This window comes from Pezoporus occidentalis, unplaced genomic scaffold, assembly GCF_034315485.1.
Source record: "Pezoporus occidentalis ecotype Australia unplaced genomic scaffold, CSIRO_AGI_Poc_V1 ctg25, whole genome shotgun sequence".
NCBI classification, from domain to species: domain Eukaryota; kingdom Metazoa; phylum Chordata; class Aves; order Psittaciformes; family Psittacidae; genus Pezoporus; species Pezoporus occidentalis.
Genome location: NW_026914394.1, coordinates 3,880,100 through 4,004,885, shown reverse-complemented (window position 1 = coordinate 4,004,885; position 124,786 = coordinate 3,880,100). Strand labels below are relative to the sequence as shown.

At 41.9% G+C, this 124,786-nt stretch overlaps 3 protein-coding genes and 3 long non-coding RNA genes across 8 annotated transcripts in view; 3 read left to right on the top strand and 3 right to left on the bottom strand.

Annotated features, from left to right (window-relative positions):
• Positions 1-6,632: 6,632 nt before the first annotated feature.
• Positions 6,633-40,443, bottom strand: RNF11 (ring finger protein 11). 2 transcript variants are annotated; one of them, XM_062623247.1, is made up of 3 exons: positions 39,823-40,443; positions 9,226-9,395; positions 6,633-8,641 (listed from the first exon to the last, which is right to left on the bottom strand). In XM_062623247.1, the coding sequence occupies exons 1-3, from the start codon at positions 39,943-39,945 to the stop codon at positions 8,470-8,472; spliced, it is 465 nt and encodes a 154-aa protein (XP_062479231.1). In that variant the 5' UTR covers positions 39,946-40,443; the 3' UTR covers positions 6,633-8,469. The 2 variants fall into 2 exon arrangements, with proteins under 2 accessions (XP_062479231.1, XP_062479230.1); XM_062623246.1 differs by lacking the exon at positions 39,823-40,443 and adding an exon at positions 39,272-39,487.
• A 4,684-nt stretch (positions 40,444-45,127) lies between these two features.
• LOC134165874 (uncharacterized) lies at positions 45,128-59,761 on the bottom strand. 2 transcript variants are annotated; one of them, XR_009965673.1, is made up of 4 exons: positions 59,541-59,761; positions 53,963-54,079; positions 50,770-50,965; positions 45,128-45,418 (listed from the first exon to the last, which is right to left on the bottom strand). It is a non-coding gene; the product is annotated as an uncharacterized LOC134165874 (long non-coding RNA). The 2 variants fall into 2 exon arrangements; XR_009965672.1 differs by lacking the exon at positions 45,128-45,418 and having other exon boundaries at positions 50,613-50,965.
• LOC134165875 (uncharacterized) lies at positions 47,783-56,571 on the top strand. Its single transcript, XR_009965674.1, has 2 exons — positions 47,783-48,764; positions 49,971-56,571. It is a non-coding gene; the product is annotated as an uncharacterized LOC134165875 (long non-coding RNA).
• Positions 59,762-73,036: 13,275 nt separating the features above from the next.
• LOC134165974 (uncharacterized) lies at positions 73,037-78,621 on the top strand. The gene is made up of 2 exons (XR_009965712.1): positions 73,037-76,029; positions 77,743-78,621. It is a non-coding gene; the product is annotated as an uncharacterized LOC134165974 (long non-coding RNA).
• Positions 78,622-79,190: 569 nt separating this feature from the next.
• CDKN2C (cyclin dependent kinase inhibitor 2C) lies at positions 79,191-86,922 on the bottom strand. The gene is made up of 3 exons (XM_062623249.1): positions 85,341-86,922; positions 84,773-84,913; positions 79,191-81,114 (listed from the first exon to the last, which is right to left on the bottom strand). Exons 2-3 carry the CDS (start codon positions 84,899-84,901, stop codon positions 80,740-80,742), a joined length of 504 nt encoding a protein of 167 aa, XP_062479233.1. The 5' UTR covers positions 84,902-84,913; positions 85,341-86,922; the 3' UTR covers positions 79,191-80,739.
• Positions 86,923-89,872: 2,950 nt separating this feature from the next.
• Positions 89,873-124,786, top strand: part of FAF1 (Fas associated factor 1) — a 170,758-nt gene continuing 135,844 nt past the window's right edge. Inside the window, exons 1-2 of the mRNA XM_062623203.1 lie at positions 89,873-90,340; positions 107,300-107,368. Coding sequence (XP_062479187.1) covers positions 90,296-90,340; positions 107,300-107,368 — 114 coding nt within the window. The 5' untranslated portion in view covers positions 89,873-90,295. The remainder of the gene's footprint in view (positions 90,341-107,299; positions 107,369-124,786) is intronic.

The window sequence follows — 124,786 nt, the reverse complement described above, 5'->3', positions numbered from 1 at the left end:
GACTTCCCTGGTGCTTTGCAGCAATGAAAATACTAAGGCTTTCATGGTCATCTTTGGTCAAGCACAAACATCAGTCGTATCATGGACCTGATCTCCAGCTCCAGCTGAGGATTTTGTAATCAGCCATGATCAAGTAGTCGTGCTTTTGCTCTTTTGAGTTCCCAAGCAATAGGAAGTAGTCACCTTCCTCATGTAACAACAAGGATTTATGGACTGTACTGTTCTGAAGTCATGAACGGAAAATGCTAAAGGATGAATGGAAGGTCTGGTACGTTGTTGCTGCATCTGTTTTTCTATGTTACATTTTGAATTGCCCACCATTACTCTCTGTTCATCAGCATACTTCTTCATATTGATGCTCTTCCGTGGCAGGGATCAGAACCTCAGTGGTGTCAGTCTGGGCTTGTTTTTCCATTCTGGGCTTGCTTTTCCATAGCTTCTCCTGAAGCTTCCGCACTCTGCCTGAAGCAGCTCTCCAGAATGGGAAATTGCTTCATCGGTCTGAGTCCCAACAGAGTCAATTAGGGGAAGCCCTATTGGTGTATGTTCTCAAACAGCTTCAGCATTTCAGTATATTCACCTACCCAGAAGATAGCGGATACTCCGATGGAATCACAAGTCAAGGACTTTCAGCATGGCCTAAGATTCAGGAAGTGTAAATACTGCTTCAGATGGGTATAGTCAACACCTCATTCGCAAAAGGAGCACTTCCTTCTGCTTTCAAACACTGAATTGTCTGATTAATGCTAGAGAAACCCACTGTGTGTATGAAGCATTGGCCAGTGACTGCTGGTATCAACTCTTCTCAGTCCTCAGCAAAGCCAGAGAAGTGAACCAAAGGCAAACTACTAACTCATACAGCAGCAAATAGGTGTCTGCACTTGGTAGGACCTTTACTGTAAAACTTATAAACTGTACTTCTTTTATCCCTGTTTCCTGTATGTCTGCAGCAATCGCCATCGTGCCCCATGTGATATCACATCATCTGGAAGTGGTAATGGCCAGGAAGGGAAAAGCGCTAAAATGAGCATCGCTTTTATCATCAGATCTGATACATGGAATCCATGTATGTATGGTGTCTCATTAAACTGGAGGGAGGAGATGAGTTGGAAAGCCAGTGGCTTATGCTTGAGGTCTAACAAGGTGTAATTACATCAACACCTAGCTCCTGTAAGTAACACTGGGTGAAGAACAGTGGGCTGAAGCTGAACCTGGTCACAGGTCTTGATGATTAGAAGAGATTTTAATGAAGTCACAAATATAATGGGAACAAGTAAGTGGGAAACACCCACTTCTGATTGCTCAACTAAACCAACATCATAGGAGCATGCTTTGATTTGTTACTGATAGGCAGCTCTGTTGCGATCTGCAGTTAATGCATTGTCATGGATGGTTAGTCTAAAGGCTGTCCCGTTCTGACGGTGCCTCAGGTTGTTTACACTGCAGTGAGACAGCATGCAAAACTTGGCTTAGGAAGCTTTGCCTTTTATAAAATACAGTAGCACTGAACAGGAACAGGATCATATCAATCATTTCCTCCCATTTCACACTGGTTTTGGCATTAAATTCTGTATCGAGTGCCTCAGTATTTCCAGTTGATCTGTGGCCTGCGTCCAAGACTACTGGGGTGACAGCTTTGACAGCTTGCATGCCTGCAGCCCAGCAGAAGCATCAAGTCATGCTCCCCTGTGTGAAACAAGGCTTTCCTAGAGGTCAGCCCCAGAATGCAAAAACACTCCCAGGAGTTCAAACACAACACCCTCAGCCTTCAGTCCCACCTGCGAGATGCGTTTCTTCATCTTCTCAAGCACAAGAACACAGCAGCAAAGCCAGCGTATATGAAATGACCAAAACAACGCGTTCCACGTGGTTCCTCCTTTGGGAGGAAGACGAGAAGATAAAGAGGTGAGTCATGTTGTTTACTGCTGTGCAGGAAGATGGTTAATGGTTGGAAACGTCCCTGACGAAGGAGCTTTGAAAACCTGAACAGCCTGGAACCGAACTTGCTGCTTTTCTCATTATGTTCTGCAAATACCTTTTTGTGATGGATCCTATGCAAAGCGTGTATTGGCAAGTATTTTAATGGAATGATTTATCATCAGAGAGTATTTTTTGCAGATGCTATCTAGGCTTGCTTTGGGTGTCTGGAAAATGAGTACAAATGCTTCATTTCAAAAACATGCCCAGTCAATGCCTGTCTCCAGGATTTATGAACAGCAAGGGAGCTAATAAATACCTGCATTGCACTGTGGTAAAACTCTGCACGGTGTTTGCTCCAAATTCAGCAACGTTTTTGTAGGACTGGGCTGTGTTCCATTATTTTGGGGTGTTTTTTTAATCTCTGGACCTACTTTTATTGCTGGCTAAACATAGGTAAAATGTTGATTTGGAATCGTGCGTTGCCTTGAATTCTGCTTGCTTTTTTACCTCTTCTTTGTTTTACAGAAAGAATACAAAACAGCAGTAACACGCACCCCATGGGCTGTTTTACATCATAAAATTAAGCAAGGTTTCTCTCATGTTAGTCAGGTGCAGGTCTGGCTGAAAAGCAATGTGGTGAGATCAGTAGAAGCCGTGCTGCCCTGGGCAGTTTTCATCTCTCACTATTGCTTTCACCCTGCAGCACACAGGGCATGGAGGTAAGGAACAGCTTCCTCGGCACTGGAGCTGTGTTGGATGCTTGCAAAGCTGGAGCCACGGGGGCCGTGCTTGCTGTTGGTAGTGTCACAGATGCAGTTCCAGGATGAGCTGGTGGTGGTTGTGACTGCAGTGCTTTTCTGGGTGTTCTGGAAAAGGTGGTGGTGTGAGATGGCTGAAGACTGGCTCTGCTATCCATAGGTGCGGACAGGAACTTCATCTCCAGCGGCTGGCAGACTTCAGTACATCATCCTAGGGAGGTGGAGCAACGTTAACTCTAGAAGCCATGGGTCACGTTCAAGGTCATCTTCACTTGGGTGCAGTACCCAGTGCTGCTGTCATCACTATCAAGGTCACACAGCCTCTCTGGTGGGCAGCTGCAAGGTGGTTTTAGAAGCAGGCAGCAGGGCCAGTTAGTTTTGATGTGTGCTAGCACCACGGAATTCCAGGTTGGATGGAGCCCTTGAGGACCAGCGGGTCCAACCCCTCTTGGCAAAAGCACAGTCTAGACAAGACAGTCCAGCCCCCTCTCCAGCTGAGTCTTTAACATGTCCAACGTTGGGGAATCCACCACGTCCCTGGGGAGATTACTCCAATGGCTGATTGTTGGCACTGTGAGAAACCTGTTTTGGCTTTCATTCCTGCGGCTGTGGAGTCTGGGCTCCGGGTCAGGTTTCCCAGGTTCTGTGATGCTGGGCTCATCACTGATGCAAGTAATTCTTTGTATTATGAAGGAACAGTAGGAGTCTTACACATACATGTCTACTGACAGCAAGTGATCTGTCACACACACACGTATAGAAGTACATACACACAGAAAGCCTATGTATGTCTACTCACCCGCACCAATAACAGCCTCCGTAGCCAAAGCTTTTTGTCAAGTTCCCAGACCTGTTTGAACCATTCAGTTCAGCACTTTAAAGAAAAAAGGTGAGATGTGTTTCTTAAAATAACCCAAAGCTTTGACACCTTTTCAGCTGCTGGCTGAGGGAACTGCAGGGAGCTGGAGGGCCTTCACGGCTGGTTTGCTGTGGGATCCTAAAGGAAACTGCGCAGGGCATAGCCTTCTGCAAGGTGAAATCCCAAAACAGGCAATGTAGCAGAGCTCACCGAAAAGCAGTCTGAGGCTGGAGAACTCGGGGAGCATTGGGCAGCTTTTACTCTGGAGTAGCCAGGCTGTGTCTGAGGCTCGGTGTCTGGGATGGCTCCATCCTGCTAGGGGAGCACAGGTTTGGACTGATTCATTTTTCCCCCTTTAGTTTTTGCCTTGTCTGTCTGCCTCAGTGTGAATTCCTGATTAGACAGGCAGCTGCCACTGATGTGCCAGAAGGGCAGGGAAAAGAAGCTAAAAAGGTGGAAGTCTGGCTGTCCTTCAGCAGTGAGAACCATGGCAGAAGTGCCGCTAAGGAGCAAAAGCAGGGTCTCTGCTTCCAGGAAGGATTCATCCAGGGTGTGTGTAATATTGCAGTGAGCTGGACATTTACTGTCGCGTGCAGAGTTGTGGAAATGCCTTATTTGAAACAAAGACAAGTGTTTTCTAGGGGTCTGGTGCTGCAAAGAACAAGTTCATTGAAGTTCCTGCTGCTCGTGGTGCTTGTAGCAGGGCTGGATGCCTCTTGCTGAGTAAGGGCTGTGCTGTTAGAAACATGGGCAGGCATTTTCACACAGCCTTTTTTCATTCTGGATTCCCCTCTGCACCTTTTGCTTAGCAAGAGCGTCAATGCAGAGTGGACGTTGTAATAAATCGGTTGCATGCAAGTGAAGTTATTTCTTCTGCTTGAATCAAAAAGCTCCTTCTGCACAGTATGCTTAGACCTTTCTTTTTATCAAAAGGCATTAACTTTGCATTTCATACCAGGAATCCTAAAGCCCCTAACTCTTATCCAGAACAGGTTTAAGCGCAAGATAATCTGCAAAGGGTAGTTAGCATAAATTACAATCTTCAACGTTAAATGCTATATAAAAGTTAATCCTTGAAGCTAATTTTTCTTCCGGGCATGAAGGCAAGAAGGGTTCTTCTGAACAGATCTGAACTCATGTTTTCTATAGGTTTACCAACTAGTATGTCTGTTTTTAGTGAAAACACGGTGTCTGTAATAAACCGCATCTGTAATCAGCTAGCATCCCCTTCGTTTCTAAATCCGTTTTAATCCAGGATTTAACTGAGGAGAGGCCGTGCATGTTTGCTTTCAGCCATCTCGTTATTGATTTAACTGGCAGTCTGACTCAGAAGAACGTTCATCTTTACCACGGTTGCACAAGGACAGGAAATGTCAAAGTCTTGAAGCTGTGGCAACTTCAGTTCAGGTATTTCATCATCCCTCAGCCTAGAAACAATTTGCTTCTACCACTGCAATGCCGAGCCTGTCAGCCTTCCAAACGCAGCATTGCTTTCAGCCCCGGGAAGCTGCACAACAGTAGGGACTTTGAAAACCTGCAGTGGTTCAAGCGCTTCCACACCACAGCACCGCACAAAGAGATTCTCTGGGCTTTTCTTCTTGTTTACATACAGATTTGATGCTTCCCCCCCCCCCAGATTTACATAATGAACTGGCAACAAGCAATCAGGATTATCAGCCTTAGATGTAGAATGACTGAAGTGGTAATTCCAGGAGCCTGCGAGAATTTCTAAGCATAAAGGTCCTTATAAAACTGCGTATTCATTACTTCCCATTGCACCTCTCCTGCCTGAGACTGTGGGAATTCTGTTTCCCTCTGTTGTATGAGTCAAAACCCGTTTCCTACCCTAACCTGCAATTGTAACCTAACAGTTTCTCTGCTGTGCAAGCACCTCAGGTGTTGGCGATGCCCTCGGTCCCTACCTGCTCTGGTTTTGTGGCAGCTTTTTGCCTTTAAATGGCAGAGCAGGTTGCTGTGAGAAGCTGCAGTATCTGGCAATGACTAGGGAGGGGTGCGTGGACTCTCACACTCCATCTCTCCTGCGTCCTTGCCTGAAGTTGCAGAGGACTGACCCTATTGCTGGGTCTGGGCCAGGGTTGTTTTGCCAGTTAGAGGTCTAAAGCACAAACAGCGTTGTTGTTGCACTGTTTTCATCACCCTGCACAGCCCTTATGAAATACTTTAAAGCAACTTCTTTTGATGACTCCCGATGCACCTACAACCTTGGTTACTTGCAGTAGCTGTAAGGGGGTTTTTGCTTCTTTCATATAAATTGCTGTGCAAATCCCTTTACTGTGGCACACACGGCCCTGACTTAAGAAGGGCTATGGCTGAACAGGCCCAGATGAGTCAGAGCCAGCTCCTTCCACTGCCTGAGCTGCAGGAGGCTCTGGTTCAGAGACAGCTGTGCTGTAAATGGACTGTCTGATGTGGCTGAAGTGTAAGTAATTTATTAGACACCTCTGAGACTAGAGGCAAGTATTATCTTCATCTTACAGATGGTGGAGTTAGTTAATACACAAGATCTGGTTTCACCACTGGACCTAAAATTCAGGTTACACATTATTTTTGCATTAAATTCAGATCAATTGCACCTTTTTTTGTATTAGAAACCATCCAGAGAAGAGCATTCACCTAAAAACTTGAAAAAAAATCAGTTTGATTTATTTGTTATATTTACACATCTGCTTTAAGCTCAAATTTGAACCTTTTGGAATGTTTTTGTGTAATCACCTCGAGTTTTGGCCCTTCACCCCTTTCTGCTATTTAACAAGTATCTTAATAGAAGTAAGTTTTCCCTTAGCCCAGTGAGCAAATCGGTGTTGAAAGTCCAACTTTACAAAGTGCCTAGGAAAGCATTCAGCTCAGTAACGGGTCACTTCGTATTCCTTCCCAATCTTTCTTAACCAAGTCTTGTAATAAATAAAGACTAATATCAACAACATGCCAAGGCTGTTTTTTCAAGTTCTTCATTTGCCAGTTTTGACAAGAGAAAGAAAAGAATACTTTATGTGGACATTATTTTACCAAAAAAAAAAAGAAACCAAACCCCAAAAAACAGACAAAAAGGAGGACACAAAGGAACACACATGGAATGATGAAAAGGAACAATGATATTGCACAACTTCAGGTCTCTCTTCCCAGATTTTGATCCATGTAATTAGGTACGTATAGATCCAGCAAAAAAACTTGTGTCCAGATGCATGTGTAGCAATGTGAGTAATCTAGACCTGTAGACTGCTTTCAGTTCCTTCTGACTGCTACTTGGAGTTCTTCTCTAAGAGCAGGTTGCTGCAGGAGTAATAAATAAACCAACAATGTTGACTCTGCATGGTGCTGACCAACCCTTCAAAAGTCATCCACAATGCTCACAATTCTTCTATGTTGAAAATGCACTAAGTCTTCAAAGGATCTGAGCCTTTAAACACAACTTGGTTGTCATCTATAGCTTGAGTATTTGATTTGTTGTGGTTAACTTGAGATTGCATTTCATTTTGCAAGACCAGGACTTCTCAATGCATCAGCATTGTGGTGAATGTGTAAGAGTCACAGTAAAGTACGTTAAGGGGGGAAATAAAAGCAAAAACCCAAACCATGCTAAGTGTAGAGAAAAGCTCTTCACAGCTACAATCTTTGCTAGACCATCTCTTAGCAAGCACATACTGTTTGCTATAGAAATTTGCTAATGGTGTTGTCGTGGCCATAGCAGCACTGGCTTCCCCCTCAACTGCTTATAGACAGTCTGTGTTTATAGAAACTGTGCACTTACATGCAGAACAAACTGTATTTTTCTCATATCTGATTTCATACCTGTTTGGTGGATTGATGTGTCAGCCAGCAGGGCTCAACAGATACATTTAATACAGGAGACCGAGATACAGTATGTTTATTCTTAACTTCTGATAACCTAAGAACTACAAGAACGAGAGATGCAGTATCCATTTGCTGTAATCCAAGACAACCATTTTTAGGAAGAAAAGAAGTAGAGTAACTGATCACTGCTAACACTACATTACTTCCAATTTCATTTCTCTTTTTCTCTCAGTCACGGTAACTATTTATTGCCCTCCTGGCCCACTTTTAATCTGAGCAAGTTAAAGGTGACATTAGACTTTAACACCTGTTGTTTCATCAGAACCAAAGCAAGTGATAAAACCTATGAAACCATAATTTCACTGTAGGACTTGTTTCATATCTTCACATTCCACCTCACGTGTAGGAAAGGGATAATGCATCTCGGTTTGCTTACAAGCTAGGAGATCACTTTGAAGTCTGCATATTCCTAACTGCAAACAAAATATAACACTTTTAACAGGTTATAAATAAACTGGTTTTCAAGCATAGAGCCAGCCCAACAATAACAATACACTATTAAAAAGACCTAAGGCAATGAATTCCATCTCCAATGGAGTCAAAAAGGGGGGGGGGGGGGAGAGAGAGAAAAACAACTGTGCAAACAAGCTTAAACCTATTTCTTTGTGCCAGTGTTATAAAATGTAGATTTCAATAAAGCCTTGACCCAAATGCCAGGACTTGTGAAAAGAATCAGAACAAAACTGGTTACTTTATTTAGGAAAAAAATACTCTTATCTCGCTGCTAATAAAATTGGATACACAGAGTTTAAACATTTACAGTTGCTGTAACACTTTACACAATTCCTATATATGGGTGTAAGAACAAACATTAAAAGACAATGGTGGGTCAAGGCTTTACATTAAAAATAACGACCTACTTCTCTATAGTCTCTAAAATACTATGTTTTTTTCCAATATTTGCAGCCATTCAGGAATATTTTTTATTTCTTTATTAGGAAATGTATACTTTGTGCATGACCTTAATTCCTAATTCCTGGCTCTTTGGGCTGAATGACAAAAGGATCAAACTCCTTAAAGTGGATGGTCTCCTTGAAGGTTCAGTGGAGAAACCCTGGCTCAGTTAGTCTCGTATGATGAAAGCAGTGCTGCATCCACTGGCTCCATGCAGGATGGACAGGTAAAGGATCTCATCAACCAGTCATCTATACAGTCCAGGTGGTAAATGTGCATGCACGGCAGAAATCGGATAGGGTCCCCATAAACAAAGTCCATCATACAAATGACACACCTGGGGGGAAAGAAAGATCATAACAATATTTAAACTGCTGTTACCACACTGGAAATGAAGAGTAATGTGATATTTACTCCTAGGTATGTTTGAGTCAAACAGACCTTTAGTACTTGTAGTTACTGGGAGGAGTTTTTAGCTCTTGTCAGTGCTGGCCCCACCAAGCACTAGAGGGTTTTTTGGCATTCATTTGAGTATACGTGCTCCTGGTTACAGCGTTAGTGAGGGCAAGAAGCCTTCTATAGGCATGGGGAGGGGGCAGCTCAGAAGAGTGCATAAGATTAGAAATGGTAAAAGGGAGCCACAGAGGTGAGGGAGTAACATAAAATTATTAATTTCGTGAAGAGAGGATAAAGAGGGAAAAAACCCTATAGGGGCATGAATTACATTTGGGAAAGTTTCACCTGTAACAGGAAAACAAGGGTGGATAAAGGAAGGAACTGTCTACATGGTCATTTTTTTTCCCCAGGAGGCTACATTAAACTGCAGTCTCTTAAGGCAAACCAGGAGGACAAGATCAGGTTCCGCAGGGCAGTATCATCGCCCAGTGCAACAGGCACATGGGCTCAGTTTCTGTAACTTACTCTCTGATCTTCTTCTCGGAGCCGTCTCTTCCAGGATCATAGACTCCTTTAGGTAGATGCTGAATAAGGCCTATCCTCTGCGCTATTCTGATTTGTTCCTCTTCTGTCAGCTGTGTTGCTAGCCGAGTCTGGCTGGGAGTTGGGTGATAAACAGGAACGGGGACCTGCTCCTAAAAGTAAAAGATTTCCATTAAACAAACCACAGAGGCTTTTCTAGCAGTTCATAGCACAGCACAGGCAACATATTGAACTCTTCCACTTAGTCCTACAAACATCTGTAGGATCTCCCACTCCAACTGGGCAGTTTTGGGGGCTGTAATTACATTGAGAATGGGGTAAAAAACTTGAGGCCAGTGTGTTGAGCAAGGAGCTGTTTGGGGTTGTTCTCTGCAAAAGCTCTATTATCTCCAGGAATTAAAACCAATGTACAACAAACTCCACATGGCAGAGGGCACATAAACCTTCCAAGCACCTGGTGAACTACACAGATACTGATTGAGCAACATCATGGCTGAGGAAGAGCCACCAGTGTTTGCAACAAAAAGCAGACTTTCCATTGTGGAACAGTGACTTGCAAAGAGGAGGATAGGGCCTATTCTTAAGAGTCTTGGAGAGAAAGGTTTCATTGGTTCTGTAACAATTGCAGTTTATGTGACCTGTTTGGGGCCACACAAGCTCCAAACCAGAACCACAGGTTTAATTCTTTTGTGTCTGTGTCACCTGGACAATAAAAAGAAGAGCTTAAGGACTCCAAGTTTTACATTTGTTCTCAATACATTAATACAAGCCTACAAGTCCTCCCAAGCTGAACTTCAACCGCTGTTAGGTTTCAAGTCCGTTCTTCCCAAACTAAAAATAGGCAACATGTAAGTATTATGCAGTCCTTCCTCTGCCGTGTTCTCAGAAGCTTCTTTTGCTATTAACAAGCTTTAGATTAGACACTTTCACCAACAGTTACATTAACATGGTATTTATTTTACTTGCTTTTAAAGCAAACTTTTTTGGACATAAACACCAGTTTTGAACAGGAGGCACTGTTAGGACAGTGCTGGCCAGTAGCCATACATCTCTTTTTATAGGGACACAATTTCTTGCAATAGGTCTATTTTAACCATACTTCTTAAACAGCAGAAAAAATTCAACTTATTGCTGCATTCTGAGAATAACCCTGGTGCACTGGAGACACAACGGCATCGATTCCACCATCTGAAAAACGCAGAAGTAGGTGTTTCAGAGGACACTGCTGCAAAACAAGAGTGCAGGGGTGCGTGCAGCTGCGCTGCAAGAATCGCCGATGCAGCACACATCACCTCCAACAAAGTTCCCTTTGCCACACTCCTGCTTGCTCATCACAGATGTGGGGAAGACACAGGCCTTTGCTGTCTGGGGCAGAGCAACCACCTTTGTGCATGTCCTTCCAGAGAGCATGGGCCGCTGTTGGCATCGCCAGGTATTTCTAGCAGCAGGAACCACAGCTCTGTTCCCCTCTCCTGTTCCCTTTTTGCCTTTTCGCCTCCTCTGGCAACGGTCTAGTGCAGCGTTCAGTGTTCAACTGACACCAGCACCTGGCAAAGCCCAGATACGGGGCTTAACACATGCAAACTGTGCTTGTAAAACCTGATAAAGCCATTCCCTTTTCCACGTGCCATGCTGCTTAGCAGCAAGTGACAGACTGCCCCTGGAAGGCCAAGAGAAAGCAGCCTCTCACCAGCCAGCGCCAGCAGCAAAAGGCCTTGCTTATGAGAAATGCCAGTCAAAACCACCAGCCTGCCTGGCAGCTCTTTTCACATACTGCCCACCGCTTGCTGTCGGGTAAAATTCAGTCTTCTCTTAATTTAGCTACACCAGGATTTCCCCCTCTGATTTCCTAGCAGAACTCTGAGGAATTATGAGGTTCAAAAGACAAAACGCCAGCGGTGCTGTAAATTTGATTAATTTCCTGACTATGCCAAACTTTATCTCACAGAATCGCAATTTCTTCCAGATCAGCCACATTTTAATGGCTTAAATTACCTAAAGTATCCTCTAATCTGCGTTTGGATAGGGAAAAACACCAGCTGAAGCTAGAGATGACCTGTCAGGTATAACCAGCTATTCTTAAGTGGCTCTGCAACCTTTGGTGCCAGTGAAATAAACACTTTTGCCCCTGCCAAATGCTGCAGAACCTCTGCACTGAACGTGTCAGCTCAAGGCAGAGCCTGGTCTTGGTTTTATGTTTCAAGAACTTAACACTATGAACTGTCGGTAACTTTTAACTCCAAGGCTTTGCTATACTACTTTGAACAGATTATTAAATCAATAGTAAAGACATTACTGCTAACTCCTTACAGAGATGTAAAGAACACTTTGGATCTGGAGAGAGATGCACCCTCCTTCCAGTCTTAGGAAATACAAGAGGAGTAGCAGAACTGTATGTGCACGGCCCAGGTTGATGCTAGTACGGGCAGATGAAGGGGAGTCTCCTGTACTTAATACAGATCCCCTTGGCAAATCCATGACTGCAAGTGATAATGCAGAAATACAAAGAAAGGGGAAAACAGAAGGAGAAAAAAAAGACCCAAGAAACTCTCAAAATGTCTGAAAGTAGAAGAGACAGCTGTCAGTGAATGCAACAGCAGTGATCATCTCGGCAGAAATCATACAGGGGAAGAAGACTACGGTTAAGTAGGAACCTGTTGCGAGTTAAACCCATCGCTGTTGGACAACTGTGAAACAAGAAATCACTCGTGCTCTCCATCCAATGACTGCTTCAGTTATGTTTTGGACAGTGAATTATCACAACTTGCTAGCTTGTAATAGGCCAAACCAAAATGAACCCTTGTTCTAGTCTTTCCCGGGTGCTTGCCGCAAGCAACCACTGAGGGACAATGTACTTGGGGAACCCATTTCTGCATTACTGCAGTGCCCCTCTCCTGAGGTCTCACATTCCCCCTGCCGAAGAGGAGCAGGATGGACCCCCCCCCAGGCCAAACACACAAATGCTTTCCCGACCACCAGCACTGTATGGAAACATTCCTCCTTTTGGCGTCCCATCTCAGGTTCCCTCCCCGCAGAGCCACCCACCCGCGCTGCATGTCCAACATAACCAATTACAGCGGGAATTTATAGTTGCCAGCTGTGGGCTTCTAGGATTTCACAGCGTGGACAAGAATCTCTTGTCGGATGAGTAACACCGGGTGAAAAATGGTGCTTTCACCACGACATCCTCATGGTTGTGAATATAAAATACTGGGGGTGGTGTGGCTGCCAAGCTGCTGTGGAAAATGCGTAAGTTGTACTACTGCAAGTGAAGAGGAGTGACCGCTCACTACGGGTGATCGGGTGCGCTCCTTCAGCACGCTGTCTGGTGGCACTTCCACTCTCACCTCCCAATTGCTATTAAAAGCCTGCCTAGACTGAGCCAGCAGTCCCCTGGATCCAAACACACCAGTAAAACTGGAGAACACAGTGTGCGTGTTGCAGAGACTCAAGTTATAGGGCACCCACTCAATAACCTTTTCAAACCAGTCCCTTCCCCTTCAAAAAGGTGTGTTTATACCTGTATGATTCTAAACATATTTTAAACTATTTATTCATGAGAATATGAGAGACCAGATTTCTCCAAGTCTGACGAGCTGACTTTCATTACCCCAGAGGGGTCAAAGTAAGAGATGGAGCAGAAAGTGTTCAAGGCCAGGTTGGACAGGGCTTGGAGCAACCTGCTTTAGTGGAAGGTGTCCCTGTTTGTGGCAGGGGGCTGGAACTGGATGAGCTTTAAGGTTTCTTCAACCCAAAACATTCTGTGATTCCCTCACCTGCACCCCACTCACCAGCCATCAGCCACGCTGGGCACCCCCAGCATGCACCCAGGCTGCCTGCTCACAGCCACCACCGCATCAGCACCCCGGCAGCTGCATCCTCTGGTGTCTCCACCACCAAATCTCTGGACCATTTTTGGAAGTCAAGCTCATGGGACAGTAATTTCAAGCCTCCTGCAGGGACAGAGTGCAGCCCTGCCTACGCGGGTTTATCACCCCTCTGCTAATCTGTCACAGTTTATAATGGCTGCTGTTATCAACCCACGTTAAGGCAAGGTCCTGCTCACTCCAGCATAGATATTCAAGGGTAACAACATGAGGATGTGAGACTTCAGCAAACTTACATTTGTAGTTAAGAGGCCCCTGACATGTGTGTGTGTATATATATATATATATATATATATATATATATATACACACATACACACACACACACACACATATACATACACACAAGATTGTATTACCCAAGTAATTATTACCTTACTCCAAAGACAAGCATGAATTTATTGCTCTCACTTCTCCCTTATCTCCCTTGGAAAATGTTTTTGCAGACCAAATTAGGAAATACTGAACTCCCAGCCAAAGTCCATGTTATCATTTGATAAAGATGTCAGGCATTTCAAACCCAGATGAAATTTCATGTTAACTCTATTCCTCGATGCAAAAAGGCCAAAACACAGAATCAAAACCACATTATCAGTGTCAGGCAGTGAAATAAAAATCACTTTCTGGCACTTAATTTGCTTTAATCAATTATTTTTTTACCCCCATGTGAATTTGGTAATGATGAAACATCTGGAGATACACATTTTTCTTGTTCACAAAGTAGGTGGTGTCAGCACAAGATTCCTTGGCTTTCTGTGCACAGAAATCATTGGTCCCTCGTGTTTATTCAGCCCTTAAATAACAGCATTAATTTAAACTCAAGGACTAGGGCAGGGTTTGTGTCTCCACCTCACCCTGGCCTCTCATCCTCTGGGGGGGAAACAAGAGGGGGAAAAAATCATAGAGGGCATCTGGAGGTTGCATTTTTCACTTGCAATGAAAATAAACATTTTCACACAGGCTTAAAAGGCCCAGACACTGTTTCTGCATGCAGATTCCCAAGCACGCTTTGGGTTCTCACCCAGGAAAAGGAGGTTTCATCAAGCACGATTTTTAGTTTGAAGTTTTCTCCTCAATGCAACTTACAGCAGCGTAAGTAACCAAGGTAAACCTGCCTTTCTCTTGTTCTACAGCATTTTCATGCTGGTTTTGCAAGCGCAATGAATGTCCAATGCTCTGAAAACAGGTCAGTGGTAGATCAGAAACTCCTAATCTCTGGATAAAGATTATTTTAAGATCCCTCTACACCACATATGAGCAGTAGGTTATCAGGGCTTTTGTTTGTTTGTTGTTGTGAATAACTGCACCAACACGCACAAATTATCCTTTCAGGAAGGCCAAAGGTGAGATGAATAATTCATAACATCTAATGGTTGCAGAGGTTAAAGCTTCACTGCTGTCCCAGAGATCCTGCCTACAGCCACCTGCTTGCCGCTGCCAACTGCTCTGCTCGGTTTCCATCTCCGAATTTTCCTCCCCATCTAATCCAACGCTCCCCGTGTCTCTCACCCTGGGATATTTAGTTGCGTTTTAACACCGGATCAACAGCATCGCTGTGGAATTCACTCTGACAAAGGAGACAAACGTCTCCCTAGCTGTGTTTATCCCAAGTCTCTTTTACATAGTTTAGATACCAGTACCAAGTGCTTACGCTCCTTGCGGCTGCTGCCTAATTAGTTAATGCAAATGGAACAGTTCCATCTGAATTGCCCCAGCCATTCCCACAGCTCTTTCTCTGAGATCCCTTCACTATGCAAATGTCTTTCTTGCAAGTGCTGTCTGAAAGCAGCTGCGCTGGTTCACATACAGCTGCATCAGGGCCACAGAGCTTACTGCTCACCAGCCCTCAAACATGCAGCTGAAGAGTGGCCTGGCCTTTCCATTAATTACCCTGACAGCCATGCAACGTCCTGCCTATTACAGTGCTTATCCTCACTATACACACCTTCCTGCCTTGCTGCTTCTCAGTTTTCTCACCTCTGGGGTGAGATGCTAGCAGGAAGCCGAAATAACTAATCTAGGCGCAAACAACTTCAGTTTATAGACGTAAAGTCAGGAGGTGAGAAAAAGATTGTGCTTTTGGGGGCTTTTTTTTTGCCAAACCCCTGCTGAATTTCAAGAGATTTTCTCTTTAGCTCTTTATTACTCATAAGGAACTCGCTGGGATGTCGGTCCAGGGGCCTTTTCTGTGAATGCCAACCTGATCTCAGTAAAAAGACTCAAACTCCATCTGTATGTGAATACACATTCTGAAATAATATCCTCCCCCAAGACATATTAATGTAAAACCACTCACCATTGTAACGTGCATTATATGGCAACTACAGCTTACTTTAATAACTTGTAGACTATTACAAGCAGCCTGCCAACTATAAAAACCTTTTTCTGCCATACAGAACAGTTCACTTATAAAGCTGAATAGCAGTTGCTATAAAACATCATGTAATGAAATTGTTACCCAGCCTTTTATATTCCTGCTTCCAGGTAGCCAGTCAGTGTAAATAACTGCAACAGCTGAACACTGCAGCTGGTAAGATAACCTTTTCTCACCTCTTCCATTTGGAGGGGACACCTGGGACAGAACCAGTCCAGACACACACACACACACGTGCACAAGAGGAGCCATTCTGGCACAGGCTGGAGCCTCAAGCGTGGGCTTTTCTAGCAGACCCCATTCACTGAACAGCAATATAGTCAGAAAAGAGATTAAACATTAATACTGCATTAAGCAAAATTATAACTGATCCTTTATCAAATTTCCAAGCATGCTGAAGACAGATTCCCTTTGTTTGTGTAAGAAGTGTGAAGATCCAAGCAGTTCTCTCCCAAAAAAATAACACATTCCAAGAGGGATTCACTGCACAGCTGTACTAAATACATGCTCACCTTTAAGATACAGTTCAAGTCCCTGCATTTCCCAGGAGTGCCACATTCCTCCCTAAGGAGACTAATCACACAGTTTAAATGCTGAATGTATATTTGATTCAGCCAGAACTTTAAAGCCAATAAATTTATATTTCATTTTTAAGGTTTATGAAGGGATTGCTCTGCAGGTACTGCTTGCCACAGACAGCTTGCTTTAACTGTCTGTGACCATATTAAGTAAAATCGCTTTATTTTTACTTCCCTTTGTTTGATGTATTCCTTGATACGTTTCACAGCACAGAAGGACCAAAAAAAACCAAATCCACAACATCCAAAATCACAATTATCATTTAAATATTAAACAGAGAACTTTCATGCAGAAATAAACCTGTGCTTTAGCATCTTCCTGGTCCGTAGCCAGCAGGACAGCAACACTTCAAACCCTAGCAAGGGCCCCCTGCACCTCGGACGGAGTCACATTCCTACCATACATACATGAACACATTGTAGATATGGTCAGTAATTAAAATGAGACTAAGGAAACAGTCTGCAAAGGAGCAGAGGAACCTTCAGGATCTGCAGGGCACTTCTCCAGCAGCAGCACCTGGTCTGAGTCACGTATCAGATGGGTTTGGTGAAAGCCACAGTGGTTCTGCAGTGCATAGCCTCTTTTAAGCTCTTGCTAAAACGGTAAAATTGCCCTTTGCACTTCCCACAGTTATTGAAGTTACTGAGAAATAAACATATCTGGAGATGGAAAAGACAAGGAACCATGAAAGAGAGTGAGTCCTGGCGGCTGCCTCTTAAAATGTCACCCATCCCCTGAGTTTAGCTTTGCAACCCAAACTAGGGCTGGGACAGAGAGAGAAGTACACAGTAGATGCATTCTGTCTGCTGCTCTCCTAGCCAGCAGCAAGGGTTATTAGAGAAAGGGACTCTGTTTTCAAGCTTCTTACCCATGCTGTCACAACAAACCAAAAAGGCTACCAGCACAAATAGGTGACAGTGCCCTTTGCAGCTTGGCCAGTGCAAACCCAGCCTTACCTGGGAGATGGAAATCACCTCACCTGCTCTGCAACTCGATTAACCATCAATGCAAACCTAAACAGAAAAGATTAGCAAGAAGGAGTTGTAGGGGAAAAGCAGTAATTAAGAAGCAGTAATTAATCCCTGGAAGCACAATCTCTCCTGACACAACCAGACAGATTTTACATTTCCAGGCTGCACAGCTGGTTTCTCTGACTCCAGGGCCATATCCTTGGGTACGGTTCCACCAACTGAATTCTTATACACAAGCTTTGTGTCAGTTTTAGCTGCCCTTGTTCCTTTCTCCAGTGATCCCATCAAATACCAGGATGTGAATTCCTTCAGGAGAGTGGATAACAGACACCAACACATCCCTGACATCAAACTGCTCACCAGAGAGCTGACTCCATCCCTCCAGACAGCTCCACTTACAGCATCAGGCCACAACTCCTGAGAGATAACGAAGTCCTCTTATTACAGCTCCTAGCATGTTTATTTTAATAGTTTGGGGGGAGGGGTGTTGTTCAGGGAGGGAAAAGATCCAGTAACCATCTACAAAACCTCATGCTTTTCAAGTTGCTGCAGTGAGCAAAGCCAGGGAAGAACACTTGCACCTGTACATTAAATTAAGGGCACTCAGGCACAAAACACGGCCTCCTGAGACGTGCACACCCCAGGGACTACAAAGCAAAGCAGCTGGGTAAGGAAAACATCTAGCAGAAGGGCCAGCAGTTTTTACTGCAGCTGGTGGCAGAAGGAGAGCACGTGTATGTGGATCATCCCACCCCATTAGCAAACCACAATGTCTACATTATTTGTGCATGTTCTCTCCTACTTACACCAAGTGATTATCTTTGCAGAAACCCCTTCTTATGCCTGGCAAGCCCAGGCAGTCATTACAGTGCTATGGCTATGTTAAACACAGCACTTACGGTTCAAGCAAGGCAGCTGCTGGAGAATAAGGGGCAGATTTAACAACAAATAAAAAACTGAAGTTTTGAGAAGAAAATGGTCCTGTAGCAGAAGAGGCTCAAACAGATCTCTCAGACAGTCTCTGCTGAAAGGTGTAGAGTGAACCTGTACTGTGTCCCATTCACGTACTGCTGTGGAGCTCCTGGCTAGCAGGAAGTAAAAAAGAACACCTCAGACAAACCAACCAGTTAAGTTTTTCACTCAAGCTCAAGAGAGGGGGAAGCACTCTGGAGCTACCACAAAGAAGGTGACAGAACACAAACAGCCAACACAGAAAGAAGGGAATCGTTCACACTCCCTTCAGACACATATTTACTTTCTGGAAAGAGTAAACATCAATCAGTGCAGCTGGTTTATAGGGTAAACCAAAGGGAAAGAAGCTAAAAATGCTAGTATTGATCATCCTGGGTAACACATGAAGCCTGCATGCAGCCCGGTCCCATACCCAGCTCAGCAAACAGGGATGCTCACAGCCTGCCCCACTCCTCCCTGTGAGCTTTGTCCCAGACACTGTCCCCCATCCACAGCCACCCAAACCACTCAATCAGAGGCTCTGACTCACCTCAGGGTACAGCAGACAAAAAAGAACCTTAAGCTCACACATGCTTCTGCCTCCTGAGACATGAGCCTGGCCCAAGTCTACCATCCTATAGCACTCAAAACACTGCATCACTCAGACAAGTCCATGCAAATCCCTTACATGAAGGGCTTGACACTGGTTACTGAATGGGTGGGCACCCAACCAAGAGTACAGGCACAGAGGTGACTTCAGGTGGGTGATGTAACACCCTAACAGCACACATTATGCCCTGAATTGCTTACTGAGCCCACAGACTCAACACAGCCAAGCTTAGTGCACACACAGCCCCTGATCACCTCTTGGTGCCCCTGCAGGGAATTTGGGGATTAGGGTGCAGCTGACTCCACTGCTGTACACTACTGGTGTAAAGCAGCACTGCCTCTGGACCATAGGTCCTGCTGCCACTTCCCTTCCACTGGGACCAAGGACATTGCTCCAACTGACTCTTCACCTCATGAAAAGCAATAGGCCATTACCATCAACTCTGTGATTGCTACAGCTACTGAGTAAGTTAGGAACAGGCAGCCAAGAGGAAAACGGGAGGAATGCCCTTGTCAGGACTTTAGCCAGTTGACTCCAAACACTTAAAACAGCAGAAGCGCTAAAATGTATCTTTTGGCAAAAAATAGGTCAGCTTGACTGCAATTCTAAGAACAAAACAGCCCCTTCCAAGTACTTCAGGAACAAGGTAGCAAAAATACAGGAATTGGCCCGAATTAGCTAGAACAGGCTGGGCACAAAGGGCCAAAGCAGGGAGTAAACGTGGAAATGCACCTAAGCCAAAGATAGGAGCAACCCATCAGGGAAGGACTCATGAAGTATAAATACAGGCTGTACCTCCATATGGAAATAGAAGATGTGTACATGTATATTTAAACGTGCTAGTTTGAGCTAATAAGAACAACAACACAGTAACATACAGTAGGTCCAGAGGAGGGCCACAAAAATGACCACAGGGATGGAGCATGTCTCCTATGAGGGAAGGCTGAGAGAGCTGGCATTGTTCAGCAATGAGAAGAGAAGGCTCAGGGGACAACTTATTGCAGCCTTTCAGTACTTAAAACGGGCTTGAAAGAAAGATGGGGAGAGACTTTTTAGCAGGGCAAGTGGTGACGGTTTTAAACTATAAGAGGGGATATTCAGGCTGAATGCGAGGAAGAAAATCCTGGCACAGGCTGCCCAGAGAGCTGGTGGATGCACCATCCCTGGAGACATTTAAGGCCAGGCTGGATGTAGTCCTGGGCAACCTGATCTAGTTGAACATGTCCCTGATTGCTGCAGAGGTGTTGGATTAGATGAGCTTTGTAGGTCCCTTCCAACACAAACTGTTCTATGATTATGTTCTATGATTATCAGGGGGTTGGAACTAAATGATCTTAGGGTCCTTTTCAACCCTAACTATGCTATGGTTCTATTCTATGTAGAACTAGGAATGTATAAGTACAGTGTGAGTAGGCTATCAGAGGATCAGTGAAATTGAGTGAGAAATTATCTCATCTCGAGGCTCACTGTATGGTGCTGCCTCAACCTGATTGTGCAACGATATGGCAGGCATCCTCCTTGGGCAAAGAAAGCTATGCAGAGCACCATTTAACAGCCTTGCCTAAAGCAAGTTTCACTACACATCCGAACCCATCATACCAAATGCAAGTCCTCATATATCAATTTCCTAAAACAAGACTTACATAGACACAACAACCGCAGTTGGAAGGAGAACATCACCCATGGACAGTCATCCAGGAGGTGTCAATTTAGCTTCAGACAAGAGGCAACACATAATGAAAACAAACAGGCAGATCAACAGCAGCTATCTCAGATCTTCTACCCCTCATGTACCACCCTATGCGACAACAGAAAATACTTGCCTGTAGCCATCCAGTTGTAAGCAAGGACCAAAAAAAGAAGTTTAAAAGAGGACACAGTAGTTCTTTTTATAGAGATACAGTCTGCTACTCAACCAAAACACACAGAAGAGGCAACGTAAGAGAGGGCTTCTCCAGACCTTGACAGGGGCCTCCCCAGTGAGGAGGGAGCAGGTAAAGAATAGCTGATGATTCAAAGCAGCACAGCCAAGGTGGGCTAGCAAGAGGCTCCCCCCAGCAAGGTAAGCCAAGCACAAACCTAATGAGGAATTTTCCACCAGGCGTTGCAGCAAACAGGGACTCAGCAGAGCGGGGCTCACGCAGTGCGAACCATAGAGAAAGCAGAGGAAACAGACTGCTCTACTGAGGATAAATGACTTGGAGGAGAAAAGTGGTAACAGTCCATGTCCTGCTGCAGAAAGGCTTCAGAAGTAGGCAGGGCTGGTGATGAGCAAGGAACCCTGAAGCAGAGAGACTGCTGGTGTGAGACACCTGTTTTGAGACCATGTTAGCAGGGTTTGTTTCAAATCTCAGGAATCTGTGCTATACTTCACTTGATCATTACTTTGTACTCCATTTGGAAGATTTTAATTGTCTTTTTAATGAAGCCCTGCTCAATTACACGCGCTTGCTCAAGCAGGAAGCTGCCACACCTTGGCAGTTTGATGGTACACTCAGATAGATACACAGCTCTTTTTATTTTCCTAGCAGTGAATTTCTAACACAGAGTGGATGCCCCCAAGACCCAGGTATGTGACTGACACCTCAGCCCTGGCAGTGCAGCAGGGGACTGGGCTGCTCCTCAGTGGCAGCCAGGAGGCTTCCTGAGGCCAGTTAAAGGATATAATCAATGTTGCATTGTGCAACAGTACAGCCACAGCTTTTTTAAGCATGTTATATGAGGGTGGAGAGGCACTGGAACAGATTGCCCAAGAAGTGGTAAATGCTCTGTCCCTGGCAGTGTTCAAGGCCAGGCTGGACAGAGCCTTGGGCAACACGGTCTAGTGTGAAGCATCCCTGTCCACGATGGGCGAGTTGGAACTGGATGATCTTAAGGTCCTTTCCAACCCAAACTATTCTATGATTCTGCATTAGCCGTCCAGAAAGCCATAGACAGATGAAGCCTCCCATATACTAGGGCACATTAAATGCAGTATGACTCCCTCTGTGCAGCTTTCCTGGGTGTCACCAGCAGTGGAATGCCAGCTTGGCCAGGACATCCCAACCATGCACCCAGCCAATGGCTCCTCCCTTACACCAGCTCCTGGACAATGGGTGGAGGGATTTCAGCTAATTTTTTCCACCTCTTGAAGCTGGATATGGGGTTTGAATCAACACCCTGAACTGCTGGGCTGCACACAAGGGGCTTCAGGACAGCCCAGGGTGCTGCATCATGGAGACACAGTCACCTCTCCCAGGAACATACTTGCTGCTATCTCCTCCTTTGGTGCAATGAATGCACACCAAAAAATGTAATCTGGCCATTTGTTTAGCATCACTTGATAATAACATTCATTATTTCAACTCTGAGCTAATGAGCAGCAGATGTAAACAGCCAGAGGCTCCGATTCAGGCTGTTGGCTCATCTCAGCCTGTCATTTATTAATCTTTGAGGAATGTCTCGGGCCTTAAACAATTATTACTAAATCTGTTGGTTTGGGTTTTCTTGGTTTTTTTAAAGCAGTGCTCTAGCTAAAAAGGAACAACTGCATGAACATTAAGGCACAGTAAAACTTGACGAAGCTCCCCTTTTCGATGCAGTATTAGCAGTGAACACAAGGGCAACGTTTCTATTTTTTCCAGCAAAGTCTTGTCCTCACAAGCAGTGACTCTGCGTTTTTAGCTCGCAGGGCACAAATCCAAGTGTGATCTCATGCAACTGTCAAACCTCTTCTAACAGAAAAAAAAACTTGTGCCAAGAACAGGTAGAAAAAATCCTAAATAGCTCTCTCAGGAGCTGGTTATACCAGCAGAATACTTCCAGAATGTGTTTTCCCCCACCTATTTTAAAGTTTCCAATAAACAGAGACAGTTCAATGAGCATCTGGCTCTTTCTTTAATCTGCCACCAGAAAACACATGCTCATTTTACTGCTGTGTTTGAAACACACAGCCAGTTGCCGGTGCAACCAAGACGAGCAACAAACGTTCAGCTCCCACAGATGAATAAAGTACCACATCCATCACTAAATATAAGCAACCACCTGTCTGAACACCATTTCAGTCTTTTGTTGGGTTTTTTTTTAAACACATCTTTGGATCTTGCCTGGGCTGGTTTTACACCAAAAATACTCATGTTCTGTTCAGCACAGGTGCTTTCAGAGTAGGTGGTTTGAAGGGGGGAATGAAGAAGATCCAGGGCTCTGCAAAGTCAAGGAGGGCGAAGAGGAGCACAGAGCCTAGCCCTTCCTCCGCAGCCACTGCATCTCCCATCTCACCTTGTTCAGACCTGATGGGATGAAGAAAAACCTCTACTTCATCATGCCATCCCCCTGATTATATCTACTCTAATGGAAAGTGGCAAGAGCTTTGCACTGAAACTGGCTTTCTGAAGGAAAACTTGAGGTCTCCACAATGGGTCCATCCTGCTGACTGCAAACATCATATAGTAAGATCTACAAATATCCCCACTACTAATCCCAGTAACACAGTAAGGATTCCAAACGCTACCAGGGCTGCAGCACTTGAGCACCAATTAAGTACTTGCCTGAATTAAGGCTCAGGCTGCTACAAAACCTCAGAAGAACAGAAAACTGTTTGAGAGCAGGGACATGAAAACAGAGAGGTCATTTTTCTGAATATGGACTGACCGGTTGGAAAACAAAGCCCCATTTCTCCCCAACACACTTGTAGGAGAGCAGCTGCGAAGCCCAGAGGTCTCCAGCTTTAGCTCATCCATACACAACAACACATCTTTCATGTTGTGTTAAGTACCCCAGAAACCCTCAACACCTAACACAGTGACAGACAGGATGCAGTTTTAGGGCTGGGGTTGAGAAGATCACACGAAAATACAAAGGTTATCAGCACAAATTTAGAAGTGCCAACTTCCCAAAAGCATTACCTGCGACTTTCAAATACTCTGATTTAGACACACGGGTACAAGGCAACAGCTCAGACACTGCACCGACACATAAGGGTACCATAGGTGAAGTGTGTGCTACTTTTGATACCCCTCAGAGTCAGAGCTGAAAGACTGATGTCATTAATATTATTCTATTGATCCTCCTTATGAGGACATAAAGACCATACTTCTACTTCCTGCATTCTCCTGCGTTAATGTTTAGCATGGAATAACCATATCTTGCTACAACCCACACTATTGCTAAAATAAGTTTTGCCAGTTTATACATACACACACAAACTACAGTCACAGTAAACCACCATAATAGAGTAACACTGAGCTTTGAGGCAGCAGATCTGGAGGTATTCAGTGTGTCATCGTGTCCAAAAATAAATAACAGTACACACAGCCACAAGTAAATTAAACCTAAGAAACTCCCAGCTGTTTATGACATTTAGTCTAGAACACACCTTCGGAGTCATTAGGGTGTAACTACAGAGGTAACTGCAATAACTAGATAGGCTCAAAGAGAAGAGAAGCAGCAGCTTCTTGCTTGCACCTCAACCCCCACTTAGAAATATCATCATGCAATTACTACAGAAGTATTTTAGTTATCCTAGACTTTTCACCTCACTGTACAGTCCCCAAAAGGACACCTCTCAAATGCATTTCTGAGAGGTTCGGGTGCAGCAGAGTAGCCTGGGAAGTAGATGGCATTTAGTGACACTCCTCCAAGTCCAAGGACCTGTAGAACTAAAACTCACTTTGTCTCCTTACAGACTGCTGGAGTTAAGTGAAGCCGGGGAAGGTGCTTCCCTGGGGACACTAAAAGATTTCCTGAGTAATCTGAATCAAACAGCCATGGTAACAAGACGAGTCTGAATTCCTGTCTTTATTTGGGATACCTCCTTTCCTACAGAGGGATTTCCACTGCAGTAAAGACACAAACAAGAATTACTGCAAACATTTCTTCTGTTCTTTAATTTGTTGGTTTGAATCAGACAATACAAGCAGAAATAAACCATTTTCTGAGATGGGCAGTTCTAGATGTGTCCTTGGGGGCAGAAAAGGGCTGGGCATACCCTTCTCCATGAACTTCGATAAAAATGAGTCCCATGTTCATCAAATGAAATCTGCTGAAAGCCCTACAGCAAGTACCCTATGGAGCAATTTCAGACTGGCAAGTCAGGTTAAAGCAGCTCTGTACAGAAATTAGCCTTGAAATAACTTACAGGCCTGATCCTGATTTTTTTTTTTTATCACTTCACGAAATGCTCCATTCCTGGTAAGGTCTTCATCATGTTATGGAATGCTTCACCCCAATGAGAGAAGGTAATGGCTAGCAGAGCATGAAAAGGTACTTGCCCCTTGGACTTCTGAGCTGCATGTTCTGCAGATTTAAAGTATTGCCTTTGACTCCCATCATCAGTCACCACAACAAAATTCACTGCAAGATATTCAACAAACAGTCAGTGATCCCTCAATCACGTAAAATATGCCCTACTTTAATATTCTTTCCATTTTTTGTTGTTTCATTTTAGTTGCACTGACTACAGGCGAGACAGATTCTGTTTTTCAGGAAAACCAAGTTGTCTGAATATCACATCCACTAACAAACAAAATAAAAATAGAAGCATTAGCCTAGAAAAGAAAACAAAGGCTGAAAGGGATACAGGACTGATGTCTAAATAAATCAGGGAAGTAAACATCAGAGAAACAACTAAAGATCTGGTTGGTACAAGAATAACAGGGCCAAGTTTGCCATAGATATCTAGAACTGTGAAATAGCTTCTTGAGCCTTAGTTCTCAGTTCAACAAAAGAGGCTCCCTGGAGGAGTTGTAAGGGAAAAACTTGACCAGCGCTTTGCTAAATCATACATTCTATGCAGGAAATAACTTCACTGAGCACACATGTAGCTATCCATACATCTCTCTGTTCACAGACACCAGGAAACAGTCCAATTCACACGCTTGTTAATATGCAATTTCCAACACTGTGCTGAACAGGGCTGTTATCCAAATTAATGATTCTGTGATTCTAATATAATCTATGAGGCAGCGTAACAACTAGCAATAATGCTTGTCATATTTAACTCAAAGCTAATTCAAATATGGACGACAACACCCATTAAATCTGAGCCTCGTTTTGTTGATGCCATTATAAACGTCTGCAGACACTGTCACATCCACATTTAGAATTTAAAACACTAATATAAAATTGAAAGCACTAACATAAGGAAACTTTAAAAGCAAAAGAACTTCTTTTTGGATAAAATCATTCTTTCTGGATAAAATGATCTTCCATTAGCAATTCTGGTTTGATCTCTGCTGAGTTTTCAGTAGCGCACTGGGGGAAGAAACCTGTGGCAGAAGCACAAAGGTTCTTGGCCAAACTGTGTTTCCTGCAGCACAAGCTACAGGTATAAGCAGCAGTGAAGGCAGAGATGAAAATAAAGGACCTTTAAAAGGCTTATCCTGATGACAGTATGCTAGCTGGAGGTTCTGGCACGTTCTGAAGTCTCCAGCTTTATAAACCCATTTGTGTTGCTTGAGTAGCACCAGGCAGCTGCACCACTGGTGAGGATTTGGCCTGTGGCAAGCAAAATATGCAAGGTCATCAGTGAGCAAGTATATGTGGGATTACTGCACTCCATGTTGATATACAGGCACTTTATTGCTGGAACACAGTAACCATTCTGCATCGAGGCCTTAAAAATGTGTCTTACTTCAGTTGGACGTGTTACTTGCGTCTTTTTAAAGGAGGAAGGGCAATAGCTATTGGTCTAATTTAAATAGCTATGTTCTGTCCAGCTGAAGCGCATTACTGTATTCAAACTGAAACCCAGCCAGCGTATCTTGTGAAATAAACCAAGGAAACATTAGCAACAGCAAGCAAGCTCATTCAGAAAACAGCTTTGCAGTGCCACACAGCCCCGATAACGTGCTGGGCCACCTGCTCACCCATCGGTGACTGACAAGGAAGGGTGTTGCTCCCCACCCCAGCAGCCCCACCTCCTGTGGCTTTTGGGGCTTTTTTGTAGGTCTCCAAGCCAAAAATTAAGCCTGGCACAACTTGGTTTATGAGATGCAAAAAAAGCTGTAAAGATTGTTTTTATTACTGCTTGTGTTCACCATTACTACTTCTGAATCCAGAAAACTAAACAGAAAGGTACTGAGCAAGAGGGTTCGAGTTATGTAAATGCATGGCATTACCACAGAAATTACAGGTTCTGCTAATGCTGCATAAGCAGGCACATGAAGAAGCGGTAGCTTCCCAAATTCATTTCTTGAAACAGGATTTTGCCCCTCTATTTGCTTTAAATACGACTGGCTTCAATAGGAAACTAATGGCCTCTCCTGAGGGACGCCACATTAGAATAAGGAGTCACAACGTATAAAACAGGACAGTCAAATTGAGGCGTCCAGCTTAATGTCTGCTCTTGCATTTGCATACTTGTATAATTTCTTAATTCTAGACATTACAGACAACGGAGAAGTTGTTTTATTAAAAGCCACATATACTGTCAGTCCTCACATACATATGCACAAAGGTAATCAAACTCCTAACAGCAGTGACAAAGCTTGCCAAGTTATGTTCAGACTTTGGAAACTATCCATAGAGTCATAACTGGAAGGCCTGTGTGAGGAAAGAGGCAGAGCAGCACCCCACAATGCAGATGAATGACATTACTGTAGTTAGTTGTGTCCCAAGAGATGCCACAGTCTGCTGTGCAACATGAACAGGCTGTGAAAGTCTTCATCCTGTCCTGTACTTAACCAAATATACTCATGAACTGTTAGATAACACTAATGAAGCTTCTTTAAAAAAGAAGAAAATAGAGAGGAAAAGCATCCAAGCATCTTTAAAGGTGGTTGTGGCAGACAGATTTACATTCTTTTATTCTGTTTTGTTGGGGGTTTGGTTTTTTTTAAAAAAAAAACCACATTAAACATAATTAAGGCTTTGTCTACATCACAGATTTGCTCTGAAGCAACAGAATCCCTCCAACTGAAATCACCATCCCACCAAAGTTCAAAATAGCACTTTTACACTGCATCTCATTACAGACCATTCCCAATGCATTCACTACCCAAACCAATATCAGATATTCAACTGCAAACCAGAGCATGCATGGACTAAGACCAAGGAGATCCTCAACTGCAATAGGGAGAAGTCAAAAATCCTTTAGTATTTGGTGGTGATAGCATACATCTTATACCTGACACTTCTAGACCTTCCCTGAGATGTCACAAAATAAGACATAATAGACAGATGGCAGAGTGCAGATAAGTTTTTCACCACCAGGAAGTCATTTTGGTTCACTAATCTAACAGGAGGAAAATAAGAGCACGAGCACCCATTTCAGACACTTGAAGAGTATAAGCTGACTCACTGAGGGATGAGATAAGCATCAAAGCCACCAAGTCACAACTGCAGAGCACACGGCTGCAAGTGGAAAGCAGGAGGGAAAAGCAAAGCAATCCTTTTTGGCAGCAGCAGATGGTTAGATCAGACCTCCTTGAGCCAGAAACATGGAAACACACACCGCTGATCACAAGGCACGCCACATTTTCGCCTGGTTTCAGCTTGTGGTCTGCTGCAGAGATAGCCCCAGAGCCTCTCCTTTGGCCTTGGCTGCATTCACTCTCGAGCAGTGCCTGTCAAAGCCATTATTTTTAAGTGCTGGAGCAGAATCCTGCCTCAAATCAAGTTAAGCAAACACAGATGATAGTTTTGCCATGTGCCAGAGATGTGCACACCCCAACACAGGACCACCGGTGGGTTCCACTGGTACCCATCCCCGGTATGGTAAAGGCCCCAGGAGTGGAATCACTCCTGCGCAGCAGCACCTTCTTTAGGAACACAGAAAGCATTCTCCTCTCCCCAGAAAGGCTGCAGAAACCCAAACAGCTTAAGTTGCCGATGCACTGACTCAGATAAACTCCCCTGTATTTATAAAAAATGCCTTACACTAACAAAGGGACAGACAAATTTCCCTCAACCTACAGTACTCTTCACCATTTGACTTGTTACCCTGAGATGGAAACACTTCTCTGATCCCTCAACACCACCAGCCTGTCTGGTAGCATCTTCTACATAGCTGTTACTACCATTTTCCCAGTTTTTGCTTTCCAATAAAAATACCACTGTGCCAGCAGCACTGCTTGGAGGAATCTCCATCTGCGCGATCCAACCAGAGCAAAGAACACACTGACCCCAGGATATCACGTTCAGAGTCCACTGCAGAAACTCCTGCCAGCACAAAGGCATGATCCAATTCACACGTTAACCAAGAAGTAATTGGTCATTACTCAGCCACAGCACATCCAGGAGACGCAGAGACATGAAGTTCTGCATGTTGCAGCCGGGAGCTTGGAAGTGTGGCCTGCACCATGCTGGAATCCAGCTGGTGGCATACCTGCAAGATGGATTTAATAGATCAAAAAAAAAAAAAGACAAAGGATTAACACGCCCTCCTTTCCTACTTCAGCCTAAAACTATAGTTCTTTTCTCCTCAGTTTATCGGCTGAGAGTAGGTGGCAGCTACATAAAGACACTTCAGGAGAAGCTATATATAGGGGGAAGTGAACTTCTCTCCAGGAAGCTCTAGATCTAGGTCATCTTGCTTCTTCTGGGAAGTATGAAAAAACAGGTTACTCACTGAACAAGAATACGGTTTGCAGAGGAAAACAAAGATTACTTGAAGCATGACATTTTGTGTGAATAGTATGTTTAAAAATAAAACTAGTTAGTCATTAAACACTATCTCTAAACGCCTTGACTCCATCTATTGTAAACCAAGAAACCCACTGTATTTACAAAAAGAATGAGCACTCTTCGGTAAACTTACTCTTGGTAGTTTAGCCACACAGTAAAACAAGTAAAACTGCAATTCTTTGAAATTCCAGAGAGCTTGTCTAAATTCAGACATCAAGTAAAATCCCTCCTTCCACCTCATTTTTGGCTCTTACAGATGACCGGCTGGAAGGATTATATACAACCCAGCAGAGTTCCAGGCGAGTCATCATAAGACTCCACTCTGATGGATTAACTACCACATTACCACTTTCAGTTGAGGGTGGATTGGGAGAGCAACCGAGCATATCACTCAGGTTTGGGTCAAAGGCCGCTATCTAACTCAACCCAGGGTACCTGGCCATCATAACCACTGCAGCATCACGTGGATGCCATTAGCTAAAAAGGCGTGCTTCTATCAGGGCAGGCAGAGGACTACCCTTAGGCAGGGACAGACCTTAGAGTAATACTACCTATGCAGCACTTCTTACTAGTTTCTGATTTGCAGATCCCCCAAAATTACCAAGTAGAGGTGTGAACCTGTGTTGTCAGTTCAGTGACTACAGGGATTTTATCAGCTCTCGTGAGCATTGCAAAAATAGCCCATAGAGCACCAGAGACTCAGGAACTAAGAGGTGAAAAAAGCACTAACCTAGAAAACAATTGACAGCTAATTTAAATTGAGTATTTTTGCCTGAATTTTAAAAGTGATACTGTTTCCTTCCAAGAAGGGCAATATACTTTCAAGTATGACACTCTCTATTAGACAATTCACAACTGCCCTAAGGTCTCCAAGTATATAGATTCAATATTACAGAACTCTGCGACACTACAGCAATGACTTGGTCATATTTCATAAGCTAAACTGAAGATAAATACATGCAACTGCAATACAAATCATAATACCTAAACACAAAACAAAGGGAAATCCCCAAACATCAGAAACTGGCAACAGTAATTAAGCAAGTACTATTACAGAGCATAAAGTCTTCTGGTGTTAAAATATTAATTTCAGTGTCTTAACTAAACCTGAATTTAGAGCATTAGTTTGCTGATCTGAGACTTTTATATAGTTTCCACTGAATACAGTAGGTAACTGCTTTCTGTTAAGCAACAGTACAGACCAAACCAGTTTCGCAGTTTGGTACTTCTGCATTAAAGCAATGCTTTCACCTGTGCTCAAAACCTGAAAGCAATTAACTTCTCTTTCTGCATTCTAAATACTATTACTTTATTCAGGCAAAATAAATACTGGTCTCAATCTACACTGCAAAATTATGCTACGTTTGAACCACAGATTTCGACAACCATATTAATAAAATGCTGTGATAAACGTTCAGTGCACAGAACAAAGTCTGTATCTGAGTTTAATTACAGTGATGAATGAAAGTCAGACACCGGCACCATCCCAGAGTAGTCATGCATTATACTGTCCCATAGATACTGAAATAATAGAATCTGATGTACTCTGATCTCTTAGATAAGTCTCCCACAGCTCTGAAACAGAAAGGGCAAGAGCACCCAGCCTCATCCAATTCTGCAACGTTTGCACACTGACTCATGAGAGATTTGTATCCCCCACTACCAAGATGCACCTTAGGGGAATAAATCAAGTCAGACAAATATTGCTCCATTTCCTTCTGGCTAGAGCTTGTATACAAATCATCGGGAGAGCCATGCAGAGTGTTACTGGTGAGGACTACAGGGAAACCTTACAGTCTCTACAGAACTACTGTCCAAGTATATACAGCTATATTACAGATATATTTCTGGGTTATAGTCTAGTCTGTCTTTTTTAATCAGTTTTGCCCAGACAAAGATTAGAAACTGGCAGTATCTAGTAAATTTGATGGTTTTAATCATGGCTGCAGGATAGCAGATTCCTTGCTTTTGTCCAAACCAGCACTGACTGAATGATTTTTGCTTACCACTGGATATTCACACAGCTTCATTAAATTTTATTAGTCATAAACCAGGCGTTTCCTTGATGCTTCTGGGACCTTTCTCAGCAGTCCAAACTCTAATGGCACATGGACTAGCTATAATCCCAAGCACTGGAAAACTCAGCATCGTCAGCCAGCTGAGATTTGTCTTTGATTGAGAATGAGGCTGTGCCTTACTCATCTTCAAAGGCATTTTGGCCTTGGAGTTCAGTGAACTACAAAGAAGAACTGCTTCTGAGCAATGCCTCTAGAAATGCTCTGAGTGGGGAAAAAGCAGATGAGAGGACACAGAGGACTCTCCAGTGTCCAAAAAAACATGATCAAGGGAAACAGGTTCAGTATTGCAGGGATAATAGTCTGCACATTCATCACTGCATGCTGGGGCTAAGGGAAGAACTGAATTTCCTGAGTCACAGTTTCTTTTATTCTTCCAACAATTTCAGTCCTCCCCGGGGCACCTCAGGTCTACATCATCCCTAAACTTAAACCAGTGGCTAAAAACAGAGGCAGGATGAGAACGCACAAAAACCAGCCCAGCCTTTGATACAATGCTATGCGTGCACACACGTGTGTGAGGCGTTCTGGTGGATCAGCAGAAATGCCCGATGCAATAAACCAGCTGGTTGTGATTTGGCTGACGCAACTGCGGTTGGAAGGACGGTTCTTTTATCTCCTCCTCCAGTTGCTGCCCGCATCTGCTGTTTGTCCGTGTCACTGCGCGTGGATCGTGGCCCAGCAGCTTTTATGCCACCGGCATTCTGACTTTCTTCTTGACTGATGAGAAACAGAGCGGCTGGCGGATTCCTACAGAGGACTGGTAAATAAAACAACCGCTCTCTAGAACCGTTTGGCCTCTTGGAAATTGTTTCATTAGTTCATAGGAAAGTCATGGTTGATTTGCTTTAGTCCATTCCACAGATCATTATCTCTTCAAAACATAAAACTACTTTGTTCTCCATGGTTCAGAAACTGAAGTCCAGATGTATGGCCAGCAACAGCTGCACATCCCAGAAATGAGCCAGTGGTACGTACGGGAAGTACAAGAGCTTCCTAAACACATGGTGGTCCTAGATTTTTGGGGAGGGAGGTACTGCTTGTTTGGGTTGGCTTGCCTGAAAGAACACACAATCTCCCAGCATAATGAGGATTCATCATCCTGATTAAGCAAGATTTCTTATTACCATCTCCATGGCCTCTTCATTCCTACTAATTGAGCATCTGGAACATGGGCTGCCAAATAAGTGCTGAACTATCAGATTCCAAAACAGATTTTAGGAGACTTATCTGCTGCCTTAAACAGATCTCCCGATAAAGCTCCCTCTTTACATCAGCAGGTTTGTTGCAAACTCCTGCAGAAGTTCATTTTGTAATGGAGGAATATTATTTTATCACAATCAAATTACCGTGGAACACTTTACAAACATGAATTAAATTACCAAGCATGCCTGCACTAAAGATAAAGTTTATTACTCTTTGACTCCTTATATTACCGTAAGGAAACTGAAGCACAGACCAGTGATCTGCGAAAAGCTGCAAACTGAACTATGACTGACAATAGCTTAAGCTAGGGCTGCTAGAGTGATTTTTTGGTGGATTTTGTTTAATTTCGTTTTGGGAGTGGGAGGTTTTTTTGGTTGAAGTCCACAGCGCAGTTTTACCCAGCAAGAAGCTACACATGACTCTAGCTCTGCTGGGAAAGGTCACTGCTGCAGCTGCCCCCTCAAGAGGCTGGCAGGACAACAAGATAGCATCTTCTACAAAAGTGTACCCTACCTTCAGGAAGGACACATCTTCACTTCTGAAACCTTTACAATGTCAGGGAAAATATCTCTCATAGACTAAATCAGGACTGAAGCTTGCTTTGCCTTTTGAAGTCAGAGAACGGTGACTCTTCAGCTTTTTCCCCTGAAGAGGTTTTATTCTAACTCAGCCATGACATCCCTAAAAACCTGCTCATTTTGTAATTCTTTGGTCTCTTAGGAACTGTTTCATTAGCTCATAGAAGTGTCACGGCTGATTTGCTTTAGTCTATTCCACAGACCATTACCTCTTCAAAATATAAATACGTTTCTCTCTGTGTGCCCACAGGGAGGCAATAACAAGGACATGTACAAAGACTGGAAGACAAGTCTGTCACTTGCAAGTGGTGTTATTTTTAGTTTCTTGACCTTACATTCGGCAACCAGTTTGACTAAAACCATTACCAGAGTCCACAGAAGTGCTCATTAAACCAAGCTTCTTTTCTTTGCTGATGTGATGAACAGGGACACAGGAAAACAGGGATGGGCCTTGAGTAGCATCTTGATCCAACTGACAACATTTCTTGCCGAAATCCATGTAGAACAGCAAGCAGTACCAAAGCACAAATGTGATTATAAACATTCTCTTCTTTATTCCTCTTGGAATAAAAGTCTCCTGGCCAGAACGGTTAGGAACAGAGCTTTAACAACTGCCGACTCAACAACAGACAGTCTAGAAACTGTTCTAATTTTCATAATAGAAAGATGATAACACAGATCTCAAACATCAGCATACACTTCCCGTTTCCCACTTTGACCAACTGCAGTCAAAAATCTATTTTAAGCAGGCAAAGAATTACAGTAGTCGTTAAAAACTGTTTATGAATGGGTATTTTCAAGACTGAAGTTATCTAACTCTGATACCTTTTATCTTCAGGTTTGCCTTCCTTCCTCTCTTCTCCCCTTGCCCTCCCCAGGCACCAATCAGCCAGCCTGGCAGGTTTTGCTGAAACCAGCATGCATTAAGACAGGAAATACAGGTGCACAGTTTTCTCTAACTGTTATCAAGAAAGGAAGTCAGACTTAGCACCCTCAGGAAGTTTTCCACATAGCACTGACTACCAGAAATACAATTCTCCAGACTACTTGCAAAGTTCTTCAGACATGGAAGGAGTAAGAAGTGTCATGGAATATTGTTTACTAGCCAAATAATCTTGAATGCTATCACAATGAAGTTCATTGTATTATGTATATTTCATTACTGTCTGAATAAAAGAACTGTATATCCCTATATAGACATTAATAAATTATTGATTTGCATATACAAGTAATTTATCAGAACTGCACCATAAGACATGGGGGACTTACAGACTTTTTGAATGCAGTCGTCTAAATTGTATCATACCTGTTTATCAGGAATTACTTTATCATTTAGTGCTTTATCCTTCCTCAGTGAGAGATATTATTCCAGAATTCCACTCAAGCACTTGTTCATTTCTGAGAATGAGTTATATAAGTTAGCTTAAGCAATCTTATTCTTGAAAATACGTAAACAAAAAAAGGTCACTGTCTCACTCTACCATTCCTTATCCACGCAGAAAACTCAAAATCAGCTCCTCCATCACTCTCTCTTCTCACTGAAGCTGATCTCCACCTAGGGCACTGCTGCCAGAAGGCACCAGCCAGCAACACACCAACAAAGGCACACACTTTTCTGAAGCCCTTTGAAGTTTCCACCAGACTGATGAATTGTGGACTGGAGCAGTGCTTCAGTTCACATCCACAAACGTAACTGTAATTTATGCACGTCATCACTGAGATGTGGAGAACAAGCAGAGAAAAGAGCAAGAGCTGCCTAGGCAATTTTTAAATAGACTCATTTCTCTTAAATGAAAGTAAACTTACTCATTGGTTTGCTTTTGTTCATGGATAGCTGTCTTTATATAATGTTTTCCCACTGCAGCTTTCCTCCTCTTATGCTGTTCCAATATACAGCAGTTCTGGTTCCAGCTTTGCACAACCACTCAACGTTAAATTATAACATGTTATACTACTGTAGTCTTCCTTCTTGTACAATACATGCAATAACAGATCATAAATCATTTCATTTGTGGCACAAGAGAATTTTGTATGGATGTTTCTATAAATGAGTGCAACTCCTATATCAGAATTAATTTGGTTTGCAATTTATAATGATACTAATTACCATGCCTTTGAAAAGACAGCATCAGAACATTGATGTAATAGATTATTTGATTCATGATGAGCATAATAAAAGGGTTTTTTCCTCTGTTGAGCAAAATATATCCAACACATGCATCCCCAGGGGCACACTGCACACAGAAACTCAGCAGACTATTTCAAGAACATTTTCTGACTGTTCAAAATGGGGATTTCTTCAGTGTCTTGGATAAGCTCACGATTGTGCTCAGGCTGAGAGGATCCCAGAGTGTGACTAAGTAGGGACCCAGTGCACCATCATCACAGGCTGCTGTGCCACCTCCCTGAACTGGGGTTGGCTGGAACAAAGTACAACATGACAAACAGATGGGGATGAGGATACAGTGCTTATAAGGTTAACTGAGGTTACATTCAGTTAACAGAGGAAGCCCAAGGAGGCTATTACAGTAGCCTCAGTTTAGGAGAGGCCTTGAGACATCCTAAATCGCACTTTCAAAAACTGCGGTCCCCAACAGCTTCTGGAATGTTATGGGAGCACAACACTGGGTTAAGCTCGTGTCTGTGACATCTCTTCTTATTTTGTGCCTACAGCCTCATCAAAGGAATATCCAGATCAAAAGGTTTTAAATTAATCTCCCCACAAAAAAAAAATCCATTAGATCCACGGAAACATTTTATCTGCATGTGTAAGACAACACAGGGTGGTACTGAGCACTGGAGCACACTTTGGATCTCTTCAGGTAAAGTATTTTCTTAGCCTATCTGCACATCAACGTATCAAGCATGCTTTTATGAGTTCAGTATCAATACCAAGAACATGCACTTACGTCTCACACTTTTAGCTTATTAATTTAGCAAGTGGTATACATCTTTTTCAGAAGACTGCAGTATACTTTGTTCACAGTAGTACCTTGTAGAAACTTAGGGTGAAAAGATGTAAAATGTTCTGTGCTTAACTGAAATTCCAAAGTCTGATAAACTGGCAAACTATTTCCTGCAACTATTACAGAACTATTTAAGAACAGAAATAGGAAACAAGGACTAAGAAAAGGGGCACATCTGTTCTGCAAAATAAAGTCTAAGAACTACTAGAAGTAAGATAAACTAGAAAAAAACAGTGAACTTTTATGGAAAACCAGCAGAAGGCATATAGCCAACAGATGGCAAAGAAGTTGTACACAGAAAAAGAAAACAAACTTGAAAGCAAACTCAATTCTGAGGGCTTGAGGAAAAACAAAACCAAGGCTAACTCTTTCTTCATCACAGATTCACTGGTTAAAAATGGAGTTGCATGTGCTTAGCACTTAAAAAAAAAAAAAACAGTTGTAATTTCTGTGTTCTAAAATGGAGGCATCCAAAATTAGCATCTGCCTATGAAAATGTTGGTCTACTTTTGAAATCAATTCCTTTCTCCCCACCACATAAATACACTTTTTTTTTTTTCCCTTTGGTGTGTTTTAATTATTTCCCATGTTAGCCATTAAGCTCCATGCACTAGAAAATGTCTGCTGCTTTAATGGACCACTTTCTCATTAACTCAGATACCTGTTTAAAAAGATGCTTCCTCTGAAGCCTTTCTGCTGTAGCTTGCAACATGTACTGCCACAGAAACTGAGAGCAGAGACAGGTATATGCACAGCCCCTGAAGGGAAATTATATTCCCTGCTGCTCCATGTGCCCACATTGCCAATCCAATTTTCAATCTCCCTTTTGGAAGCAGGAATTTCACACACGCAATTCAATAGCACTCACTGATAAAAGAGATTTGACATGCAATACTGAAATGATTATTGGGGGCGCATTTTGCGGTTAGAAATCAATAGCTAAATAAAAATTACATCTTAATAAAATTCCCATATGGATACCCATGGTACAACCCTGTCACAGAAGATGAACAAGCGTTTTAAATGTCAAAATAATACAGATTTTCTACAACTGTGTATCTTCACCCAACAAGCTTTCTTCTCCTAGTTCTCATACCTTGCAAGATCTACCCAGGAAGTTGACACATCACTGCTGCAAACCTGAGCAAAGGAAACATACCAGATTTTATTCTCTTCTAAAATACATCCACTTTACAGCTGAAATTTCAGTAGTTCAGTTTCAAATTGTTCAGCTCCCAGTTTCCCCACATACACTGCTAAATGCCACAAATTTTCAAATGCATTTTATCCTTTTCTTTCTTTCCTAATGTCTACATAACCACTTTAGTTCTGGTCAAGACACTGTAAAAGAAGAAATTATCGCAAACGAGGACAAAACTCCTAAATTCCCTTTCGTAACACTGAATCCAAGCTGCCACTTGAAAGTTGAAACAAGAGAGTGACCTGTTGCTAGCACAACAGCAATAATAGAACGCAAGTAATTGTTTGATGTTTGGCTTGTGCACCTTGTACAATTCTCAGATTTGAAATTATACATCCCCTCAGCCTCAAAGTGCATGAAATGCTGCATAATATTATAGGTAAGGCCCTTTTTTTGCCCAATCACAAACCATTGTGTTTAAAAAATCTGTGGAAAAAATAGCTTTGAATTTGATCGAGACAGACACAAATGCTACCTTACAGTGAAACATTAGAAATTGCTAGGATCAGCAAAAGGTTTTCAGGACAGACATGTAGATGTTCGAGACAGCCAAGTGCCTGTGGGCACATCAGATGCTACACAGCTCTATTCAAGCATGAGAAGTTTTGCTATGAATACACTCATTCGATAATAGACACCTGTAGGTTCATTTATTTTATTGTCTACTATGTTCTCAGTCAATTATCCACACTTATGAACAAGAAGTTCTTCACCAAGAAAAAAAAGCAGTAATTAAACAAAAAATGAAGGAAGAATACTTATTTACACCGAAACCCACACGAGAAGGCAGAAGGCATATACTTCATTTGTGTCTCTTATCAGAGGTAACAGGTTGCTTTCAAAGGGGGGGAAAGGGAAATAAACCAAATCCACACAGCTGCCTAGAATCACAGATGTAAATGCAATAAATAGAACAGTCAAACTTTATATGTCAATTCGACAAAAATAGGATGCATTCCTAAACTGCATGGACAATTCAGGCTTAATTTAGAACACCACAACCATTAAAAAGTACTTAATCTGCCACCAAGCACTTTCTATTTACTGGAGTTCAGCAGACTTAGTTCAGAATTCAAGGGGGGGGGGAAATCCCCACATCATGAAATTTATTCTAATGACAAGCTTTTGCACCCAAACAAAACCAACGGGCACACACTGCCAAGCAACACCAGCGCAGCTTCACTGCCCCAGCCAGGGCTGCTATGTGTGAGGCTTTTCTTCAACCTTTATAGGGCTTCCCATCAGGACTGTAATTCTTGAACTTGTCAAAGCATTTGTAGATTACACGTCTGCCCGACTAAATGCTTCCTGCAATTTTGTTAATTACATGTCAAGGTCTACAACTACTGAATGACTCCCATCCTAGAAAACAGAGAGCTCTCCTGTCACCCTCCAGAATTCAAGTCTCAATTGATATTCTTATAGATTTCTCTGGAACATATCCCGTTGTCATGGACTGGAAAATACTGTTAAGATGTGCAGTTATACCACTAGATTATTATTTTCCTCTTCATTTTTAGTGCTGCACAACCATTTACTGTAAATGGCTTGTTTCGGGCCATAAGATTCTATGATATACATTTCTATATATGGGAACAGAGATCATGGAATGGTTTGGAAAGAACCTTAAATCTCATCCAGTTCCAACCCCCTGCCTTGAACACTGCCAGGGATGGGGCAGCCACAGCTTCTCTGGGCAGCCTGTTCCAACGTCCCATCATCGAACCACAAACATCAGGCAAGTGCAGCCCCAAGTTAATCTTCCCCTTTCCATGGCCATCCCTCCGAGAAGCGGCCAAGACCATCACCACTCCACACCAGCGTTATCCTCCACTGTGAGGAAAGCGATGTAAGGAAATACCCGGCTTTTTTGTGCGGTTGGTATTTTTCCCCCGTCTGACTCGTCATAAAGATGTGGATTAACATTCTCAGCGACGGGGAAAAACCCGAACAATGGGACATACTTCCCTGCGGGTGCCCCACACGGCCGAGGGAAATAGGATCCGCTGCGCTGGGACAGTTACTTACTGGGGGATCAGATGCTGCTAAAAATACGGGAGTGGAGCCCAGGCTGCGGCGAACCCGCCGGGACAAAGCCCGGGCGGTGCAGGCACCCGCGGTCCCGGTGCCGGAGCGCCACCGAACAGCGCACCGCCAGACAGTGATGTCACCGCGGGCAGGCGACAAAGGACGCGGCACCGGACGGACCGGCCTGTTCCCCCCCTCCATCCTCCTCCTCCGGGACCCCGCGGCCGCCTCCCGCCCTGCAACGGGCCCGGCCCGCCTGGCGCTCCCCGCCGGAACCTCGCGTCCCGCCTGCCGGGAGGCCCAAGCTGCCAGACTGGAGCAGACAAAGCGGCTTCCCCCCCTCTACGTGTGAGCGGAAAGGGAGAGGTTCGGGCGGCCGCCCAGCGCAGGAGCGGCGGCGGCCTCGGCCCGGCTCTCAGGGCTAGCGGCCTGGCGGCTGCACCGCTCCCCTCTCCTCAGCGTCCTACCCAGATCCCCGCCGACTCCCGTTGTCCCCCCGGAGCCCACTGGCCTCCGCTCGCCGCGGCGGCGCTGCCCGCCCCCTCCCCTACCTGATATGGCGGCGGCGGCTCCTGATCCGGCTCAGCCCCGTCCCCGTAGCTGGCCCTGTCCGACTGGGACTCGTGAAGCAGCGAGATGTCATCCGAAGTGGGGGACTTGAGGCAGTTCCCCATCTTCCCCCCGGGGCACGGGGCTCCCCCTCCGCCGTCTCCTCCTCCTCAGGAACGGACCGCCAGCCCCCGCCGGCGGCGGCTCCGCGCCCTCAGCCTCCCCGCCGCAGCGCGCAGCCCGCAGCCGCCCCGCCGGGGAGGCTCATGCCAGCCCCGGCCCTAAGCGGCTTAGCAGCAACAGCAGCAGCCCAGCCGCCTCCCGCTTCGCTCCACAGCCGCCCCGACCCCCGAGCCGGGGGGGGCGGCAGGACTGGCCTCCCACCCCCCGGAGGGGCGGCGTGAGGCAGCGGGCTCCGGTGGGGTCCGCCCTCCCCACGGCAGCCCGGCGCTGTTCTGCTTCCTGGTCACCAGCTCCCTGCGCACTGGGCTTTGTCGCACAGGCCGCCCTGGCTCCTCCTCTCACTCCTCCCCACCGGGCCAGGTTAGCAGCCGCGAAGCCCCGCTTCGCCGTGCCCAGCCCCACAGAGGGGAAGCCCTGCCCGCCTGTGGCGGGGCGAAGGGAAGCGAATCGGCGGCACGAGCCGCCTGCCGTCTCCTGTGGGGCGGCGGAGCTTCCCCCCGGCCCCAAAATGGTGGTGCCGCTTGGCTCCACCCCCGGAGCGCTGTGTTTGTGTTTGTTTTCCGGGCTTGGTGGAGCGGGAAGGCCGCCTCGCACCGGCGGAGGGCGGGCGGCGGCTGCACGGACATCCCTGTCCTCGGTACTCCGCACCACCCCGGGTCGGCTTGTGGGGTGTGTAAGGCCAAGGGGCCTTCCCCGGTGGGTGGTACGCCGCTGGGTTGTCGCTCAGGGAGGAAAGGAGGTTCCCCTGGTGCTTACTGCTGGCATTACTCGAGTGGGCTCGTTTGTAGTTGTGGGGGCAAGGCATTGACCTGCGAGTGTGGAGCGGAAAAAAGCAACAGGCACGTCCTGTTCAATCACTTTCGGGCTTCTGAATGTGCAGCCATTGAGGATTTTTATGTGATAAGCAGATCATAGAATCACAGAATGGTTTGAGTTGGAAGGGAGCTTAAAGCTCATCCAGTTCCAACCCCTGCCACAGGCAGGGACACCTTCCACTAGAGCAGCTTGCTCCAAGCCCCTGTGTCCAACCTGGCCTGGAACACTGCCAGGGATGGGGCAGCCACAGCTTCTCTGGGCGCCCTGTGCCAGCGCCTCAGCACCCTCACAGGGAAGAACTTCTGCCTAAAATGTAATCTCAGTCTCCTCTCTGAGATAAAGCATGTATTGTGCTCCTTTTTTTCTTCATGAAAAGTTTACTTATGCTTGCTTATACATAGTGATAAATGCAGATGTCATGAGAGTGAATGCCCCTTTCACTGCATGAGCATGCTAGTGCAGACCTGCACAGAGGGGAGGGACTTTTTTTCATTTACAGGCTGATACTTCAAGTTTTCTTTCCAGCTTTGTCGTCTGGGACACTTCCTCAAAATCCTTCCCTGGCTTTCGGAGTCACACTGGGACAAGTATTTCCAAATCCTTTTTTTGTACAGCATTTTTTGAAGTAAAGTGAATTCAGTGTGAAAGAGAACAGATAGACACTACAGTCTGTAAAGAAGTACAGCAAAGCTACTTTTTATCCCCAAGTTTTCTGCTGATCCATGTCAGTCCTGGTTTGCACAAGAGCTTCCATCTTAAGTCAAATATCTATAAACCAGATAATATATAATATCTATAAACCAGACCCAGTTGTTCAGAGGGTCATAGTTGTGACCTTTCCTTAAGCATTTGGGAAGGCCTGTGGTGGACCTCCATCTGGGAGCAGGCTTTTTGCTTATTATCCCTATGAGATTTTTCCCAAAGATTTAATTTTATTACTGTTTAGAAGTTTTGTTTTGCCACTTATTGTGGATCACCTAAACAGCCCCAGTGTAAAATGTGTAGCACTAGAAATCTCATTGTGGCATTTGTGGTGTTCAAACACAGGTTTGGGCTTTTCTAGGAAACTGAGAATAAAAATGGTGCGTGAATTGTGAACATTGCTCATGCTGGAGAGGTTTTGCAATGGATTACTGTAAAAATGAGTGTGGTACATGACTTGGTTGTTTGGGTGTTTATGCTATGAGTATGTTGACTCGGTTTAATAGAATTAGGCAAGCAATCGTTGGAGAGGATCCAGCAAACCATTGCCTCACCCAGTCGTGATTTCAAGGTTAAGGCAATGTCAGAGCTGGCTTCTGTGAGAGCCTGGTGGTGAGACTCCAGCTGTGTCACTGGTATTTTCAGTTGTGCAGTGGCAACATCAGAAACAGGATTATAGGAAACTAGAAAGACTTCTTTATTCAGCTGTCATTTCATGGTTTATTCTCTCTGTGGAGCTTCAGCCTGTATCGTTGGTATAGCTCAGTGTAGATCACAAGTGTGTGTTGCACTGTGCCTTGCAGTCCTGATTGTGTACAGCATGGAGGCCCTGTGGGAGCGTGTGGTGCCTCTCTGGTGACTGGCATCCCAAGATTTCTTTTCTCTGGAAACCAGTGTGGAAACATGGGTCTCTGGTGTGCAAACATGGGTCTCTGCTCTCATCCTGATATCAGGACACTGCTGGGATATACTCTGGGATCCCACAGTATAGATGTTGTATTTATTTATCTTGAGGCATGTCTTCAAGAGGAATAACTGCTAAGCCCAGTTAAAATTTACCCATTAGTAGGTAGGGTGCTCCAAGTCTGGGCTCCATTCAAAAGATAGAGACTTGTCAAATGCTGGAAGAGATCTACTTGTCATGGTGAACTCACCAAGACCTAAGAGGAAGCAGCAGTTCACATGGGGCTTTGCAATATGACAGACTTAATTCTGTGAGAAAAACCTATGAGAGCTCCAAACCTGTGAGAAGACCTGTGAAAGCTCCAAATGAGCAAGAGTTATTACCAGTCATTACTGGGTTCTTTGAAGTAAGGACCGTTTAAATCACTTGTTTTCTAGGCTGTTGGATTCCGTCATCATGTCAGGTAGGCCATTAATAATGGTTTTGCACCACCAGCTCAAAGTTGTGCAACAGTCCAGGAGATGGAGAATGGAAAATTTCTTGTGTTCACAAATGCACAAATGTTGTCTTTTAATATCCCTGCATATGCTCTGGTGTGGCTGTGAGGCTACTCCTTTTGCTGCCACTTTGAGACAAGAAAAGCAGCTTGGAGACAAGAAAGCAGCTGAAGAGCTTTTCAAGGGAGACTGAATTTTCTAGAGCCTTAAAATAATCCTATAGATGGGAGAAAGAGCCATGTAGTGGTTTAGGGCTGCATAGATACTACTGGTAGAAAGGATGAATGCAGATAGAAAAAAAATGCATCAGATTAACACCAATACAGAACGGGCAACCTAAGTCAATGAAACCTTTTCTTACCAGTACACGTTTAAACAACTGACTAAAATCTGTTGTCAGAATGGAAATGGGGAAGTCCGAACTTTGACAGCGCACAGGATTAATGTACTAATATGTCTCAGTACAACAATGTGATATACAGGTGTGTTCTAACCACTTCTCAGCAGCTAGAGTCTTCTAAATGAAATGTGTTTTTAAAAAATAAAATACAGACTCATTAAAAATGTTTTTTAAAAGATGCAAACAGTGGCATGTTGATGTTTTAGAGGGGTTTGATCTGAGGGCAAACAAGTTCTATAGTGCTGTATTCTTATGGCTTGTATGAAGTAGCTGGAGATGAGGGATCTTACCAAAAAATCCCTCTATTTTTGAGTTTAAAATCTTAAAACCACAGAGGACCTGAAAAGTCTTCCTTGTTAATAGTTTCTCTGCAAAGGTGACATCATAAATTGCCTAATTTATAGATAAAAGACCCTTTGGTGACTTCATTTTACATGATCCATGGTCATCTTATTGTTGGGCAACGTTTTGGGTGTGCTTAATGTGTCATGCTCAACAAAAGTTTTTGAAAGACCTTTTCTGTCCTCAGCATGGAAAAGTTTTCTCACTTCCTTTTCTTCCATCAGGCTCATTTTCCCAGCATTTACCATCTCTTATTATGTCTTATCTTTCTTCTGGATAAGATTGTTTTCTCAATCCATATACAGAAGCCCAGTTAAATTCTGAGTGCAATCTTTCCATGCCGTGGTACCAGTAGGTTCAGAGATAGCATTGTTTGCTAAGGTAGTGTTGGTGAATAAGATGCATTACAATTTTAAAACCTTTTTCTGGGGAAAAAAAAAAAGATCTTGTATTCCTCTAGAGAATGGAAGTGAATTACATTCTTCTATTATGTATGTGAATCTGATTATGGGAATTACTGAGTTAATTTATATGGTTGTAAGGAACATAGCATCTTCTAAAAAGCATGTGATTATTTTTAGTTTTGTTGACTTTAGCTGAACCATAGACATTTCTCGGTGTGTATTACAATTGTATATTGTTTCCAAGAGAGAGAGAACACAGCACTAGAAGGCAATTATGAAGCTAATACATTTCCCTGAAATGTATTTTGTGATGCAGCATTTTCCTCATGTTTCTAAAAATTGCTTAAATTTCTGCTTAAATTATCTCAGTATCATAAATACCACTTATATCAATTCATCCCAAAGATACCATCTTGTTAAGGATATGTTTTCCATAAATAAGTTGCCTTTCATAATAACTATTTTCCTCAGATCCAAAATGCTTTATCACCAAGGAGCCTACCTACTGAGGCACCTACACTGTATGTCACAAAGAAGAACAAGGAGACATATTTTGGCATTTAAAAATGCAAACAACAAAGCAGACAGTCATCATACAGAAGTAACCTCTTCAAACAAACCCGCTGTCACCCAGCTTCATGGTGAGTTTTGTGTAGGAGTCAAGTTTTCTTTTTCCCAGCATACCACATAATACCACAGTCTCAACTTCAAGAATGATCAGAGATCAGTAAACATGATCCAAGAGGAAAGACTGAAAGAATTGGGGTTGTTTAGTCTAAAGAAAAGGAAAGTGTTGGGAAACATGGTAATGATCTTCAAAAATGTGAAAGGTTTCTCAGCAGTGAGAAGGAATATGTTTTTCTCTGTGGGTCTAGGGCAAGAGGTGATGGACTTGGAGATTTAAGGTAGACATTAAGAAATCATTTCAAACTGCAGAAGTAGTTTAGCACTGGAAATGATTAGCTGAGAATCTTGCTTACTGGAGGCTTTGAAGGGCGGATTGGGTCAAATGTCTCAGGAATGGTTTTAATTGCAGTCGATAATACACAGATAACCTCAGAAGGTTCCAGACTGGTTTATACTGTTTTGTTTCTCTTGAGTGACTTACAACAGATGCATTACTGCTGTGTTACTTTAATTCTGCAACAGTTAAGGTAATACCCAAAATGCTTGTTCCTCTTTGAAACAGAATTGGGGCATTTATCATTTATCCAATGTGAATATGCTTTCTGCTGCACAGCTTAAAACACCTCTTGTTTACCTTCTCCTAAGCCTTCCTGGTTTTCTGCTTTTCACCATTTGTCCTGTACCGTAAAATCTGTTTTCTTCCTGTAGGTAGCTGTAGGTCTTCTGCAATGAAGTGATAAAATGATGCATTGAAAGATTCATGGGAACCTATGGAGTGTGATCCTCTGACATACAACCCTGTCCCAGTCCAAGATTACCTATGTCTTTGTCATTCCTTGACAGAAAACTGTTGAAACTGTTTCTGGATGCTGAACGATGTCTGTAGGTACTGTGTTCTGATTTCAAAATTTTTCCTACTATCTGAGATTCCTACAAGTCAAACTCTTCATTACATGTCCTGCCTGTGTTGTTGCAGTTATTTTAGATACCTGAAGACACTTATGCTGCTTTATTTCAGTCTTTCCATACGAATCATGATTTGTAAGTGTGCCGTATGTTTCACTGTCCTGAAAACTCTTCATGTGGTCAACTTCCTCAGTAGACATCCAAAGCTGGATAGAGTACTGTAGTTAAAACCTCAGTGTTGAGTAAAAATGTTATTTAGTATGTGCAGAAATGCCATTTATCAAAATTAGTGTCTTTCCTGTTTCATAATACAACAGCTCTGATTTCAGTTTGTAGTGCACTGTCACTCTATATCCGTCTCCATGTAATTCCTGCCTATTCAGATTTTCTTACTTTGTGCTTCTCCAGATGATTATTCTGAAGGGTACTATTTTGCTCTTCCTGTTGAAACTGTAGTCTGTGACAGCTTAGCTGGCTGAGTTGCAGAAGACAGGTTATTGGAGATTGAACAGAAGGAATGTGAGGAGGAACTACTGAAGATTTTGTGTAAAAAGTATTAGGTGACTGCCTCTGGCACTGGGGAGGAATTAGTCTTTGGGAAATCAACTTTACCATCTGGCCAGAAGTGTTTCCTCTTAGGATTCAGTTTTACTTTTCGAATAGTCCATGTGTGTGCACCCTCCTCTTGGAGGAAGAGCAGGCTGGAAGTTCGTACCAGTATTTGCTTTTTCGTGCTCGAGGAGCTTCTGTTGTCTGATGGAATACTGTGCTTTCTGGAAAAAAGTTACAGAAAACAACTATGTCATGCAGAAAGCAGAATGATCATAAATTAAGTCTTCTTGATTTCTCTAGTGCTATGAGAAGGGATACAAGAAGGTAGTCGTACAGTCCCAGTTGGTCTGTCCTGGTTTTGTTGTGTGGAGATTCCTATAACACGTGAAAATCTTGATTGTTTAAGCTTGCTTATATGACGAAAGAGGAGGAAGGCCTTTTTTTTCTCAGCAGAAGAAATCACATACTGTTTAAACAAACACTTCCCACACACTGTACCAAGACAGCTAAAGGTACTGTAAGTCTCTTCCTATATTTTTTTAAGGTTTCAGAATTATTGTGTCTAGGAATAAAATTTCTTTTTAATTTATTTTGAAGTGCATACCTCCAATTAGTTTTTGTAAGGGCAGACTTTTCCCTCTTTCTGTTAAGTTTATGGAAACTACATGCTGTGGAGATACTTCCTTTCACTGTTTTTTTGGAGGTGTTATCATCTTAACAGGAGCATCCTAACAGTGGACATTCAGGCTGCTTTAAAAACTCATCTATTAAGCTATATATTCATTTAGGGATGCCTAAACCAACATACACTTCGGGTGTGTTCTGGACTGCGTGCTTTTCCACAAAAGCTCATGTAGAAGACATTACAGAATCTCTGCAAGATGCAAGATGATTATAATGGTATGTATTGCCTCTGACTCATGAGCTGTATACCAACACAGCGCAAGGGTTAAGGACAAGATAAAATCACTTACTGCTGTTTTTGTTTCCTGAGGGTTTATTGTTTTTATGCAAGAAATGGAGAGTGGAGTTCCTTTTGTGAGGACTGTGCCAGAGTTTGAAAGTATGGGCTAAAAGTGTTTCTGTCAATTGTGATGCCATTCATAGCTTTTGTATCAAAATTTGGATACAAAGATCTCTGTTGTAGAAGCCCCATCTTGTGGACAAGCAATCAATGACTATTTCAGCACAACTGAGATTTAAAATATTTAGAAAATCTGAAGGTATTTTGGTATTTTGTAGCAATAAACTGGAAAGTCTTCATATTGCTGGACAATATGGAAACTTCATTCATGTGTAGAAATCAGCATATGCTTTTTGAAGACTATTACCACAGGTGAGAAACAGTGAATTACAAAGAGGTGATAAACAGGGATGGAAACAAAAAAATTGTCCCTAGAACTCTGGTTTTAGTCTAAGCCAGCTAAAACACTAACAAGTCTTGAATTCTCAGAATAATTTCCTTTAGCATTTCTATAGTATAGTATAAATTAGCCTTTGGGTGGCAAAATCATATAAAGGCTGAAGTATATTCGTTGAAAAAATTGAGACAGAGTAGCAAAGTATGCATGATAACTGAATCTGGAAACTTTGAGAATATCCTTCCAACCCTAACCATTCTATGATATACTTGGTTTCAGCACAAAGTAATGGAAAAGGGCAACAACTCCAGACTCACTGAGATGACGTACTTGACAGGAAATCATTAGGTAGGTAAAAAAAAGTGTGAAACAAGCCTGTGATAAAAGCTATTTTCAGATTTCAGTATGACATTAGTAGAATAAAATATATATTCTATTATATAATATTCACTTTTTGTTACATAATATACACATAGGAATTCTTTCTGTCACTCTGAAGCAATTGGGTTATTATATGATAGTTTTCTGTTTCTTCTATATGAAGAAATAGGAAAATATGATAGTTTTCCATTTAATAATAAAGGCTATAATAAAGTAGCCAGAAAGTGTAGCGACATCTAGGGAAAGCTTGGCAGAAGTGCCTCCATGCTAAAGCATCTGTAACTCCATTTTTTGCTTTATGGGTTGGCATTTGACAGCTATACTCCGTGCAAAAAGAATAATGTCTTGAGCAACATAACCTCTTTAGAAGCAAGCATAATGAATATGAGAACATGATCTTTATTTTAAGGTTTTAGAATGATCCCCGTAGGAGTTTGGAGGGCTGATAGTATTGAAAATCTGCTTTTGACTAAATTTGCAAGTTAGATCTGTGTGAATTTTAAGCAGGAGATGGGTTCTTGCTTAAATCCAATCTGCTCTTCAAAAGCCAGTCAACATCTCTAACTGAAAACGTAACCATTTTTTTTTCCTGTGAAGGTAATGTCCCCAGGGAAAGTTTGTTTGGTGTGACTTGATTGGAAGGAATGACAAGAGTAAAAAGGAATATGGCATGTGAATAGGGTGCTATACCAGGCCCTTTGTTGGGAGGGGAACAGAGGTTCCTATTCCTCCAGGCAGATGTCTGACTAATAACAGTGATTAAAAAAGAGACAAAAGTTCATGATCTGGACATTACAAAGCCAGGAAAGAATTTCCTAGTTCTTATCAGGAGGAGCCTGGATGAAATCTTCACTTTAAAGCCATATCAGGTACAATATATTTTAATACTTAAAATTACCTCTGAAAGTAAGTGTATATCTGCCATTTTACAGTTTAGTTTAAAATAACTGTTTACTTCATATAGATTTTCATCCTTCAGTAATCTGGGAATTTCATAGCCACAACTTGTTCATAACATAAATAGATGTAAAAAAGTCATTGTTTTTAATCAATTAACAGATAAAACTGTAAATGTGCATTACCAGCATATTATTAAAATAGTCTCAGAAAAGCCTGCGGATGCTTAGGAGTTCCTCACTGACTCCTTTTGTTTCTCATAGCAATCCAAAGAAATAGAATTCTATATTTTGGTCAAGGGCATCTTTGAGGAATTGTCCAAGCCAGGGCAAAACCTTTGAGAAAGATGCATATTCTCAATTGTAGCCTTGGTCTATTCCTTAAGGAAGGGAATATTAAGCCTTTAGCAATATACAGGACTAAATCTTTTACCTGAGAGTAAATTCTGCTGGAACCAGCATATGCAATAAAAATACAAATCTTTCTTGGTGTGAAATGAAGTCATGAAAGGAGCTTTGTTGCTCCTTTCTGTAGAAGGTGTTTCTTCCTCAAGAGACAGGGAACACCAGATGCTAGTTTGACCCTCAAGGGAGGAGCATATGAAGTGTGAACAGCTACTTAAAATTCCCTGCACTTAAGTAATAAAGCATGAACAATTCAACAAGAGGAATACAGACACATTAGTGTGGTATGAAATCTAGAGAAGAAGCTGTAGCCTAGGAGAAGAAAATGAATATGTAAAGTCTGTAATAAAAGGGTGTTGGAAAACAAGAATTTATTCCAGAGGTGTCCAGGGAGGGAATAATGGCTATTCCACCGAGTACATTCATTGTAGTACAGAGAAAGGGCAACCTCTGGTATGAAAGACAGCCTGTGTCCTTACTCTGAGCAGAAGGCCCTAGAAAAAGGTGGTATGGGTGAAAGCAAAGGTCTGTGAAGGAGTATGAGACACAGGCAAGCATTCAGTGGTACTTTTCATATTGGATTGTATTAGAAACTAAAGTTGCTTTTATATGCCCATATAGGAGGAAGGAAACTGATGGCATCAAGACGCTGAAGAGTAATCTGTTGTACATTCCCCTGCTAGTATGTACGATAAAACATTCAGTTGCAGTGTATCATAAACAGAGGGTTAATTGCTAAAGTTGCAGAGTAATATGCATCTCTTGTACAAATAGGTTTTTATCAAGAAGATACAGCTCAGAGTTTAAGTGTAAACTTGCAGTAATCCACTGCAGAAGAGCTGTGTGGGTGTATAAAATTGATTTGAAAAGGAATGAAGAGGTGTGAATTGCTACTTTTTAAAGATAAAAACTTAGTGCACAGGTAGGTCATGTGTACTAAGCACATGAAAACAAGTCTTCATCATTCTCTCTTTATTATGCATATTTTTGTAAATGTTTTCTTTGGTCACTTCTAGCCTTTCTATTATTAAATCTTTGCATATTAGATTTTTATTGATATAAAAACGTTAAGAGATGTAATAATACAGATATATGAAGCGATTTAATATTAAAAAGATTTTCAATGAGCATTTGAAAGCAAGACTTGATGTGTTATGTTGCTACAAAATTCAATATATGCAGTTGAACTCTGAGCACTTGCGTTTATAATATATGAAGGGGTTCTCTTAAAACCATGTCTTCATTATGTCATTTGAATTCCAACTCTGGTATGTAATTTTAGCTTAGTACTTTCTATCTGATTTTCAGCAGTGTAGGTTTTTGCAGCTAGGTGGGTTATGCTTTGAGCGAATTCTTTTTAATCAAAAGGAAGAAAGCTTTTGCTTTACCTCTTTATAAACTCACCAGAGCCACTCCTTCATACCAGAGTTCATGTTTTATTGACCAGACAGTGTTTTGTCTTGCAATTAACTTCTGCAAGGATACAGTGCTGTAGAAGCTATTAAAGAACAATACTGTTGTTACTGTAATATTTACCAGCATAATTATTTAAAGTATATGTTTCATTACTTACGTTTTCATGTCTGTGTGGTACATGTATCAGCCTGTTCCATTACTCTGCACCTGTACTGTCTCTGCCTTCTGCCCACTCCTCTTCTAGCCCTGTACCTTTCTCCAGAGCTATGTTGGTGCCACATTCCCATGACCCCACTGCTGCTTCCATTAGTCACCACCATAGGAACCATGTTCCCAGGGACAGATCCTGGTCCCTATGCAAAAACAGACCAGCAAGATAAGAAGGAAAAGCCCCTGCATCACCAACCAGCTTGAAATTCTTCCAAGCCTTGTCCAAAAGGGTCAATAATTCTTGTAGTAAGACACTTTTTCTGGTATTAATGTCATGAACATTTTAAAATGGCATCAGCCATTAATTACTATCACAACTTTTAACTCTCTGTTTCTGTTTCAAATTTTCCCCAGTTCAATCAGAACCAAAAGTTAATGCCCATTGGCTAATTTCCAGTGCATGCCTCCACAGAACAACTGTTGCCTTTAACTGGTGGAGAGATCAAGGCTTGAACTGACAAAAGACATCTGTATCTTAGAAAACAAATTAATGTTTATGTTTTAATTTATAAGTTCCTGGCTCTTTTACGGTTCCTGTTTTTCAAGTAACGTCTCTTTGGATTCCTAGCTGATGGAGAGTCAAAATGGAAAAGGCCCATGAGAGAATTATCACAATACAACATCTGGTCTGCATTGGAAAGAGCAGAGAAAGATATTCAACATCTTGGAGACCAAGAGGCAGCTGTGAGGCACTTTCAAAGTCTGTGAAAAATCGTGCAGGTTGTGGCCACCTGGGCCAATATAGTATTGTTTTGGGATGAGCTACTCTGCTTTCTAGAATCTGGATTTTAATCTCACTTCAGTACAGATACATGAGAGCTGGGAGTGGTATGAAAGGTGTTTGCTTTTCATAATGTTAATCTGAATCCCAGCATTGTCCTAATTATATTGTGGGGTTTTGCCAGTCTCCCAATTTTCTTTTCAGCGTGTTAGCTAGGAGTCAAAAGGCTTTCTCAGGGCTTTTGGCATAGCTTTATAGGAAAAAAGGATGGAAAGGACTTTGTGTATTTTTGGAAGAATATTTTGCATCCTGCTTTAAACTGTTCCAGAAGGTTAAAGGACATTAGCTACACTGCATATTGGCTAGGGTACTGGTATGTCATTAACGGCAAGTTTTGCTTTGTCTAATTGTTCAGGTTTCTTCAGTCACAGACTATGAGAAATGCAAAGAAATCATGGAGCAGCCCAGGCAGTAAGGTTACCACTGGATTCAGAGGGAACAAAGTCCTTCCACCACATGAAACTTTGGTCCTTTAAGTCATCATAGCTCATGCAGAACATAAACAATTTGACATGTATAACAAGAAACACTGCAAATTGTTTTCCAAACAGGCATATACTGCAGATGGAAGAACTGATGAAAATTGTTTATAAATGAGGAACTAAATGTAGATTTTTCGAGAACAAGGTTGCTCTCTTCCTTGCCAAGACAAACAAATCTGATAGAACATCTCATTGCTTTAGGCTGCCTGAGGACCCACTGGAAAGTCTATGGACCTTTCTCCACAGTAAATTTGTGTGTTGTCAGTACATAAGCGTATTGTCCACAGTTGCACTGTGGCAGCTGCAGAGGAAGTGGAAGGTTCTCAAGGAATACATGAGGGAGAACTAGATTTTTGGCTCCTAACACAGTATGGAGTGCTTTTGGAAGCTGTGGAAGTTTATGAGCTGAATGTTACTGCTACAAAAGGTTATCTGTGAGTTAAGCATAATGGTAATTAATCTGCTATCTGTAGATCTTGACACTGACAACATGATGAAATTGAGAATTCCTGTTCTTTAGAATTGCAGTTTTCCAAAATGCCTTCATTCCTATAATGACAGGATTGTTAGAGGTTTTCAGTGCACAGATGTTTTTACAAGGCAGTATATAGTCATCCCAAACAACTGTTTTTAATGGGACAGTTATTTAAAAAAGCATGTAACGAGAGCATAAATACAGTCCCTGATACTAACATAAAACATGTATTAGCAAAATAATATAGTTTTATTTCCCTCATACGTAGCAGGCCCTGGAAATATAAAACTAATCATGTCCTTAAAATACTGTTATAGCTGTAAACATCTGGAAAAGAGGACCAGCAGCATCCTCAGCTGCATTAGGAAAAACATTGCCAGCAGGTCAAAGGAGGTGAATGTTCTCCTTTACTCAGCACTTGTGAGACTTCAGCAGGAGTAATGTGTCCACTTTTGGGCTCCCCCCAGCAAGGAGGACATGGACATACTGGAGTGACTGCAGGTAAGGGCCATGGAGGTGATTAAGAGACAAGAGCATCTGTGATATGGTTGCCCAAAGAGGCTGTGGAGCTGGCATCCTTAAAGATACTCAAAACTCAATTGGGCAAGCTCCTAAGCAGCCTTATTTGGGTGATTCTGCTTTGAGCTGGGGGTTGAACTGGATGGTCTCCAGACGTGCTTCCATCCTCAGTGGTACTGTGAATATTTGAAGCAGTTTGCTTATGTCTGGTCAGCATTTTAGCTGGAACTTGACTGCGTAGGAATCCTAAAGAAAGCAAAGTCTGTAACCCTAGAAATACATCCAGATGGCTGAGGCCCAGAAAAGGCATAATGAGAGCTGCTAAGTATTTTGAATGTCTCATCAGAGTGATATTTCACTTAAAAATACAAATATAGAAATGACTTGGGTCTTCTTATCAATGACATTGAATACCCAGTGATCTCTAGTATGATCTCTTGTTTCAGCTGGACTGTAAAGGGTAACAGCTTCTCTCTATTTTAGTTTAATCTTGCTCTGGAAAATCTTACCATATACCTTATTTTATAAATGAATACTTGATGCTTTATGGTGCAGAATTAATTTGTTAGTTTGTTACATGCTTTCTTTCCTTATTAGTACTGATATTAAAATATTGCAATGTGTTTTGACGTATTACTTCAGTAATAGGCACATACTATGTGTCAAGGACTTGAGAATGTCATCATTTGATCAAGGTAAAATCAAAATATATAATTACATTGCATATTCTATGGCACTTAGTGTCTAACTATTCTTACAGCACCTTCAGACAACAAAGATTAAATTCAGAAATGGCTTTCATATTTTCATGACACAAGTTTTATATAGCAAGGCAAAACAATGTATTTTTTTAGGTCAGCTGAATAGTGATGGGTAGATTTACCTTTGGTTTTCATCATGAAAATGCCAAGGAACTAACTTGCAGTGTTGAGAATTCCCAGGTCCTCCTTTTGAAAACTCTTTGTCTTTTGTGTTGCCTCTAGGAAAAAGGGAAAACATTCTGGAAAACAAGAAATGAAGGAATGTTGTACAGTGAATTAAGAAATAAATAGATTATAGAGCACTTAATTCTAGTTTTCTGCACTCCAGAAAATGAAACACTAAGAAATAACCTGTTTCTTTATTATCAATATATGGAGTCACACTGGGTTTGGCAGACAAGGACAGAAGCTTATGAATAACACCTGTGATAATTATTAGAAGACCATAAATTTTGCGGTGGCTGAACTCATCCTAAAATCACAAAATTAAGTCTTCAGACATAAGTAACATACGAAGGTCAAATACACTTAGTCATAAGTTGCTATCATCTGCCATCACTTTTCCATGACTTAGTGCTCTTACAGCAAATCTCCTCTGATTGCAGTAGACTCTGCGTGGGATGGGGGTTTTGGTGGGGAGAGTGTTACTTTAAATTGACACCTCTAGCAGCAGTTCCTATTTCTAATGTTTTCCTTTTATACATTTATAGCCTATTATATCTATCCAAGCCTGGCATAGCTCCAAGTCACCCATTTCTCAGTAATACAGGAAATTAAATCTAAAGTCTAATAAGCACGGAGGCTTATGCAACCTTCATTCGCTGAAAAAAGTATTATGTAACTTAATAATATTACCTTGTCTTTTGATGGCTAGAGAGTTGTGCACTTTGTTTCTCTGTAGACCAAATAGGTTCTGCATTTGGACTACAGGAGGCTGGGTTGATCCAGCATTTTCTGCAAGCTTTCTGAATGTCACCTCAATATTACTCTCTTGTTGAAGGACTCCCTGAAACTTCCATGTCTACGGTTTGGCGCCCTTCTTCCACTACTCCCTGTGGTAGGAACCCAATCTGTTCCCTGGTGCAAGGCCTGTGTACCCTGTATTCTTACCCCAGGGGTGCTGAGTGCTCTCATTCTTCCCCCCGGGATTTTCTCCAGCCTGACCAGATTTCTGCCTATTCTATCCCATTTTCTATTAATACCCCCTGCGGTTCTGTGTTGGTGGGTGCAGCATTTGAAAGTGCAGAAATCTGGCTTGAGACCACACAGATTAGCACCATAATTTCAGGGTCTTGTCTCCTGCATGTATCGGTTTATTAAGTGGATTTATACTGAATAATTTTAAACTGTTGCAGCCTTCTGAAACTGTTTCTGTAACACACAGAGTGATATAAGGTCGCCGGTGGTGTGGAAATTGGTTTTGCAGCTGATATGTTAATTCAGCAAGAGATGAGTTCTTGCAGAACACGAAGAAAATGATTTTAATATAGTGCCATGCTACTTCATTGGCTTTCAGGAAAGAGCTAATTAAAACATTCAAGGGAGATTCAGGTCTCTGGAGAAAGTACCATTATGGAAATACAAGGTTATTTTTACTGCACAGCTTATTAGCTGCTTTTCTAAAAGCAAATCAACTGAATGTGGTGGACTCAAAATAACATTTTCACCTGCTCAGGAAGATGAGAGATAAGGTACTTCTGTAAACTGAGTTCAATATAAGACTTGTCACAGTCTCTCCTGTGTCACTCACCCCAGGTTTACAGTAACCACTGCTGCAGTTTTCTGGATGACAGCTTTCATCCAAATACATCCAGGGCCCTTAATATGGCTCTACTAGTGCAACTAATTGCAATGAGGAGCAGAATTACATTCATGATGCCTAAGGAGAAGGAGAATCTCTGCACTCAGTATGAATAAGGGGTAGCAAAGGCCTAATTTTTCAGAAATAATTAAATTGAAAATAATTTTAATAGCCAATCCCAAAGAAAAATCACCAGGAATTTAGAAGCCCTGTATTTTTTCCAAACAGTGCGCTTATACCAGGGAATTACTGAGCACCAAAAGTAAAATAACTGTAATATTTACTGTATGAAGATACGAAAGGAAAACAATTTTACCAGCATAAACTGCTTCATCTTTTTGAGAAGAAGAATGAACAAAATAAAATTGAGTTTCTAAGAAACAATTCTAAAAAATCTCTATTATAAAAATTGTATTAGATTTTACAAGGTATTTTAATATTGAGATAATAACGGAGAAAATGGCATTTTACTCTATGTTCTTTCATAAAACAGGTACGATAGTGCTATTCCCAGGGAAAAGACACCAGTTCCAACAAGAGTAGTGTCTGTTCTAGAATTAAGGATAACGTCTCAAAATATCTACATAAACAAGAAGGTTAAAAAGCTTAATGTGAAAATAACAATCTCTTCTTGAACAGCATCTACTGTGTCCAGCCTATTCTGTTTCAGATGGCCCAGGAGCACAAACAGGTATGACATCATATCATTTTACATCATTAATGGAAGTGTTTCCTTTCAAAACTACAATGTTATTTTCTGCCCAAGCTTTCTTTCATTAATTCCAAAGTTATTTTGACCCAACCATCTCTATGTATGTTTAGCTATGTTACCTAAACACGGTTTTCCAGTACTTTCTAGTATGGACTTTATACTGAACAATTTGTTTAATTGCATTACATGACATTTTAATAAACTAACTTTCTAAAAATCTATATTGATGTCTATTCTGATCTTTCCTGATAATCTGCTTCAGGGTGGCATTATTATGGAACAGACTACCTTGGAGGTTGCTTTAGCTATTTTAACTCCATTCCTGTAATCCACCAGTCTTAATTTTTCAGCTGCTAACTTCTCTGACAATGAACATTGTTATAAAACCAGTTATTTAAGACAGAGTAAATCTGACTCTGAATTTCATTGTCACCAAGGTTTCTTTGTTGATGCAATACCTGTAGATGGATTATTTTCAGCAGAGTCTTCAGAGGCTCTGCCAGTGCCTCAGCAGTACTCCTCAAACCTCTTCTGCTGAGACTATGCCGCAGTGGGTGGTAGTAATGATGATTTAACTCCTTTACTGAAGATGGATAACTACAAGAATAGAGAGGGATCTAATATGTGGAATCCATGTGAGTAACGTCACCAAAATCCAGTAAACCACAGCTGCTGGGTAAGATCTGCAAACTCCATTGGGAATGAGTTTGCTTTCCTGGCTGACAGAGCTCAGTGTGTCATTTTAGCTTGTCTGAGATTTTCTGTGCTTGGTTTCTTCCCAAAGTGGTTTGGTTTTCTCAGATGCTAGACCACTTCTTCCAAGAGTTATCTTAGGTGTCAAGCAAGCTTCCCTGGAGAAGTTTGTTAACTATTTATTCATTTGGTTCAGTTTAGGGAACTGATGTTTGCTGTAACACTCCCATTTCAGTTCAAAATGGCTCGAGGGCAGTGGGCAGTTGTGGAGCAAGCTCTGAGGCTGCCAGCCAAAAACTTGATTTACTGGTTATTCCTGTCACTATAATGATTAATTGGGAAGAGTTTGCAGAAGAAGTGAGAAGAATGAAACTTGTGCAAATTTCATTTAAAAAGAGATACTAACAAAGAGAAAAAATCAACTGAGACAGCTACTTAAAAGACTTTTTCTTAACTGAAGGCTTTAAAATTTCTGTGCCTTGCTTTTAACAGTTATATATTTGTCAGACTAGAAATGGAAATGCTCCACTGAGTAAACTTTCACGTACTGCTAAGGAGAGTTTGGAGAAGGACTGTGGTATGGTCAGTATTAATTGAAGGGTCTATAGTGTTTGGGCTACAGAGGTCCATTTGAAGAAGAGACAATAAAATGAGGGGTTTGTGCCCCAATACTATGACAGAGACATGGAAGCTGTTCATCCCCAACAGAGTTTATGCATGTGTGATCCCCAGGCAGAATATAGCACAGTCCATTGACAATCCAAGAGGGGAGGAGCTGGGTCCAAGTCTTCTTATCCACCTTCACTTTATGCGAGTGTAAATAACAAATTGTATGCAGCAACTTTTTGAAGAGATAGAAATAGAAAATGCAATTCAGTGTTTAAGTTTGCATTCTCAAGCTTACTCGCATAGGCACACTTAGGATGGATACATGCTGCACACAACTTTGAGAGCTCCTGCTATTTTCAATTCTGGCTCCTGTGCTTTACTGACTCGACTGTATAGTAGATAGAGTACTCATAACAGTAATACCCTGTTACCTTAACTGTGAAAGGTTTTTCTGGGAATCTAATGGCCAACAGAATAGAATTCATTGTTTTGTTTTGGTTTTTTCAGCAAGCATTTAAAAGATCCACCAGTTCATCTCTATCACAGCTTATTTTTCTTGTGGCTTAGCTTGGACACTAATCTGCCTGTTGAGTTTACATTTATGGAGTACGACCTAATATTTTCTCCACGCGTTCGGTATTATGGTTTTGATTTTGCAAGTCTTGTTGCTTGGGATACTTGCAGAAGTCATGTCTGTTTGCACAGCAACGACAGAACTGGGGTTCAGATGCTGCTAATTAATCAGTCAAGAAGGAACAAAAATAGTTCTGAAGGCTACTACTCTTGGCTGATGCTCAGACGGGTTGGTAAGAACTGTAGAGACAACTGAGTACACTGCTGGCAGTATTTGTTATACATTTTATTTCATAAGTGGATTTTTAGGATTTTTTGTTTTAATTTAGTTATTTTACTCTGCTTTAGCAGTTCTTGTCTGAATACACTTGTTGTTTTTCCAAAATGCCTGCTCTGGTTTAGGTGCTTTTGTTGGCACTAGTCAGCTTTTCATCCATGTAGTAATGTCCACAAGGTGGTGCCACAGCTAAAAAGTTAGCAATAAATAACACAAGTATAATTTGATAATTCTATCACGTTTTTATAGCTGACTGAAGTATCTGCATCATCAAAGAATTAATAACTGTTTTATAAGCACATCATCTGCATTTCTAATGACATCACAGTTTTGCAAGCCTGTTTTTTAAATCACTTGTGTAAGCAGAGCTGGGTCTGTTTGCTGTCTGAGTGGGAGCAACACACACACGTGTGACAGTCCAAAATCATGTACAAAAGGGAATAAGTAGACAGGCTGATGATGAATGTAGAACTGTGTCTGTAGAGACTAAGACTAGCAGAGCTGTGTATGTCCTAGCAGGGTTACCAGTGCAAAGATCATGCCCACCAAAGTGTCTTCTCATGAACGACGCAAGGAGATGTATGTCTAGATTGCTTCAGCGGTACCACAGGAGTCAGCCTGAATCTGGACAAGCAGAATAGTTCATCCTCAGCTTCAGCTAAGTCAGCTTCCATGTAATCATCCTAGCGTGGCCATGGCACGTGGTAGCCTCGGAGGTTTTTCTGCAGCCAGCAATAGCCTTATTTCCCTGTCATACAATAATGTACAGTTGACTGTTAATTCCAAAGTTCTTACAGAGGGACCTGCTATGAGAGCAGTTGGGCTGGTATATACAGGTAAAATTTGGTAGGAGCCTTTTTTTCTTCAATCATAGTTAAAAAGACAGCCACCCCAAACTGCATTTAGTGGAGGTGATCAAGTGTATGAGCCCCTTTCTACACAAGATCAGACTAGAGAAAGTAAAAGGCAATAACAGGGAATGCAAAATGAGTACACAAATTAACCACTCACTACAGAAAAAACAACAAAATTTACTGGATAAAGTTCTTTGTATGGATCTGAATGGCTATACTGTTTTATAGCAAATTTGCATGTCCCAGAAGAGCTGAAGTGCAGAGGTGCTTGGTCATTCCTCTCAGCACATTTGTTCCATTCTTCAGCTGCCCTTGGCCACATGGCCATGGTTGCTTCTTGCTCCTCTCAAATGACCTCTGCGATGCAGGTATGCATGCTAACCCAGTAAATATTCTCCATAACATTCTGCAATGGATAGATAAGTTTGAATCATTATTCATCACATTATTTTGTACCAAAAGCAGCAAGAAAAAAGGGTAATTTAAGATAACTTTCAAGCAAACATTGCATTTGTTGTTTCTTCCTGCTAGAATCTATCATAATAATGATAGACCTGTATCAGAAAGGTAACAGGTGTTGCTTAATGTATTTTCTCTAAATTGCTATATTATTGTTATAAAACACACTAAAATTCTGGTGGCTTGTAAGGAATTTGGTGGAAATTACATATACTTATGAAAGATGGTCTGACCCCCAACTATAAAGCAGAATGAGAGTAGAGGTTTATCAGGTCCAATTCTAAAAGTTGTCAAATAACACAACTGCCACCTCTTTTTGTTTTTTTCTAAGGATCATATTTTTAAATTGTATTTTAAAGTGGTTTATGTTTTTTTTTTTTTTAAATTTGTATTGATTTTAGCATCTGTTTAGAAAGTCAGAATCACAGAACCAGCTAAAAGAGCAAAGTCACTGAACAGGTCAGCTAGATTTATTTTGCAGGTCAGTCACTCTGGTCAGTGTGTTTGGACACTAGTTTGGACTGAATCACGACAGTGACGTTTGATCAGAGTACTTCTGTAAGATTGTTCTGAGTCTATGGCTGCAATGTGTGTTGCAACTAAAATGATGTGTTTCTGGTTTATTTTGGACTTTGCTTTTTCTCTGACTTCATAAAATGACTTTCAAATATGTGTATTTTTCAGATGTCTTACACAGAGAAGAAACAATGCTCAATTCTGAAAGGAATTGCAGAGCATCTGAGACCATACCTTTAAGTCTTCACTGTATGTAAAACCCAGGTATTAAGATAATTTAATAAATTAATAATTTAATGTAATTTAACAACCAAGATGAAATCCTGAACATTTGCCCTTGCAATATTTGTGTGTTTTGGGGTTTTGCTGGAAATCCCTTAAGTGCTTTTAAAACATCAAAACTATTTTTCCTCTAGGTCTGGTTTTCTGGTTTCCCATTTAGGCAGTCATGAACAAAACATGCTTTAGCCCTATGTCTATACCTAAATCTACATTTAGATCCCTTTAAATATTAGAAGGAGGTAATTTTCAGTGTTCTAAGTTAGGAGTCAGCCTGAGCACGGCTCAGAAATCATCCTGCAGATGCACAGTGTTAACCGGAAACAATTTAGAATGGCAGTGGTATCCTGCAGGATGTGTGCAACTCGTTCGGCAATGTGTTGATTTACACAGGACTACATTATAGATTATACATTCTGGTAATTGTGGTATTGTTATTGCCAGGCTATATCTAAGCACAGGAAATACATATAAGCACATTTGAAGTGATAACATCCACTTCTGTTTAAAAAGCAGTATTTTATTCGTGTCGAAAAACTCACATAATACAGCATTTGCAAGAGAAAATAGACAATTTCCAAATTAGGACTTAGCAAGACTTCTAGGGAAAAAGCTGCTTCATTATGGGAGGCCCATAACCAGCATTTGCAAGTAAATCCACAAACTTTTATTCTCAATTGCTTTAAAAAATATGGGGTTTTTGTATGGACTCTAATCCAAGAACAGAAGGAGACAATGCATTTCCATCTGAAAACACAAGAAAGATCAAAATAAATGTTTAGTGTGTCACCAAAACCACAGTACAAGTTTCTGTTAAAGAGAATGAGTAATACCATTCTAGCTATTAGAATGCTGTGAGTAGATAATAATTCCATCTGACTGGTAGGGCAGATTATGTATTCTGCAAGAAAATTATCCCATCTAAAGTCTTGCCCTATTTCATCACCTCAGTAGGAAAGCCTACCCACCATACCCGTTTACCTGAAGCCCCTCTATGCTTGCTTGTCTAATATTAGGATTCAGGAACATCCAACATCCTGTCTTGAAGTTCAGGAACAGTTTGACTCAGACCTTGACTTGAAAATGTGCACAGGTTCCTGCTACTGCTCCCAGGATGTAGGATTTGGGTTCATCCTCAGCTCTGCAGCTGAAGATAGCATACAGTGAGGCCCCTCTCAGAGCCCTTCTCACCATTTCTCTGTAGAAAGCATAGGCTTCAGACCTATCTATGCACTTAGGAAAATGACTGATCAAGTCAAAGGTCTCCCAAGTTTCCCCCCTGGAAGGGGGTATGGATCTCTCCAGAATGACGAAATATCCATCAGGGTTTGTATGACAACCTCTTTTCCACAGGCAACACTAACTGACAAAACGTAGTTAACTATTATGCATGTTATGCCTGCTTCTTAGTTTGTTTCACCAGGGAAAATATATTAAAATTGGTATAAAGTTTCCCTCTTGTTCCTCCCAACAATAGAAAATTACCAGGGAGAGAAAATAAGACAAAGATTTAACTTTATGGAATAATTAGAGGAGAGCATATGATGCTCTCTCAAAAGGCCTTCCAGCTAAACTTCTTGTTTTTTCTTTAACATTGTGAAACATTCTTGTCTGTGTTAATACATGAGAAAAGGAACAGTAGAACTGTGAAACTGATTAATAGATCCAAGAAATACAAACCCCTGGGCCATAGCTAAATCTGTATCCATACTGCAGCGTGATGGCAATTGTATCACAGGGTAAAATCAGAACTGGAGTTGGTGCTGGTGCATACTTTCCCTGTTTGTAATCCTGGAGCTTGTAATACTGTTGCAGATCAATAACATCATGCTATACTGTGTAACTGATTTGTTGAAATGGTAGTTGAGAGTGGGGTTCTAAATAGACACTGCAACATACAGTAAAGGATTGGCCTACAAATGGGTCTAATGGTGATGTGATGAACACAGACATAAAATAGCCCAAAGCCTAATGATTTGCTTCATAATTTCATTAAAAACTTTTTATTGGGTTTCAGTTTTTTTTATCTTTATTATTTAACATCAAGAATACATTTGTAATTGTGCATTCATAAATGCTACTGGTGTGACATTTTTGTACTGACAGTCAAACTAACACTGAACAGAACTTCAGTTTTGTCAGATCTCATATTAGCCAAACTTTGTAGTACTAAGGTGGCTCTAAGTTAATATTAATATGCCTTTGCTTGGGGAGGGCTTATGATAGTCTTTTGGAAGTGTCATTTGCTTAGGTAAGCTTTCATTTAAAAAATAATAATATGAAAATGTTTTTAATTTTAAATACAATCTACAGTATTTTCCTGACTGGGAATCTCTGTGCCTAAACTTGTCATATCCTGTTTAACAAAGGAGCAGCTTCAATAGCACTTACAGTACTTAATGTTATGCAGATTTTCAGTTTGTTGCTGTGATCTGGGCTTTAAAAGCAAAGGTCAGGTAAAGATCCCTTCTTGGAACACACTAGGATATGAGCCCAAATGTTTATTTTTCGTCATAAGTCTACTTATTTAATAGACCATTTATGACTTTACTTTTAATATAAGTAAATATATTTGTATTTGTGTGAGTATCAGGAAGAAAAAAATACATATTCTCTGTTGAGCAGCATTCCTAACATGGCTGCAGCATGCGTGACTCTTTCTGCAGTACATTCAGATGATGGCTTTCGTTAAGAGATGTTGCCTGGAAAAATCTCTCACGATTTCAAAAAGGGATTCTAATGCCTGCCTATTTCACATGGGAAAATTCATTTCATCACTCTTTTACATGACATCAAAATAATTGTGTCTTTCCTTAATTGTGACTATAGAGGGTCAATTACAATGGAAATTAAAATACCAGACTCTGCATGCCATACAATTTGTAATTAGCTTGAGATATCCAAAGGAAATTCTATAAGTTACTTTAGTCTTTTCATTTGGTCTCAGATGTCTCAGCTCTGTCTGATTTTGAGTTTATAAGAGCAGCTTGTCACTGAATTTTTGGTTGAAATGTGTCTGTTTGAATTGAATGCTCTAATGAGCCCTCATCATTAAAATCCTTTGAGTTCTGTCGCTTGCAAGGAACTGTGTGGAGCCCTGGAGCCCTTGTGACTGTTGGAATAACTCAGAAGTTTCCTCACCTTGCTTGAGCAGTATGGCATAACCCTTAAACACCTGAAATACCTTTAGGGCTTAAATATTTGGTGTAGATACCTAAAAGATAAGAGTTTCTTAAGCGTTAGAAAGCAGAGTTTGAAGATCAGATTGAGCCATGTCTCTTGCATTTACTTCTCTAATAAAGCTGTCAAGATGCTGACCAGCTAGCCTGATAGATGCGCTCTTCTATATTTTGGGTAAGTAATTGACTGGGCCTGGGCTCTACTGCATAAGTTATATCTGAACCCATTTGCAGTTATTTTAGGTGACACAATAAAGCAGTCAGCATAAACTGAGAAAACCTTGTCAGTGCTTTGTCAAGTGTGCCAGAAAAAAACCCTTGAGATTCAGAACCAAAGGTGTAATTTCAGTTAATTGTCTGGATGCTGAATATTGTTAATTCACACTAGGGCTCATATTAACCCAAACCACTGCCATCTAGCATCCATGCAGGCAAAATTGTATTTCTTGCTATATAGAAGCCCATCTAGATACGATCCAGTTTGCTCTTCTGTCTCTGATTTCAGTCTGCAAGGACAACAGGAACAGAGGCTGCAGATGGCCTGGGATTCCCTTGCATTTGATTGTGTGTCAGCAGCCTGATCTAATCAGGCAAGTCTGTTTTTCCAGAAAATAAAATTATTATAGACAACAATATGGTGAATTGAAAACTTCTCAAAGTTGTTAAATTATCTGGTTTTGAAAAGGAACTGTATCAAGCAGATACTGAGCAAGGCAATGAAGCCCAGTGGGCAGAGTGCTGGACAGGGATTGAGAAATCTGGGTTCTTTTCCAAACTCTCCTGACTTTTAAATGACCTTGAGCTGTCACTTCACTGTGTTTCAGTTTCACTGTCTGTGTGAGGAGGATAATAATCCTCCATAATGATTTTACATTTACTGAAGAAAGGTTCTGTATCAACACTAGGCATTCTAAATGCAGCTCTGGTTAAAGATGGGCAGGATTTGGTCAATACCTCATGTATTCCAGAATATCTGGGAAACTTTGGTTGTTAGACTCCCTGCTTTCAATTGTCTCTCAAAATGCATTTCCATGCTAAAGGTCTTTCTTATCTTTCAGACCATTACAAAATATCTCCAGAACATTTCATGTTAATTGCTGCATTAATACTCACAGTTCTCACTAATGTTACTGGGAATTGCAAAGTGCCTTTTAAGATCACAGAAATGATAACTTAAGGTAGATCATGTATTTTTAATTGTTTTGCAATATTATACTTAACCTATGTGGGTGACTTCTTTATCAGTTAGTTTATGTTATAACATATTTTAATTGGACTTCTGGTTGGGAACAATCAGTTTTAAACTAAAAAAAAATATCTGTGTTTTTTCTTAATTGTATCTTGATTTTACACATTTTGTATTAATATATAGCTACAAGCTCTGTGCACAAAAAGAACAGTCTACTTTCAAAACTGTTGAATGCTTTGACCTCAAGGGCATAGAAACTGTTGACTCATTGTTTTTACTGCATATAATATTAGTCCTTTGTCACATCCAGGGAATGACATCATCTTCTTCATTGTTAGCAGCAGGTTTGAATAATACAAAAAGTGCAGCATTAGTTGTCTCTTCTATTTGCTCTTAATAAATGAATGGATATCTGGTACCAAGATTCAGATTAGGATTTTTGAGTAACATTTAGAACGAGTTTGTGCTCGTTCCCTGCAAGGAGCTTTGCTCCTGCCCATGATCTGCAGGGCAGGCGGGCTGGCAGGAGCACAGAGCCTGCAGAGTGTGTGTCACTGGTGGTACTGCCTTCTCTAAAGCGATAAGGGGAGACAGGAAAGGAAGAGACTAGGCACAGAATGAAACAGATCCTTTCTCCAAGGTTACTTTAGTAAAAGGAATCCCTGAGCTTATGGGAATCGTATGTCTCTGGAATCTAAAATTGTGAGAGGTAATTCCCTGAAAATCAGTCATCTCTAGGACATGCTACCAAAATAGGAATTTATTACCTCTAAAATACACTGGGATAAGCATTCTATCCACTCTAAATTTGTATTAGTGTCTATTAGTCTTCTGCTGTCTATAACTAAAATGTCTATGCCCTATTCTTAAAGAGTAATTCCCCATTTGAAGTATTTGCTTAGGCCTGCCTGCCTCGTGAAGGAAGGATGCACTGTTTTAGATGTAGCAATCAGAGTAGTGAAAGATTTCTTTGGGGTGATACACCACCTTCTTCTATAGGATTCTGCAGAATTCTTTCCTGGCAAGGAAAATTTTAGGTGTTGCTTCCTGAAAAATAACTATTCCCAATGAAACAGAGTTTACTCAGAGAGATTCCTTGAGAGTCTGATAAAATGCCAGATCCTAAGCTGTCTTCATTATCCACTGCCTTTAAATTTTCCCAGAGAAAACAAAAGATGGATTTAACCATAAAATTACACTTTTGTGGTCCCAAAAAAAGTTTTATTTTGAATAGAAGTTCCTGTGTGGACAGACTGAATCAAACTGGATTTTGAAAAGCTGTGAGAGAAGGACCAAGGCAGCAAGCTGGGAAAGTTGGAGGCAATGGGTTAAGGATCCAGGATTGCTTAATCGTGAAGGCCCGCATACCAAGAGTGGACTCAGGCAAGGGGTACACACATGGAAATACTTCCTAGAATGCCAGAGCTAAAAAAGAGAAAACAAACCACGCTGTAAAGGATCAAATTCAGACCCACTGACTTAGAAGCAACAGGGACCTAATGGAGGGGCCTTTTTGCAACAAGCTTATCTGTGCTCATGCAGGTAGAGACAGGTTTGAGCAGGTGCATCTATCCCTGTTCCTCTCTCAAAAATATATTCCAGATTTCATACTTCTCTCTTATGAGAAGTAGTCAAAAGTTACGCTTTTTTCTTTATGTTTCATATGCTTTTGCCATATGAAGCCTGACTTCTTTCCTGCTCCAGTCTATAGGTGCTCTTCAATCAACATTTCCAAAGATCTCAAGTAGCAGGAATTTTGCTGAGGCTAAATCACTCCGTTTTCCCCTACCCTGTTTAGGCTTTACTTGGACAAAAGCAGTAAGGCCAGCCATTTCCTTTCATCCCTTAAAACTTACTGGCCACCTTTAAAGAACTTGGTCTCTCTTTTATGTCACCTTCCAGCAGCTCATCTGATTTAAACAGGCTGCCATGGCCAAGTTAAATGTTTGGGAAATAGACCATACAATTAATCTGCAGTGGTAAGTTGTCTCAGCATCATTTCTCTTCCTTTCGAGGGGAATGCTGGCTCAAGCAAAAGAAAAGGTTAACATAATCATAATACTCCAAAGAGTTAAGTGTCTCGAGCTCAGATGGGTTTTTTCTGTTCTTCTGTTGTACATAGCCAGCAAACAGTGTAACATTCAGACCATGACAAAAAATACAGCCTTCAGTGCTGCAGAATAATCTCTGCCTTTCTGTAAAGTGCATGAAAATGGGGGTGTGACAGAGCTTTGCTTTTGTTTTCATAGGTGAGCTCAAATTTGCCTCATTTATGAATATAATAATAAGACTTATTTAGGTACATCAGCAACTTTAATGAAGAAAAAAATGGTATGTGAACAAAAGGAAAAATACAAGCAAAATAACTGAAAATTCTGGGAAAAGAAGGGAATGGGGTTTTTTCTCTGAATATGCAAATAAGGTTTTCCATGTTGGTTTAGGGACAGAAAAGACTTGAGGTTTTAAATTCAGCCAAAATAGCTTTCATTTACAGCTACACTTGCAATGTTGACCTTGAATATCGCATTCGGTGACAGCAAATCTCATACACGAAGTGAATGTATGCAGTAAACCTCAGAAATATTCCCAAATGCCTGAGTGAAGCCCAGCTTACAGAGGAGTTAGATGTAACAGGAGTCTGTAATTCTCTATTTGCTCTAAAATGTCCTTCCCTCAAAATGGACAAAGTCTTGATTTAAGGCATTTTTGCTTCTATGAAAATAGACATGAAATGCATAAGAAAACAGAGGATGTTATTTGCTTCAGTTCATGTAAACTGATCAGGCTGAATGATGAGAGAGTCTTCCTGTAATTCGGAGCACTACTGAATACTATGCATGAAACAGTTCCTCCCCACATAAACAACTCGAGCTTTGCATATGTACCAATGCAGAAAAATAAGTATTGACTTATTCACAAATTACTTTTTAGGCACTAGATTCCCAGAAGTGTGTTTGTAGAACAGCATCTAGAAGCAAACGAATGTGCTGATAACTTCATTGGTTTTTCTTTCATTTTATGACCTTAAAGGCACCTTGATCTTAATATGTTTGTCATTTTGAAAAGCAGAACTTTTCTCTCAGCTCTGATACTCACTTTCTTCTTCTGATACAGATTTTGGACCTGGATTCCATGTGCCCTATTTAATTTTCTTTCAGATTGCCTATTAAGATGTTTCTCACTATTTTACCAAACAGACAGGTTCCCTCCAAGAGGCTCATTCGTGCTCCTGCTGTTACTATTTATGTATCTTCCCAAAATGCAATATTTTGAATGTGGTACAGTTTTTTCCACCCATCAAATATGGAATTTTTAACCCTGCCATTCTGCAGAACAAGAAGGAGAGGAAATAAATCCGATGTTTTCTCTGATTGTACCTCAGTCAGTTTCTGTGTGTTCTCACAAAGAACAGTGTGGAGCTTTACTTGCTCCACAAAAAGCAGTTTTGGCTTTGAAAATATTTTAAAGACATCTCAGGAGAGCCAGACCCAACACTAAGAGTGGAGTTCTACTCATCTGAAAAAAAAACAAACCCTCATATTGCTTTACCATAAGTCATTTAGGAGATCCTGAATCTAATTTCCATTACACGAGTTGGGAAAACCTTATTAGTAGGAGCCAAAATGTGAGCAGAATTTCACCCACTATACTGCTTCCTATCACTCTCCATCTCTGACAGGAGTGGATGATGAAAACTGCAATTGTGCTTTTGGATACACCTTGGTATGTGGCAACCTAGGAAATACTGACACTGCGTGAGTTAGGTACTAACCAGGGTGAGAGGGACCTGTGAGCCTTCACACTGGGGAGTTTTGCTGTCTTTGAAGTATAAACTGAAATCAATAATGTTAGAGATAACTTCATGGTGGCTGTGGAAGTCTAAAGGTTGTGGTAGGGCTTATGTCTTTTAATAGACATTAGAAAAGGCAGACCAGGCTTTGGGCAGACAAGGAAGTATGTTGCTCACCTTGTATGGTGCTTTTGCTATAGGCAGAGGATGCTAGGGCTGTGTTATGAACATTAAGTAATCCAAGAAAACAATAGGACACTGAAAATCCAAAAGTTAGACTTTAATTATTTTCCATCTCCTTATTTCCTTCTCAAATCATACTTTCAGGATCCAGAGCTTAGACCTCTGGGAAGGCTCCTCAGTCTCTGGGGAAAAGCCTGAGGAATAATTTCCAATTTAGTTCACAATAATTCACCATTTAGTTTCCTCAACATGGTAGAAGCTAGGTACAGCTCTTATGGCTCCTGTCAGTCCTCCACAGATGCCTGCCACTTATCAAAGGCACCTAAAAACAAGTAACCCTTTTTGAAACACGTGAAATACTTAGTGCTCCAAGATAGCTGGTGTTCTCATTACTTAAGATATGGACCCAAACTGATTTATCTCTTTGGTGGCTCCAGTGCAAAGTTATTACATTGTCAGAAAAAAATCAAGTCTAACTGGGGGGGGGGGGGAATTGGATTCCATCATGTGTTTCATATTGTACTATTATGAAAACACTATATTAAATTCAAATACTTCAATTGTACCATTAGATGGTGTCATTATGTGGCTTGCTAATTGATAGGTTATTCAAATGGACATTGTAATTTCAGACTTCTTCGAAGCATCCATATGAAGAGTTTCCAAGCTTCAGAGGGGTAAAACTGGGTGTTAGGAAAGAGAAGCTTTTACTGGGAATATTTCCTAATGCATGTCACTGAAAGATCGTTACATAACTGCCGTGTGCATTCCAGGACTTGGGGCAGTCTATTTTTAATACCTGGTATGAAAGAACTTCCTGCTACTTTTTCTCTTTGAAGGCAGTTTGTGGTTCATTAGCTCATGTTGTCAGGACAATTTTCCTGCTATCCTTAAACCTCGTTTTTTTTCCAGCTAAAAAGACAAAAAAGTGAAACTGTATCAAATGGAAGAAGGTGCTGAGCATGAAATACCATGAAGATTAAGGTATGTTGTGTAAATGTTGCAGTGGTCCCAGAACTAAGCGCTGCCAACTCAGGTTTAATATTAAACCTGAAAAGAAATCTGGACATGTTAAACACATGCACTTCTAAGAAGAGCAAAAGAAGCTGTGTGCCAAGCAGCAGCACCTAGAATGAATTTTCAGCTTGATGCTTATGAAGATAGATGCTGGGTTTCTGTTAATTAAAGTAGTTTTAATTCCATACTTTTCTCCATGCAGTGTTATCACAGGCCACCACTATTTTGACTGTAATTTATACAGTCATGGTCAATAACATCAAATATTTTGCTTAAATGCAACCAAACTTCTTCAAACATGGGCTGTGCTAGGTGTTTCAGAATGTTTTAACTCTACTAGTTATAAGTTCACAGCATTAGTGCAGTTTTGCTCTTAAAATCCTAGACAAGCAGAGACTGATAAAGTGGCCAGAGGGACCACCATTTTCACCTCATCTGACTTCCTGCAAAACAAAGGCCACAGGACTTCCTGAATTAAGCTCTTTTCAAGCAAGAGCCCATCTTCCAGGCAAACAAGAGACAGAGAATCCATTAGATCTGCTAAAAGAATTTGAAAGTGTTAATTTTGTAGACAAAAAAGGTGATGAATGTACTAGCAAATTAACAGGCAGTCCATTGTGTATTAGAATGGACCTGTGTGACTCTCTTACTTTCATCCATAGCAGAGAAATGGAATGGCAATTTCAAATGCACAGTAGCATTCAGTGGTAATAGCTGCAACTGCTGCTGGGAACCTACTCTTGAAATCTCTAGTAGGGAGGCAGCGGAGCGTTGAAGTCAGATGACTGAACCAGGTAATACCCTCAGCTGTCCAACCTGCTCTGACATCCGTCACCATTGCAGGGACGCTTCGACGTATAGAGCAGCACCCAAACACCCATAGTTTTCAGTTTGGTGTATGAAGGTAAGCAGCCAACTCTGGGAGATGGGGAGCACCTTTAAGGGCTGTTAGATTGTGCTTTCCCTGGGGCTTGTGATAGTAAACTGCACTAGTGAGGGTGTGGGGCAAGGGTACCTGCTTCACTCTGTGGGCTCAATCCGTTGGCACCTGCAGAACAGAGCTGGGGTATTTAAGAACCCCAGAGCTAACAAAATATTTGGGCTTCCCTTTCTTTTGCTCTGATGTTCTTGGAGGAAAATTGATCAGAATTCTGTTGATCAGAAGCAATTCCTTTCCCCCACTTCTCCCTGCTGTCTCCATAAAGCTTCATCTCCATAGAATACCTTGTGATAACTTATTTCTGCACTTCTATAGGTCTTTCAAGTTGGTTTTGTTGCCAAAGAAATTGCTCCAGCCTTCAGCCCCAGTGTTCCCAGTCTCAGCCCCAGCACACTCCTTCCTCTCCCTCTTCACAGCAGAGCACTCTGGATCATAACCTTTATTTTCAGAGGAAATGTCTTCACCCCAAAATGTGAACTCTGACTGGATTCTGCTTATTGCAGCAAAGTTGGTATTAAGAAATTCATTACAGGTCACTTAAAAATTGAGGCCAAAGTCACGGAACTGCTCTGCTTAATCGTGTCCACTGTGTCTTAATAACATCTTATTTGTCACCATTTGGGCTGGTATTTTCCGAGCCAAGCATCTGCCCCAGGTTTGGGGTTTGGCAGTTCCCAGCTAAACCACTGTAGTCATTTTCAAGAACAAGGTTAAAACAATATTTTGCCCATATTAAAAAATAATAACCCAGTTGCCTCATTCAGAACTATCAGCATCCCCATTTCTCAAGAGAAGGAATTTGAACTGGAGCACCATCACTGGCCTGCTTTCATCCATGTACCTCTTCAGTGGCAACTTGGAATTTGGCAGCACCATTGCTGTGGCTTCACAGATGCGCATCCGAACATGACAAAGTCAGAAGGCTCCACAGCATCTCGGTTTGCACGTGATGGGTTAAGAATTGTTAGCTTTTGGCAGCTAAATTTTCCAAAGATGAGCCTGTGCTGACAGAGCCATTCCGTGTTCAGCATCCGCCTGGCGTGCAGGCACCATGTGCAGCTCTTTCACAGAGCAACCCAGTACGCTCTTCGCCTGAGGCACTGGGAACCAAGCAGCCTTTCTCTGCTATATCTCCTCCTGCATTCCTAAGAGATTAATGTTTGTGACATCTGGGTACTCCTGTGTGCATCATCTCCCCTGTGTGTATCATCTCCCTTTCTTCTGTTGCTGCTGAGGCAGTGAGGAAAGAAGGCTGGGTCACCAAGGTGAAAGAGTTTGGGAGGAGGCAGAGCATGGGAGGGAGAGGAAAGTGAGAAGCAGGAGCAGCTGAAAGAGCCAAGGAGACAACTATTATTGACCAGTGCTAGGACTTCTCCTAGGACATCATAGACGGAAATCAGTTGTGGAAGCAGCTCTTCATGACTAGGGGTTAAAAAAAGATTATACATATCTACATAATGAGATTCTGCTATGCAGTGGGGAAAGGGTATGATACACAAGGAGGTTAATAAGCATGATGGAGATAAAGATAAGATGCCAGGGGAAGTAATTAAGCAACAAAATAGAGGCTGGATGTGCATTTGAAGGAAAGGAATCTAGGAGGTGAAAACAGGGCATGAAGAGTGGAAAAAGGCAGGAGCCATGGAATGGATGTATAAACGAATCATGAAAGAGCAAGAGCTGGGAGTAATCTGACAAAACCACAGAGGAGAAAGAGAAGGCAGGAGCCAGGCAGAAGGAAGATTAGTTAGGAGCACCAAGGGAGAGGAGGAGTGTGGCTGCAGGCTGAACTCCTAAAGAACAGGCTGGGGTTTTGAGTCTGACATCAGTGCAAATCGTGATTTATCTGTAATGGTGTAGGAGCAGGAGCTGGGTATGGCTATCTATAGCCACACTTCTTTTTCTTGTTAGAGAACTTCTTTATCAAATATTCTGGATCTCTCGAGCCAGAGCTCCAGAGTTAAGGTGACCGCGTGTCACCATCTGTTTACTTTTCAGACTTCCTCTGACTTTATTAACAAACATTTGAAGAGCCTAAAGTGCAATCTGCTGCCTTTTTAGCCACAGTGAAAAACATCTCCGTAAAATACATTTGAAAACAAGTAATTCTGGACTTCTACGTGGGGCTGCCAGCAATGCCTCTCCCTGGCAGGGCAGAGCAGAGCAAAGCCCTGGGATCAGCTCGGTGGCCTTCCACTGCGGTTGTTTATCACCTAAGGGGGCTAGCAGCACCACCACCGCAGTAATTAGGCACACTTCATCACAGTGTGATGCCTTTGCAGTGTCATCTCCCACCAGCTAAGAGCAGCACCGCCTGGAGACATGGCAAGAGAGAGATGGAGAGGGCTGGGTGGGCTCAGCATGCCCACGGGCAGAGCAGAAATGGAGGCCCCTGGAGCAGGGGCCAGGGTGCTCAGCAGCTGGAGGTGTCCTGCTCGTGGTGCTGCTAGAGCTGCAGAGACACCAGAGTTACACTCCTCCAGTGACAAAAGTAGGGGGGAATGGTGATATTTGCCTCTAAGATGATGATTCAGCTTGAAAGCTGGAATTTCTTTAACATACACGGCAAATGCTTCCCCACAATCAGTATGTCTGGTCTGTTGTGTTCTCTGTCAGCTGGGAGGCAAGCTTTGCAGAGCTGAGCTGCTTTACTTTCCTTTTGAGAATGAAAGTAGCACTGCTGTCAGAAGATTAAGCTGTTGGTGTGTATCAGGTGATAGGAAAAATGACCCTGAAACTGCAAAAGGCCTGATGCTTTGTATCCTTGGGAGCTGCAAGCGTTGCTTTGCTGTTTATCTGTTTGCCATACTGATAGCTTAAAAACACATATTACACTCCGAGTAACAACTCCAAGGGGTAAGGCTGCTGTTACTACTTGGTTCCTCCTAAAGATTAAACAGAGCTAGGAGCTGATACATTGACCTATTGCTTCTCAAAGCAGATCTCTGTTCGAATTCTGACCTACGTCCCAGCTACAAATGTGCTCAATCTTTCCTTAATTTGTAATAGATACTTGTGTGCATTTCAAAACCATCTCGCAATTTGGCAAATTAAGTTGTCTGTGGTTAGCTCTGGAATTGCAGAGATATTGCAGTGCACTGCAGCATTGCATAACGAGCTTCCCCAGATTTTGCCTTACTCGAGTGAGTAACAGTAATCCTTATCTCGAGCGAGCATCAGATTCATCCCATTTTTGAGAAAAGAATTAGTATCAAATATACGATAGGCATGTTATGCCTTGTGGCTGCAATGTTTTTTCAATTAACTTCTCTGAATATACCACAATGAAAAGTGTCAGCTTTTTGCCTCAGAGGCCTATAATTAGATGAAATGAATACAGTTAATTATCTACTACCTTCTTTACACAAAACAATATGTTTCCATAAATTAAAATGCTGGTACACGAAGGAAATTGTTGTTCACTCCAATATAGGCATGCAGTGCTTGGATTGTGAATGCTGTGAATATATGACAGGGTAGCACAGCTTTTTTTGTCTGCAGCCCTTATTTTACAAGAGCTAAACCAAATTACATCTGAGAAATCCACAGGCATCACACTATTTAGAGCATATATGTTGAAGCAAGGAGGTGGTATCATTAAAAGTTACAGCGCTCATGAAACAAATACACTTTTCTCTTTCACTGATGTTCTCTATAAAATTCCCTGAGAGAGATTAAATACAGCTTTATTTGCACACACCTACAGTCACACCCTCGAGAACTATGGTGTGTCCAGATATAAAGCTGCTTTTTTCTAGCAGAGTGGACTTCTCCTTTCAGAAATTAATAAGAAATAATCCATTTTGTAGGACGCATTCACAGTTAACAGCTCGGTTTCCAGGCCTGCTGCTCTTCCAGCCAGCATGGACTGAAAATCCCCTCTGCCTGCTCTCCAGCGTTACTAAATAGAAGCAAAAGTTCATGACCGATCAATATGCTCCTGTCCTGGCATGCCGGATTGGGAAGTGCAGCTATTCAAGCGGTGGCACATCACCTCGGTGGCAACATACCTAAAGCAGAAAGCACTCCCCTGGGTTTGACAAAGTGTACCCAAATGTCCCTATTTCCATCAGAATAGATGTTAATAACTTAAGGCCTAAACATGTGATCCTCCCTCACCAGAAAATGACAGTTAACTTTAGCAGAAGCCCTCATTCCAGCCTGCACTATACTCTGCGTGTAAATGTGATGTGTACCCAGAATTGCTCTTGTAGGGTCAAACCCTAAAAGCTTCCGAACACTCAGCATTTCTATAGGGCATCACATTTTACTGTGGTCTGGGCTGGGTGAGTATCTTTTCCTTTAAACATTCATTAGCTCCGTGGATGAAAGTGTTCATTAAAATATCACTGTGTTGATCTTAATATTGAGGAGTGACAGGGCTGCTTTGCCATATAAATGCTGCCCCGTTTTCTGCTCTCAGGGTGTAACAGGAGAAAGAAAGACCATTTTGATAGGCACTATCTGCTGAAGGAAAACTTCACCAGGAGCTCTGCATTGACTTTAACCTTTTAGTGGCCGCACTGAAAAGCAGAATGGTTCATGCTTCCCACACAGAATGAAGCTGGTTTGTTTAAAATACTCATAAATACCAGCAGCCCTCCTAATTGCTTCTGCAAATATCAGAAAGCAGTTACAGAGGCATAAAGAAATGCGACTGGAAACATGGTTCAGTGGTCTTGTACTTCCCTGAAAAGCTGATTTTGGCTGATTCAGTTGCTTTCAGAGGGAATTTACCCTTTTTGGCAGTCTGAGTTTCAGCAGTGCTGATTGGACTGACGGCCGAAAATGCATCTGGGGCTGAGGAAATGAACCCGGGGTCTTTGTATGTGTCTCAGGCTGAATTTTGCCTGCGAGCTCTGGGTTTTGTCTTTTAGCCCCTCAGTGTCCCTGGCTGTGTGGGATTCAGAACCCATTTTAACTCTCCTTTCAACCCCGAGACGTTCCATCTATGCTTTTGCAGGTGCCTTGCCCAATTCCCTGCTTTCCCTGCCTGATTTAGGATAAGCACTAATGAAAGGTCAAGGTTATTCTGAAGTATCCAACCCAGGAGAGTTCTCTCCCTCGTCATTCCTTAAGATGAACTTCGCACAACTACAACCGATACCGTGCTGAAAGGTAATTCAAACGTTCTGGGAAGAAGCACAGGGTGACAAACAGTGACCTTTAGCACTGGGAAACCTCCCTGGTGATTTGCACTTGGTGCTTCTTCAAAACGCAAGGAGCCATCTTACCCCTCAGGGCCATGGCAGAAGTTAGTTCTTTTTCGAGTGGAGCTCTGTAAATCAGGTCTGCAGAGGCAGACTTGGCACATGTGGCTCTCAGAAACGTGCCGTGGGGTTCACATCGCAAGATAATTTCCTCGCCTCTGTGATACAGAAACCAAGAAGGGTGGCTGCTGATTCATTTTGCTTCCCTGCTCTTTCTGCTCCCTGTCATTTCCAACAAAAGGCGCTCAGGCTGGCAGATCCACCTTGCTTCCCGTTTTGTTAAGGAAACCTGGAGATAAACCTGCCGCTGTTTGTCTTCTATGTAGGAAGAGATGCTTGTGCATCCCTGAAACCTCGGGGTTAGCGGGGAGGGAAGCCCGGGAGCGCCGCAGCCCGGGCAGCAGCCACAGATACGAGTCATAACCGTCCCCCCCCGGCGAGACGTGGGTCCCTTTCTGTGCGGTACTCACTGCGGCGGAGGGGCTGCGGAGGCACCGGGGTTATGCAGAGGAGGCTCCAGTCCGGGCTGCGGGGAGCGGGAGGGAAGAGAACAGAAGCAGGAGAAGGGGAGGGCTGGAAGGAAAAGGGGCTCCAAATAGCGAAGAAACGCGACGGCCCCAAGCAGTTACAGGGCCGGGGGGCTGTGGGGGGGTACCGGGTGCGGGGTGCCCGGTGCGGCGGAGCGGGGACGCGGAGCGGCGGCTGCCCCCGGGCGGGGGGCGTTCATCGGGGGATGGGGGGGGACGGGGGGACGGGGGGACGCGAGGCGGCGGCGGAGGAAACAAAATAAATAAGATGAGACTGTTGGGGAAGGCGCGTAAATTTAAAACTGTTTGGACAGGAAGAGCGAGGGCAGGGGAACCGCAGCGCTGAAATAACGGTTTCGGGGCCGGCCGCGCCACCCCCTGCCCCGCTCCCCCCCGCTCCCCCCGGGGCCGACCGACCTGCCCCGACCCTGCGGCCGCCCCCCCCCTCGGGGAGCCCTCCGGGAGCTGCACCGACATTTTGAATGCGTGTGTATTGGAGGCTGGCGGGGAACCCGGCTCTCTCCCTTTCGCTCTTGCTCCCTTCATTCCCCCCCCCCCGTTTTTATGCCGTGCCACGGTGTAACAGTCCTCACAAATAAACGCCGCAGCTTCTTCCCTCCCCTCGCTGGCTATTGCTATTCCCCCCCCGCCACCGAGGGCATTTCAGCGCTGTAGGAAGTCGATGATAATACGTGGCTGCTTCTGGCTGCCCAGTGAGCTGCCAGGTACGTTCGTGGAGGAGAGCCTTTGCTTTCTTCGCAAAGCTAAAAAGCGGTGGGCTTCCAGCGGTTTAACTCCTTCTTCACGCCAACTACGCAGCGGCGCTTCCTACGACGCTCATTCCACCTCCCACCGTGGAATAAAGCGCTGATTCCTCCCCTCTCCCCACGCTGAAAACTGGAAGGAAAGTCTTTCCGTGTCCCTAAATGTGCAGTTATTTCCTGAGTTGGGTGCCCCCTCCGAAGTCCCTGAACCCTCAGGGGCTTTCCCCCTCTCTCCCCCCCCCCCCCCCCCCCCCCCGGTGCCAGACCGGCCCTTTCCACCCTCTCAGCAAGCTGCTGCCACACATTAAATCCGTTTTTTTCCCCCTGTAGGATCTCTTTGCAGGATCTGGCCCTTTCCCAAAGGAATTCCACAGCCCCCGCCGTTGTTCCGAGGGTGATTCAGAAACAAAGGTCAAGTGCAACGGCTTTGCTCATCCGTGGAACAGAAATAGGGGAGAAGGCTCTTTCCCCACAGCTCTGTGCTCCCGCAGCCCGCTCAGGGTGAATCCTGGTACAGCGACAGCTCCTGCTCCATTTCTTCCCATGTTTCTGTGCTTGCTGTATTTATTTCTATGTATCCACCTCACCTCGATCCTATATTGGTCACTGCCTCTCCCTGGGCTATTGCAGGACAATCTCTGCTCCTGCCTGGCAAACTCGCTCTTCGTTTGGCTCATGTCTCAATAAAAGCCTTCGGAAGGATTTCGTTCCACCCCACACACTGCAGGTTCGTATCCTGTTATCTTCCCAAAGAGGCGAGTTTGTGAACCTGGACCCTCTGATGTTGCCAGGCTACTTGGGAAAAATCACACCAGCGACTTCTGCAACCACATCCGACACCAGAATCCTTGTGCGGTGCCAGGATTCCCTGTCAATGAGACTCGCTTTACGTTATTTTCTCCTCGCTCAGGAAACGTAAAGACTTTTCCCTGGTTTTACTGACCTTCTCCCTGGTTTTAGCTGACCCAGCCCTAGCAACAAGGCGCCTTGTATAACCTGCAGACCCCATAAGGTGCATGTAACCCACCACCTGATTCCTCCCTTGGTTTCCCAGAGGCTTCCTGTAGTAACCATGAACTTCTTGGGGCAATTTTCGCATTTCAAAATATCTCAGTAGGAATTTCAATTTACAATATTCTTTCCGAGAAATGGAGTAGTTTACAGGGAAAACGCAACAGAGAAAGGAAATAAACCCTACCTTTAAACCGGGCTTTATAGCATATCAGAAGTGACTCACCCCTAACGCCATAGGCGTGACCGGGGTGTAACATGTCCTGGCTGTGAACGTGAACTTCTGGCACTCAATAAACGCCGCTATTCCTGGCTACCCGAGGCATTTTGCTCGGAAAAGCAGTTGTTTTATTAAGCCACTGCTTAAACTTTGGCTTAGCGTGAATTAAACGCTGATGGAGCTCAAAACGGGGTTGGTAGGAAGGGTTTTCTAGCAACATAGGTGAAAAATAACTGAGAAACTCATATTACCTTTCCGATGGGAGAAATCCTGGTGGAAGAGCGGATTTCTGCTCCATGGGAGGAGTGCGGGGCACTGGAGAAGGAGAAAGCTTGGAGCATCCTCCAGGACATGAAGAAAGGAAGACGGAGAGCAACAGCGTTTGGGTCACTCCACCTCGGGGACCTGCTGATTACGTTGCTCGGGTTTAATGCTTCGGATGGGTTTAATGCTCTTTATATTGCGGGTTATTGCTCCTGTGCCAGCCGCCGGGGTTAATGATCCGTCGTCAACAAAAAGCGGTAACAAAAGCGCGCAAAACTCCGTATTTCACAGAGGTTTTTAATCAGAAAACACAGCAGCGTGACAGAGCGGATGGTAAATGTGACAGGCAGCTTCAGCAGAGCACTTCTTACTTGATAAACGGTAGTAATTGAACTGGGGGGGGGGTGGTGTAAAAATCTCCGTTTTTTTTAAGAGTTAAAATCTAAACTAAAGTACACCCCCACCTTTTTTAAGTGCTATTTTCAGTACAGTTCGTTCCACATCGATTTAAAACCTTCTATTTTGCGCAACTGAAATTTAGGCAATTCAGAATAAAGCACTTGAAACTGCCCAGCTGTCCAACAACTGGAACCTGTACAAACGTTATAAGTTGCATACTAAACTCCTTCCAATGCCGTGCTAAGTGTCCTCAGCTCCTAACGTCGTAGCTGGAGAAGTAAATGAGTCTGGTGAATCCTCTCAGCTGTATTGCAATGGGAAAAATTCAGTGGTTAAATCGGGTTTTAGGTGCAAGCAATAACATGATTTCCCGAATACCGAAGTGCTGCTTCCTAAATGTCACTGTATCCCGATATTCCTGCTTTGGGAGATGCATCTGTCATTGAGATAGTTTATTTCCAGGCAGAACAGAACAGCTGGTGAAAGCAAATATTCCTTAAAGAGCATCTAAACTGCACTCAGTTTATGAAGCGACCAGAAAACGTGTTGCATCGCAGCCCCCGCATCCTCCTGCCTCTGACAAAGGTTCTCTGCTGCTTGTTTTGAAACTAGAAAACTCCTCTCGTTCAGTGCACAGTAAACACGAACCACCCAACTGGGCTGTTTGAAACCTCTGGCAATCAGAACACCACCACTTACACTCTTTCTGGTAACTCAATTCAAAATCAGGTTGGTGGAAGTTTAAATACTGAAAGGGGAAAAGTGTCATCTACGTTTGGAAAGCGAGTGACCTACTGCTACAAGCTGTTGCTAGTGTCAAAATGCAGCTATTCCCCAAAGCCTCTAAGCGCCGTCCTCTGTCCTCAGGCCAAACTGCCTTTGACTTCAAGCTCTGCCCGAGCAGGGAGGTGCAGGTTACCCCTCGAAAAGCTGTTTTAAGCCAAAAGCAGGTTTTCAAACCCTTAAGCCTGACTAATAAGGGATGGCGAAAGGAGGGCATTGGAGGGGGGGGGGAGCTTTGAGAGGTGAGAGAAATCACAATAAGCTCTTTTCTTTCCTTAAAAGCCCAGCAACATTAAGCATGTGAATATGTATTAATGACTTAATACGAATGACCTACAATAAATCCTAAAACTTGATACTTGGAAAACTAGGTATGAGCGACCGGCATGTACACGGCTGAGTCTGTGAGTAGGCTGTAAATGGCAGGCATAAGAAATCGCTGGGAGCGCGGGTTTAAAGCCTTTCTGTTACTTGTAAACCCACCTCTAGAATTTCTTGAGACTTACACTATCAGCTGTTCAGGAGTGGGGGAGAAAAAATAATATATATATATATAATAATAGAAGTAAGGTTGCAACGAATGTTATTAAAAAGGAGGAGGAGAACAAAAAAATACTGAGGAGGGTGAAGGCTCAGTGTCCGAGTGGGGCTTAATCCATGGCTGCGGGGGAGAAGCTGCTGCCCTCCAAGAGCTTCACCACGGCAGATCTCTTGTAGAGCTTGGCCAGGTCGTAGGCAGTGGCCCCCCGCTTGTTCTGGTGGCCCACCTTGCACTCCGCACGGGCCAGAAGGACCTCCACCACCCGAACGTGCCCCTCCCGGGCCGCCAAGTGCAAGGGCAGGTTCCCCTCATCATCCTCGATGTTCACATCAGCCTTGAACTCCAGCAGAGTCTGCAAAGTGTCCAGAAACCCCTCTCTGGCTACATCATGAATTACAGCAAAGCCAGTACTGTCCTTCAGATTGGGGTTCGCGCCGCTAATTAGCAACCTCCGGGCAATTTCGGGGTTCCCCAGCTTCATCACCTAGGAGAGATGAAGAAGAGTTGAATACCGAGGGATGGGGTGGGGGAATTGCTCCAGCACAGGGTTTAGATGCTCAGTGCTTATCCCTGGGTTCTGCTTCGGCTCAAATCCTCATGTCAAGCAGACAGGGGAGCCCCCCTAGAAAGCTAACGGCACAGCAGAACATCTGGTTTTTCATGTATTTTTCACTAAACCCGGTTAAAGATGTTATCACTTCGGTGGTAATGGCTTTCTGTCTCAGAGAGATTAATGACTGGAGGAGGTGACATAGAATGGAGATTTTTATACCATTATTATTATTATCATTATTATTATTATTATTTGATGTGGGTTATCTCAGTTTCTCAGCACACAAACATTAAGCACGGTTTGGTTTCATTTGCCTCAGCCCTGAGACACCTTTGCATTACTCTTTAATCTCCTTAAACACCCAGCCCAGGGTCTCTGAGGAGCAGATATTTCACCTCAGCAACAGCAAATGTGCCGTGTGTTTTTATAAGCTCTCAGGTGTTTACATTGTCTGTGCATTATCATAAAACAAATATTTGCACTGTACCATAGCTCTGTCTGCTAAGACAAATAAATGCTACAAGAAATTTTCCCTCCCTTATATTTGTGCTGCGTTAGGTCACCCAAAAAGGAGAAGTTACAAGGAATGTCTCAAAGTCCCAGCAGTTTCCTTCTCAACCCAGTACATTACATTCTACTTTCATCATTTCAATCTGAGCAAACCGTGGCTATATTCTGCTGTTAAAAACAGCCCTTTTTGAAAAACAACAACAACAATAATTGGATTTTCTGTTTCTCTCAGAGAGGAAAAAAAAAAAGCTTATTTGAATTTTTTCAGTTGCGTCATAAAACTATCATAATTCGAACCCAAATCTCTCTTATTTGAGACTTCACATCCTGCACCGATTCCCCCTAAATTCCTATATTTTTTTGTCAGCACAAAGGGTTTTTTACATGAACGCAGTAATGTATAATCTCCAGCCTATGGGCAGCATTTTCCTGTCCTTGCCATTAGTCCCAGTGCAAGTGTCAAATTCGAGTCAAAACAACAATAAAAACCTTTTTTATTTCCTGAGAAACGCCAAAAGTGATTTGAAAATCTTGGTAAAAAAAATTATCTGCATAAACGAGCATGACAGTGCCTTGGGTTTAGCAAAAGGTACGATTTCTACAAGGGGTTTTGCTGTAAAACTCTCCTGGTGAGAAATCTCGGTTAGGCTGTTTAAGAAAAGCAAGCTATAATAAACACAATTAGTGCAGCATGTGGGCTGTAAAGCAGCCCGGTATATTCTATCTACAGACCAGAGAAAAAGTGCAGATAAGACAGGCTAGGATTCAGGGAAAAAGATCTGGGATTCAGGGAAAGGGATCTCTCTGTGCCCCAAGGCTTCCAGCTGCCTGTGTGCCACTTCTTTCACTTCTGACCAGAGATGGAAGAGATGTAAAAGAAAACAAGGGCATTGCGATCTCTCTTTCTTTAGTAAAATCCGGACATTTTGATCTCTTTTGGAGAGCCCAGGCTGCATTATTTGGGAATTCAAAACATGTATTTGGGAGTTTTCTGTGTTCGGCTCAGAGGACCAGAGGCTTCAGTTACAGATGGGGGGGGGGGGGGGGGGGAAAATCATCTAAAAGGTGATGCTCGTGGGTCGTGGGCTACAACTGCACAGCGACTGCCCTTTATTTTGCAAAGTTTCACTCGAGGGGAGGGAGGCAAAGAAGGAGAAAGCATTAATAGAATAAGGCTGACGAAAAGCATTAGGGCAGGAGATGTATTTGAGGCCTGCATAGGTACACTTCACCAGGAATAAAAAGGGCAGAGCAAGACAAGCTGAGCAGTTGTTTAATTCAACATAAATGCAGGAGAAAAATATAAATTCATTGGTATTAATCCAGGAGCATTCACCCCGTTTTAATTGAGGGAGAGATTATAGAGAGATTATCTCCGTTTGGGAGAGGGCACTGACAGAGAGCTCTTTCGAGTGTGGTCGATGATACATATTGAAAATAAGTCGACAGATTCCCCTGTTCTGATTTTTGCCGTGGTTCATTAACTCAGATATAATTAGGCAGCGATAAGAAGCATTGTTAGGACACAGATGTGTGTTTAAATAGAGCTGGGTGCTGGATCATTGTGTAAAATATGCCTTAATGCAGGATACGGACAGTTAGCTGCTTTTAAGGGGAAAAAAATAAATACACTACTGTGGGACAAATCGGTTTCCAGCCCCTGTCCCCAGGATAAACCAGCTTGATGAATGTTTCCTGCTTTCTTAAAGAAGTTAGTTTGTCTAAGTTGTTAATTTAAACCCTTTCACTCTCTTAAAAGTTGCTGCAAGTTGCGCTGCCCTGCGCTGCCCTATTTAGGTGCTAACAGGGCAGAGAGGAGCTCACAGAGCCCCAGCTCCAGCGAAATGGTCAAAAAAGGGTCAGTGCTGCTTTTTTAGCAAGAGGGGCTCATTTTCCAGCTCTAGCGTTTTGATGGTAAGCCAAAAAGTTGTAAATATCTCGGGTACATTCGCAAGCTCTCTGCTTTTTAAAATCCCATTTTCAAGCAATTATTGTTGTGGTTGGGGGGGGGGGAAGAAGAGTTAACAAAAGATTTTTCTAACATTGAGAAATTAAGATCTATAGCTGCACTTCCACGTTTCATTACTTATACCTTAAGTATACAAATAACCACACATCGCTATTATTATTGTTATTATTATTCCCTCCAGATTTATAAATCACATCTTTAGCTTTTCTGTAGATATTTTAACCTTTTTTGCTATCATTATCTGATATTATTAAAAGCAAAATCTTTCATCAGCTCCAACAGCTGGACGAGTTCCAACTCCTGCCTTGCACAGCCACACACTTAAAAATTAGGACATAGCACCCTATACGATCAGAAAGGAAATAGCTGGAAGCTGTGCCCCTGCTAGCCGAGCTGAAAAAAGCACATTTTAAAGCCCTAATTATGAATGGAAAATAAAAGGAAGAAGAAGCAAAAAGCAGCAAGTGATCCGGCTGGATCCCTGACTCGTAGGGCTAAGCCTGAATGTGCATCGGAGGTCCTCGGTGCGGAGCAGCATGCTTCCCGATGAGAAAGGTCATTCCTCACAAACAACGTAGAAAGGAAAAGTACCATCTACAGCAGCCCCAGACCCGAGAAGAGCCAAGCTTTAAAAGCAGATCGCAGGCAAAAAAAAAAAAAAAAAGCAAGGAGAAAAAAAAAACACAGAGGAAAAAATAGAGAAATCCTAAGCTCAGAGAACAGCACATTGGTGTTTACAGACCTGCTATGAAATCCTGCTCACCTAAGCTGATTTCTTTTCATCTCAGCTCTTTCATTCCTTGCCTCCTCCCCACGAAGTTACAAAATATCAGCAAACTCTCAGCCCGTTTGACACTGAGGGTGATTCCCCGGTTGAAATCATGGTTTTGACCAGTTTTTATTTCAAGTACGTCATTTTAGGGAGTTGGAGCCAGTAAAGTTATAAAATACGGCATCCAACGAGTTTGAAAAACCACTCGAATTTCATCCACCAGCCTGCTCTCACAACCAAAATCAGAAAGTACGCTGTCTTTTTTGGCACCCCGGCTCACGGAGGTACCAGTGATGAACCATTTGGTTTTTTTTTGTCCTCCCTCTCTGGATACCAACCTGCAGCGCAGTCCTCCCAAATCCATTTTGTGCATTGACGTTTACATTCTTTTGCAACAAATTAGTAAGTTGCACTAGGTCCCCCTTGGCAGCCGCGGACGCCAGCTCGTTCCCAGAAGGCTCGGCCATTCTTTAGGGTGACTGACGATCGGAAAAAAGAGGAGAATTTTTTTTTTCTCTTTTTTTTTTTCTCTTTTTTTTTTTTTTTTTTTTTTTTTTTTTTTTTTTTACCCAGGCATGGCATCGGAGGCTGACAGAAGGATTGGGATGGTTAATCTTCTGGAGTAGACCTTGTAGTAAATACTCGTAAAAAACCTCCTTGCCAAGAGCCCGCCCCTAACTCACACGTGATTATTCGGCAAAAAGTGCAGCTCCACTTGAAAGAAGATTTCTTTGCTTCCACATATAGAGTAAACTCCTAGGAGAGACTTTGGCCTCTTTTCGGGGAGGTTGGGGGGAGGGTAGGTTAAGAGCTATGCGATATATGATATATGTTATAGGTAACATATATACACGTACACCGGAGACTCACTCAGACCTGAGATCTTGGAAGAAGAAGACAACCCACCCTTGCTCACAGCCGGGATCTGAGCCTTAGCAGCAACAGCTCCGAGGATCAGTCTTCCGTAGCAGTGTGCATCCAACTCCCGCTCGGGATCCCGGTCCCCCCTTGGCATCCCACGCCGCCGCCTCTCTAGTCCGGGCCGAGCACGGCAGGGTCGGACGGGCGGCGCCCGTGGCGCTCAGCCGCCGAGCTGGCTCCCTCGGTGCTCCCGCTCCCCGCAGCAGCTTCACTCCCGCGGCCCCGCGCAGCCTCCGCGCTGCGGGCGGGCGCGATCCCGGCCGGCGGCCGCCCCCGGCGGCGGCGGCTCCGGAGCATCCAGGAGAGCGCCGGGTGCTGGCGGTACCGGCGGCGGGGCGGAGGGTGCCGCTGTTACCGCTGCCCGCCGCCAGCCGCGCCTCTCGCCCCGGCGGGGAGCGGAGGGTGAGCTCCGGGCAGGGGCCGCTCCGTGCCCGGCCCGGCGCGCAGTGACAGCCGCCGCTCGCCTCTTCTTTCAACTTCGCGAAATAAAGCTGCACTTGCCGGTCCCGCCGTCGCTGCCTCCGCCCGCGGCTTTGCGCTCCCCCTTTTTTAAGCACAAACAATTGCTACTTCTGTTTCCTACGGACACGAAGCCGGTTTCTCTCTCTTTTTTTTTTTCCCTTCTTCTCTTCCCCCCCCCCCCTCCCTTTTTTTTTTTTTTTAACCTCATCAGCTTTTTTTGAAAAGAAAAAAAATTTGAGCGCTTTTTGAGTTGAAACACCCGCCCACATTTTAACGGCAGAGATTTAAGGAGGCGCGGCGGAGTTGCGGCGCGGCCGGGCAGGAAGGCCTGCAGCAGCCCCGGCCCGCGGCTCCTTGTGTCGTTACCCGGCCTTGCAGAGCCCGGGCACGGCGCTGCCCCGCTACAGGCATAGCAGTCAGGGTGCTTTTAGGTGGAGCGGTGCTGAGGCCTATGGGGGGAGAAGAACGGGGGGGGGGGGGGGCGGAAATGAAAGGAAAAGGAGGTTTTAGCAGCGGGAGCCGCCGCGCCCCGGCGGGAGGACCGGGGATGGGGGAAGCTCGGGCGGCGGGAGGGCGGCTTCCACCAGCAGCTCTATCCGCAGCTTTCCCCCGGGCTGCCTCCACCTGCCCGCGGGGGGAACGGACCCGGACTCGCACCCAGACTCGGTCTCGGCCCCGCCGCCCTCGCTCGGCACCCCGCGGGACAGCGGCTCCGGGGCCGGGGTTTACCCCGGCAGCGACGCGGGCTCCTGTCCCCAAGGACAAGGTCAAGGATGAAGGGTCAATGTCAAGTTGTCTTAACGGTGGAAGGTGACCGTCCACGGCAGCGCTCCTTGCTTTCCGCGTTCCTGGCATCCCTGATTGATTCGGAAGTGCCATTTTGAGGGAGAAACGCACCCAGCCACCGAGAGGACGTGAGGGCTTCGCTTTTCCTTCAAAGGGCGGCGAAGTGAGGATGGTACAAACAGCACAGGGATCTCAGCGCCATTCTGCCTAACAGCTTTGAATGTCTGCTTTAACGGCCGGATTGCTCTAAGTTTCAGGGACCCTCGGGACACTGAATTTCGCCAAAGGCAACTTCGAGAGGTAAGATGCAATGTCATGGCTCCCTGATAAGCATACGTATCCTCTCGATCCCGACTTGCAGCGCCAGAACCAGCCTTACAGGGGTGACCCTGCACCCGGGTACGGGGGGGGGCTGCTGAAGGAACCCGGTGTGACTTCTGTGTCTGGCTCTCTCCTGCTAGCTTCGGCTGCTTCTTGCTCCGCAGTCACCTTTTCCTGTCCTGATCTCCCCCCCTCGTTTTCCGCCCCGCGCTTGTCTGTGAAAACACGAAGGTGACAAGTAACGAACTGTCTGCCTGCGGAGCAGGGAAAACGGCTTTGCTTAGGTTATCGAGTGACCCCCGCTCCCACTAAAAGGCGCAGCTTTATGGGCCTCATTATGATAATTCTCGGCCAGAAGTAACAGTGTTAATAGTTCTTTTAACAAAAAATGTGAACGATAATTTCCCTCAAAGTTAACTCGAGAAATATATAAATAGCATCCTTGTATTCAACTACAGTTATTTTTCTGCATAAAAAGGAAATTTATATGCAAAACTTCGAATATTCAGTCAGACGGCTTATAAATAACTTATTTAATGCCTAAAATCCACAGGCTTCGGTGGTGTTACCTGTTGCTAACTCACTGCAGAATTAGAACTGCCGGTCTTATAACAGTCTCCCCATTTTTTTTTTTGGTCTGTTTTAGAGCTCAGAATAAAGCCCCATTTTCTGTTAATCACACACATCACAAAAATAGTGAAGTGAAGCTCGGCCGGGGTGCTGCAGGCCTCCTGCGAGTACAGCTGCCCGGCTGGAACATGCCGTCAAACCGCCTTCGCCGTGTGGAGCTGTCAAAACCCCTCGCAGAGAGCACCTGGTTAATCCTGATCGTTTCCTCTCCGCAACGATCAAGATACTTCTCCTGAACGAGAAAGAGTTGCCCCGATCAGCTCTAAAACCAGCGTAAGAAACAGCTTCTTAGGGGAAATATTATCACCGGGCATTGGGAGGAGTTAAATGAGTGAGTGTTCCCCCGGCGCCCCGGTTTGTCTGACTGGTTGGAGGACGAGAAGCACCTCGAGTGGCTCCCGGTGAGGGGATGGGAGGAGGAGAGCACAAACTTTCACCGTGACTCTATCGTGAACTTCCTGCGGTGCAGGGCACACGTGCATCTTTTCACCTTTTCTTCACGTTCTGGACCAAATCCTTCCTGTTTTGATCTAATATAGATATCATTATTTTAAATATGGCTGTAATAGACGTGAACGCCGGGTAACTAACCTCGACAACATACCTATAGCTTCAGTTCCTGCCAGGAACTAATTGGCTTTAATCCAACTGTTAAAACTCGCTTTTCAGCCTTTATTATAGTTACTCTCTAGTAATGTGTGGGTGGATTTGTTTGTAGTTTAGCATAGGCTGTCCCTGGCATTGCACCATACCTTGTACAGAACTGTCTGTAATACCAAACCGGAGGGGGGAAAAAAAGGTAAAACAAATAAGATTAGGTGCGAGGGCAATTACTTTATCATCCCGGTGGTGGGGAGCTCGAATTGTGAAGCTAATGTCAGCGGGCAATAAAACCTCTCTTGGCAAACTCTGCTAACACAAATTAGAGCAGGAACACTATAAACTATAACCCCCAACGTCTCTGACACTTGGTTTTACACCGCAAGTGGCGTTTCGGTGTGGCCTCGCCCGCCTGCAGACCCCGAACGGCCCCGGCGCCTTGCAGCTTCCCAGCTGCGCTCGCAAACAGGCTTTAAACAATCCCAGGAGTATTTTCCTTGGGAACACGGGCTCTCCTGCAGGTACAGGCTGTCTTTTCCTACTCCTCCATCCGCAGACAGTGTTCGGTCTGTCCCACCGCCGAACGGTGCGGTAGTGCCGGGTTCTCCCCGGTGTCAGCGCGGCCGGCGGCAAGGAGCTCGCAGAGTCCGGGAAACCTGTCCATAACCCTCACGGAGAGAGAGGAAACAGATAAAGAACAGTGTTTCCTAAAAACGAGAAAACAACTTGGTTCAAGGCACCATCGTGTGGCTTTATTAGCGAACAGGAAAGGTGCTGGATGTGTCTGGGACGTCAGCTAGCTGCGGCGCCCATACGAAGAGCACAGCAAGACACGTCGGGCTAATTAGCAAGCTGTCTTCCAAATGCATGCTAAAGGGGTAGGTGAACGGCATCAGGTTGTAGCAAGCAGACTTAAAAAGCATTAAGTAGTTAGTTTTGCATTACTTAAAGGAAACAGATGTATCTGGGGTATACAATGCAAGTGCTTTTTACAGTGCTGGAGCGCTAAGCTGGAGCGAGGGCCGCTGTGCAGATCACGGTCTGTTGGCTCAGAAACCTGTGGAAAACGCACGTCCTCCTTTCGAAAGAAGTACAAAACCGGGAGGAAACCACCACCTGCCCGCGGCCGCCGGTCGGTGCGTGCCCCCGGGCCCGCGGTTGGATATCAGGTCACTCAGCGAGCACCAGTTCCGGGCTGTCAGAGCAGCCGCAAGCCGCGCTGGGGACCGGGTCACTGCCCTCACTGCTGCGGCCGCCATCCCGCGGCGGCACTGACGGGGCACAGCCGCCCTCCGCCTGCAGCGGCCCTTGTTCCCCCCCCCTTCCCCGGGACGGCGGGCCGGGCCCAGGCTCGCTGCAGCCAGCGCCCTCCCCTCGCTGTTAGGCCGCAGCCGGTAGCGGAGCCTAGCCGGGCCCGGGGAGCCGCCACCAACCGATGGGAGAGGGCGGACGGTGTCAGCGCCAGCGCTGCCGCCGGCCGAGCATTGGGCCGGAGCTGCCCCGCCCGCTCGGAGGAGCCGCTGACCCCGCTCTGAGAACGGGCCGCGGTTCCTCGGTGCTGAGGCGGCCCGTCCCGCACTAAGGGCCTACGCTTGGGCCGCGGGGCTTTTGCTCTGCACCGCGGGGCCGCGGCCGGTCCGGGAAGCAAGGGGGGGGACGGACGGCGGCGGGGACGGACGGCGGCGGCGGGGGGGGCAACACACGCTCGCCTCGGCCCCGCCCTTCCCGGCCGCTTGACAGGAGGGTGGTCACGTGGCGGCCGCAAAGCGCCTCTTTGCGACCTCAATGACAGGCAAAATGTGCGACAGGCGCTGTGGAGGCAGGGAGGGAGCGGCGCTGCCTCCTCCTCCTCTTACTGCTGCTGCCGCCCGGGCCAGCGGCTGAGGTAGCGCTGCCCGCTCCCGGTCCCGGCCCGCTCCCGGCGCCCCGCTCGCCTCTCTCCTCCCTTCTCCCCTCCTTCTCCTCCGCACGCCGCCGCCGCCGCGCCGAGTTGCTGAGTTGGGGCAGCCCCTAGCGCGCCGCGGGAGCCCGAGAGGAACCGGGCGCCTCGATGAGCTCGTAGCTCCCACCCTGCCCCGTCCTCGCCGGCAGCAGCTCCAGGTGCGCGGGTGAGAGCAGAGCCGGGGACGCAGCTGGCTGCAATGGCGTCCAACATGGACCGAGAAATGATATTGGCTGATTTCCAGGTAAATTTCAAGCCGCCGCCACACAACCGTGGCCTCTCGCTGCTTTTCTCTTTCTCCTCGTTGCTGTGCTGCTGGTTCTTTGTGGGAAGGTCCAGGGTGGTGGGGGTGAAGCCCACCCTCCACAGCCTCTTGCTCTTTCTTTCTTTCTTTTTTTTGTTTTGTTTTGTCAGAAATGGGGAACGTGTGCCCTCTCCTCTCAAGGTGCGTGATCAAAATGTCTTCTTTTAACTTAGAGAGTTTCGGGTTTTAATGAAAACAGAAAATCTTTTTTGTTTTTTTTTTTCATCCATTTTTGCTTGTTCCAACCCTCTGCAACCACCCCAGGCCCTGGGACAGCTGTGAGCCAGCTCACTTGGAAGAGGCAAATGCCAGGGAGGATACCAAACTCATCACTCCTCATGATTTGTCACGGTGTTTGTAATGAATCACTTGCTGGTACTACAGATTAGAGCTGGGCAGAGGTGTTTCCATTATAACATCAACACTAGCTTCACGGTTGCCTCAGCCTATGACTGTTGTAATGGCGGTAAAACTCTTCCCACCCCATTCCAAACAACAACATGTTTGTGTAGAAAGGAGGAATATGCCCTTAAAAGCTGTTTGTTATGTTCCTTCCTTCCTGCAAAAGGGTTATAATTTAACTTCAGACTTTTAAATCTCATTCCCAGAATAAAGTTTTTCTCTGAATAAAAGTGATGTGTTCAGAAGTCTGGTTAATCTGTTCAGTATATTGCTTCCTAATATTGCTTGCTCTTACATAGTTTTTCTAAGAACAAAAAAGTGGAAGGTACCTCCATTTGGAATAGTGGGTAGAGCCCAAAACAGAGTGGAAGGGTATCGGGTTATCTTTGAATATATCCTTTAAATATTTACTTTTCAATCCATGGTGGTTTTTTTTGTTTTGTTTTGGTTTTTTTTTTGAAGCTTTTTCCATTTCCAGTAGTTGTTCTTACATGGATAAGCTGTTGGATATTCTTGGATTCAGTTGCAAAACTGCTGTCTGTGTGTCCAACTTCTTAAAAGCCTGTTTCTCATCTGCTAGCTTAAAATAATCCCTTTGTTCACTCTGTGTGTGCCTTTAACAGGACTGTTTCTTTGGAATTACAGGTAGGGTGACTGTCATGTACATTATGTAATTCCCCTTTACAAAAAGTATCTGATACCTCACTGACGTAACACACGGAGTTCCCAGCTGATAACAGGGGAGTCTTTTCCCTTTCTGTACCTGAGTGCCTTACACCCATACTTATTAAAATGTTTTAACAAAGATTTGTATGAGGATCTTTTATTTTGCTGTGCTTGAAGGTGCTTTTGTGTGTGCAAGGAATGGTATCTCAATTCTAAGGCTGGGGTTTCATAAGGAAGTTCTTCCAGTAACAGTACACTGTGTAAGAGAAAACCGGGGACCCTGATTCTGTGCTCATATTAGTGGGGACAGTCTTTTATGGAATCCCACTTTTATGGAATTCCCTGAAATAGCTTTAAATTCAGGAATCCCAAGTTAGTGGCTGTGAATGTAAGATTATTTTTGTTTTAATAGAGATTTCGATCTGTATCCACTTCCCAAGTTTTTAGTGTCAGTGCTGTTTTGCAATATTTTTGTGCTTGAGTTTTGAAACCAGTTAATAAAGGCATAAGAGCAACTGCAGTGTTGGTACCACAAAGACAAGTAAGTATTATTGCAAGCTTGCAGAAGGGCGGTGGAGTCACAGAAACCAGTTGTAGATCAAGGATGACATAGTGTGTTTGAACCTAGACTCAGGAAGTATTTTATCCTGTAACAGTACTTACTTAAAAAGAACCCAACCCTTTTCTTCTTATATTTCAGCAGACAACTTTCCATTTGTTTTTTTTCTTTTTGTTTCACTCTCCCTTTTTTTTCCTTTCTAAAAATCCTGTCAAGCTTCTGCCTGATTCTGAAACACTGACCTGTTAATTGTCATGCTGCTAAAGCTTCAGATTAGCAAAGGACAATGTCAGGCATTATTAGGCCTTGTATCTTGCAGAGTGGTAAAGGATTTGGGGTATTTTAAGTACTTGATGGAATTTGCAGCTCGTTCACTAAGAATTTAAAATGGAAAATAAAACATTATGTTCAAAGTACTTCTGCATGGTTTTCCCTTCTGTATTTTCTGTACCTTTTAATTAATAAATGTTTTTCTCAGAGTTCTGCTGCTATCCTCTATATTTGTATGAGGTATCTTGTTGAAGAATGTTGTGCACACTGGAAAACCTAAAAGCTATTCTTCGCAGTTTTGTTCATCTCATTGTTGCTGAATTGAGTTGTGAGGGAAACTTCTATTTCACCCTTGCTTTTCCCAGTTACATTTAAGAAGGATAGAGCAATGTCTCAACTTTTAAAACCTGAAAGGATTTTCCCCCATTATAAAACTTGTGCCTTCAGTGAAGTCATGATTATGCTGATATCTCATGCTTTTATGAAGCTCTCATGGGCTTATTTGGTGCCTTTCAAAGCCATTGATTTCAACTAGAGCAGGATCTTGTATTGTTTGGTTTTCCCTTTTAGCTCTCATTGTTGTAACAGATTGCTTCTCTGAGGTACTAAAAGGAAATGCTTTCCAAAATATTTTGTATATATACATATGTATGCATACAAGTACTGCATAATTTTATTAAAGATTTAAACTATAGAGCAAAACACAGTAAGTGATCTACCAAAATGTTTTTTTCTTAATGTCTCAAAACAATTTAAGCCTGTTCTATGTGGTCTGTAATTATTTTCTTTCCCTTTCCTTTTTTAATGAGGTTACTGTGTGCTACCCAAGGAGTACAAAGTAGGTATTCATACATGTGGGCTGTGTAAGCAACCTGTCTAACTTTTCCTTCTTAGGCTCTCTCTTAGGAAAGATTATGCAGAAGCTTAACTTTATACATGACTAGTCTGATTGTTTTCAGTGGAAGTAGCTAAAGTAGTGGGGTTGAGCACACAAACAAGTTTTAGCTGTTTCACTAAATGCAATTCAGAATTTCTCCACAAAGTGTCATTGGCATATAGGAAAAACACCCAACAATTTCTGCTTCTGTTTGTAGCAGAAACTCTTTGAAAGGTAACTGCCTGTGAGCTGGTAAAAGGGTGATGCTGCAATATGCTGGGGAAATTAAGGGCATAAAATTCCTACCAGTTCTTGTCAACATCGCTCCTCTCCTTTTGTTTGTTGTGTTTAGCTGTAAAATGTTCTCCCATCTCCAGTGGGATACCCAGGTACTTGCAAGATACAAAAATATTAATGATCTATGCAGTCTGGGGTCATTTTTTCATTATAAAGAAAATAGATGTTTTTCTTATCTTTTTTCCTTTTCAAATTATAAGTTTTAATTGCACTGAACTTAGTTAAATTGGCATAGTTTGGCTGTTAAGAAATGAACAATCCATATTGGCAGAAATGTCAGATGTTGACATTTTTGTATGCAAGCAGTTTTACTTTTGTAAAAAAGTAAATTTTTTTTGTACAGCTTCACCTAGGATAGGGACTAAAATTGTCAAGAATATCTGTTTGTCACTATAAGTTATACCCACCTACAGGACCACTTTATTCATGCTATGTGGTTGTCCTTCCAACAGTTCTAAATGTAGAGCCTAAGTGTTGGAGTACTGTGGGAATTTCCAGCTCCTGGGTGCCCACTTATTACAAGAATATCTGGCATGTGGAGCTTCAGGAGGAGGTTTCTCATAGAATTCACATTTTCCATTGACAAAATAAATAAGCAGCTCAGTCTTCTGAGCTAAGTCTTCCCACCCAGTAGCTCAGGTCTGGGTGGAAAGACTTTGGAGTAGAATGGCAGAACTAGAAAATCCTTGCTTTTATTGGAACAACAGATATCTAATAGTTTTCTTCTGTCTTTCATCTGTGTTCATTGTGAAAAAAGTTACATGAGTATTTTTTCTTTTTGCAGTTTTTTTTTATACCCCTTGTACTGGGTACCAGACTGCTTTGGTATGATTCACCCGCATGTATGTAAAAATATCTTTCTTAAAACTTCACCTTTGTGTCAATCTGTTTCTTAAAACCAGAGGTTTGTGGGAGGAGCAAGGGGGAGTTGGGAATGAAGAACCTCATTGCCATCAGTTACAGAAAGGTGAGAAAGCATGCCACATGATTGTGTTTTTAGTTATAAAATCAACCATGGCATTGATGCATCAGCTTAGTATTTCTTTCCTTTTTGTTTTAAAGGTTTAACTGTAATTCAAACTACTCTTTTTCCTTCTGGAACAGCTAAAAGTAAAGAAACTGGAGATTCTGTTACACTTGGAAGTTAATACAGTGCTGTTAAATAACTGATAAGATATGTTTTTGAAGACTTTTTTGGTTTTGGTTATGAAAAACATCTGTTTCAGCCCTGTTCAAGATTATCTCTGTTATGCCACTGTGCGTATATTCACTCTCTAATCGTATATATACAGAATTTACATGTGTATTATTTTTTGGAGGGACTGATGAGGGAGCTTTACTTTCTTCTGTGTGTGCTGCCTTAGGTTTTTTGTCACTTAAGGTACTGTCACTATGTAAATTTGGTGGGTGAAAAAGATACAGCAGCTTTGAATCAGTACCCTTGCTTGATTCCTGCCCCGGACTATGTCTTACGCTGGGGGCTGGAAAGTCTTTCAACCATTTTCTGTAAGGGTAAACTGTCCATGAAGGGGTTTTGAACAAATAGCAACGTTGATGTCCTTAACATTGATTTCTGAAAGAAAAGGTGGTGTTTTGTCATAAAAGCATTGGAGCACGAAAGACTGGTTTTGATTTCTTTGCAGACTTTCTGTGAAGTGGGTGGCAATTCACTTGGGACAAGATCCTCAACAAAAGATAGGTGCTGAAGAGACTTCCAGTTGAAGTTTAAGTTTTGGAAAGTGCCCTCCAATTTATGTTTAACATTCTTGAAGGCCTGCATTTTCATCAAAGAGTCTCCTAGACATCTAAAAATGTGGTTTTGCATGTGTTAAGATCTGTCCAAGTTTAAACCTCAGTCTTGCTCATAGCGAACTATTTTCTGTGTGCCCTCTCTGTAGGATAATAAGGCAGTGGGTGCCCCTAGAGCACACAGCTAAACTGAGCTCTGCAGCTCTCACCATAGTAGTTGGAAGGATCCAGTGCTCTATAGATTAGACATCAGGGTTTGGGATAGACACATTTGTTTCTTCACGCCCTCATACTGTGTATCTTTAGGTAGCAGTGGACTCTGCTAGGTTTCTAGTAGTTAGGTGCCAGGATGCTCAGCACTGTTTCACCTGCTTTTATGGATATAGGTCACCATATTCTTAGCTAAATCTTTAAATTGTTAACAGCTGGTTTTCAGTGTAAAAAAGGGGAGTTTAAGATGCTGTAAGATGTTGAAGTTCATACCTGTGAGACCTTTTAATTTACATTTCGATTAGGATTCCTTTTAACCCTTCTTGCTTTTTATCACATTATAGTTTTGTGCATTGCACAGTCAGTAACAGCATTGGAACTGGTAGTTGGACCTCTTGCTTTGCAACGCAATTGGTTTTGTTTGCTGTAAATGGCCTTAGGGTCAAGAGACAGGATAAAAGCATACTGTGTGCTTAGTGAGTTTTAATTTGGTTAGTTTGATTGCTGTTGTCTGCTTCCAAGACCATTGCTTCTGTTAATTTGTTCGGTGTGTTTCTGAAAAATTAACAGTGTAATTTCTTACGATGCTTTTAGGGTCGGCCATAAACCCAAAGCTCTTTCTCATCAGAGCAAAGCTAGTTTGATTTACTAGCCAGCTTTCTGGTCTATAAACTGAAGCTCAAGTGGGTTCCAGAGTCACACATAGAATCATAGAACAGTTAGGGTTGGAAAGGACCTTAAGTTCATCTAGTTTCAAACTCCCTGCCATGGGCAGGGACACCTCATATTAGACTGTGTGACCCAAGGCTCTGTCCAGCCTGGCCTTGAACACTGCCAGGGATGGAGCATTCACAGCTTCCTTGGGCAACCCATTCCAGTGCCTCAACAACCTCACGGTAAAGAACTTCTTCCTTATATCCAACCTAAACTTCGCCTGTTTAAGTTTTAACCTGTTACCCCTTGTCCTGTTACTACAGAAAGAAATAGAAGTAAGTGATGGCCGTTTAGAAACGTTATAATGGGTATTTCCACTGATAGCTGTTAATGGAAAAGCCAGCTAATTTCTCCTAGATAAGGATAGATAATTAGAAATACTATCTGATGTTTATAGCAAAGAAAGAGGATACTATGATTTGTGTGCATTTCAGCCCTGCTGCAAGAACCTAAATAATTTACCACAGGAGCACCAGTTCATCTTTAGAAAGAGGTTTATGCTGTTGCTTTAGTTCAATTACCTTGGAAAGACTCTTCACGTCATAGTAATCATGTCACCATTTCCATCAACCCATTCATATAGGTATTTGGGTTAGTAGGTCACTGAAACAGATTGAGAGGTGGTAGATGTAGGATCCTTTTTCAAATGCCATGACAACTGATGCTAATTATAACACTGAAGTTATTAATTGTATATACTCCCAGAGGCTAGGAGCATGCTTTCATTGGAAGTTACTGTGAAAGTGATTTGGCACATTAAAAATAAAATGTGGGTAATTCTTGGTAAGCAAGGTTAATTTGCAGTAAACACACCAAGTTAATGTTTTTGTGTGGAAGGAGGTGTGAGAGAGGAGAGGATGAGGATTTGAGTGATTTGATACATGTCTTACGGGGTCCTGAGAATCTCCCATCTTGAGATTATTGCACTGGTGTTGGGAAGTCTGGAAGCGTAGAATATTCTTCTCTTTTTGGGTGGTTGTTATGGTTCAGTTACCATTGCAAGCCTACTTTTCATGTGTTTCCCTATCTGAAGCAAGAGTTAATAGCTTATTAAAAGAAATATATGGCATGTCTTTGATAGGATTTCATGTTTTTCTAGTCAATGGTTAAGTCAGTGTGCATGTATGGGGCAGCCATGAGGTGAGTCCTTTCTTTTAACTACTGTAAGAAATAGAATAAAAAGCCTGGGGAAGGGCCTAACATTTTACTTGTCCCTCATCATTTGGATGAAAGGAAATGACATGCTTTCTGGCTGGATTGATGCCTACTAATTAAGCCAGTTTTTTGGAGTTGACTAGATAATGCGCAACTGTAAAACCAAACTGCTCAAAGAGGAAACCAAAGCCCTAATGTATGCATTACATGTTGTTTGGTCTATCAAAGAAGTCATCTGCTGGTCTTGTGTGTCTAACTGGTTGTGCAGGTCTTTGTTGTGCAGGAGTAGTTATACTTTCAAAAGATAATTCATTAAAGCTCAGGTTCTTGGAAAGGTTTTGAAACTAGAACAGAGGACGTTAGCCCTTGAGTTATTTTATACAGGTTTCACATTTTATGTGTAGCAGGAAACGATTTGTAAAGACAAGAACTCTAAAACTGAGTCACCTCTATTATTCTTATTTTTAAAGGTCAGGTTGTTTGTGTGAGCAAATATCAAAGGTGCTGTATCAGATCAGATCAAGGAGCCAGCTGGCCTAATGTCTCCTCTGCAGCAGTTGTTAGTCCTTAGGAAAGAACCAAAAGAAACAGAATTTGAATGGGTTTGCCTCATCCTAGTTTCTACAAGTCAGCACTTTAAGAGCTTGATAATGGGGTTGTTATAAGATGGGGTTGTATATAAATTTGTCTCTAGAAATCTTAACCCTTTTTGACTTGCACCCCAATAAATTTCACCAAAAAGCTAGTGTGAGCAGTATAGGAGTGTCAGGTTGATGTCAAGAGCAGTCTTCTGTGAAAAATTCATATTTAAATTCCTTTAGGATTTGGGGGCAGTCATCTGGTCCTGGTGTTTTGTTTTTTTTTCTGTGTGTCTCTACTGACACTTTAGGATGAGAGAGCTCTCTGCAAAGACCAGCTTTGTTATAGGATGGTCCCTAAGTTCCTCTGTAGTGAATATGAGTGCACAGATTTCATTTAGCTTTTCCAATATGCCCTGACCGTCTTTGAATACTTCTTCAGTATCTTCTTGCTTTGGTCCACTGACTCTCTGGCAGACTTTCTTGTCCTTGTGTGTGTTTAGAAGCTTGTATAATTTTTATCTTTAGAGAAATGTTTTTTTCAGTCCAGTTTTGTTGGCCTGCATTATGGTATGACCTGTGCTCTGCTGGGATTGAGTGGTCTTCTCTTTCCCTGTTTTGGATACCATTCTCAGGTTTTTAAGAACATGTCCATTCTTTGTGGTCCTGTTCTTTACCAAAAAAAACCTGAGGGTTTGTGGAATGTGGAGTAAAATATTTTTTGTATGGATTAATACTCTTCCTTGTGTGCATACCTGGAAAGTGGCCTTTATTTAGTCTTTAGTTGTTTTTAAGGCTCTGCTTTTGAGGCAAAGAGGAGAAAGGAGATGACTGCAGATATCCAGTAAGCAAAAGCATTTGTCTGACTTGTGCAGTTCTTTTTTGGTTTTCATCAGTTTTTCTTATGTGATAATGTATAAGATACTGTGAGAGCTAAATAACCGTGATTCAGGATGTCTTGGGTTTTTTACCTTCACTGAGATACTTTTAATTAAAGTATTACACAAACACAGAAACTTTGGGACAATCCTAACTGAAGCTTTTTGTAGTTGCTGGGTAAAGGCTGTTTTCAGTCCTCGGGAAAGGCAGTTTAGTAGTCCAGGGTACTAATTAATGGGTACTGACTTTTGGTTTGGTTTGGTTTTTAATTCAGTTTGAGCACTGCTCTTTGTGTGTAGTGCACGTGGCTTAAACACTAGGGTTTGCATGGGGCTTGGGAGGCTAGGGTTCATGTCTTGGCTCAGCTCATGGGCTTCCTAGGGATGTGCCTTCATGGTATTCTGGAAACAGAATTTGCTCCAGAGTCTTGAGTGTTCAAAGTCTGCTGGAAACCATTTGAAAGTGGTTAGTGTGGTGCAAAGTTAGCTAGTTCTGCTAAGAAGTGGTTAGAGCTTCATGCTACCGGTTTAGACTGTAGCCTGCTTGCTTTGTGCAGAAGGCTTGCAGTCATCTCAGACTGTGGGCAAAGGTCACGCTTGTCTGTTTGGTAACTAATAGGTAGAAACGTCTTCTGTGACCTTCAGAAATGCTGTTTCTTCTTTTATTCCCCCATTCCTCCTGTAGGAAAGGACTAATGCTTCTTTGCGTCAGTGTTTTGTCTAAGGTGGTGCTTAAATAGTAGAACGATGAATCTTGTAAATAGTTGGGGGTGGGAGTTCAAATGCATCGGGCAAAGTTTGAGCCTGGCATATTTGCCTAAACCTTTTCTCGATTTCTGATACTGGTAAGTGTATTAGCTTGTTTTTGTTAAGCCAGCAGCTGGTGAATCTGCTTGATTTTTACCAGATGGTCTCCTGAGTTATGTAAAAACAGAGGAGCATTCTTACCTCTTCCTTTGGGTGCTTGCAGTAGGTGACCTTTCAGTTTATGTCTCAGTTTATGTGCCTGGATGTTTGTTTAAAGTGTTTGTCTGAAACAGAGAGAAGTAAAAGTTAGTTTAATAACCACGGATGACTCATAATAAGAACAGTCTCATCATATCAGTAGGGTTGTTGCATGGTGAGAATGAGAGTGGATGCCACAGAAGAGCATGTATGTAGCTGGTGTTGCAGTCTGTGGAGGTGCTCCTGAGTCAGGCGGGACTGTGGGAATGCAAGAGCTGAGGTACCAACAATCTCAGTTGTGAGTGTCCAGATGTGCTGAATGTCTTGAGAGCCCAGAGGGGAGTTACACGTGGATCCGAAATCTGATAATATGGTTCTAAAACCTTGCTTGGCTGAGCATATTGATTTAACTTTTTTTCCCCAAAACCAGGTAATGCTTTGTTTCAGTTGCCTTGAAGTATTTTTCATTGCAACATTGCAATGTGTGGGGAATTTTCAAGAACATATTCTTGCTTACTAATATATCATTGTGTGAGGTGTCCCTGCCCATGGCAGCGGGGTTAGAACTTGATGATCTTAAGGTCCTTTCCAACCCTAACTATTTTATGATTCTATGAATTAGTGCCCTAGAACTTTCTGGGTTTGAGTAGACTTCTAGCAGATACAATTTGGAGCTGCCTTTGGCTGCTTTATAGACTTTTAATAATTATCTTTGATTACCAAGCTGTTCTCCTCATAAGGGACGGGAGAGGAAAGCAAGGTACTATGTTTCACTCTAGAAACAGGGAACTCACGGTTGGGTTATTTAAAATCCCACATGCAGAAACCTGATTTTTATTAGGAATGCTTAGAAAGCAAATTAAAGATTCTTCTAGTAGAAGTAATAGCCACATAGTGGGTTGCACTAGTGTTCTGGGAGACTGAGGGAATCCATTCTTATGCTGGTGAGACCACTGCTACCAGGAGTACTGTGTCTGGTATCAGTCCCTCCATTGACAAAGTGAAGCAAGTCCAGTGAATGCCTGCCTAGAATGCAAGGTGGCTGGAGCACATCTGTGATCTGAACTGTCTGGTTGTAATTCAAAGACGTAAGTAATATCTTTTGCTATGTCTCATATGCTGTTAAGAACAGCCCTGTGTGTTTTTCTTTTTGGTTTTAAGCTGATGACCTGGAGAATTACAGACTCATAGATTAATTCAACCATCCTTTCAAGCAGGTTAGTGGCCAGGACTTGAAAAGTGTTTTCCATGCTCCTCATCTGTCTTGTCCTTTGAAGAGTAAGTTACTAAAGGGATAGTCAATTGATTTTAACAATATTTCTTCTTTGCCAGCATTTTTGATTTATCTTTAAAACCTCATCTTTATGGACTGGAGGTAGCTGTAGTTGCACTTACTGTATCGAGTAATAAAAATTTATTGGGTGCTTTCAAAAGTAAGCATTTCCTAGGGTGCTGTGTGTGCAGTTGCAGTGGGTGGAGGTGTATTAATGCTGGCTTCCTGGGGCTTTGTAGGAGATCCCAAGAGCTGAAAGCTTTTCTTTCTAGGTGATTGCACCTGTCAAATCTTTTGGTGCCTTAATGTTCTTGTTTCTTTGGGCATTGTAGCTTTGTATAAGTATTAAGAAGATGGACTGAGCTACAGTTGCAGCAAAATGCTGATGCCAGAAAGTTCTTTTCTCCTTTTTCATCCAACACAAGAGAGTCTCTATCTGCTGTTTCAATGGCTGAGTAATAGGCATCAGACTGAATCATGGTAGCTTAGTCTTGTTCCGAGACAGATAGATGAGATATTAGCAAGAGGGGAAAAAGTCTGTGGCTTACAAGTGGTGTGACTCTGCCCTGAAGATCAGTTGTCTGAGTTTGTTGCTGTTCTGGGTACTTGGAGCTATGGCTCCAATTTTATCCTGTTGGTTGTATGAACTGAGCATGGTACCTGTGTTTGCATCTAGTCTGTATTACTGCAGGAGGCTGCAGCAGAGGATGTTAACTGCAGAGTGCATGTGGAGGTTAGGCACAAAATGAGATTTTTTTTCTTTTTATCCAGCTGACTTTTTGTCCAGAGACTGATGCACAGGGTAATCCACAGCCATCTGTCTGCCTCATTTTAATGGGCCTGAACCTGTTGTGTGAAACCTTCTAGGCTAAAGCCTACTTTGGGTTAGCTTAGAGATGGTCTCTTTCTGAGGAAAACATAGCTACTGCTGGCAGTGAAAGGAAATACAGTTTTGTTCAACAAAAATGTTGAGAGGCAGACTTCTAAGTCCTCCATATCCAGCTACTGGCAGCTAGGCTGAATGTGGTCGTCTGGAGGCTTTTGACTGCTGCATTTTGCCTTCACCAGAAGGGGAATGGTGCCACAGGTGAGAGAAATTCTGCCTTGCTGCCAAATACCATTTGCTCCCAGCTTCTGTGCAGCAACTGCCACCCACTGTCTGTCGGGGCAACAGTAGCCTGACTCTGTATTTCAGTCAGCAACAGCTGTTTGTTGCTGTCCCAGCTTTTGCAGCAGTAACAGCCCAGCTCTCTGTGTTGGGAGCAGCAGTTGTCCTTCCAGCTTTGCTGTGCAACAACTGCCTGGATCACTGCAGCAGGTGCTGGAGGAATGTTTTCAGCAGCAGCTGCCACCAGATGGGGAGGACAGCTGCTTTCCTGAGATGTGGAGGTAGGCTGAAGCCTGTGCTGTTGAAGTGGGGGGTCATTGAGGGTCTCAAAACCCAGATCCAGCTGTTACGGCTGCCTGCTGGGGTCAGACCACCCTGCAAGGGATTTAGAAGAGCAAGTCTGTCATCCTGCATTACGACTCTCTGGAAGTGCCTTCTAGGTTTGTCTTGAATGCCTTGAAGTCTGTCTGCTCTCTGACTTTTCTCCTACTGAATTGTGTGGCTACTTTGCTTGCTTTATGTAACAGTAATTAAAGTTACTGTGCCAGTTAAATAGGACCCCTAATGGTTAGCTGTGAATCTTCCTCCAAGGGTAAGCCCTCCATCACTAAGATGATGGTTAATCCGTAAAGCTACCTGAAAAAACATTTGGAGAAATGCACTGAAATGTTATTATATGCAAATCTAAATCTGCCTGGTGGAAACACTTCCCTGGCCTGGAAGAGCAGGATGCTAAGAAAGTTTTACTGTTCAATAGCTTTTATCTTTGGGATCTGATTTTATGCATTCAGTGCAAAGCAGTAGTTTTCTCATCTTCATAGTCGTTTGCCTCTTGTGCGGTCTGAAAAAATACAGAAGGGACTGTACAGTCTCTGGAGTTGCAGTGAAGTGTGAAAATGCTATCCTAGATTTAGAGGAAATGCGGAGTGGAGGAGTTGGAGAAGGAACCTATTCTATCTTATCTTCCCCTTTATCTCTTCCCCTTCAGAAAAACGTTTTGCTTTCTTTTTGATGTGTAAAGGTTTACAAATCAGTGAGCCTTGAAGGTTTTACCTTTACTGTGGTGGCTCATTTCTTTCAGTTTGATGACTTAGAGGATGTGTTGGTTGTTGATTGAATCAAGAGTTTGTAGTATTCTGGTAGGAATTTTCTTTTAAAATATTGAATGCCTTTCGTTAAGTAGGTCTTATGAAAATAAAGTTGGGTAAAATCTGTGAATCAAAGATAATTTCTTTTCAACGAGCATCACTTGGTAGCAAAGATGTGGTTTTGTGTCTTTGGAGCTCATCTACTTTGCTATATTTTGAAGGCTTTTTTTTTTTCCTTCTGTTGCTGCAAAAATCTAACATGATTTTGTTTTTTTTTTTTTATCTTTTTGCTTCCTGTTTGGGTGGAATGGAAAGCATAAAAATGAGCAAAACCCAAAAGTAATGTAAATAAGTAAACCCTGTGACTTTTTGTCTGCCTTTCCTAGGTAAGTGAGGCACATAACCTTATGGTGCCCAGGTGTCCAATGAAATGACTCCAAATTTCATGAAAATATAGCCAGGTAACATCTAAAGAATTCCATCAAAAGAAGCTCTTATAAATATTCTATCCATAGGAAAAGCTTAAATCATCCCTTGCAATTAAGGGTGAGAGACAAACCCACGAGGAACCAGACTTCTAAATTCTGTTGCTCACAGAACCTGCTGGTTTCCTGTGTGTGTTTTCCTAAAGAAAACAAATGCAGAAGCATACCAGGCTGTTCTGGGTCTAATCTGCTGCAGAGTCCTTGATGTCATGTCATATGTGCCAGCGAAGGACAGCCTGTTCTGTGTGCTTAATTTCTTGGGGAGAGTCAAAGACATGCAAAGAAGATAATTTTCTTGATCTTGCATGACACGATGCAGTAAAAAGGAAGCAAACTTGAAGTATAGTTGGGGTTTTTTTTTTTTGGTCTTACTGATGGGTTATGACTTGAGGCAGAGATTTGTGTGTGGTGGTGTGTAGTGTCTGAATATTGAAATGTTATTCTGAAGGATCTGAGTTTACTGGAACTCTGATGTTAACAGGGTGTCGAGGAAGGTCTTGGAATGTCTTTCATGATTACATTAATAAAGAGGACTTATTCCTTCTCTGTTGTCATTCAGAAATGTTTGTTTTCTGTTTTATTGACAACTAGCAAACCCACTCCATCTGGAAAGTGAAATCTTCGTTTTAGAACTCCTTGAAATCAAGTGTTAAAAGTGATTGTAAAACTGGTCCAAGGCTTTTCAACAAAACTGTCTTTCTTGGGTATTAAGAATTCTTCTTGTTTTCCTTTTTAGTTAGTGTTTACCCCTGTCCATTCCCGTTACCCAGTGATTTTGCATTGCAAAGAGAATGAGAGTTGGGTTCTATTTTAGATAGTAAATCATCAACAAGATGATTTAGGAAGGATGCAAACATACCAGCGAATTAGCTGCTTGATACCTCATCACAGCAGAGTAAACTGCACTGTGTGCTTCAGTAGAAGGGTAAGCCAATTTTGTTTAGTTTATCTCAAAATAAAAGCATGCTAAAGTGAGCTGAATCGATTTGCAGTTAGTATGGGCTAAGAGTGTGGCATATGGACAGTTGTAAGTCACCTGAGCTGCAGGGATGATATGAAGAGGGGTCCACTAAATCCATTATTCGAAGCCTCAATTCTAGGTACCCTCAACTCCATCTTCACAACCCAGAGTTGGAAGCAACACACTGTTGGTCAGGTTCTTACTGTAGGCTGGAACACAACTTGATTCTTAAAAAGGTCATGCAGAGTTTGCAGTGCTGCTAAATGAGAAATAGTAACTCTTTATTTCTGCAATGACCAGATTTTTCAGTGTATTTCACTTAACTGTAACTAAAACCTCAGGCTGTCATTTCTGTAAAGCTTTATTCTCAAAGTAAAACTACTTCACAGCAGAGCTGTCAACAGTTTGTGACAGGTTTATGGTAGTGAACCCACCTGGGATTTCAGAAATGACAAGCTCAAGCCCTGCACTCCTCAAGCGTACCTGGTGTAGGTGTATATAACCTTCACACTTGCTAGGGAATGTATTGAAGTGTTGTCTCATTTTTAGCTTCAGAAGTAACTGTAAGAAGAAGTGGAAAAGAAGGCAAAATGTTGCTTCTGAAAGCAAAACTGTATTGTTATTTTTTATTATTATGGTTTTTTTTTAGCACTCCCAATGCAAAGTGGATGGAATTCAGTATTAATTGAATTTAATAATTTAATAAGATGAATTTAATATTAATTTCACAAAACGCTGTGAGCAGTGGAAGTTTTCTCTTGTTCCAGAGAGGATCAGTCTGGTGGGGAGAGCATTGTGGATCAGTAGAAATTGCTGCCTCCCCTCTGCAGACAAAAAGAAGAAATCCTCAAAATGTCATCATGTGATGATGTTTGTGGTCCTCCAGGCTGGTCCATTTTGTGTAGATACACTGCATGTAATAACAGTATATCTGCGTTATTATATCTTCATATGCGTAGAATTCTTCCGCATTGAATTTGTGAAGAGAGATCTGGTCTTGAATTTCCCTGTGACCTCTTTTCTACTTTTTATTTCTTGATTTTTGTAAATGGGGAGAGGAGTCAGAGCATGGAAAATATGACCTGATGGCTTTTTATTCTTGGGATAAAAAAGTATCTGTTCTTATGCCTAGGGCCTTTTTTCTCTTACTGTGTAAAGGAAAAACAGTATTATGTGTCATTGGAATCAGGAAAACTGATCTGTTTGTTGCCACTATTTAACTGTTAAAAGGTTGGATTTTTTTCAATGTTGTTTTATATAAACTTTGTATAAACTTTTTATATAACTGTGTAGTAGAGCAGAAGGAGCATGATCTTTTGATCTTGTAAAAGTTTTGTGTGCTTGAATATAGAGCATAGCTTTGATCAGGATAAAAGATAAATTCCAGAAAGAAAGTTGACCATTTCCATTTTTCCTTTCTGGTGAAATATATCTGATATCATTCAATATGAATGGTAGCAAATATATGTCAGAGCATATATGGAACAAATAGCAATGGTCTGTCCGCTGAAGTTGGATAGCTGAAAAGGTATGGGTATCAAAAAAGAAAGCAGGATGCTGCATCAAGGTTTTTGCTGAGTAGTGCTCCCTCGTAGTTGGAATTAAGTGCAATTTGCAGTACCATGTTGTGGGATATTATCACTACTTTAAAAATGCTACTGTACTAATGAATTGAATGAGCTAAGTAAAAGGAGAGAGTGCAGGGTTAGAATAACATGCAAGTGTTTCGTCTGAAAGGAAAACATTGTAAATGTTTCATTATATAGTCTCAATTTTAAATAATTTCACAAGGGATGCTCATTTGTACATGTGGTAGTAAGTTGACATTTTGTTAAGCAGAAATTCATACTTGCCACCTTCTTAACTGCACAGTGTAACATCCAAGAGTGAGCAGGGGTATAAGATGATGGTAATGAAAGCAGTAGGGTTTATAGAATCGTAGAATCATAGAATCATTAGGGTTGGAAAGGACCTTAAGATCATCTAGTTCCAACCCCCCTGCCGTGGGCAGGGACACCTCACACTAAACCGTATCACCCAAGGCTCTGTCCAACCTGGTCTTGAACACTGCCAGGGATGGAGCATTCACAACCTCCCTGGGCAACCCATTCCAGTGCCTCACCACCCTAACAGGAAAGAATTTCCTTCTTATGTCCAATCTAAACTTCCCCTGTTTAAGTTTTAACCCGTTACCTCTTGTCCTGTCACTGCAGTCCCTAATGAACAGTCCCTCTCCAGCATCCCTATAGGCCCCCTTCAGATTATGATACATTTCTGGCTTTAGACACAATATTTCAGCCATCTCAAATACAATTTTAAATATGAAGTATATACATGGTCCCTTATAAGTTGGTGTGAGTGTTTCATACATTTAAACGTAGAATTCTCAACATACCTTTATAGGACAGAACTATTGCCCTAGTTTTACAAATAACTGTTTTATCTTGCTTCCCTAGGTGGCTTACTCAAGGTTACACAAGAATCCTCTGGTGGAACTGGGAATTATATCCCAGTGTTTGATGTTTAAATCTTGAAATCTGATTTCTGGATTACCCTCTCTGAACAGGAACAAAAGACCTATATCTTTCCTGTTGTTCTGCTGAAATTAATTAAATTATAAGTATTAGTACTCTTGGTTTTGATCAATGCTTTTAATTCTGTTTACTGCTTCTGTTTCTTTGTAGGCATGTACTGGTATTGAAAATATTGATGAAGCTATAACGTTGCTTGAACAAAATAATTGGGATTTAGTGGTAAGTATTCTAAGAAAATGACTTCATAGATCAACTTCATGTGACAGTGATGTGCCACCTTACTGAGACAGCTGTTATCTTTATTTCAAATTTGGGGGTGTCTTTTATGTCTGGGGTAGCAGGTTATTTGCAGACTGGTTTTGGTCTGTTAAAGCCTCATTGCCAAGTTAACACGATACTGAGTTATATCATGTTATACCCTGGTATACTTTGAGCCTTTTGGATTTGTTTCTTTTCCTTTGAATCATCGTTTCTTATTGGGTTTAGTTTTCTTTTTGACCAATTGTGTGCATAATTTTGTAAGTTATTAAGGATAGCAATTATAGAAGACAACTTATGTATACACACAGGACTTGTGAGGGTTTAGATGCCTGGCGAAGAAATGCAAGATAAACCAACTTCTATCTTTCATATGCTATTTTTAGTTACAAAACAACATAGTCACTCTTCTGTTGTTACTTATTATGCAGAACTGAATTGGAGATTAAGGCCAGACCTTAATTAGTTTTGGAGTTATCCAGACACAGTCAAACACAAACAAAACCCCAACAAACTCATCCTAAGAAAACCTTATCATCTCTTTTGTAGCAAGGTTCAATGTGCAGACAAATAGGAGGAAACCAGTAAAACAGGCAACTCTGCATGGGGTTATCAGGATAAATACAGGAACTATTAATGCCTTTTCTTAAGGTTTGAAATTGTAAAATAGAACAAACTTAATTAAAAAGGAAGTGATCTTTAAACTGTAATACCTTTGACTTCCTCCCTTTTTGTCTTTTCCAAATGAATGATCTTTGAACCAGTTCAAATTATCAGAAAATTATTAAAAAAAAAATTCCAAAATTGTTTCTGTTTACAGTTTCAACTGTCTGCTCCATTGTGTTCGTAGCATATTGTTTAGGGTGTTCTCTGTGTTTTAATAATTTCAACCAAAGTATCACAGAGGTTTAGAGTGGGGTTTTAAACTGAGTTTATTAGAATGAATGTTGTGCTTCTTTTAAGGCATAGCAATTAAAATGATGTGTGATCTTGTAACCTATGGTAAACAAACACTATGTTCTCCAAACACTTGAAACTAAATGTTTAAAATGAATGTTAGCCAAAGTATATGGAGTCTTTATGTTGCAACATGTCATGGTGTAAGCAAGAATGAGCCACCAGTGAGTAAAAGGGAGCGCCTATCCTCTGTGTCTTCAGACAGAAAAACCTGAATGTATATTGAGAGAGTGGTATAACTAAAACCATCTTTTGTCCTAGTAGTTTATTGTGACTTAACATGGGCTGTTTTGAAAATTGAAGTGTTTATGGGAAGGCAAGGAATAGCCTTCTGCATTCTGTTCGAGTTGTAGAGTTCTCAGTACATTAAATCAGTTGGATATGGTTTTGGGGATTTGTAAATTGTCAAGTATATGCTTTACAATAAATGCTTACAGATGGTGTTGAATGAGGGAATTGTGATGAAAAATGGTATGAACAACTAAGGGAATTTGGTTTATTTTCTTTTGGGACTCCAGTATGAGCAGAAGGGGAGAGTGAAGTATTTAAAGCTATGAGAAGAGCTATGAGAATAACTTTAAATACTCTCTTCTATAATCAATATATTCTGTTGATTTTATTAGTGATGATTAAACAATCTAGAAGTAGAATATAGTGGGAAAAGAAGTAATGACTTAAAACATGTAAGCTTGAAAAAGGCATAGGAAAAGTAAGAAAGGAAAGGAAATTAGGGATGTAAGAGGTGCTTCAGGAATGTACATAGTTCTTGAAACTAAACAGATGAATGGAGTGTCTATGAAAAGAAAATGATAAGTTGTGGAATTAAAAAGATTGAGGAGGCTAGAAGTGGTGAAGATGCCTTAAGAGTCTGTCATTAGCAGGACACTGGCTCCTATTTGTTAAAAGCAACTGCCTTGTAATAAGGGGACTGAAAACCAAATTGTGCCAATCTAACAATGAGTTAGAAGCAGACGAATGAAGAAAGAGGAGAGAAGACAGAAGAAACATGAATGTAAGAAGAAAAGGAGTTGTTGGCTTGAGAGGGAATCAAACATCTGTTAGTCAAGTGATTTTAGCATATCAAAAGTCAAAATAATACATGAAAAAAGGCTCATGACTGATGAGAAATGTAATGTTTTCTATATTTAAATTTAAAGTGCATGGTCCATGTGTGGTGGGTATTTTGTGTTTAGTGGTTTTTGTTTTAGTTTGGGTTCTTTTTTAATACCTTTGGTTCAGTATTCAGGTACAGATTGAGTGCCCCACAGCTGGGGAGAGGAGAAGGTTTTGCTTTGTTTGAACCATAAAGTCGTGGAGTTAAAAATTAACATCCTTTTGCTTGGCATTAAATATTTCATTCAGTGCAGAACAAAACTCTTTTTTTTTTTATTTGTAAGGAAAACAAGGTTTATAGGACTTTGGTTCACAAATCATAAAGACAGTAGTGAAGTAGAGATGATTTTGGTTAGGGGTTCCTCTGTCATCCTTTGACCACCCGTCTGTCAGGTAAATGGGAAGAACATCATCACTGTCTTCTCTAATTTAACTTTGGTTTGTGTGTCTTATACAGAGGCTTATTTCAAGGTCAAGTTTTTGATAATCATGACCTGTAGTAGTCAAATGTTGTCATACAGGTGTCATACAGGAGTTCAGGGTGGGTTTTTTTTTGATGTGTCTATTATTATTTTTAATGTATTCCTTCTATGACTTTGGAAGTTTAAATCTGAGCTCTGTATTTGATCGGGAAAGCTCCCGTGGGGCACCCAGGGGAATATGAAGTAGTAAGGTAAGCAGGTCCTGTTAACGATGTGACCAACTTAAGGTCAGGGCACTTCTGCAGCATAAGGGGTAAAACCAAAACCAGAAGTTAGGGAAGTTCTTGTCTTGAACAGATTGCTTTCTTGCTCTTCGCTCAGGCTTCTTGATCTCAGTTCTGTTTTCCTGTTTGGGGGAAAGAGTTGTGAACTGAGAGGCTGTGCTAGGGACCAGGTTGAAAATTCTGTGGAGCACCTGTTGCTTCTTGAACTCTATGAGACTCAACTCAAGGACATTATGATTCCTTATGGACTTCAGACAGAACAACCAAGAGCAAGTAGTCCTGGTGAGCTGGAAGGTAGAAGGATCCCAAAACAGAAACAGGGAAGTACTTACAGACATAGGCTGACAGAGAAGTACGTCAGCACACACACAAACAGCAGAGGTTGTATAGTTCACACACTTCTAATCTCATAAGGACTGTGTTTTTGTGTAAGCTAATTTTGAGGATTTCTTTGTGCTGATGCAATATTCCTGCTGCTTATTTTCTACATACTTCTTTTTCCTTTTTTTTTCTTCTTGGTGTTGCCAGTAGATTTTAGTGTGAAGAGTTAAAATATCACCAATGTCTTTCCTGTTACTTCAGTGACTGTTGCTGTGTTTTGTATCTTTTGGACATTTGGTCTTACCTTTAAACAAAGCCAGTCCCGAGTGAAGTGTAAGGACCTCCTTTCTTGTTTATTTTTTCTATTAGCCACTTCTGTTTCTTATTAAGAATTCATCTGAAATCTCTTCTCAGTTTAGAACTGAAACATCAGCTTCCTAATTTTGAATGGTTAAAGGTTACCCACTCCCAATTAGAAGTCTTCATGTCTATTCGTCTGTATAGGATACTTCAAGACAATATGAGCTGCCGTTAATTTATCTTTGACTTGGAACTAAATAGATCAGATTTAAACATCTCGGAGCTGTATACGCTTTGCAGTATTTAAATCATGTTTGTAGTAGCTTGAAGTGATATCGGAAGCTGTCTTTCATAAATGTTTGGTTGCTAGGCCTTGTTCAACCGCTTAAAATCAAATCGATCACAAGAGTGCTGCAGAGGAATTCATATGCAGTAACAGTGTATGAATTGCTTGATGGGATCATGAAGTCTAACCTTGCCAGTAATTAGTTCCCCACTGTTGCATGTGGCTTGGCCTTTGTGGTGGTCTGCTGCATATATAGCAGCTGAGATTTTTTCTGCATTAGAACACTGTAGCCTAATTACTAGGCTTATTATAGGCTGGGCGATGAAATATTTTGTGTGTCACAGAAGATCTGAAACATCAATGCAGATAATATAATGGTCTCTTTAGGCCTTCACCTTTATGAAACTATTCTGCAATAAATGAATCCAGCCCTCTTAAGCTTGCCAGGATTGCTGATATGTTATTTCCTGGTGTCATTTCTTTGAGCTCTATTAATTTACAATCATTTTTACATTTGGAGAAACAGAAGTTAGGAATTTGTCCATTGTAAAGTCTGGTTTCATAGTTTGCCCATGAAAATGATGGCCGTCTGCTTTGGTATGTGCAGGTAAGAATGACAGTGTAAATACATCTTAAACTGTGTAAATACAATAAAATAAAAAGATGAAAAATCCCAACTGTGTGGCTGTTGAAATGTCTCTGGTGATGGTACATATTTAAAGGAAATGACCCATTAATGCCAGATTCTGTAGTCTGCTTGAACTTATGCAGTATGAATCTTCATATATATGAAGTTATTACATAGGTGATAGCTCTTTGCTCACCTGAAATCAATTGATTGCATCTGCACATGAAACCTGGTCTTCTGTGCCTTTCACAGATTTAATGAAAACCTCAAATCCTTCATATATAGCATGACTTTATATTCTGTACTGGTAATCAGAACAGGATTTTTGAATGAAAAGCAGGATTCACCATGCTTAACTTTCTGCTTTTTCCAGTATGACCATTTCAGTTTATTTCATGTCTTTTCCAATGGACATAATGTAGGTACTGCTTAAACATCACTTTGAGAAGAAAACAGATTTCATCAAAATAAAGGGGTGGGGGGGGTAGGGGTTTATCGCCTATTAATTTCACTATGAACATGTGTATAATGAATACAAAATAAATAACTGCTTTTTATTTTCAAAATATATTCTTAAAATTACCTTGGTGCCTTCCTGCTATACTTGTCTTCATAACTCTGTATCCTGGTAGAAGCACAGTATAAGTTCAGTAAACCCAGCACCTGGAAATGTGATGATTTGCAGTTCCTGTTGTACACAGCTTCCAAGAGTCAGCTAACAAAAACCATTTCTGTGCCTTGGAATGAGATACTGTGTATTTTAAACATCTGTTTTTATAAAGCTTCAGCTCTCAACTACAGTTTTTCTTTCAAATGGATAACTTACACAGGAGATAAGGGGTTTTTGCATCTCTATGTTTAAAACCTCTTAAAAATAGTTATATGTCAGACAGGTTTTTTGATAAGTCCCCATTTTGTGTTGTTTTTTTTTTTATATATATATATATTCTATATAATGTTGTCTTTTTTGAAAGAAAGAAGTTAAAAAACTAACCCAAAAAATCTATTTTTTTTTGCAATTTTTCTTTATTTCTGTTGGAGATGCCAGTTTAGATGGGATTTGTAGGCAGAAAGTGGGCCATTGGCTCTTGACAGTTATCAGTAATCTGTTATTTGTATCTTTTATTGCTTTCTAACCATTAACTTAGTTCTTTTGTTATAATGTGTAGTAAATCTCAGTACAAGTTGGTAAAAACTAGTACACTAATGATGTCTTTTGTCTGTTTTTCTAACTGGTTTGCTCTGCAAAAGCTTTGATGTGGTATCTCTTTGTACATGTTTTTTTGGTTGATTTGAATTAGTCTGCCTCCAGAAACTAGGTGATTAATCTAAGTTTGGCACATGGCCATTTCTTTTCCTTAAATGTGGGACAGTATTGACATATGTTTAGCAGCTCTGTTGTTTCATTCCAAGCAGGCTGTATGTCAGCGGCTGGAGAACCAGAACTACACATTATGGTGCTAGTGTTCATCACATTGGCCCCTTTTATCTTGTTGACCTGCTGTTTTCTTTACTTCAGAATCGCATACTGAATATGGCACACGTTTGACAGCACTCACCATGGGACTAGCAAGGAGTTCATGGTGTGCTTCTCATTAGGACTAGATCTGAGGGGTTTTCACTATTAGGATTACTGGTTTATCTGTGTATTAACAACATTCTCCCTATGGTCAAATAAACAGTCACATCTGCCTGTGGAAACCAGAGGTTTGTATTCCAGATTTTTTTTAAGGACCTTTTTAAGTTTTGATTTAGACAGGTGTTCTCTTCTGGATCGTGGTGTCCTGTCAAACATGTTATTGTCAACTCAGTTAGTTTATGCTCAGTGTTACTGCACTGAGTTGACTGCATTCAGAATCCTGCTGCCAGCAGAGCTAAGGAAGAAGGAAATTCTGAGCTAGGTAATGACGATTAGTGTTGGTGGACAGACATCCCACTGGTGCAAGTGTCCTGTGGGCATGGTGTCTGGTTCTCCAGGAAATCCAGGAGTTACAGGTTTCTTATGTGTCCAGCTGCAGCATTAATCTCTTCTAGTAGGACACAGTTAAATTGTATGTTAACTTTTCTTTTACAAAGGGCTACAGAAAGCACTTTTGGAAGTTTTTAATGTACTTTCTGTTAGATTAACAATCCCTGCTTGCAGAAATCATTGATTTCTCATTCTTTGTATTTTCAGCTTTTTGCAGGTCCCAAAGTGACGTTTCTGTGTATTTGCATAAGCTCAGATGCATGCTGTTTAATTTATGCAGCTAGGCGGTAGCAGAGAAGACTAGCTAATTCTTAAACCCCCTATGATTACTAAATTAATTGTTTTTATTTACTTTTGAATGCGTGCATCTCAAGTGAAACGTACTTCCTTTTTGTATGTTTTCAACACTGAAGACTGTATGAGATGTGCAGGTCTATAGGCAGCTATAAGCTTGGTATGGCTTTCCACCCAGCTGTATGCACATCCATCTATTAAAACAAAACACCACCACTGATACATGTGGAGGAAATTAAGACTCTTTACTCGCAGAGCGCAGAATACCGGTGCTACTTTGTCACCTCAGTAATGTGCTTCAATGGGGGAAGATTATCTCTGATAGCAGCAAGGTAGGGCAGTCTTGGTGTTCCTACCAAAACCAAACTGCTTCTGAGACTAACAGCAGTTAGGTGATGCCTCAGGTGATGCAGGAAAGTGTTTAATACGTTGCCACTGTGACAGTCATTTCACATGAATTTGAGAGCACAGGTTGCAGTTGATCCCATTGCGTGTCTGCATCTGTCTTGGGTCTGTTAGACATCAGAAAGTGGTCAACAGAGCAGCTACAGTTTTAAAACAAAATGGAGCCAAACCCAATAAAAACATCACATACACGTTCTGATGCATGCAAGCAAAGAAACAAACTTACAAAAGGGAGAATAAAAGTAGCAAATGTCTTAACTTGTGTGTTCTAAACTTCTGGTTGTTTTGAATAAAACTGCTATTTTATTACAGAGGTTGGTTCCTTGGATTTTTTTCTTCCCCCCCCCAAAAAAAAACAAAACCAAACCTGAGGTGGTCTTTGGATTTGTTTTCCTGTTTGGGTGACCCTTTGCTCTTTCAAAGGAGGTTGAGAAACTGCTTGGATCATGTTAACATTGCCACATCTTGTGATTTTCATAAGGAAACCCATGAAAGCTGTAATCAAAGCTGTAGCTGCTGATATTGTGTAAATATCCAAGAATCTTAAGCTTCACAGTGTTTCCCTGTAAAAAGTGAGCCTGGGAAGGAAGAGAGCAGTCTCTGGCTTGTCTATAGAGAAAGATTTGACAACTGAAATGAATTGTTTTCTTCAGCTATAGTCTGATATCCCAAAACTTTTAGATTGCCATGGATCTGGCCTGGGACTATGCAGGTAAAAAAAGAACTCTCAAAATACCCCAACAAATAACAGCTAAATTGGGTACTAGACCCAGGGGGGATGTTTGGTTTCTTCAGTTGATTTCTGACTTTTTCTGGTTTTGGTCCTAAGGCAGGGGAATACAAACTCTCCTTCCCCCACCCTTGAGGAAATTGCTGTGTCTCAGTTTTGAAAAAGGTTATTGGGAATTTGGTGAAAACAGTTTTAGCTTCTTTAAACTGCACCTTTGCTGAGATGAGGTGCTTATTTCACAGAAGGAGTCTTGACAGCCTCAGAGCTTGGGAAGACTGGAGCTTTCATTGTGGGAAACTGGTGCTGTGCAATGTCATTCTTGTCTCCTACGTTCAAGGTGCTGCTAAAATATTAACATTGTGAAGTCATTTGTTTGGTAGGTGGCTAACTGTATTTAGGACTCATTTTGGTCTACCATGTTGAAATGGATTGAGGCCAAAGGATGTGTTCGCAACTTGATGGAAACCATGAATTAGGCTTAAATACATGAATTATTTTGTCCTTCAATTCAAAGGCAGTCATTTGGGAGGATGAAAAAACTGATGGCTCTCAAGGAGGTAGGGATTTCTCTTTTGGGTTCAAGGCAGTTAAGGGTCATGGATTAAACGTGTTTTCTTCAGTGCTGTTTCACGTATGCTTTGCAGGTTTGTTGATTCATCAGAAGGGGCTAATTCTTATATTGCTGATTGAAGGAAGATGTAATGGGGTATATGTCTTACCCATGGGGTAAAACTGGTGTAGCTTGGGCAAAGTGTCTTGTAGATGAGCACCCTTTTGTTCCTGTTACACTAGAATAATTCTTCAGTATCTGAAGAAATCCATATCTTTCATCCCTTCACAATTTTAGCTAATCTAATAGTTATTTTACAGTCTACTAGATAATTTTCTAGACATTAAAGGGATAGTGTTAGTCTGAAGTAGTTTATTTTGTTTCATAACTATGGATTTTAGTTTTTCTAATCAGAAAGCCTGCTTTATTCACTGGGGGATAATAAAGGGATTGTGATTATGTACTTTATGGCTGTGTTTTGTAGCCATGTTGCTGTGATGATGCATATGAAATGTTAATGTCTGCCCAGAAAGATTGCGGAGGAGATTTTTAGGTAAAACTTTGCTGCCAACAATACAAAGTAAACTGTGTCTCTCCTTTCCAAATAACAGATGGGATTTAGTTACTTCAGAAATAAGCTCCTTAAGTTTTTCTTGCATAGTGATCAAACAAGCAATGGGAATAATAAACTTAGATTTCTGTTCATGGAAAAAGACTCATTTCTTGTGATAGAGTTTTGTGTTCTGAGAATAACCAAAAAGCAGCACCTGGGATCACAGTAGTGCCTGATAGTATTGCTGTAACTATATGGATGCATTATCCACCTTGTCATATGGTTTATATATACTTGCTATTGGAGGCTGTTACCTCTGTATTGGCAATTTCTATGAAGATTACTTACCATTAATTTGTTCTGAGGCATTTGAATTTAAAAGCAAGTTTTTAGAATATATTAATAGTGAAGTGACTGGTAATGAGGTGTCTGTGAGGAGTTTGTAGTATATTACTCTGTGACTAGTTGGACTGAAAATTGCATACATCTTACAAATGCATGTTTGACAGGTGATTCGTCTCTCATGGGGTCATGCTGGGAATATATGAGTAGGAATGAAGTAAATGATTTAAGAACCAGCACCTGTGCCAATGCTGTGATTATTTTCCAAGTGACCCTTAATTGTGAAAGGTTTCCCCGCGGGAACTAGGAGTCATCTAGATCCAGCAGGTTTTCAAAGCTGAGTATTTTAAAAGTGGATTTACTTAAAGTAGTGTTGAATATCTTAAGAGTTCTGTCCTAGTTTTATTTAAATAAACTCTCTTTAGCTGGTCCTGGAAGACCTGGCTTGCTGCAGCACTAGCAGGATAGCATAAGGAGAGACAAGTAGGCTGCCTACTTTGGTTTGGGATTTTTCTGGTTTCCAAACTTTTAAGCTTAATCTTGCATAATTATTCTTTTATTATTCATTAGCGATTAGGTAGTCTGTTGACTAAAGTTGGGGTGATTTGAAAACTGTTGTGTAAGGCGTTTGATGTTACTGCAGCTTTTCAATGAAGGGGCCTTAGTCTGTGGGCAGTACTTCTAGGACTTCTTGACTTGTGTCCTGAGATTTTACCCCTAGTAGTACTTGCTAAGAACTATCATGTTATACAAGTGATTTAAAAAAAGCCCCAAACTCTTCATTTTAGTGTTGTCATTCAAAGTTAAATAAAATAATGTAAATAAAATAAGGAGAGAGGTAGAAGTGTGAGAATTCAGTACGTGGGTATTTTTTCAGGCATAGCCTTTGTTTTATCTGACTCTCTTGCTGTCTAGCTTAACATTTTAAGAAGTAAAAAAAAATGTTTTGACATCAAACATAAGCATTACTTTCTGTTAATACAGAAGGTCAAGCAGTATTAATGTAAAAAGTGATGCTACTGACTAGCACCACCATACATATAGGTGTATCGAAGTAGCAGACGCATCATGGCCTACTCCTCTCCCTTTCTGTGTGAAAAAGTGGGTAGTTCAGAGTAGGTTATTTTTCTTTATTCCTTCTGAAATAGTTTCAGCTTGGATAGATGCTGATCAATAAGCTTCTTACAAAGCTGTTCATGTTATTTATTTTCATTATTCTAGGAAAAACCATCAAGTTATGAATTGATTGTAGAGATTGTGCTTTGTTTGGGGAATTACACAGTGGCAATATAAAATTAAAGAACTGTGCAAGATGTGTATTTTTCCCCCAGTATGTGTAACTGTTGAAAGGTTTCCTAGTGCATTTCGGCATGTTGTAGGAGCTACAGGACAAAGTTAGCTGAAGCCACCAAAGAAGTAGGGAGAAATGGGAAACCACATCTAGAGTGCTAATTGTAAACTATTTCAACGCGTGCTCTCTTGCTGATGAAGTGAATCATCTGTAGGAATATATTCATGTGGCATTTTTTGATGAAATGTTAATTTTTTGCTTTATTAGCGATTCTATTGTTTTGCAGCTTTTCATGAAGTACATTAGCTGTAAAGAAAGCAAGCTGAAATAAAGCAGAATGCATAGAAGACATTTCATTGTAGTTCAATTACAGTTTTTGGTTAAATTTTAACCACGATGGCGACAAATGTTGGCATTCTGTAAAAACCTTGTGGGTGTAACTTCACGTCTAGCACTTGGAAATAACTTTGAGACTTGCAAAGCTGGGGAAACGCCAGTAAGTATAACACAAGCTACAGGAAAAAGCTGACTCATTTCTTTGCATTGCAAAGCCTGCCAGAGATAACAAAGGTAGAGGTTGCTTCTGTAACTACTGGGGCACAATTAGTAAGTTTTTAATTTAAATATTATTGCATTCATTTAAAAATCCAAGCTGAAAAATATCTTTTAGAACTCAAAGCAGTCATTACTTGTTGAAGTAGTGGTTTTGAAGTAGCTGTGTATGTAGGAAAGTGATAATGCATCTTGTTTGTAAAAAGCTTCTGGTCTAAAATAATTGGTATTTCTGCAGAAGGTTTTATGGAATTTCTTGTTTAGAATAATGCTTCACAGACTTGCCTGTAATAGGCAAGAGCTGATGGTTGCATAAAGCTGTGCAGAAGCTATCTTCCTCTGCTTGGGAATCTCATAATACAATCTTCAAGGCCTTGGGGCATAAAGAAGGGATTGTCTTGCAGCTGATTCCAGCAAACCTTTATTATTAATCCAGATTGACTGCAGTAATTGGCTGATATTGCAGTATGTTTTTGTCAGCATCAGTTAGCGAAGATTCTACTGTTTATTTCTTTGCCTTGTTGCAAACTGATCAAGAAAAGTCTCTGCATAGTCTTACTTGCTTTTTATTGAGTTTCCTATAACCACAGTATCAGCAGGTCAGAACAAATGTTTTGACACGTCTGCATCTGGCATTGCCTGTTATTATCAGTTCTTTTGAAAATACAAGCCCAAATTAGTATTTAACAAAAAGAAATGTATTAGGGAGTATTATTTCAAAACATTTACTATATATATCTCTATCTATATATGTGTGTGTGTGTGTGTGTGTGTATATATATATATATATATATACACAGCAGAACCACTGCAAGTTAGTTTCATTGTAAGAAATACTTCTGTGCTCAAAAGGAACTAATAAATCTTTGCTCTTCACCTGTTTTGCTTTACTATTGTATATAAAAGTATGTTTTTTTGTCATGTAGATTTATAGTTTGGAAGCAGTTTTGAATGAACTTTTGCATTTTTGGTCCTTTCATGCATGTTTTACTAATGCTTTTCTTTATCCCTTATCATTTAATTGTTTGGTTTTCCTCTCTGGATAACATTTGTTCAGTTTTGGGTTTTGTTTTGTTTTTTACAGCTCCCCATTGTACAAAGCATTTGGAGTTTTATCGTCCATTTTTTTTATTTGAACACCAAATAATGGATTTAAAATCTGTAGGATAAACCGTTTATTGTGTGAAAGCAACGGAATTAGAGTAAGAGTATTGTATTTCAGGGGCAATATCACATTTAGCCCAAATTAAAAGCAGAATTAATTGCAATGGAATTAGAATTGTAAACAGAGTAGTAGAAATGACCCTTTTGATGATGTGGAAATATATAATAAAATACAAAAGATAAGTATTTTTTCTAGTGTATTATAGATTGTTTAATGTGGGCCTTTTAGTATATTTCATTACGCTTTCAGCTTTTGAAAAAGCAGATTTAATTTGCTTGATTTTAAGCAGGATAGATTGATAGCACAGAGGAATATTGGCTGATATTTCCAATATATAAGAGTTCTGTAGCGAGATTTTGTACATAGGATTTGGTGTTACAGTCACTTCTGTGATCAGACTGAGAAATAAATCTAAGATTAACTGCTGAAAGGGTCAGTCAAATATTAAAATAGGTTTCTGTTTGCTTAGTGTGGAACAACAAAACAACCACTTTTTGGTTATATTTCAAAACAGTCCTGCTGCTAACACACCTTTCTCTAAGACAGGGAGCTGTCTTTATTTCTTTAATGGAGAAAAAAGCGTGGGCTAAACTTTGAGTTTGTGATTTGAGGTAAATAGCTTTCATATCAAGGAAACTTTCAGTATATGGTAGAAAGAAAAGGCTAAATGAGCAGGAAAGACATGACATGCAGAACTTTGGTGTTCTGTTTTGGTTTTTAGATTACCAGATTTTTTTAAACCAGAAGTAAAATCTAGGAGTTGTAGCACTTGGGGAAGAATATGGATTCTTGAAAGTCAGAAGAAACTAATCCTTTCATCCAAGGGAGCACTTAGTGTGTCATAGAAATAATTAAATATTTGAATTATGAGGCTATTACAGTACATTGAATACAACAAAAATTATAATTACTGGAAATCTGGACACGTCAGACCTACAGAAAATGAGCGTGTTGGAAGAAAACGCCCTATGAACAAATTACTCCATTATATTTCCTTGTTACTTTCTGAAGCAGTTGTTACAGTTTGGTTGGACATCTTTGGGTTTTGGCTTAATCAGTCTGCTATGGCAGTTCCTATTACTCTGTGTCTCGTTTGTGTATTGTGTTTGTTTAATGTAAACCACTCCAAATTTTAGCTAAACAAATGTAAAGTCTGCATGGCCTTTAGTAAGTAGACTGAAATGGTCTTGCTTGCTGAATTTAGTCAAACCTAAATACGGCTTTTGAATCCCGTGTGAGCTGATTGATACGTAAACTTGTCCTGGTTGTATTAAGCCGATATGGTTATTTATCTCAATGAAACTCGTGCAGCTTCCGCATGTGCACAGCATTTACGTCTCCCTAGCCTCTTCTTCTGAAAGGGTTGATCTGCCACCATCATGCCGCTTGAACTTGCTTTCTTCTTTTGCTTAGAGATGTGTTTTCTAATGCCCTATTTTGTAAGGTTGATCTTACGTTGTGCTTTGTAAAAGCTCTTGCTCTTCATTGTGATAGGGGTTGGAATGGGGAAGGTTTCAAAGGACAATATCTAGGGTATGGTTGTATCTGATGGCCAAAACCATTGCGGGGTGTGGAGATTGGAAAGGAGAGGGAACAAAGGTGGCCACAGAGGAGGATCTTTGCCCACCTTATTTGTTGCAAAAGCCTCTGGTTGCACTTTTGCCTGGGGCTGCTTTGAATTCTGAAGGTAATTCATATAAACATCACTTTCAGATTCTGGAAATCTAAAAACTACCTCCTGTCTGTAGATCATGAAAAGAAAGGGATTCCCCACCTTGCTTGAATATACAGTCAGTATATGTAGACCTCTGCCTTTAAATAATATGATTGGCAAATCCAGTCCATTTTCAAACTTAGTGATGACCACTGAGAATGTTAAACTCGGAAGTTTAACGTTTGTGCTATCTAAAATACTACGTTTTGTCTGTAATTATTCATAGGACCTTCACTACCCTAAGAGGAGAGTCACTGTAAGACATGCTTAATTGCTTTGAAATGATTAGTACTATAATTGTATTTTAAGAGAAGTCATCAACATTGTTGCTCCAGCTTATTAAGAAATGGTGGTTCTTGGTTTTCCTAACAGTGTTTTGTACTCATAAAAGATAGTCACATTTAGTCAGAACTAACCTATTTACATTAATATTCCCTTAAGGAAAAGCTTTAAATTTCACAGTCTGCTTCACAACGTTCTTTAGGCACTTAAATAATTTCAGTCTGTAGAATATTGCAGAGTTTCTGCATTGCCCAAACTCTTAATGAATTTGGTAACCTTTCATTAACCTTATTGCTTTATTCTTCCTATATTTCCAGGAAACAAAAAGTTGGATTAATAGATTTTGATACTGTAATTTGGAAGCTTGCTGTTGAAACAAACACTAAGAAAAGTGTTATTACTTTGAACCTTTGTAATTGGTGCTCAGTCCAGTATTCTGTCATCTTCCTGTTTTCCCGTTCATTTAAATGAACAAGATTGTCAGTAATGTTTATCAGTATATCCTCTACTGCTGGATGGTGGAGTCAGAGCACTTGGAAGTTATTTCTGGATGTCAGTCTGGTCCAAAGCAGGTCCAATTATTTGACCATTTCAATTCCTGGATATGACTGACAACACTAAACAAAATGTATAAATCAAGAATAACTAAATTTCTATTTATAATTTCCTAAAATAAAATGTAGTTGTTTGAATGTTGCCACCGAAACAATAATGACGTCCCCCTTTCTATCCTTCTGTTCCAAGTTTGAACAGTGTTATGCTAGAGTTTGTATATGGATAACATTGAGACACACCTTTAGATTCTTAGCTTTGGGAAAAACCTTAGAACCTGTTAAAGCTGTGGTACCAGTATCTCTACCATTGACTTGTGGATATACAGTGCGAGAACAGTGCGAGCACGGAGTGCTGCTTCCCTGATAGCACTCTCAGCAACAGGTTATTGGAAGCTGGAGAAATATTCTGAGCCAGACATGGTATATTTAATAACCCATGAGTAGATCTAATGTGCCAGTTATTAACATTGTTTCAAGGGTAATACATCTTTTGAATTACTGTATAGCAGTAACACAGGCTGTTTTGGATGGTCGAATGATCCCCTTTGGAAAGACAAAAAAATGTAATATCTGTGAATGTTTGCTTAACTGTAAGAGACCTGATCCTCTCTCAGAGGAGACTGACACTGGGGAAGAACAGCCTGGAAGAAATCTTGCCTTAACTTTTTCTTTTTAAAAGTTGTTTTTAATCTTGTTTTTTTATAGTCACAACCTTCCTCCTGTGAAATTCTAAAGCAGATGGTTTTTCCTTTTTCTTACTTTCTTTGCAGGGTCTACTTATAGATGTCTTGTAAGAACATGGATATTTAATATTTATGCAATATCTACATGTGCACTGCTACCATTTGCTGTCTACATAATTTTAGTCTTCTATCTTGCTTAACAAACAGTGTCCAGAGTCTTCATTTTTACAGTGTGGTTAATAGAGGTCTTTCCATCAAAAAAGTACATAACGCTGCTGTGTTTTTTTCTTACTACCGTGCCCCTTAAATGTCATCAAGTTTACAAAACTGGGGATGTGAACAAGTGAGTTATTCAGTTTTAAAGAAAATAGCTTGGAGCCTCTATCGTATTTAACCCCTCTAACTAGGCTTAGAAGAAGTTTGAGCTAGTCTAATCCTCTTAAGACTGAGACCTGAGCTTTGACAGGAGAAGTGTGGAAATGCCATGCTGTTATATTTCTTCATAGCTGAAGTACTTCTTTTTCCCTGAGTAAAGAGAATTCTGTGGCACCAGTAGATCATTATTAATGCAGGTCCTGTGGTATAAAAACCTGTATTTGCTCTCTATCCTACAGATGCAAAATAAAGGGTATTTCTGACTTTTAACCAAATTTACCTGTTGATTGACAGAAATGAAATGAATGTTCCTGAAGAGCACGAGGGGGGAGAAAATCCAGAAAAACACAAACAAACCAAAACCTCCCACTCTTTCCTGGAGGTTTATTAGATGAACATGATCAAGAGCTCTATATGACTGCAAAAACCACAATGATGATAAATGAGACACATTGTTAAATAGAAACCACTGATTCTTGCTATGCATGGTGGATAAGCTGATTTAAAACTGATCTAGTGGGAAGCTTTGTTTTCACTGTAATTTGATACAGCTTCATGGGTAGCTGCTGTATTTTATAGATACCTGTGTCTCTTCTCCTTGTCTGCTTTTTGCTATTATTTATGCAATGTTTCTTTCTAGACACATTATAAATCTTATTACAGTATCATAGTTACTTAGCTGAGTTCAGCAGTCATACTTTCTGATGTTACGTAGCCTTAACTATTAATGGAAATTGTAAAAAAATCGTGTTTATGTATTCAGAGATAAAGAAACGATAACATTTAAATACTGATTTAATCTACTTTTTTGTGTTTATTAAGCACTTAAGCATCAATTTTTTTTAATGTCAATTTGTAAAAATGATGTTGATAGTTGATGAGTGCAGTTGCAGTATATGACTGGTCTCCTGGTGTACCAGGGAAACTCTGAGCTTCTAAACATCAGTGTTGTTGACACAGTCTCCCACAGCATCCTCACAGCTAAATTGAGGAAGTGTGGACTGGATGATCAGGTAGTGAGGTGGACTGCAAACTGGCTGAAGGAGAGAAGCCAGAGAGTTGTAGTCTATGGGGCTGAGTCTAGTTGGAGGCCTGTAACTAGTGGAGTGCCTCAAGGGTCAGTACTGGGACTGGTATTATTTAATATATTCATCAACGATTTAGATGAGGGAATTGAGTGTACTAGCAGCAAGTTTGCTGATGACACTAAGCTGGGAGGAGTGGCTGACACGCCAGAAGGCTGTGCTGCCATCCAGCGAGACCTGGACAGGCTGGAGAGTTGGGCAGGGAATAACGGGATGAAATATAACAAGGGAAAGTGTAGAGTCCTGCATCTGGGCAGGAACAACCCCAGGTTCCAGTATAGGTTGGGAAACGACCTGTTAGAGAGCAGTGTAGGGGAGAGGGACCTGGGGGTCCTAGTGGACAACAGGATGACCATGAGCCAACACTGTGCCCTTGTGGCTAAGAAGGCCAATGGCATCCTGGGGTGTATTAGAAGGGGGGTGGTTAGTAGGTCGAGAGAGGTCCTCCTTCCCCTCTACTCTGCCCTGGTGAGACCCCATCTGGAATATTGTGTCCAGTTCTGGGCCCCTCAGTTCAAGAAGGA

Bases quoted from the DNA above. Each gene is read 5' to 3' on its own strand.
- RNF11 (XM_062623246.1), bottom strand. From the start codon at position 39,472: ATGGAGGGGGGGAACAGGCCGGTCCGTCCGGTGCCGCGTCCTTTGTCG. The intron at 9,396-39,271 runs GTAAGTAACTGT...TTTTACTTTTAG, and splicing joins TAGCAGCATCTGATCCCCCA to GAGCAGGTCCCCGTTCCTGT. The intron at 8,642-9,225 runs GTAAGTTACAGA...CTTTCCCCCCAG, and splicing joins TCCGAGAAGAAGATCAGAGA to GTGTGTCATTTGTATGATGG.
- CDKN2C (XM_062623249.1), bottom strand. From the start codon at position 84,901: ATGGCCGAGCCTTCTGGGAACGAGCTGGCGTCCGCGGCTGCCAAGGGG. The intron at 81,115-84,772 runs GTTGGTATCCAG...CATCTCTCCTAG, and splicing joins TTGGGAGGACTGCGCTGCAG to GTGATGAAGCTGGGGAACCC.